This window comes from Equus przewalskii, chromosome X, assembly GCF_037783145.1.
Source record: "Equus przewalskii isolate Varuska chromosome X, EquPr2, whole genome shotgun sequence".
In the NCBI taxonomy this organism is placed as follows: Eukaryota; Metazoa; Chordata; class Mammalia; order Perissodactyla; family Equidae; genus Equus; species Equus przewalskii.
The window spans coordinates 54,994,158-55,107,309 of NC_091863.1; the positions used below are offsets into that span (position 1 = coordinate 54,994,158).

The window sequence follows — 113,152 nt, forward strand, 5'->3', positions numbered from 1 at the left end:
TATGTACCGGGGGGCTTTGGGGAGAAAAAGGAAAAAATAAAAATATTTAAAAAAAAAAAAAAAAAGTACCATATTCCTAGTGGATTCGTTCAGTGAGGTGGATAAAAACGATTCTCAAATTGAGGTGGGCTACCTCACTTCTTTACACCTTGAGAGATGTGGAGTTGTCCAGCATTGCTCCTCTGTATCCCTCACCCCTCCAAACTCCACGCTCCCTCCCCCAGAGAAGGCAAAAGACTATTTTAACTCTTTATTTGAAACAAACAATTCCAGAGACAGAAGGTTAGTCGTGACAACAGCTTCTCACTAGAACACAAGGGCGGGCATGGCTCACTGAAGGGACAGGCCAGGCGCCTCAGGACAATATATACAATTTAAACAGTGGCTAAACTGGTGACAGTTATAAAAACACAAAAAGGAGGCTGGGGAACAGCAAAGCCAACAGGGAAAGAACTGGGTACCCCCTTTGCCGGACTCTAATAGTTGTCTGGAACTACAAAGGCAAGATGGGGAAGAGAGAAAATGTAGGCAATCGGGGCAGACCCATGCCCACAGCTCCTCACCTATCTTTTGACCACAGATCCCATCCTGCATGACCCAGGGCCCCCACAGGCTTGGCCTGGCTCTTATGATGGGGGAAGAACGAGAGCGGGGAACCCAGCCCCAACCCAAGTCAGAAGGTAGTTTTTGCCTTGGGAACTCTGTCCATTGAACTAAAGGGAGGCAGTTACAGAAAGGGGCTAAGCATGTTGACACCATGGCTCATGCCAACCTAAGATGGCAGAGAGAGACAAACACATAAACCAAGGGGACAGGAGTCTGCTCCCCATACTTAGAGTCATTCTCTGCCTTTGAGGAAAAGAAAGCATTTGGAAGTTTTTAAATTGCAGCACCAAGGGTTGGTGCTTGCAGGAGTGGGGAGGGGGAACAAGGTGGCAAGGGGGTTCCAACAACCAGTTATCTCACAGGAGGGGAAGAGTGTCTAAGCTCTGTGTTTTAGGTAAATGGTCCCCTCGTTACTTCCATAGTTTCTTTCGTATCTTTCATACAAGACTCTTGAGTGTGGTGCTGGGGAAGAGTAAAGAAGGGAGTGGGCACAGGGCAGAGAAGGCAGCTGGGTTCTTCCCTTGGCCAAACCTAGGAACAAGGGGCTTTACCTATGTGAGGTGGGTCAGGAAACCCAAAGCCAACAGGATCACCAGAGCTATTAACACTCTACCCAGAGTCTGGCCCCAGGAGAAGGGGCTTACTCTGAAGCATAAAGAAAATGGCCTAGCTGGCTTTTGCCCATCACTGGAGACCAGCCCTTGAATACAGAGGACTGGGGCCCCGTGGTTGTCAAGTGGTACGGAAGAAGGTAAAAGCCAGGGGTTCCTAGGGAAGGCAGGGAATGGATGAGTAGAAAAGGGCAGTGAGGGCCCTTCAGAATGAGTAGCATTGGTTCCTGGACCAGTTGCCCTGTGGGATGTGGCCACAGGACAGACACTGGTGTGAAAGATGGATACGGATAGCACATGGGCTCAGTCCAGGTCTTCCTCCCCAGGACGACCCAGCTCCTCGTATATCTCACGCACAGCCAGAATGCGATTGAGCATACTCTCCAACATGCTGCGGTCCATGGGGATCACAGAGTACCAGAGAGGTGACTCAGCGATGCAGGACCGCTCAGGTTGCAGGTAGAACACATCGTTGCGAGTCCGGAGGCTTTCAGGACTGCAATGGTGGGGGTGGGAGTGGTAGAACAGAGATCAGTACCAAGGCAAAGCAGGTCCCTTGGGGCCCTGTGCTAAGGCCATTCCTGCAAACCCGCCGACTCACCATTTTGAGAGATAGAATTCATAGAACTTGACAGGGCAGCGAAGGGGATTCATGCGGTTCTCACGCTGCTCTAAGATAGGGGCTTCATCTTCTCTCTTCCGTTTCCCAGGACCCGTGTCTGCAGAGGAGGCAAATGACACAGACTCATTAAAAGTACAGTCTCAACAAGCCACCTCCAAGAGCACAGCCCAGGGCACAGGGGGAAGGCCTCAGGACTCAAAGTACAGTCTCATAAAGACATAAGGGCAGAAGAAGAGTCGGTCGGTCTGCCCACACCAACCAAACGTCCTTAAGGGTTATCTCTGCACTCCTCCCTAATTCTCACTGCTAGAGCCTCTCTTTACAATCTCCACCAAGCTGATTTCCTGAAGAGGTGATCTCAGAAGTTATACAAACAAACTGACAAAACAGACCCTATTGCGAGGTCGGGCTTGCCTTCCGAGATAAACAGTGATGGCCCCAGCCCCCAGCACATTAGTCCAGGTGGAGGCTCAGGTCCAGAGAAGGGACCTTGGGAACTGCACTCAGATGGGACAGGATTCCAGCATCAGAATGGAAACCAAGGTGCGGTTCCCGTTACGCCCAATAGCAAAGAACTATGGAAAGCCTGTTATTCACCCTGTCAACTCTCCACCACAGTCAAGCCCACCCAACAGCTTCCTACCTGTCCACCAAGCCCCAAAAAAGTAGGCAAGTAAGTTAATTGCCTTGAAATGAGGAAAAGCTGGAAATAGGCAGCTGAGTGACCTCATATTCATGTAACAGCTACTGCCCGTGATACTGAAGGACCAGCTGTTTTCACCCTTTTTGCAAATGCAGGAACGGAAGGCTAGGGAAGCTAGTGGTAAAGAAGAGGGCCAACCTGGCAGCTACGGTGGGGCATGGGAGGGGAAAGCAGAGACGGAGGGGAAAGCAAAGGAAGGGGCAGCCTCGTACCTCGCCCTTTCCTCTGGCGAACTGGGGCGTAGTAGCGGATGCTCACCACCTTGGTGGTGCCCCGAGGGGTGGTACACTTGCGGGACTGCCGCACCACATTGGTGAAGGAGAGCTGCATGTGTTCCTCAGCTGTCTGCAGCCCAAAAAACTTAGTGTTGAAGAACATGAGGGTGTTGAGAAGGACAAAGGGCGAGTAGACTCCCAGCTGCTTACACTCCCAGAGGTGCTCCTCCTCCACTCGGGAGAACACGGTATCTGCAAAGGTCAAGGGGCGAGGTCGGTCAGGAGTTATCGACTACCCAAACCCGACCACTTCTGATCCCACACGCCCTGCTCACAGCATTTACCACACCATACTCATTTGGTAAATGACTTGTATATAAAACCCTGACATCCTGCTACGCTACACAGTAGGACTGGACGGTTTGGTTTTGTTTTGCTTGATGGTTTGTTTTTTGAGTTTCCCCCTGCACTCGGAGCTTCCCTTACCACCCTCAAATCATAGGCAGGTAGATGTACACCTTGACGAGTCCCACAACTGCTTCCTGCGTTCCTTCAACTACCACCCAAACCCAGGCCATCTTTTTTGGTCCCAGACATAGTTCTTCAGACGTAAGTCTTGAGCCCCTCCTCATGTTCAAGGACGGGGCTCTGGCTCCTCTAGCTCTAAACCCTTGAGGCACCCAGCTACATGCTCCTGCCCTCAGACCCTTTGTGAAGAGCGGCAGACCAAACAGCCCAGGACTCTTGGAACGGTGTATTGGAAAAATGGAGGAAAGGATGTAGGGGTTGCTAAGTCCCCATCCCTTACTGTTGGGGAGGAGTGTGGGCTGCCAGGTACTCAGAGACTTGTTGAGTTCTTGAACGAAAGTCAGGTAGTAAAGGTCCGTGAAAATGTTCACCATTCGGTTATTTTCCAGCAAGTACTGGAAGAAGAAAAACAGACACACATAAAGCTAGACTCTAGGTCGTAGAGGAAAGACAATGATGCCAAAGGCCCCACGCATGGTGACCTTGGTAATTAGGAGATGATGGGCAACAAGTGCTTGATTAGAACCATAGTGCTTTTCCCCAGGTACACCTACAACTCTGAGGCACTGAGGCCTTGCTGGAAGAGGAGGAGGCTTGGAGGAGATGTGGCACACCTGGTTCTTCACAAGCCCAGGCCCCTTGTTAGGTAACGCAGGGCTCCCAGTAGGAACTAAAAATTACCCCACCATTCAAGGAGCCAAGCTCTACCCATCCCTCCCCTCCTAGAATGGATTTGAAGATTACAATGAGGACCCAGAGAGCAATGAAGACTGCCCCTTGGCCAACAGTCCTGGAATGCAGCTTTGATTTTAGAAGAGTATTGATATATCTTGTCCTGTCTGGAGTAGCAGATGAAAGGCAAGCTGCCCGCTCAGGGTAGGAGACAAGGTGAGGAACAGGGAGTGGGACAGAATCATTTCTGGTGGGACCCTGCCTACTATGCTGAGTGACAGCAAGTGAGGCAGTGTGTAAGGGGTACCTGTTGGATGCCAAGACACAGGTAGTAGATACTGTCAGGTTCATATCGTTCGCCGTTGGGTCGAGTGATTTCTCTCACAAACTGGGCCAGACCGTAGTTGAGCTCAGCAGCTGAGCAGGCCAGAATATCCTCTTTGATACGCATAGGTTTGGCTGCAGTGATATGTAGTAGAGGTGGATGGGATTAAGGAAATTCCACATGGAGAATTTCATTTCGCTCCACATTAACCCCTTCTTCCCTTAGTCACGTCCAGCTCCACAACAAACCCATCAATCACAAAAAGAGCCCTCAGCCTTGAAACCTCGACAGCACCTCCACTTATTCTATAACTCCTTCCCATCTTCACAGGAGACCCTTAAGTCATCACAGCCTTATCACTCCTAGACATCTTCAGCTGAATCACAGCCCTGCCCCTCCTCCCCTTCCCCTCCTCCACCCCATTCCTACCTCCTTTTCCTGCCTCCTTTCCCTTGGTACTTAGGTACTTACGGCCAAAGCGCAGCTCATCACCCTTGCTGGTTTCTCCATTGGCGTATTTTGACTGCACCCAGCACTTCCAAGCATTGACGCCATAGGAATAGTTGAGTCCAGTACAGCTAGGCTGGCTGCTCATGGAGTCCCGGGAACAGCTCTCCGACAGCACCAGTCGCTTTTGACCCTGGAGGGGAAGAGAAGGGGGTAGAGATAAGGCCAGGGGCACCACGGAAGCCAGTCAGGACAGTGTTTACCACTGGGGCGGGGGGCAGGGGGCGGGGACTGATGTAAGAACACAGTAAACTTCCACAGCACAGATTCCCAGGAACAGCTCTGATGACCTTGTGAACTGGGAGGAGAGCAAAGTTTGACTATATATCAGTATCCACAGTGGCAGAGAAAGGAGGTCAGAGAAGATCAAACTAAGGCTGCTGACTCGGCTGTGAGAGTCCTCCCTGCCTTTTGAGTCTCCATCTCTCTTCTGCTGACTTAGCAGCCCCAGCCCTCACCTTCCTCATGGTTCGGGGTAGGTCTTGTTCAGTAGACACATCCTCAGGCCCTACCAGGCCACAATCAAAGAGGAAGTCTACGCTGGGGTTAATGTCCAAAGGATCTGTTAGAGAGGAAAGGAAGCAGAAATCAATTTTTTAAGATCTCAACCCTGCAGTCTTTCCACCCCACTCTGCTACTTGCCCACGTGACCTGAGATGAGCCTCCCAGACAGCTGCATTGTACTCAACAGGAACCAGCAAAGCTATACCAAGAACATGCTCAGAGGCACACAGAAACTCACAACAATGGGAATGTTTGTAACACTACTGAACTGTACGCTGAAACATGGTTAAGATGGTACATTTGATGTTATGTGCTTTTTACCACAACTAAAAATTTTTTAAAAACACAAACACACAAAAAACAGGACAAGTATAAAAGAGTGCACCTGTCCCAGTATCTCTGGCACTGCTCCCTCTGAGAGGCCCCTAGCACAGGGTCATAAGGAGCACTGTTTAGGGTCATGCTCAGGGTCACAAGCAACACTCCTTTCCTGATGGCACAAATGCTACTGTACTCAGTGGGCACGCCTCTAATCCTACTCACTCTTGGGGAAATCCGCCTCCAAGTCTTGCCCAGGCTCATCTAAGACATTGGCCATCTTGACAGCCATGGCCAGGACATCATCTCGAGCCGGTCCAAACAGGTCGCAGTCTTCCAGAAGTCCCTCTGCACTCTGGTTGCTCACAAGATCTGGGAGGCAGAGAAGCAGGCTTAGTCACTGCAGCTCCTGCCTAGCGCCTTCACGGGCTTTCAGGGGCTAATCCCAATGATTCCCTCATCCCACGAGGCACCAAAATCACCACTCTCCGCCCCCTTCAGCAGAGACAGACTGGTAGCGCCCTGTCTCCTTCATTGCTGCTGTCCATGGCATACCACAAAGGTCAGATGAGGCCTTGTCTAACTCTTCAGCTTCTGCAATCATTTCTGCCATAGCCAGGATGTCGGCCTCCAAGGGGTTGGAAGGGATCTTCACCTTCAGCTCCTCAATAGTCTCCACAATCTTGTCTGTGCTCTCCAAGGTAGTGGGCAGGAACATGGGCACAGGCACCTGGAGGCACAAATCCCAACTGAACGCCAAGAACCATACTAGTGGATGCAAGTGATAGCTGGTGAGAGTAAGGGGGAGAGGTAGGTCTCAATCCTGGAAAGGTAAAGGAGGATCCTGCCAGGACGGGCAGGGACACTTACCGGGATAGGCATTGAGAAAGGCACCGGGACTTTCTGGCAGTATAGATGCATAGGCACTGGCACAAAGATGGGCACTGGGATGGGCAGCACGATCACCTGTGGCTTCCACTCTTCTGCTGACAAGAAAGGGATCTTCTCAGAGCCCCTGCTAGATGGGTCACGCCTGACCCAGGACCTGATGCTAGCTCGTCACCCCTAAAAGCTCTAACACATGCTCAGTGTCACAAAACTGCCCTTGAGCCAAATGCTGAGAGACAATTCTGTGATTCTAGGATAATACACATGATGTTTCAGCCACCCAAGAAACCCCCTTATCTAGCTCCCTGGCACAGGGCTGAAGGCCTAGGACTATGGAATACAGCTTGTGGCATCCAGGTACCCTGGCTCACCTGTCTGACTCCCTTTGGATTTCATCTCCACCTTGCAGGAGATCCCCCGATTCTGCATCAGTGGCTTACACATGGCAGCTTTATTTTTGCGGGGTGTTGCTGGGGGTGGTGGGGGTGGAGGAGGGGTGGGAGCAGTAGGAGCAGATCGGGTCTTCACAGGGATCTACAGAGACAGAGGAATGTTAGTGCTGCCAACTGTGGTACCCTTCTCCGAGACCATCCTTCCCCTTGGCTTGTGCCCTGACCTTGCCCAGATTCCCATTTTCCTCTGGAGTCTTCACGGTGTTGCTATTCTCCACTTTGGTTTGAGAGGGTGTCTGGGGCTTCGATTCAGGAGACTGACCTGTAGACCAAAAAAAATGAATGCTCTAATCTGAGGAACTAGCTCTCCATTTTCCTCACCCCTGTTCCAGGAGAGCTTCATTAAGAGGTACACCAAATGGGAATGGGAAGTCTAGAATTTCCCCTCCACATCATCCCAGACCTAGTCTTCCCTAGGCCCCAGCAACAGTGGCCAAGAAGATTCTTTGCTCCTGGCTGCCAAGAAGAATGAGAAATATTACAGTTTCCCCAATAATCCATAATTTGAGATTTTCCATGTAGATGGCCCTCAGGAGTTCGGTACCCCTGGAGTGGGCTGGGGTAACATTCTAGAAATAACAACAGTCTTCAGTCTTACTAAAGGTAGAGCTTATGCTGATACTTCCTTCTCTATGAAAACTAACCACAGCTCCCACATGCCCCATCCCACCGGGGTAGGAACTCAATCCCTAAAAATACATCCTTTATAGAAAAGCAGCAGAATCTAACTCCAAGAACCTTTAAACAAGACTCCCCCAAGTACCTGCACAGTCTAGAAGCTAAAAGAGAACACAGTACCAGGAGCTCTGGTCAGGGATGAGGTGAAAGCAAGAGAGGAGGAAGAGAGGGGCTGGGACCAGGATTAGAAGAGTCCAGGCCAGTTCTAAGAGAGTGCGCCCCCTGCCTGGGACTCACTGTTCAGGAGGCTCTCAGGCCCACTCTGGGTATCCAAGTTGGGTTGGTTCTGCTGGCTGTAGAAGCGCAGCAGACACTGTTGGTTGCAGAAATGACGGATCTGCCCACGCCAGTGGATGGTCTCCAGCAGCTTCCCCTGGCGCTTACAGGCATGGCACCGGGCAGCCTGAGGGTGTCGAAAGGATGGTCAGACCTGCCTCCCTAGAATGTGCTGGGCCCTTTGCCCTGGGATAAGCCATGCTGCTCCCCTTGGAGGTTGGGCCAGCTGGAGCCCCCTCCCTGGAGATCAGAGCCTGACAGCCCATGCTCCCTGCCACCCTTCCCTCCTCTCTAACGTGCCGCCCCCTTACCTTGCAGTACCACAGCAGGTACTTGCTCTTACAGTCCTCGCTGCAGAAGTCCCAGGTGCTGCCGTCCAGTTGCTCAGTGACTCCGCGCTGGCAGGTCTGGGAGCAGTAAGTACAAGTGATACAGCACAATCCCAGCTTCTTAGTGAAGTCCTGTTTGTACAGCAGCACACAGCCTGGAAAGAGGGCAAGAGGGAAATGTCCAGAGACACAGAGATCTCCATGGGCATGAGACCCAATCTCTCCAAGGTGGTACACCTGAAGCCTCTCCGTAACAGCCTCTCGTGCCCTGAGCCATAGGATGGACGGGGTAGAGCATCCTGAGCAGAAGGCCCTTGCCCCACAGACCACATTCCAAGCGCTCCTCCTTTCTCCGCCATTCTCCCCAGCCATGAGGTACAGGGCCTTCTGCCCCTTCCCCATTCCTTACCTTCGCTGCAGAAGCTCTTCTCTACCCCACTGAATCGGAGTTTCTCATGCAGGAGCTTCTCCTGCCGGCAATGCTCACACTGGGACACCACACCCCGAAGCCGCTTGAAGTCCTCACAGCAATCGCGGCAGCAGAATTGGAACACCTGGTCCTGGGATGGGGGCACAGGGCGGGGAGGACAGAGCTGTGACATCTGGACTTGGCAAGAGCCAAGTGGAAGTACCCCTTCAGACAGATATCTGGTTGTGTGGCAAGGTGTGGGTAAGGGTTGGGGGTCTTACCTGCCAGTCCAAGACCTCAGGCTTGCCACTGAAGAGGCTGTGGCAGTAGTGACAGCTCAGGTGAATGCCCCCCTCAGGGCTTGTGCGCTGGAGGGAAGGAAGACAAGTAAGGGAGGGGCAAGATGTGTGTGGTGGTGGGGAGGGGAAGTCAGGCTTGTTCTCTGCCCGGCCCAGGCCTACCTACCCCAATTCTCATACCCTCTCTAGGTCGCCACACCCTTTATCCCTGGTCCAGGGTCTGGAGTACCTGGAACTTGGTCCAGCAGCTGGGGCTGCAGAATTGGTAGACTGTGCGATCAACCTTGTTGTAGTAACAGGGGTCAGAGAGGCTGCGGCGGCAGAAGCTGCAGGGTCGGGGAGGGCCTGGGGCATAGAGAGAAAGGGAGAGAGAGAAAGAGAAAGGGAGAGAACCAGAGAGAGAGAAAGAGAGAGAGAGCACACAGAAGGTGTAAGGCAGCGTGGAGATGGAACAGGAAATCCACGGGAAGATGTGGTTGGGGCTGAGGTGGGGCAGCAGGGATTACTTTAGAAGAGGGGAGTATGGGAGGTAGAAGGAAGGCCAGCAGGGGTCTCAGAGAAGAGGGCTTTGCACCTACCGGTGAGCCCTGCCTGCTTCACTTTGTAAGAGGTGGTGCAGCACAGGGAACAGAACAAGCTGGTCTTGCCATTACGATCCACATGTGATAGCATCTCAAAGTTCTTACACAGGGTCTTGCACCAGACACATGGGTACACACGTGTGTTTTTCTGTGAGGATGGGGAAGGAGAGGCTGAGGCTGGATTTGTCCCTTCACTTTTATTTTTTAAATTTTTAAAACATGAAATGTTTCAGGCATACAAAAAAGTATAGATGATGATATAACAAAGACCTGTGTATCCACCAGCCAGCTTCAAAAATAAAACATAACAGATACAATTGAAACCCCTTTTATTTGTTTTATTCCTCCCAGCCCTCGACCCATCAGGCACCTTTATTTATCACCCAGGAACCGCACCCCCTTCCACAGCCCCCTAACGCACTACTCCCTCGGCCCCACCTTCTTGTACGCCCCCAAGCAGGTTGTGTTGCAGAACCGCTTTTGTTGGCCCTCGTGGAAGAGGAGCTCGGGCCCAGGGCTCCCGGTCTTGGTGTAGATGTAAGCCCCGCACTGGTCACAACAGTTGGTTTTCAGTCCCTTGTTGGCCCGGAATTTGGAGAAGCAAGAATCGCTGCAGAGCCGGTGCACCACGCTGCCATTGCTGACCTCGTGCAGGACCTGCCACACACACACACACACACCCTGAGCCAGAGCCTGGCCACCACCACCCACCCCAATGCAAGGACGGCCCACCCCGCCTCACCCTAGACCTTCACAGCAGACAGTGGGCCCAGGGACCCCCCAACCTGCACATCAGGCTGCCGACTTGATGGTGAGGTCCTGGGAGGCAAGGAAGGCCAGCTGCACAAAACCTGGAGAAGCTCTATCCTTCAACACGCTCCCTCACGATGGCTGCCTTTCCTCCCCTCGCCCCTCTTCCACAGGCCCTGGCCCCTGCAGCCCCACGATTGCAGGGGCAGGTCAGGGCTGGCCAGGCTCTGTACATCGGCCCCTATCGAGCTTCCTCACCTCTCCAGTCTTCTGGCAAATGCTGCAGCGAGTGGCATCGGCAGGATCCCCAGACTGGGGGATCGGGCGCTGCTGCTGGGCCTCATACAGGGAGAGGCAGACAGATGTGCAGAACTCATGGAAGGAGCCTCCTGAACCAGTCTGCGCCACAACCGAGTCCTTGGTGTTCCAGATCTCCCTGGAGGTGGGAACGGATGTGGATATTCACTCAGTACTATCCTCTCATTTTATCAGCTGCTGCCCCTCCTCTGAGATCAGCAACCACAGAGCCAAACACTCTTAGACCGCCTCCCTAGACTGCCTCTCTCTCTCCCAGTTCCATTCTGCTAGGTTCTTGCCAACATAGTCTCTGTCTCACCCATTATTCCCAGCCTGATCCCTGCCCCCCCCCACACCCTGGGAACCTCACGTACTTCTTGCAAAAGGTACAGGTCTTTTTGCCCGAGGGCTTCTTGGAGAAAGTGGTGAGACACGATGAAGAGCAGAAGAGCTGAGGCAGCCCCTTGCGCTGGTAGGCCGTCTGCCCCTTCTGCAGTGGTGTCCGGCAATGTGCACAAGTCATCTTGGTGCCTACCGAAGAGCGCCCAGCCCTTTGTGCCACACTTGAGCGTAGGGACATGCGAGGAGAGCGCCGGGGTCGGAATGGCACAAAGTCCTCATCGTTGGGGTCATCTACCATGGCATCAGAATCCTCATCTGACACTGGAACTGAGGAAGCAGGGGGAGGGGCAGTGAGCAAAAGCTATGGGAGGAGGTCTCCAACCATCCCCTGACCAACGACCAACGGGCTGCGCAGCTGATACTGGGATCCCCATCCTCACAGTTCTTGCCTTTACTCCCAACCCCCACACTACGTTGGTATCTTAAGCCACTGGTGTCACTCTCCCTTAGTTACTCTGTAATCTCCCAGGGAGAGGAAGGGAGGGCTCTAAGTGAGAAGATTCGGGGACAGGGATGGCATAGCTGAAACAGGAAACTCCATTCTCACTGCTCTTGTTTTCAATTTCCCCCACTGCCCCTGGTTCCCATGCCAACCCAGAGCAGAGATAGGCACTTCACACTCTGTATGGCTCGGCGCTACAGGAGCCAGGCGATCCATGGCCCGCCACATCCCACTCGGTCACACTTCCTCAAGTCCTACTCACTGCTCTCAGTGGAATCCACAACCTCAGGTTTTGGAGGCTCTACTCTTCTAACGCGCTCGCTTCTCTTCTGTACCTTGGAAACATCGGGAGGGGAGGAAAGCTGACACCAGGGGCAGGCTAAAGGGCCAGCTGCACTAGTACAGGGTTTGGGGGTGGGTGGGATACAGACATGAGAGGGGGAAGGGAGAGTAGGGACCCTTGGCCCAGCCCTTAGGAGGAGGGGTGAAAAGGAGGCCGGACTTTCTCCTTAAGAAGCAGTAGACACAAGAGCTCCCTCCCTCCTCCTAACCCTCCTCACACACACCCTCCACAGAACAACATCTGGGAGGGAAAATGAAGGGTCTGTCCTTCCCAGAGCTATAGGGGGAACCAGACTCCTTCCAATCCCCTCCCCCCCTCACCCTTTCAGGCGGCTTCTCACTCGCCTTCCCAGTCAGGCCATCTCCTGCAAAGGAAGCAGAAAGCAGCCTAAATCTCGAGCCTGCCCTCACCACCCCCTCCCTGGCTCAACCCCCGCCTCCATTCCTGGGGAAGAACTTACTCAAAACTGAAAGGGAAAACTCGAGTGCCTGTGGCTTCTTGGGGCCCCTCTCAGGGTTACCTAGAGCTCTGCACTAAGCGGCCGGGGGGGGGGGGGGGAGCTATTCTCCATGAAAACCAAAAATCCTATCCTTCCCACCAGCAATACACCTTTGATCGAGAATTTATAATTTACCAACAAAAACAAACGCAACCACCCAAAGGTAGCAAGGGGAAAAGGAAGCATTAATGTATGGGTAAGTTCCCCTGGACCCAGGCAGTTATATAAGCCCTAAGACCCTGGTGGCAGCCTGGGAGAGGGATACCACTAGGCAGCACAGGGGAGAAGCAAGAGCCGTTCAAGTCTAGGCTGTCTTTCCCCTATCAGAGACACAATCCTAGGCCCTGCATTTCTATCATTCCCTTGAAATTACTATGCTGTTGGTGGCTCCAGACCTAGTTATCATTCATCAAACCCAGAAACCCCACTCTCATCTAGAACAAAACAGCTAGAAAAATCTTAGAACCAAGAAGCCTGGTGTCCTCCCCAAATGCTTAAGGAAGGACCCTGGCACCAAAAGCCCACTGGGGTAAGAAAAAGGGAACCTGTCTCACCAAATCCACTCTTTCCATCCCACCCGCTGAAATTTCACCCCTTTTTCTCCCCTACAGGCTGCTGAGCTTCCCCCCACCCCTACTTTCCTTAATCTTCTTCACCACACACCCCCACTCCTCCCTTCCAAACCCCCAACTCCCTCTCCATACACACCCCTACTCTTATCTCTCCACCCTCCTCCTTCTCCCCTACTTCTTTCCCAAACACACAGCCACCCCTCCTTGCCCCCACCCTTGATTCTCCGGCTGATTAGGCAACCTACCTGGCAAGGAAGGGTGTGCAGGGGGGCTAGGACCCCCAGGTTTGGTCTGAGAACTGTTCATTCCATCCCCCAAAGCCTCTCCCAGTGAAGGGCTGGGGGGGCCATTTGGGCTCTGTGGCTGCCCTTGGGGAAGCTCCTCCTCCTGCCCAGGGGAGCCCCTTCTCCCTGTAGCTATGGAGGTGGTCTCTTCCTCTTCAATATGTGGGGACTGCAAGGTTATTGGAGAATCTGGGGCCAAAGGCTCTAGTAACCCCTCCGGTGAAGAGGGATTTGCCCCAGCCCCTGGGTCAGGTGGCACCACCTCAGGGGTCTGGCCCCCTGGTCCAGGTTCTAGGGTCTGATCGCCTGTATCCCATGCAAGGGTCCCCTCAGGACCATGGTCCACCTCTGGGGGGGAGGGGGCTTTATAGAGCAGCCCCCCCAGCCCCAGCAGCTCAGTGGCTCCATCCAGGACTCCAGGGTCTTTCTCCAGGCCAGCAGGAGTATCAAGCAGGTCCAGGGCTCCTGAGGATGGAGAAGGGCCAGGGGGGGCCCATCCTCGAGTTGGGGCAGTCTGGGATTCCAGTAGATCCTCTCCAAATTCCATGTCTACTGGAAGGTCTCCAGCCAGGGGCTTCTCTGGCAGGGTCAATGGGTCAAACGGACTGGGGAAATCACTGGGGTCCATGAGGATGACTGGATATGGGCTGTAGATTAGGGGTAAAAGAGGGGGTGGAAGAGGTGGTCTTCGCCAGAATTCCTTCTTATATAGGCTCTGGGACACACCCCATCATCCACTTTGATTTCTCATGGGCAGCCCCACCACAACCGACAAGCATTGCCACAGGCTTTAGGCCAAAAGACCACTCCCCCCTCCCCCCACATACAGCGCCCCCTGTGGGGAGAGGCGTTCCCACCCTGGCCCTGTGCCCACAGTCGCCAGGCAGTCGGTCCAGGCAGTCGGTCGTTCCACCCGCCCGCCTGCCCCGCCACCCCACTGCAACTCCCAGTTCCCCTCCCCCCCTTACCTTTTACCCCCCCAACTCGGGCTGAACGCCCCCTTAGAGTCTCCCAGGGCCGTTGCCACCAGGAGCCTCTCCCGCCCCCGCGATCTCAGTTTCTATCCCCTCCCCTCTCTCCTAGAGCCCCCCAGCTCCTCAGTCTTTACCCACCCTGTCTGGCCCCACCCCCCCCCCCCGCGTTGCACGGTCTTCCCTCAGCCCTTTCCTCGCCCCCACAAACTGCCCTTCCTAACCCCTCCCCCCCAGTTACCTTTCAGGGTCGCCCACTTCCTCAGCTCCGTCCCCCTTTCCCACTGCTCCCCCAGTTCCTCCTTCTCCTGTTGCCCACCCCCCACCTCAGGCATTTACAGGAAGACATTTTGGAGCTACGATCTCTCCTCAGACCCCCCTCCCGGCTACTGCGAGATCCCGCCTGCAGGTTCGGTTCGGCTTGATCAGGCCCGACCCCTACCTGAGGCAGGGTTAGTGTAACGGCTACAAGCCTAGAACTGCAGACAGCGACGGCCCCGCGCTCCTTCTCCACCTCCCTCCCTAGCAGCCGGGACAGGGGTCGCGGCCCCTTTAAATGGCAGCGCCGCTCACAGCGCCCAGCGCTCTGCACCAGGCGGGCGGGCGGCGCCAGCAACCAACCCCATTGGCTGGCTCGAGGAGGGGGCTCGCGAGACAGCGCCGGCCCCCGGCGCGAGACTCCCAGCCCAGTGGCTGCCTGGAAATTGCGGAGTGGAGCACAGTCGTTGGAGATGGAGCTTGAGCCCCCGCCCGGGGCCCCGTTAGTTGAGGAGGAAAAGATAGCCTCTGGAGCCTTCAAGCCTGCCCCCGGGAGAGGCGGCACCCCCTTTCCACCGAAGGGCCGAGTACACTAACCCACAAAAAGCAGTTCTACGCACCTGCTTCCCTTACCTGGTTCAAGAGTCTGGCCCCTTCACACCCGTGCCCGCCCTACCTCCTGGAGCCCACTCTACCCGTGATCCCCTCCTCTCATTCAAATGGTTCCCGGACCCCTCCCCCTCCCCGTGTCTCTCTTCGCTTCCCACTCGTGTTCAACCCCCCGGCGTCCGCCCCCCTCAACAGTCCCTACCTACGCCATGCAGCAGGCGCCTGCCAAGATTACCCTCCCCCCAACCCCACCTCTCCGGGGCCCGCCCCCTGGGCGACTGTTGGGGTAATGAGTGACAGCGGAGGGGGCAGGCAGGGACCCAGCCCTCACGTGCCCCTCCTCCCCTTGTCTGCAACCTCGGGCCCCCTAACCATTCTGAGAGTCACAGTTGTGGGGTGTCTTAAGCTGGGTCTCCAGCCACCCAGGGCGGGTTAAATGGCTCTGGCTCAGTGACAACGCCTTTGCAGTAACCGTTACTGCCTGATGACCCCAAAACCAGTCCTGCAAAGACACTCCCCCCACTCCCTCAACGGTCTTAGGGTAAGTTCTGGGATCTTCTCCCTGAGTCTTCCTGCAGGAGCTCTCTGCGTTCTCTCTTCAGTAGTTTTTCTCACCAAGGCCAATAGCTCTTCCCCCTTTCTCTGTCTGTCTCTGTCTCTCTCCCTCCCTCTCTCTCTCTGTCCTTGTCTCTTTCCTCGCTCTCTCTCTCTCCTTGGCGCGCACTCTCTCTCCCGATCTCTTTTTGTCTCCGTCTCTGTCTCTGCCTCTCATATGCACGAGCACGCACGCGCGCGCGCACACGCTCCCCCTCCTGGAAGGTCCTTAGCGTGTGGGTGTGGCTGAGGTTGAGGCTAGAGAAGTGGGGTGGGGGGAGGGGGCACTAGCGTTAGGCCTACTGGCTTTAAAAAAATGTGTGCCTGGATTCATTCTCAGTCCCCAATATAGTTGGAGCACTTTACAGTCCCCGCTCCCCACTTTCCCCCTCCAACCCCTAAGGGCTGGAGAGCATTTAGTATCTGAGATCGTAGAGAAGGCTCAGACTGGAAGGGAGTCCTGCCGCAGACTTAGGAACGCTGTAGGTTTGGTGTCCATTGCCTACTCTAGCCTGCCTCTTTGCTCTGGGCCTTTCTTCTTTCCCACACTAAGCCTCTCCTAGCCTTACGGTCCTCGGGAGTTTTAGCCCTCCTTGTCTCATTCACTTTCCCAGAAGCCTTATCCTTCCTGTCTTCCCACATGGCCTTGAGGTTATTATCTTTGCTCTCTCCTATATACCGAGATAAAAGCAAGAGTTTTCCCCTTTAGGTTTCCCAAACCCAGCTTTCTCTTTATCTTAACGAGTATTCTGTGTACCCGTCTCCCACCATCTGCTTATTTCTATGTCCTTGTACCTCCCTTTGCATTTTCAATTTGTTCCATCTCAGTTGGGCCACCTCTTTCTTTTACCTTGCCTGCCCTTCTCAGAGCACATGCGTGGATCCTTGACTGCTCTGGTTGTGGAGAATGCCTGGTTTCCGGGGCGGGGAGCGGGTAATGGTGTATTATTAATTCAGAGGCAGTGTGGTGGTGGAGTAAAAGTGTGTGGTTCTAGGGACAGACCAGGATTCTAATCTCAGCTCTGCCTGCATTTTAGCCAGTTGACTTTGGACAAGTCACTTGTCAAGTCACCAGGTCTTAGTTTTCTCATCTTTAAAACAGAGATAAGAAAACCATCTAAATGTCCAATAATAGGGGATTGTTAAATCAATTTTGGTTATATTCATACAATGGATGTGGTCCTTAACAACTACATTAAAAAAAACTAATGACGCAGAGCACGGAGGATTTTTAGAGCGGTGAAACTATTGTGTATGATACGATAATGATGGATGCATGTTATTATACATTTGTCAAAACTCGTAGAATGTACACCAAAAGGGAACTCTCATGTAAACTGTGGGCTTTGAATGATAATGATGAGTCAGTGTAGGTTCACCAAATGTATCACTCTGGTGAGGCATGTTGATAGTCAAGGGAGGCTGTGCATGGTGGGGGGGGGGGGGCGGAACAGGGAGTATGTGGGAACTCTCTGTACTTACAGCTCAGTTTTTCTGTAAACCTAAAACTGCTCTAAAAAATAAAGTCTGCTAAAAAACTGACACACAAAAATGCTCCTAATATAATGTTACTTTTTTTGGTTTTTTGCAGGGAAAGATTTGCCCTGAGCTAACATCTGTTGCCAGTCTTCCTCTTTTTTTCCCCCCCAAAGCCCCAGTGCATGGTTGTGTATCCTACATGTAAGTCATTCTAGTTCTTCCATGTGAGCTGCCGCCACAGCATGGCAACTGACAGACGGGTGGTGTGTTTCTGCAACCCAGAAACAAAACTAGGCCACTGAAGCAGTGAGCACCGAACTTTAACCACTAGGCCATCAGGGCTGGTTCATATTGCATTTTTTTAAAAAGGAGTTAAAATATGATACTAACTTTGTGGAGAAATTCTATGTACACATATGCATAGAAAAAGACTGGAAGGAAATACTGGAGATAATAATACCTCATAGGGATGCTGTTACAATTAAGTGAGATGTATACTTGCCTGACATATAGCAGGTGTTTAATAGATACTGGTTACTATTATCATAAAAGAAATATATCTGACTTCATGCATGGTCTGGGACTTCACAGCCTGGAGCCTTCATATCCTGAAAATACATGATTTATTTTTTGTCTTCAACTAAGCCAGGAGTGCCCACAGTTGATAGGTTTGCATATGTATCAGCCACAGATGAAAGGCTCTAACATAGAATGGGCTGGTAATGGGGGGATGGAGTGTTAAGTAAGAGTTTTGGCCTGCAATTCAACATTCTTGTTTTCAGCCTTGTTATAGTTATGGCGACGTAGTCTTCCGTTCCGTTCCTTGTTATTCACTGTTTATAAAGCACTCCCAAAGTGCTGTAACCACTATAAGACATGTAAAAACTCAGTCCCTGTCCTCGTAAGAGTTCTTTCATTTTAATTATATATATATTTTTCTGATTACAAAAATTTAAATATTCACTATAACAATTTTGGAAAGCATAGAAAGTCTGAAGAATAAAGCAATAATCACTCATATCCTATTATACCTGGAGATAACCACTGCTCTTTTTGATGTATGTCCTTCCAGTCCTTTTTTTGCATTTTTTTGCAAAATTGGAATTATCTTCTACAATATGTTTGTAACCATCGTAGGCCAATTCATACTGACCCTCTTGTATCCTATTATATCACTAACAATGTTGTATCAAAAGTTGTTTTGTAGGGGTAATGAGTAAAAACTGCAAGTCGTGTAGGTGGAGCGTGCTCAGAAGATGGAAACCTTGTCCTCAGATGATCTCGAGCTGCCTAGGAACCAAAAGTTCCCCAACTACAGAACTTAATGTAAAGAAAAAGTGGAATGGGGAACCTAATAACAAGCGAGGGGTCCCTTGGTTTGTAGCATATCGGACTTATAAGACTGTTACACTTTCACCCTCCAATAAGATTCCACCAAGTTAGCATTTTGTATAACTACTCCCACTCCCAGATCCTTAAAAGTTTGGCCCTGCTTCAGCTCTAGCAGACAGATTTGAACCTTGCCTCCTGTCTGCTTGCTGGTTGGCCACGCAATAAAGCTCGCTCTTCTCTCAAAGGCCAGTGCTGTAGTATTGGCTTCCATTCACATTGGGCAGCTAGCCCTTGCTCAGTAACAAATTTGGCGACCGCAAAGGGACTTCTGGTCTTTTGACTGTCAGCTTGAAGCTTGGTGGCCCCTCAGTGGAGTGCTGGCCCTCATTGTCAGCCTTCACTGGCTGCCTGGACTGCTTTAGTCTAGAGATTCGACTTTTGGGATGCTGCTTCCCCACCAAAGCACCACCAGCTCTTTGGCACTACTTTCTCTTTTGAGAAAAGAAATCACTTCTGGATCAAGACATCTCTGGGTGAGTAACATTAAGAAAGTGACTATCCCTTACCTTGTCTCTCTGGTGTGATCCCCTGGAAATATAAGTTTGACTTGTATTCTAGGGAATCCTGGAGAACTGAGTCCAGAATCTTGGGCCTGGACCTGGGATAATTAGAGACAGGATAAAAGGTTCACTCACGATTTGCTCCTGGTAATCTGGTTCTGAGTTGTCCCGGTTGGTAATCTGGCTAGCATTCCGATCTATGTTATAGGTAGAATTGTATTGTGTATTATTGTGTATTAATGTTGTTTATCTAAATTGAATTGGCTGTTTGGGGACTGGGTTTCTTGGTGACCATAACAAACTCCCTTTAGGAATTAACTTTATGAGGGTCTTCTGACTCCATCCTTTGGGACGTTCCCAGGTGACTAGGGACTTTATGGAGGTGTTGGGGCATCTGTCTGTGACATGTAATGGTCTCATAGGGAACCTCCCCTGCCGAAGAATATACTTTACAGAACCTTCATTGTTCACGGCAAAGCAGTCAGCAGCAGCAGCTCACCCAGGGCTCACTTGCCTGAACTTTGTTGGTGTTGGGACACATACAGGAAACAACTGACCCCTTCGTCATTCTTGGGGGAGTTATTCCTGCAAGCACCACGCTATCAGAATGTAAACACCATCCCCAGAAAGACCTTGTTTGTTGATGCCACCTAGGAAAAAGCCCCCTTAAAATGGGAAATGTAAATGGCATACCTAATTGTAGCCCATTGGGCTGCATTCTTCAAAATCGAGTGATGTTCAGTAATAAGCCCATGAAGAAAAAGAGAATGATTTTCTTTTCTAACATGGCCTGGCCCCAGTACTCATTGGGGTCAAATGAGGTGTGGCCTGAGAACGGGTCTTTGAACTATGATGCCATCTTGCAATTAGACCTATTCTGTAAAAGAGAAGAGATCCCCTATGTGCAATCTTTTATGTCTTTATATCAAAATCAGAATTTGCAAAAGAGATGTAAGATCCTGATTCAGAGGGAGGATCCGCAGAGAAAACCTGTCTTTCCAGAATCAAAATCAGAGGACGACCCTGTCCTTCCTCATTTGCTATCTCCTGTAGCGCCTCCGCCATATGCTGGGAGCATGGTTGGAGAGGACCAAGAAGGGCACAATGAACCCCTTGAAGCTTCTGGCTCAGCTTTGTGCCCCCCTTTACCCTATAGGCTGAAAGGAATGGTCTCCCCTTCTCATAGCTGTCATGGGGAATGTTCCACCCCAGGAAGGGCAATTCCTTTTAAGGCAAGTCCCTGCGGGTCTCAATGACCAAGGCCAGCCCAGAGGGTTTTTGTATGTACATTCCCCCTTTTTGACTTAGGACTTATACAATTGGAAAAACAGCATGCCTGCCTACCGAGATGATCCCCAAAAGATGGAAAGTTTATTTATGTCCATCTTTGCTGCCCATAATCACAACTGGAGTGATATTCAGGCCCTCATGAATGCCCTCTTCACTCCAGAGGAACGTGGGATGGTAATGGACAAGGCTCATCAGGAGGCTTAGAGACTTCGTGAGTTACAAACTAACAATCCAATCAGTGTTCCAGCAGTACAGGCCATATCCGGGGTTGAGCCAGGCTGGGACCCCAATGACCCTGGAGGTCAGGCACGGTTAAATCATTACAAAGCATGCTTAATAACTGGGATGCAGGAGGGCGTCCCAAAACTGGAGAGCCTAAATAAGGTCCAGGGGGTATAACAGGGACCAAAAGAAAACACTTAGACCTTCCTAGAGAGAGTCTTTGAGGCTTACACAAAGTACACTGATATTGACCTGAAACATCCAGATAACATGAGGCTAATCAATGACTTTTATTAGCCAAAGTACCCCTGACATAAGGAAAAAATTACAAAGACTGGAAGGGGGATTAGGGATGCCCATGTCTCAGCTTGTTGAGATTGCCTTTAAAAATGTTTAACAGCTGAGACCAGATACAAGAAAAACAGAAACAATGGGAAATGCAACAACAGGCTGCCCTGCGTTCCACAGCAATTAGTGGCAATCAACCAGAATCACAACCACCTGCAGGAAGAGGCGGAAAACCATGGATAAGACCCCCAGGGCCCTCTTCTTCCAATCGTCCTGGGTACCTGACTCTGGGACCTGGGCAATGCACCTATTGTAAACAGGAAGACCATTGGAAAAGGAAATGTCCCAACCATTCTCGGAAGTTGAGAGAGGAAACCAGTGTGCCTGACCAGATGCCCCAATTTACAGATAGTGACCAAGAATAATGGAACCCCAGGGGCTCCTCTAAATTCTGCTAGCATTATTGACATTTACCCAAAGGAACCCTGGGTGACAATTGCCATGGGAAGAAAACTTATAGACTTTCTAATTCATACAAGAGCTACTTATTCTGTTCTAAACCCCAGACAGGCCCCCTTTCCCTCAAGACCACATCCATTACTGGTCTATCTGGGGAAGTCTCTCATAAACCTTTCCTACAGCCCCTTGAGTGTCACACAGGGAAAACATAGCTTTCTGTATATGTCCAACTGTCCATTCCATTGTTGGGACGAGATGTACTAACAAAGTTAAATGCCCAATTGACTTTTTCGCCAGAGAAAGTAGATATTAAAGTCCTCCCAGAACACGCCTGCATCCTCCAAGCTGTGCTGTTGCAATTGGAAGACGAGCCTCGATTAGAGTGCCCTGAAGAAGTTCTATGAAAGGTAAGAGCGGTTGTTTGGGCTGACAGGAGGCCAGAAGGGCCAAGATGGCTGATCCAGTAATGGTAAAACCCTGCCCAGGCACCAAGATTTCAAATTTGAAACAATACCCTTTAAAGAAGCATGCGAAAGAAGGTATAAAGCCCCTGATAGCTACCTTTCTTAAATGCCAATTAATCCGACCATGTCAATCCCCATATAACACTCCCATCCTTCCCATACAAAAACCCAGGACCAGAGACTATCGTTTTATACAGGATTTGAAAGCCATTAACGAAATTGTAGAGGATATACATCCGATGGTGCTGAATCCTTATACTCTGCTTACAACTTTATCTGGAGACTTTTGCTGGTTTACAGTTCTAGACTTAAAAGATACCTTTTTCTGCGTACTCCTAACCCCTGCGTCTCAGGAACTATTTGCCTTTGAATGGGACAATCCAGAGACTAGTGTAAAACAATATTGCTGGATGGTACTCCCACAAGGATTCAAAAATGCCCCCACCATCTTTGGGGAAGACCTAGCCAAGGACTTAAGGGATCTCCAGTTAAATGAGGGAGTCTTACTCCAATATGTAGATGGCATACTGATTGCCAGTGAAACTAAGGAAGCTTCAGACCAAAACACAATCCTTACTTTAAACTTTCTGGCAGAACAGGGATATAGAGTCTTCAAGGGGAAGGCACAAATTTTTCAACCAACTGTAAAATATTTAGGATTTGAGTTATCAAGAAGACAAAGAAACTTATTACTGGACCAAAGGGAGGCACTTGCTAGGGTGGCTGTCCTCACCACCAGAAGACAATAGCAAGGATCTTTAGAAATGGCTGGGTTTTGTCATATTTGGATTCCTAATTTTGGACTTACGGCCAAACCCGTATATGAAGCTCTTAAAGGAAATGACTATGAGCCATTAGACTGGACTACAGAATGCCGTAGGGCATTTCATACCATCAAGGAGAAACTTTTAACAGCCCCAGCACTTGGTCTCCTGGACATTAAAAAGCCATTAGCCCCAGCACTTGGTCTCCTGGACATTAAAAAGCCATTTGATCTTTTTGTGCGTGAAAGACAAGGAGTAAATCTTGGAGTGCTAACTGAGAATTTAGGTGCCGCCAGAAGGCCAGTAGCTTATTCTTTTAAATATTTTTTTAGGGGCTGGCCCCGTGGCTGAGTGGTTAAGTTCACGCGCTCCGCTGCAGGCGACCCAGTGTTTCGTTGGTTCGAATCCTGGGCGCGGACATGGCACTGCTCATCAAACCACGCTGAGGCAGCGTCCCACATGCCACAACTAGAAGGACCCACAACAAAGAATATACCACTATGTACTGGGGGGCTTTGGGGAGAAAAAGGAAAAAAATAAAAAAGAAATCTAAATATTTTTTTAAGATTGCCACCTGAGCTAACACCTGTTGCCAGTCTTCTTTTTTCTTCTTCTTCTTCCCCAAGCTCCCACCCCATACATAGTTGTATATTCTAGTTGTAGGTCCCTCTGGTTGTGCTATGTGGGACGCCACCTCAGCATGGCCTGATGAGCGGTGCCATGTCCGCGCCCAGGATCCGAACCGGTGAAACCCTGGGCCGCCAAAGGGGAGCACATGAACCTAACCACTCGGCCATGGGGCCGGCCCCCCAGTAGCTTATTTTTCAAAACAATTGGACATTGTAACTCAGGGGTGGCCAGGTTGCCTCTGGGCTGTGGCCACAACCTGTGACCTTTTATAAGAGGCTGAAAAATTTACCCTGGGCCAGCCTACTATTGTGCACACTCCAAATTGTGTGCTACCTCTACTTGAACAAAAAGGTGGATATTGGCTTACTTTAGGAAGATTGGGCAAATATCAGGCCACACTACTGGATAACCCAAATGTAAAATTAAAGGCGGTATCTACCCTAAACCTGGCCACCCTGCTCCCCAGGACGACAGGAGAACCTGTCTACTATTGTATACAAATAATTGAAGAGGTTTATTCTAGCAGAACTGACCTGACTGATCAGCCTTTGGAAAATCCAGACATGGAAATGTTTACTGACGAGAGCAGTTTCATGCATCATGGACTCTGGAAAGCCAGGTATGCAATAGTAACTCATCAGGAGGTCCTAGAAGCGAAAGCCCTCCCTCCAGGTACGTCTGCCCAGAAGGGAGAGCTCATAGCCCTAACAAGAGCCCTGTATCTTGGAGCTAAGAAAAAGGCAGCCATTTATATAGATTCTAAGTATGCCTTCTCTGTCATGCATGCACATGGGGCCATATGGAAAGAGAGAGGTCTGTTAACATCAGGAAGGAAAGAGATTAAACATGCAGAAGAGATACTGGCCTTATTAGAAGCTGTTATGATGTCAGAAGAAGTAGCCATAGTATATTGCCCAGGCCACCAAAAGACTGACAGTTATATAGCCAAAGGAAATAATTTCCCAATCAGGCTGCACAACGGGCAGCCAGAACCAAAACCACAATTCCTAAGGCCCTAGCACTCATTCCTAGTGTGGATCTGTCCCTGTTTAAGCCTCAGTATTCAGAAGTAGATCTAGACAGAGCAGATGAATGGGGATTTCGTGCTGACTCTCGAGACTTAGATGGTGATCAGTACCAAACAACCAAAGAAGGCTGGGTTTATAATGAACAGGGACTAGTGCTTATCCATGAGCATTTAATAGAAGGAATTATTACTCACCTACATCAAGCAACCCATTATGGGAGAGATGCAACTTATCATTGGTAACAAAAATTTGTTGTTGGTCCACAAATGCGAAGGACTATCCAAAAGGTAATACAAAATTGCCTGATTTGCACCAGAAACAATCACCATACTGGGCCACCTCCATTAATAAAAGGGGTACAAACCCAAGGGATAGAACCAGGAGATGATTGGCAAATTGACTTTACTGTTATGCCAAGAGCCATAGGAAGTTATAGGTATTTGTGGACACTTTCACAGGATGGGTTGATGCTTTTGCATGCAGGATGGAAAAGGCTTCCAAAGTTACAAAGGCCTTACTAAAAGAAGTCATCCCTCGTTTTGGGCTGCCTCTTTCAATTAAAAGTGACAATGGAGGAGCTTTCATAGCCAAGGGAACACAAGCGATGTCTGGGGCCCTTGGAATACAATGGAAGTTGCATCCTTCATAGAGACCTCAGTCTACAGGAAAGACTGAAAAGATGAACCATACCTTAAAGAAAACAATTGCCAAAATATGTCAGGAAACCAATTTAACATGGGATAAGGTCTTGCCAGTTGCCACACTTAGGGTAAGAGTAGCCTCTAGAAGTAGGCTTCAACTGAGCCCCTATGAAATATTATATTGGAGACCCTTCCTTAAGACTAAGTATTCTTGCAGTCTTGAAAATGGTCATATTGTAAAAGAATTGGATGCTTTAAAATGTGTACAGTCTCTAGGTGCTACTTTATCTGCTATACATAAATATGCTTCTAGCCAATTAATGTTTCCTACAGACATTCCCCTGCACTGTATAAGTCTGGGTGATTGGGTCCTCCTCAAGGCTTGGAAGAATCCACACCATGAGGATCAACTACAATCTAAGTGGAATGGACCCTATGAAGTCCTTCTGGTTACATACTCTTCAGTTAAATTAAAAGGAGTTACACCTTGTATGCATCGCTCGTGAGTAAAAATTATACCCATTTCTAGTCAGGATTTCCCTCATCCCCTTTATCATTACCATACAGGTCACGCCCTTCACGGACAACAGGAGGCAGAAGGACAAAATCATCCAAATACTAGATGGCCATGGAGGCCTAAGGCTGACTTTTCCACCCAAGAGTGTTCTTGTGAACCTTTAACTGATCTAAAGTTACTTTCAGAAACAAGAGAAAACAAATGATACAACTGAGGGGACTCTTGAATCTCCAGATAAATAATAAGCTATTCCTGTTCCTGTTACCAGCCTCTGCCTGATCCGGTGAGAGGCCAGAAGCAGCCAACAGCTGAAGGAGACAGCTTAACCCAAGATCCTGGGAGAGGCCTATATAAAATGTCCCCTACCTTCCTTTGCTGTGTTCTTTTGTTTGCCCTAGCCTCTCAGGCTTGGAAAGGTGATTCCTTAATAAGAATTTCACAGGCTCTTTCAAAATCTGGAAACCTTACTGACTGTTAGATCTGCCACCCAAAACCCTGCTCAGCACCTGATCATAATGACCCTATAATAATGCCAGTAACCAATTTCTCAAGTGTGCCCAATTTCACAATGACCCATGACAAAAAACCTTTAGAAGTAACTTATAGGGTCAGGTTGATCGACAGATCTCCTGTCCCCTGTTTTTTCTTTCTTTTTTTTAAAAGATTTTATTTTTTTCCTTTTTCTCCCCAGAGCCCCCCGGTACATAGTTGAATATTCTTCGTTGTGGGTCCTTCTAGTTGTGGCATGTGGGATGCCGCCTCAGCGTGGTTTGATGAGCAGTGCCATGTCTGCGCCCAGGATTCGAACCAACAAAACACTGGGCTGCCTGCAGCGGAGCGTGCGAACTTAACCACTCGGCCAGGGGGCCAGCCCCTGTTTTCTCTTAACTGAGCCTAAATTTGGTCCTCTTCCTGTGTCCTCAGATCAAAAGAACGACCCTGATGACTACTATTGTCTAGGTGCCTTTTGGTTAGGATATCGTAAAAACTGTACCTATTTTTCCCAGCCTGTGTCCCTCCCATATCTAATATCTAAGTGTTTCAACCAAACTGACAAAAATCGAAACACTCCACTATGTATAAATATAAGACAAGAAAAAACATATTTTCAAGGGGCACCCACACCTCTGCCTATGTGCAGATTAAATGATTCCTCCAGGATGCTGCTGCACACTGACCCCTGGCTAGACCGTGTCCTAGATAAAATCCCCAAAAATGGAAGCCTAAATTTTAACAATATGTCCAGCATCCTATGTGCCCCCTTAGGGTACACCTTTGTCTGTGGGTCCAAACAGCAACCCTGGGCCTATAAATGCCTTGATAGCTGGTGCACAGGAGGTACTTGTCTATTTGGATACTTAGGCACTCCTTTCTCTGTACATAACTCAAGCAAAGCCTGGCATTGGACTAGTTCCTTTAAACATTTTGCTAGAACTAAAAGATCTATATTAGATGGAAATTTAATCTGGGGAATGCCTGACAAATACTTGCCTGGAGGTCATCCCGATTCTGCTGGATGTTTCTTTGGACAAACTCTATTGCCCTGGTGGGGACTGGCAGCTCAAGAACGTATGATTAGAAATCTCTCTCTCACCTTAGGAATGTTAGCCAGAGAAACGGTCCAAGCCTTAGCCACCCAGTAAAAAGTATTAGATTCCTTGGCTAAAGTAGTATTAGATAACCAGGTTGCTCTAGATTACATCCTAGCTGAGCAAGGAGGTGTTTGCGCCATAGCAAACTCTTCCTGTTGCATCTATATTAATACCTCTTCAGAGGTTAAAACTCATATAGATAAAATTAGACAACAGGCAACCTGGCTCCAACAAGTGTCACCCTAAGAACCTGGGTTTAATCTCATAAGAAATATCTTCTCATGGATCCCAGCAGGAATAAGGTCTATACTGGAAGGGTTACTTAAGTTGGGTATTGTTATTTTGTGTTTGTTAGGACTCATATTCCTTCTTGTCAAATTCTGTATTTGCTGTATGTCTTGTATTCTTAAACCCACACCCTCAAAGCATATGAGGATCATTCAATATAAAGTCCCGGACTCTGGGACCCCCAGATATTTGCAATTAAATGAGAAACAATTTCATTCTTCAAAGCCTAAATCTGCACCCCTAACCAGCAGGAAGTAGCTAGAACAGTTGCTGTCCCTAATCCCTCAAGAACAAGGAATGGACAAAGAAAAGGGGGGATTTGTAACTATCATAGGCCAATTTGTACTGGCCTTCTTGTATCCTGTTGTATCAATGACAATGTTATATCAAAAGTTGTTCGACAGGGGTAACGAGCAAAAACTGTAAATCATGTAGCTGGAGCATGCTCAGAAGATGGAAACCTTGTCTTCAGATGACCTCGAGCTGCCTAGGAACCAAAACTTCCCCAACTACAGAACTCAATATAAAGAAAAAGAAGAATGAGGAACCTAATAAGAAGTGAGGGGTCCCTTGATGTGTAGCACATCAGACTTACAAGACTGTTACAGTTCCACCCTCCAATCAGATTCCACCAAGTTAGCATTTTGTATAACCACTCCCACTCCCAGCTCCTTAAATTCTGTCCTCACTTCAGCTCTGGGAGACAGAGTTGAGCCTTGCCTCCTGTCTCCTTGCTAGTCAGCCATGTAATAAAGCTTGCTCTTCTCTCAAAAGCCAGTGCTGCAGTATTAGCTTCTATGCACGTCAGGCAGTGAGCGTTCGCCCAGTAACGTGTTCTACAACATAACTGTAATGGCTCTAAGTTATTGCATCATTTGGACATACCATGCTTTATTTAACTAAGTACTGCTGGATGTCAAACTTTTATTTTTTCACCACAGGCAAGGCTACATATAACTTGATCAAACAAATGGAGGTACTATTTGGCAGTCATTTGATTAGAACGAGGTTCACTCTTTAGAACCAGTTCTTGAAACACATGGATTCTTATTTAATGTTTTATACCATTCTAAAATGCCCTGAAATGAAGAAAAGGAACTCTGTATTTAGGGAGATGTTGGGAAAATACTAACCTGTGAGCTCCTCAGCGATAGGGACCAGTTCTTACTCATCTCTATCTCTAGCATCTAGAATAGTCCCTGATAGATACTCAGTAAATGTTTATTGGGTGACTTGATGGACAAATGAATAAAGGAGAGAGAAGGGAAAAAAGCCCCAGTGAACTCAAATTGTAGTAATATTTCTATAAGACTTAATAAGGAAAGAGAGAAGAGTGAAACAATAGGGGAGCAAAGGCAGGCAGGCAAAGATAAGAAATCTTCATCTTTATCTTTAAAAAGAAAAATAACTGTAATGTAGTGAAAAGTCACCTATTCCTCCTTATCAGCAAGTCCAGTGGTGGCAGTCTGACTTAATAGTGTAATTCTAACTATACTTCACTCTTTAATATTCACTCTCTCCTGTCCAAACATCTCTCCGAACTTTGGAGGCAACATATCCCAATTAACTCTACAGGAGATCAACTGACTTTGTGAGACACACATAGGTCTATGTCAGTCCCAAGGTCTCTACAGGACTTTCTTCTATGGCACTGTCCCTTGGGAAATAAACTTAGGTTCATATTACTTCTTTGAGTCCCACTTCTTTTTACAAATAAGAGCTTTATTGAGATAGAATTAATATACTACACAATTTGCCCATTTAAAGTGTACAATTCAATGGATTTTAGTATATTCACAGTTATGTGCAACCATTGTCACAGTTGATTTTACAAACTTTTCATTTAAAAAAGAAACCCTGTACCCTTTAGCTATCTTCCCCCATCTCCCCATCCTCTACAGCCCTATGCAAGCACTACTTTACTTTCTGTCTCCATAGATTCACCTATTCTGGACATTTCATATGAATGGAATCATATAATATGTGGTCTTTTGTGACTGGCTGTTTTCATTTAGCATAATGATTTCAAGGTCCATCCATTTGTAGCGTGTATCAGTACTTCATTCTTTTTATGGCTAAATAATATCCCATTGTATGGATATACCATATTTTTTAAACTATTCATCAGTTGCTGTACCTTTTGCCTATTATGAATAATGCTGCTATAAACATTCGTATATACATTTTTTTGTGTGAACACGTGTTTTCAGTTCTCTTGTGTAGATAACCAGGAGTGGAATTTCTGGATCATATGCTAACTTCATGTCTAATTGTTTGATGAACTGCCAGACTGTCTTCCAAAGTACCTACACTATTTTATATTCCCACCAGCAGAGTTCTAGTTTCTCCACATCCTTGCTAACACTTATCTGATTAATCAAAGTCCATTTATTTAGATCTTCTTGAATTTATTTCAACAATGTTTTGTAGTTTTCCAAGTATGTTTTACGTTTCTTTTGTTAAATTTGTCCCTAAGCATTTTGTTCTTTTTTTTTTTTAAAGATTGGCACCTGAGCTAACAACTGTTGCCAATCTTTTTTTTTTTTTTTAATTTATGTTTTCTTCTCTCCAAAGCCCCTCAGTACATAGTGGTATATTCTAGTTGTGATGTGCCTCTGGTTGTGCAATGTGGGACGCCACCTCAGCATGGCCTGACGAGCGGTGCCATGTCTGTGCCTAGGATTCGAACCAGCAAAACCCTGGGCTGCCAAAGGGGAGTGTGCGAACTTTACTCGGCCACGGAGCCGGCCCCCCATTTTATTCTTTTTCATGTTATTGTAAATGGAGTTGTTTCTTAATTTCATTTTCTAATTGTTCATTGCAAATGTATAGAAATACAATTGACTTCTGTATATCGATCTTGTATCCTGCAACCCTGCCAAACTCGTTTATTAGTTCTAATATATTTTTTAGTGGATTCCTTAGGATTTTCTATATACAAGATCATGCCATCTGCAAATAAAGATAGTTTTACTTCTTCCTTTACATTTTGAATACTTTTATTTCTTTTTCTTGTCAATTGCTCTGGCTAGAACCTCTAGTACAATGTTGAATACAGGTGGCATCCACTTACTGTCCTTTAGACAGAGTCTTGCAAACTAGGCTGTTCACTTTTTCCTGATTGATGTTGCCTGTTTATCTAGTTACTTGATAATTTATTGAGGACATAAATCTTTAGTACTGATAAACCCCATATTATTATATTCAGTATCTTGAAAGTATTCAATAAATATTATGTGATTGATAACGATAATTGACCTCTCAGAGCCTCGCTTGGATCCTTCTTCTCTGTTGCTTGGCTGGCTCCTCTCACCTTGAACTCAACTTGACCAAAACTGCACTGATTGACTTTCCCCCCAGTGGTCCTCTGCCTCCTCTATTTCCTGTCCTGGCTAGTGGCACAACCAGACAACCAGGCACCCAAAACAGAAACCTGGGAATCATTCTAGTCTTCTACTGCTTACCCCCTACATTTAATTGGTTGTTAAGTCCCTTTGATCCTACCTTCTAAATATTTGGATTTGGTTTCCTCTTCTCTATCCCTACAACTACTGTCTTAGTTCAGGCCTTCCTCATCTGTCATTTGAAATTATTATTATTGTATTCTAACTGGTGTCCCCATCTCCTAGCTTATCTCCTCCAATCTTCTCTACAAACTGTTGCCAGGATGATTGTGGTAAGCTGAATAATGACCCCCCAAAAGATGTCCATATCCTAATTCCCGGAGCCTGTGAATGTTACCTTATATGGAAAAAAAAAAGTAGAACTTTGCATATGTGATTAAGAATCTTTTTTTTTTTTTTGAGGAAGATCAGCCCTGAGCTAACATCTGCCGCCAATCCTCCTCTTTTTGCTGAGGAAGACTGGCCTTGAGCTAACATCCGTGCCCATCTTCCTCTACTTTACTTGTGGGATGCCTACCACAACATGGCTTGCCAAGCTGTGCCCTGTCCGCACCCAGGATCTGAAGCGGCAAACCCCAGGCCGCCAAAGCAGAACGTGCGCACTTAACCGCTGTGCTACCGGGCCAGCCCTTAAGTTAAGAATCTTAAAATGGGGAGATTATCCAGGTGGACCCTAAATGCAATGACAAGGGTTCTTATAAGAGAGAGGCAGAGGGAGATTTGACACACAGAGAAGAGGAAAAGGCCATGTGACCACGGAGGCAGAAACTGGAGTGATGCAGACACAAAGTAAGGAATGCCAGCAGCCACCAGAAGCTGGAAGAGACAAGAAACAGGGTCCGCTAGAGCCTCCTGAGGGATCCTGGCCCTGCTAGCACCTTGATTTTATCTCAGTGATACTGATTTCAGACTTCTGGCTTCAAGAACTGTGAGAGAATAAGTTTCTGTTGTTTTAGCCACCAAGTTTGTGGTAATTTTTTACAGCAGCCTCAGGAAACTAATACAGTGATCTTTCTGAAGTTCAAAACTATCATACATGGGAAAAAATTATTCTCTTTGTCTCTCTCAGTCTCTTTCTCTCTCACTCTCACTCTCTCTATATATCTGAACACACAAACGTGTATATCTGTGATAGATAGTCTGGAAGAAAATATATCAAAATGTTAACAGTTATTTCTACATAGTGGGATTATGATGATTTTTATACTTCTGTGTATTTTCGAATTTTCCCCTCAATAAACATATATTACTTTTATGATCAGAAAAAAAACCATGTTTTTTTTAAAAAACCTCAATGTCTCCCCATCACCTACAGATGAAAGTACAAACTTCTAAGCATGGCACAGGCCCTTAATTATTTGGCCTATGTCCATCTCTCTAGCCTAATTTCCTTTCACTCAGCCTCCCCACTTCTCTTCAGTCATGACAAATTACCTAAAACATAGGTCATTCTGCCTCTGACCCTTTGCACATTGTTCTCTCCGACTTCAACCTCTTGGTTAAGACCCGATTCAAAGGTCTTCTTTCCTGTGAAGCCATTCCTGCTCCACTCAAGCAGAGCTGTGCTGCCTTTGGGTTACTTTACCTCTAATATGCTGCAATTACTTTATTTGCCTATAGTATTGCAATTATTTGTTTATATTAACATTTCTCTGCTTATGTTGTGATTACCTTGAGAAGATACACAAATGTACAAAAATTTTTCTTTCAATTTGCTACTTTGGTTTTCCAATGTAAACAGTTATTGTGATTAAGTACAAATTCATTAAAATATTATTGAATCTATAGTAGCTTTTTTGTAACTATGTATTTTTTAACTCAACAGATAGAAAAAACCATCACGTGGGAGTCTATAAAATATTTGATATTTAAAAAGTCCTCCTAGGGGCTGGTCTGGTGGTATAATGGTTAAGTTCTCACACTCCGCTTCGGCGGCCCGGCGTTCACAGGTTTGGATCCTGGGCACGGACCTACACACTGCTCAACAAGTCATGCTGTGGTGGCATCCCACATACAAAATAGAGGAAGATTGGCATAGATGATAGCTCAGGGACAATCTTCCTCACCAAAAATAAAAATGCCTCATAGATCTTTATGCATTTATATGGAAAGATAGCTAAAGTTTTTGGTTTTTTTTTTGAGGAAGATTAGCCCTGAGCTAACAGCTGCCAATCCTCCTCTTTTTGCTGAGGAAGACTGGCCCTGAGGTAACATCCGTGCCCATCTTCCTCTATGTTATATGTGGGACGCCTGCCACAGCATGGCTTGCCAAGTGGTGCCATGTCCGCACCCGGGATCCGAACCGGTGAACCCCGGCCTGCCAAAGCAGAACGTGTGCACTTAACCATTGTGCCACTGGGCTATCTCCAATTAAAGTATTTTTTAAGTGGGAAAGTCATGACTCAGAAAAGTATGTATAGCTTAATTGTACATGTACAAAAAAAGTATAAATGGGGCCAGCCCGTTGGCATGGTGGGCTTGAGTTTGTGTGCTCCACTTCAGCGGCCCAGGGTTTGCAGATTTGGATCCTGGACATGGACTTACACACCACTCATTAAGCCATGCTGTGGCGGCATCCCACGTGCAAAATAGAGGAAGATTGGCACAGATGTTAGCTCAGCCACAATCTTCCTCAAGCAAAAAGAGGAGGATTGGCAACAGACGTTAGCTCAGGGCCAATCTTCCACACCAAAAAACAAAAGTATAAACATTTCTCTTTGACCAGGACAGCACAAACACAGAGAATAGAAATGCAAGAAAGTGGTCCTAATTGTAACCATTGACATGAGCAGAGGGAGAGACATTTGTCTTTATACTCTTGGGTATTGTTTGATTTTTTTTTTCCATGAGCAGGAAAAAAAAAGTCTTTTTCAGAATAGAGGTAATATTTCTTTTTTCATAATAGAGGTGTTATTTATTCTCAAAAAGTTTGAGAACCATTGGTCTAGGTATGTCCAGTATGGTAGCCATTAGCCATATGTGACTATTTAAATTTTAGCTAATTAAAATGAAATAGAATTAATAATTCAGTTCCTCAGTCGTACTTATCATAGTTCAAGCCCTCAATGGCCACATATGACCAGTAGCTACTGTACTGAACAGAGCAGATATAGAACATTACTATCATTGCAGAAGTTTCTATTGGACAGCGCAGGTCTTGATCACTGCGTCCCCTGTAAGGTGGAGCGAATTGGGACACTGAAACCCTGAGTGTGAATTAGTTAATTAGTGGGAATTAACTACAAACTCCTATCAGTTGAGCCTTGTAGCCCTTGATTAACCACAGGGCTAGTTAGGCAAGACTGAAAAATGAAGGTGATTACCTGATTGGCGTCCTATGGCTTACAAAATCAGTCTGATCTGGAGGCCAACAATGTATCCATGGCAATGATGACACCTGTGGAATCTCTCTGTAAATCACAGGAGCAACAGTGGTGTTTGGACCTCTGGGTTCCCTGGTTACCATGGAAATGAGGGTGCTGTTTACAATTCTGTGTCATCACATAGAGACTAAGGTAGCAATCGCCCCCCCCCGCCCCCATTTCTATAACCATAACCATAACCATAACCAGAGTGATGACTATTTCAGCTGGACTTCATGAGCAGACCTGGCAGCAGGAGGAGCAACTAGAAATCTGATTAAGTATGGAGTGTCAGAGTGCAAGCCCTAATGAGGAAGTGTGAAAAAAGAAACATGGCGGGGCATTTTTTCAGTAGGAAAAGGCTAGATGTACTACACTGAATACAATGACATTGTTACTCTTGCTTCTTGCACAGGCGCAGTGCAGGAATTCTCAGAGCACGCCTACGTGCACATTTTCTCCCCTTCTCTCTCTCCACTTTCCTCTCTCTTCCTTTTTCCCCCTCCCATCACTTGGTCTTTGAGTCTTTCGGTTAGTCCGTTTATGTTTCTCCTTCCGACCCTCCATCCCCCTCCCTACCCTTCCATCCCCTCCATCCCCCTCCCCCCTTCTTTTTTTTTGGTCTCTAGCGGACGCAACTCGTGCATGCGCATTAGGTACAAAGCCTCGCTCTTTGTCCCCATCTGTCGTTCACACGAATTCCAGTCTTTCGCCTTCGGTAGCCAATAGAATCGAAGAAATGGCGGAAAAACGATTCCGCCTCTGAAGATAAACCTTGATTGGCAGGTCACATAACCAGTCGAGAAGGCCACTTTGTACCCCTTGGGAGGCGCCGAGCTCCGTCGGCTCGTTTCCGGCGGTCGCGCGCTCTTTTCTCGGGACGGTAGAGGCCGTGTAGCGTCGCCGTTACTCTGAGGAGAAAACAGTCGGTGGAGGGTGAGTTTGGGGACGACAGAGTGCTTGTTTGAGAGGGGAGTAGGGTTTCTCGCGACAATCGGTGAAGGAAGAGGCTAAGGGCGAGGCTCGATTTGGAGGGAGGTTGGCCCTTGGTCCCAAGGCCCCTTGAGGCCTTGTCCCCGCCGCCACACGGCCTCCTCAGCCCACCCGCGGGGGCCTGTCGCTCTCAAGTGGCCTGGCCGCCTGCCTTCACCTGGCTTTCGTTTCCTTTCCCGCCCCGCTCCTTTGTGCGACTGGTCTTTGAGTCGGAGCCCCGTCAGGAAGTGCCCCGGCCCTGGCGTCGCCCTGGCCTGCGGGCCCGGAGCGGCGCGGGGCGGGGGAGGCGCTGGCTCGGCGCTGCTCCTCGCGGCCTCGCGGGGCCTTTAACGCCGCGCGCGGGAGCGGCGGCCCGGCCGGCGGGCTTTGTCCGAGCTCCCCGCCGGGAGGTGCCGCGGCTCGCCCGCCCGCCGCCTCCGAGGCAGGCCCCTGCAGGCCCTTTTCTTGCCTCCTGTTGCCTGGTTACTCGACCCGTTGATAGCATCACTTTTTAAAATGGAAATGAATTTCGTGGATTTCTTATCGGGTATTCTGCCTTTGGAGGAACTCTTGTAAGCCGACACCGTTCTTTGTGTTCTTAACAGAGAGGTCGAGCTTACAGAGGACCGGGAGGCTCTTGGCTGTCTTCAGTGGAAGTTGAGGTAGGTGTAGGGGGCAGAGTTGCCAGAGAAAATGCAGGATGCCCGGTTCAATGTGAATTTCACGTAGACAAATTATTTCGTATATGTTGCATGGGACGTATACTTAAAAATCATTTTCAATCTGAAATCTAAATTTAACTGTATGTTGTGTATTTTTATTTGACAAATCTGGCGACTCTGGTGCGGGGGACGCTGGCTAGATTTACACTGTGTCTTTGTCCAACTTCCTTGTTATTAAACGAAAGGGCCTGAGAAGCTCTTAGAGAAGGGTTTCACCGTGTCGCTGCGTTCTGCAGCCTGCAGGCCGGTCCGTGTCTACGCGGCCATCTCTGTCTGGTAGACTTTCACCAGATTTTCCCCGCTGTTCCCGCTGAAAAAGTTGATCCTTTTTCTGAAAACTGAGGGGACGTTTATCTAGATTTCAAGTGTGCGTGATGTCGTGTTTGATCCTGTACCTAAACAACATTTGTGCAACTGTGGCGTGCCCAATAGCGCCAGTCTTTCTAAACCAGCAATCCATATTTTCTCTCAAGAGAGTCCTTCGTCGGGGTTAGTCTTTAGGACAGATAAATAGACAGAGGTCTTTGCTGCTGATTTTCGTGCTTTGTTCTCAGAGGCCCAATGGTTAGGGGTCAGTGAATTTATTACTCAGGAGATTTCTGCACATATTTCCAGATTCTGTTGGTGGTCGTCATCCGAAGTAGGTGATAGAGACAATACTTACTGAGAGTACTTGCTATTTTGTGGACACTGTTTTAGGTAATTTATGCAATGTTAATTTAGTCTTCACCTTGAGTGCCTGCTTGGGAAAGAATAAACTGAAGGGAAAGATTAGAAAGATGAGCATTATGGAAGCATTTATTCAAAAACACAAAAGTAGGCAATTTGGTTATAAAAAAATGGTTTCTGCAGAAAGAATCCAGAAGAGCGGAGGAAGAATGTAATTGATGGCATTTGTCTAACTGGAGCACCCACCATATGTGGAAAGAGGAGTAGTGATTGCCAGCAGGAACAAGTGCCTGCTGTGTACATGATCTCATTTAGTCCTTAAAATAACCAGTCCTGTGGGGTAGATATTGTCCCCCCCCATCTTACAAATGAGGAAACTGAGGCTCAGAAGTTAGGTGACATGGCTAGTAAGTTTGTTAGACTGTAAACTCTGAAATCAAGGTGAGTTTGATTACAAAGCTAGTAGCATAGTGATGAATATGAGCTTTAGAGTTCAACAGACCTGAGTTCCACTCCATGCTCCATCACACTCTGGGACCTTGGGTGGGCGTCAGTTTTCTTATCCGGAAGAATAATAGTTGTGAGCACTAAATGAGATAATGCAGACTTAGTGCCTAGCATATAATGGTTGATAAATATCTGGTATTATCATCTTAACTACCGAGCTACAATTTACACTTTCTAAAACCAAAAATAACCTCCCTTGAAGTAATCTTAAATGGTTTAGAACATCCCAGCACTTTATTCTCAAGGAGGTACGTCATTTCTCCTAAGAAGTTGTAACATGGCCTTGAAATGGAGTGGAGGTGTAGTTAAGATGTAAATGTATAGTTTTTACTATTTCAGTTTTGAATGAGTCTCTATAAGGATTTCTATTAACATGTAAATATAAATTGTGGATTCCTGAATGGGATGCAAAGTACTGAGGCTAGGGCTACTGACTCCTAAATTAAAGGCTGAAGAAAAAAAAGAGATTCCTTGGATTCTAGCCAGAGGTGGTAAGAAGAATTGTAGTTGGAGAAATGGCTGTGAGGATAATTCGCGTTTCTGCTGTAGGCCACTTTGGGGTCAGGGGAAGGGAGGTGTTTAATACCTGGGACTCAAATAGGGAAAGACCTGATTCTAGTGTTCACCTTAACTCTTGCTGGGGTAGACTTTAAATTTTGTATGTTTTAATTTCCTACTTTTAGATCTTATTTTTAAAAACATGATTTCCTTTCTTTCCTTTTGTTTTTTTGGTATCCCGTTTGCTGTGAAACTGCTACGCCTATTCATGGTGTTAAAAGTTGTTAGAATTTTTTGAGAAAACAATGCTGCATTAGTGGCAAGCGTCACAAAGATAGATTCAATTATTCTATTTTTAAAATGTATCCTAAGGAAATAACCTAAATGTTTCAGAGTAGGGAGTAATTTAGTAAATTAGTGTACATCCAGGTGGACTTTATGTAGCCATTAAAAATGTTAATTGATGCTATAGAAATGAGAAAAAGCGGAATATACAATGGTGCATTATGATTGCGGTTATTGAAATGATAAATGTATATTTTGGAAGGTAAATAAGCAAAAATGGAAATTGTGGGAAGAATATTTACTCATGGATGTGCCCAAGATTTAGCTATGAGCATTGTTTATAATGGTGAAAAATTAGAAACAACTCAACTGTCCAACACAATAGGGGCTTGGTTGACAGCTGAATACTGTGTCCATTAACAATTAATGTAGAAGATTTAGTGACATGAAAGCTGTTCATCATGTATCATAAAGTAGAAAAGGCAGGTTGCAAAATAGTTTTTACAATATCCCATTTAGACTACATATAAATATGTAAATCAGTGACTGGAAGGGTATACCAAAATGTTAACAGTGACTATTTTTTAACGGTGAATCGTTGGATTTTTATTTTTTGTTTTTATTTCTAAGTTTTCTATATTAAAGATTTTATATTACATTCCTATATTACATATAGTTTTCTATATTATATTTCTGTAGTTTGTAAGAGGTACCTTATTAATGAGAAACATAAGATTGATGGAGTTATATAAGTGAGAAAAATTCAAGCTTTGGCTTAAATGTCAACTTTCCAGGGAGACCTACCTCACAGCTCTCTTTATAACGGCCATCCCCCCCTTCTACTCCCTATCCGCTTTGCCCCCCCACCCCCATTCTTTATTTTCCCATGGCGCTTACACCTCTTTAAGTACTATGTGGAGGCAAGAATCTTTGCTTTCCTCATTGATGCAGCCCAAGCACCTAGAATAGTGCCTAGCAGATAGTAAGCATTCAGTGAATATTTTTTGACTGAAATAGTAAAAAAGAAAAAAAAAATAGTAAAATAATTATCAATAACCTATAAGCAGGGCACTTTTCATTTTTGCCCACTTCCTATTCCTTGTCTACATTCATGGCATTTTTTTCCCCAAAATCCTTTCCCTCTTAAAGCATCAAACGTTTTTCATGTTTACATTGTCTTCATAATTTTTAATGCTGTGTAACTAATTCCATTATATAGATGTACCATGATTTATTAAAAACCATGCTCCTGGGTATTTAGGTCATTTTTATTGTTTTGTTACCATAAAGGCCGTTACAGTGACTATTTCATGGACATAGTTTTTAAATTTTAAAATTATATTCTTAGGATAAATTTGTAGGAGTAGATTCCTGAGTTAAAGAATATGGACATCTTGATGGTTCTGGTGACCTACTATGAAACAGCTTGTGGATACAGAATTGCATTGATGTTTTCAGTTTTGGTAGGATATGATATAAAATGTATTAGGGAAGTTTTCATACACATAAAAGTATTCTCATATACCCATCCTCCAAAATCAACAGTTATCAAGCCTTTGTCACATTTTCTTCGTCTGAGGGATATAATTTTCTCTGTTTTTTTTTTTAAAGATTTTATTTTTTCCTTTGTCTCCCCAAAGCCCCCCAGTACATAGTTGTATATTCTTCGTTGTGGGTCCTTCTAGTTGTAGCATGTGGGACGCTGCCTCAGCGTGGTTTGATGAGCAGTGCCATGTCCGTGCCCAGGATTCGAACCAACGAAACACTGGGCCGCCAGCAGCGGAGCGCACAGACTTAACCACGGCCACGGGGCCAGCCCCTAATTTTCTCTATTTTAAAGGAATCATATAACGATAACAATACAGCATTCATGAAAAGGTCCTTTTCTGCATCTTTCAGCTAAATTCTGACTAGAGGGTCTTGTGTTTAGGGGAGAGGATTTAGGATTGACTTTGCCCTTTTATTTCGTTGACTGAGGAACTGGCCTTGGATGAGGAAGACTGTCCTCGGCTTGTTAACTTGATCAATTAGAAAATTGCCGTTTTAAAACTATTCACTTTTGAATTCAGTCTGGATTGTACCAGGAATCTTCATTTTGTTTTCTTTTAATCTTACGTTGATCTTTAGTTGACAGAATTTAACATTTTATGATTGCATGTTCATCGTTTTGTATTTGCTGTTTTTGTTGCTTTGGTAGCTATTTATCTTTCCGTTGTGATTATTAACAGTATTTACTGTATGCCAGTACTGAACTCGTGTTTTCACATTTATTAATCCTCATAGCTACCTTGAGAGGTAGCTATTTTTATTATCCTCTTTATAGTAGCTTAAGAAACCAGTGCAGAAGTAATTAACTAAGTAGTATGTAGCTATTAAGTAAGCAGTAGGACCGTGCTTCAAAACTCCACAGCCCATGTTTTTCCTGCGTTCATTCCACAGTATCTCCTGCAGGCCAGGACTGTGCAAGGTGCCAGAGAAGAACAAGACTTATTAGTCCTTGTCCTTGTGATAAGTAGAGTCTGTTTCATTCATTGTGTTTTTAAAATGTGCTTTAACGTTATGATAGGGCTATTGGGGGAGGGTAGTTCTTTTGGAAAAGTACTTACCTATTCATAGGTAGAATTATTAAACTGGAAGGTTCCTCAAGTCATTCTAGTGCAAGCTGTTCTCATCTAGTACTTGTCTAGTTCTTATGTGCAACATAACTGCTAATGTCTGATTATTTTTAGATTTTTGAGTTATAGTCCTTCACCATACTTGTTCAGAATAACCAATTGTTTGGATCTAGCAAAAGCCAGGATATGAAAGGTGATTAATGACATATAGGTCATCGGGAAGGTGAGGGATTGCATTCTAAGCACTGGATGTATTTGACGGTCCACTTTTTCTTTTTAGGGTGCAAAAATGCAGAGCAATAAAACCTTTAACTTGGAGAAGCAAAACCATACTCCAAGGAAGCATCATCAGCATCACCACCAGCAACACCACCAGCAGCAACAGCAGCAGCCACCGCCACCACCCATCCCTGCAAATGGTCAACAAGCCAGCAGCCAAAGTGAGTGCATATTAGGTAACGGGGTAGAAATAGGTTCCCTCTTGGGAATGGTTTCTTGGTTTTTAGATTAGTCTCTTGGGATTAAAAAGGAATAGGTCTTTGTGGCACACCTTTGTTCTCCTTTTCCCTATTTACTTCTTAATACTTAGCAAAAGACTGAGTCTCTGAAACAGGGAGCAGACATGTTGTAGGATAGCAGCTGAGTACAGGTTGCTTTGCTGTGTTGGCACATTCTACTGCTAAAAGATACCTGCTCGGAGCTTGGTTCTTAGAGGTAATCATCAGATGGCTGATAGTTAGAGAATACAGAACAAGTCTTTAAGACTTAATGGAGAAGTCTGGTGCTGAGTATTATACTTTTAGTCTGGGGCCTGTGCCAGCCCCTTTTTAATTAGAGTAAAAAGTCTTTAACGGTACATTCTCATTCATTCAGCAAACTTTGAGCACCTATTGTGTGCCTCTAAGACTAGAACCAACCTCAACCTTCTTTATTTCCAGAGATTCCTACAAAGAATACTCTTTCATAACTCATTTCTTTTCATTCCATTACCCCAAGCCTGAAATGGGAACTGTTAAGGTTAAGAAGATTGGTGAGAGATTGGGAAAATGGAGCAGTTGTGTTTTAAATTTAAAAATCCTGATCCCTTCTGACATAAGACTCCTTGACTTGCTTAATTTTCTCTTTGGCCGATAGCTCCTGCATTGTCTTTCTATCTTTGACTTAGTCTAGGTTGGCTCCTGGCCCATAGAAGAGCTGTTGAGAAGTCCCCCAGATCTGTACGCTTTCATGTTCTAAGGTGCAGTTTACTGATAAGTAGTTAATGGATAGATTGCATTGGGAAATGGTGTTTGACTTTTTCTACAGCAATTAGGTTTCCTAGTCTAGCAGCAGTTGTAGCTCTTTGAGAATGTGACTGTAAATCTCTTTCCCCAGTCTTTTGAGTGACTATGTGTCTTCTCTCAGATGAAGGCTTGACTATTGACCTGAAGAATTTTAGGAAACCAGGAGAGAAGACCTTCACCCAACGTAGCCGGCTCTTTGTGGGCAATCTTCCTCCTGACATCACTGAGGAGGAAATGAGGAAACTATTTGAGAAATATGGGAAGGCAGGCGAAGTCTTCATTCATAAGGATAAGGGCTTTGGCTTTATCCGCTTGGTGAGCAACTGTGGGCTTTTAGAGTATGTGCTCTAAAAGGTGGGGAAGCTGGGGAATAATGGATATGGAAAATTAGGCAGTGGAAATAATTCTCAGATGGTCTGTTTATTAAAAGCTTGTAGTTGTAGTTGGTGGAATAAAACAAAAAATGCAGATTTTGTTTTTATTTTTCCTCATAGAGTTTTGTGTTGTTTGAAGGACAACATAGGTTTATTTGCCTAGGATACTGGGGCTAAAGTATGCCCTTTGGAACTTTCTTGGTTTTAGCTGGGAAATTTCAAACATACAGAAGTAGACAGAATAGTGTAATAAACCTGCACATACTCATTGCCCAGCTTCAATAAATATCAATTCATAGTTAATCTTGTTTTATCTGTATCTTTTCCCTATTTACTACCCTCCCATAAATATTTTAGTATGTTTGATAATTTTTTTCCAGAAAAAATGAAAAAGGTTTTTATTTTAGTAATGATCAAGGTTTATATAGTTTATTTCCAAAGCCCTTACACATGTATTGTCTTACTTAAGACTCTTCAGGGGCCGGCCCAGTGGCCGAGTGGTTAAGTTCACGCGCTCTGCTTCAGTGCCCCAGGGTTTTGCTGGTTCGGATCCTGGGTGCGGGTGTGGCACCGCTCATGAAGCCACGATGAGGCAGTGTCCCACATAGCACAACCAGAGGCAGTCACAACTAGAATATACAACTATGAAGCCTGGAGGGGCTTTGGGGAGAAGGGAAGAAAAAGAAGATTGGCAACAGATGTTAGCTCAGGTGCCAATCTTAAAAAAAAAAAAAAAAAGACTTCAAACCATGAGGAGACAGTTTTTGTTTGTTTTTTTTTAAAGATTGGCACCTGAGCTAACAAATGTTGCCAATCTTTTTTTTTTTCCTGCTTTTTCTCCCGAAATCCCCCCAGTACATAGTTGTATATTTTAGTTGCGGATCCTTCTAGTTGTGGCATGTGGGATGCCGCCTCAGCATGGCCTGACAAGCGGTGCCATGTCCGCGCCGAGGATCCGAACCAGTGAAACCCTGGGCCGCCAGAGCGGAGCAGGCGAACTTAACCACTTGGCCATGGGGCTGGCCCCAGGGGACAGTTTTATTTGTATCTATTTTTTTTTGGAAGTTTTAATTGTGTTAAAATACACATAAAATTTGAGAAGGACAAACACCAGATGATTTCACTCATGTGGAATATAAACAAAGACATGGACAAACTAAATAGTTCAGTGGTTATCAGGGGAAGGGGGCTGGCGGGGCACAGGGGGTGAAGGGGAGCGCTTATGTGGTGACAGTCAAGAAATAATGTACAACTGAAATCTCACATTGATGGTAAACTATTATGAACTCAAAAAAAAATTTAGCACTTAACCATTTTTAAGTGTAAATCTTTTTTAGAAATCTGATTTAGGAAACATGTTTAAGTGTATGGGGGAAACTTTTCTAGGAATTATCTATCTCCATAAATGAGGAACATAAATGTGCTAGCAAGATCACTGGACGTGGTGGTCAGAACTAGTTTTCATTCCAGATCTACCACTAACTCAAGACTATACAGGCAAGTCATTTTCTCTGGGACTCAGATTCCTCTTTAGTAACATGAAGGGAGTCCCATCAAGGTCTGTGGTTCTAAAGAGGCCTCTTGAGGGCATAAGCACTTCTGGTTAAACTTGTGTATATAGTTAGCGAAAATTAAACTGTTCTGGCTGCTGAATTGTAAGGGTAGGTTTTAGGCTGGTCATTATTGTCCAGATGATCGTTTACCACTTTGGGAAATAATCTGTGATACCATGTAAGTAGTAGTAACTTCTAGAATTTCCAGTTGATTTATTGCAAGGTCATCAGAGGAATTAGGCTATCCAAAGAGTTATCTGAAACACACAAATTCCATTCTTCCAGTTCTATCCATGTTTCTTTGTATGCATGTCGCCAAGGTTTTTTAGAGACATTTTGTATTGAGCTATGCTACTTTAGACTCTTGATGGCTGTGCGAGTAGTCCTTGTCACACTGAGTTACTCTAATTTTCCTCTGCTTCCTAGGAAACACGAACCCTAGCGGAGATTGCCAAAGTGGAGCTGGACAACATGCCACTCCGTGGAAAGCAGCTGCGTGTGCGCTTTGCCTGCCATAGTGCATCCCTTACTGTCCGAAACCTTCCTCAGTATGTGTCCAACGAACTGCTAGAGGAAGCCTTTTCTGTGTTCGGCCAGGTGGAGAGGGCTGTAGTCATTGTGGATGATCGAGGAAGGCCCTCAGGAAAAGGCATCGTTGAATTCTCAGGGAAGCCAGCTGCTCGGAAAGCTCTGGATAGATGCAGTGAAGGCTCCTTCCTGCTAACCACGTGAGTGAGGGCTCGTTTTCAGAAATAGACCTTAGATTGCTACTTCCTCCTGTGGTCTGGGAAGTTAGCCTCTAGGAACCATATTCCTGTGTTCATTTAAAAATTTTTGATACTGGGCTGGCCCAGTGGCGCAGCGGTTAAGTTCGCATGTTCCGCTTCTCGGCGGCCCGGGGTTCGCCGGTTCGGATCCCGGGTGCGGACATGGCACCGCTTGGCGTGCCATGCTGTGGTGGGCATCCCACATATAAAGTAGAGGAAGATGGGCATGGATGTTAGCTCAGGGCCAGGCTTCCTCAGCAAAAAAGAGGAGGACTGGCAGTAGTTAGCTCAGGGCTAGTCTTGCCCCCCCCCCCAAAAAGAAAAATTTTGATACTAGTTCAGCTTTGTAGTATGGGTTTCAATGTAATTCTAAGTTAATGGGAATGGTGTGAGGATTAAGAAATAAACCTTTTCAACCCACAACTAAAATATACAACTATGTACCAGGGGGCTTTTGGGGAGAAAAGGGGAAAGAAAATCTTAAAAAAACAAAAGAAAAAAGCTTTTCAGTCTTCAGTAGATTGTCATTTAATCAGTGTTAAATTTCCCCTTACTTTGAAGTTTTAGAACTCTGAAAAGTTGTTGTCTGCACACAACATCTCTCTTAGTATTTACCCCAAGTCGTCGTCTGGATATTTATGCTGTACTGAAGTACCATATCTATCTACTTTGAATATCTTTTTTAAGGCTGTATGCAGAGATCTGAAGCCTGACTCCATGCTATCAACCCCAGGTGCCACATAATGCCATTAAAAGGACTTGGTTACTTGGGGCTGGATTTAAAGCCCTTTCAGAAGGATGTTTAATTGTGCAGTCCTGACCCCTAACTAGTTCCTTGTGCCAGTGGCAGATGTGGAGAGGAAGTCTAGGGTAGGGTATAGTTGATTAACACTGAAGTTTCTTTCTTTCTCCCAGATTTCCTCGGCCTGTGACTGTGGAGCCCATGGACCAGTTAGATGATGAAGAGGGACTTCCAGAGAAGCTGGTTATAAAGAACCAGCAATTTCACAAGTATGTGGTGCTGACAGATTCCTTGTTTGATGTTTGCCTATTCTTAAGGAAGCTTGTAAAGGGATGTGTAAAAGAGGCAGGTTTTTAGTATATGTGTTCACTGGCAGCCATTATCTTGGCCCTCAGCAGGAATGCAGTGTTTATGAGTTGGGGGAATCTTGGACAAAGTTTTAGTAACCCAGGAACCTTATTTATAGGGAGCGAGAGCAGCCACCAAGATTTGCACAGCCTGGCTCCTTTGAGTATGAGTATGCCATGCGCTGGAAGGCACTCATTGAGATGGAGAAGCAGCAGCAGGACCAAGTGGACCGCAACATCAAGGAAGCGCGTGAGAAGCTGGAGATGGAGATGGAGGCTGCTCGCCATGAGCACCAGGTCATGCTGATGAGGCAGGGTGAGTATAGGCCTTTAAGTCCTAAAACTGGAAGGAGGACAAAATAACTTTTTTCAGGAGTTTCCTTGTATCAATCAGTAGAGAAAGGCCTAAACCTCTACTTTTATTCTCTGAAATATTTTGTTGATCTTGGTAGGCAAATGAGCTTGGAGGTGTGGCAGAGAATACTGGATTCTGTGGAGAAGGAAATAATAGGTTTGACTTCATTTTTGGAATCTGGATACCTTGGATGGCCACTCAGGGATTATATATCCCCTTTGGTTTCTGGATCTTTATTTATGGAAAATTATTGGGCCTATCTGAGGAGAATGAAAAATACTCTCAATCAGTCTGTTGTTTTTCTAGATTTGATGAGGCGCCAAGAAGAACTTCGGAGGATGGAAGAGCTGCACAACCAAGAAGTGCAAAAGCGAAAGCAGCTGGAGCTCAGGTAACTGTTCCCAAAGCCTTTGTCTCTGACAGCTCTGAAAGGTACTGTCTCACTCCTGCTTCCTACCGCTCTGCTACCTCATGCATCTGTAAATACGTTGGCACGTATTTCCTGGCTGCTTCTCAAGTTCTCTCTTTGAATGGGCAGTGTCTCAGCTGCCCGTGGTTCTAAGAATTGCCAAGGTTGCACTAAAGAGAAAGGAGCTGAGTGCTGGTCTCATGAGGCTCCTTTGGGAAAAGAACTTTTTTCCCTGAAGGACACATTTGGGTTGCTTTGGGGCTGGGCACATTTAACAGTGAGTTTCCTGGAGAGCTATGATAGTTTTCAGTAGACTCTTGATCTTCTTGGCTGAGTCCCCTTTTTAGATAATTTGCTCAAGTTCTGGAAGGCCTCTGCTTAAATACCTTGGTGACTCTGTAGGCAGGAGGAGGAGCGCAGGCGCCGGGAGGAAGAGATGCGACGACAACAGGAAGAAATGATGCGGCGACAGCAGGAAGGATTCAAGGGAACCTTCCCTGATGCGGTATATCTCCCATGTGCCCATAATGTATCAGGCCAGTCATCATATGACAAACCCACCGTGAATTGTCCGCTAAGACTATAAAATATACCAGGTTATGACCAATTCTTCTGTTCCATGAGACTCCTTTTAGAAAGAAGAATTCATAGGAAGGAAAGGTGAGGTTTGAAAGGGAGTTTCTCCCTTTCAACTCCCAAATTCCTCACTGGCAATTTAGAATGAAAAGCTAGGGCCAGTGAATGCTGTTTAGACTCAGTGACTGTAGGATGAGATATATTCAGTCTTGTAGCAACCTTGACTAGTCTTCTGATGTCCTGGAAGTTGTACAGGTTGCAGCCCTGGAAGAAATCAACTGTCTCTCCCCCTTTCCTTTCACCTCTCCTCCTGTTCCTGATTAGGAGGCTCTGACCTTGAACTCACTGCACAACTAGCAAGGAGCTGTTGTCAGTGTTTCTCAGCTTGGTCTCAGTGCACATGAGATGTGTTATCACTCTATCTGCTTCCCTTAGTGTCTGGTCCTCAGTGGATTGTGGTAGTATGCAGTGCTGTCTTGGACTGTCTTGAGTGTTTTTTGTTTTTCAGAGAGAGCAGGAGATACGGATGGGCCAGATGGCTATGGGAGGTAAGGACTTAAGAGGTTAATGGCTCTGATTTCCTTTTTTGTCTCATCTCTCATGAATTATGTGGTTTCTCCTACCCAGTCCAGATTTAAAGGATTGACATTTCCAGGAGCATTGTTTTTTGGGGGTAACATGTCTTAGCCTAAAGGTCTTACTGAATTGTTTCCTTTGGCACAGAAAGAGACCGAATCTCTGTCTCCTGTACTGATCGCACTACTCTGCTTTTCAGGTGCTATGGGCATAAACAACAGAGGCGCCATGCCCCCTGCTCCTGTGCCAGCTGGTACCCCAGCTCCTCCAGGACCTGCTACTATGATGCCAGATGGAACCTTGGGATTGGTAATAATCTGCAGGATCCTACACTAACTCAGAATGGTGATACAAAGAGAAAGGACATTGCCTTCATAGTCTCTGGGCCTGCCATGATTTTGCTTCAGATATCAGTCTTTAGGACCACTGTTATCCATTAAATGTAACCTCAAGATCTTTATTTTTGAATCTTTTTTTTTTTTTTTTTGAGGAAGATTAGACCTGAGCTAACTACTGTTAATCCTCCTCTTTTTGCTGAGGAAGACTGGCCCTGAGCTAACATCCATGCCTATCTTCCTCTATTTTATATGTGGGACACCTACCACAGCGTGGCTTTTTGCCAAGCAGTGCCATGTCCGCACCCGGGATCCGAACTGGCGAACCCCAGGCCGCTGAGAAGCGGAACGTGCCAACTTAGCCACTGGGCCGGCCCCCTATTTTTGAATCTTGAGCAAGCCCGGTCTCGAACTATACTTTATCAAGAGTTAAGCAAATGCCTCAGTCTGACTGGCCAGTCTAACTGTTTACTTGCTACCCTGGGTGAACAGGTTCTTTTTTGGAGGGCGGGCAATGAAGGTGAGGCATTATCACATAGAATAGATGTGAATCCAGAAGCCTTTATGGCTTATATAGTCCTGAGGTGGTTTTAGTTTTAGTGTCAAAATGTTAAAACTAGATAGGCTTAAGGTTACTGAAGAGTGATGGTCTGCCCTTGTCCAAATACCTAGTTCAGGAAAAAGGACTTGGCTAGAACTTATCCACCCTAGGAATTGAGTATGTAATATTGCTTAGCCAATAAGAATAAGGATAAAAAGTTAAAGGTAGGATGGTGGGGTGGGTCCATAATTCAGGCAACCTTCCTTTCACCGATATCTGCTAGAGTTCTAAACAGGCTTAGTCACCCCTAGTGCCGGGACCCTCGAATAGTTGAGTGGACTTGGCCTCCAGGGGAGGGACTACAGATGGGTAGGAAGCTTAGGACATAGGTTGTATTGTAACATTGCTCTCTTTTTCTCTTTAAGACCCCACCAACAACTGAACGCTTTGGTCAAGCTGCTACAATGGAAGGAATTGGGGCAATTGGTGGAACCCCTCCTGCGTTCAACCGTGCAGCTCCTGGAGCTGAATTTGCTCCGAACAAACGTCGCCGATACTAATAAAATTGCAGTGTCTAGTTTCCCAAAACCCCTAAAAGAAGGACCCTTTTTGGACTAGCCAGAATTCTACCCTGGAAAAGTGTTAGGGATTCCTCCCAATAGTTAGGTCTTCCCTGCCTGTACAACTTACTCTAGGGAGTATGCTGGAGGCAGAGGGCAAGGGAGGGGCGATATGTAACAAATCAGTTCTGTGTGGTATTTCGTTTAATCAATTCTGTGTGGTGCATTCCTGAAGTCTCATGTGATTGTTGAGGGCCTGGGGGGGAACCATGGCAAAATGGATCCAGTTAGAGCCCCCATTAATCTTAATCATTCCATTCTTTGTCCATCCTGTTTTGTTTGCTTTCTCATTCATACACCCCCCAATCCCTGAGACACTGCCACATATACCACAAAAAACCAAATGTCCCCCAATGACCTTAGCCCCATTGCTCCATTCACTCCCAGGTGGGAATTCAGGCAAATGTCCGCAGAGGTCACAGACAACGTGCATACGGTTCTGTTATATCCCATATATTACCCCTTCATGTCCTAAGGAAGACGTTTTCTCTTAGTGATTTTCATTTTAGTATATCTTTTAAAAAATCTTGTGTTAACTTGCCTCCATCTTTTTCTTGGGTGAAGACAACCCAGGAATGGCCCTTTTGTGTCTATGATGTTGCTGTTCACAGCTTTTCTTGGTAGGCTTAGTACAATCTTGGGAACAGGGTTGCTGTGTGCTGAAGGTGGGACAGTAACTCTTAGCCTTGCCTATCTTAGGTAGTTACGCTGTGCATTTTTTATTGGTGTACCATGTTTGATTTGTCCCTGATACCTTTGGAGTTTTTCTGAAAAATGGAGCAGTAATGCAGCATCAACTTATTAAAATACATTTTAAGCCTTTTAATTTTCTGTGCTATTTTTGAAGGGGAAGGGAGGGAGTTCTGTCTCAGGATATGAGCACTGGGCTCTATAAGGATGATCGTTTATGAACTTTTGCTTCAAGTATTAATCATCCATCTAGGCAAACACGGGGAGGTTGAATGCATACTGTGGTTGACAAAGATCTGTACTTTTGGCAGTACACAGAAGTAATGAGGATGGGAGGAAAGCTGCTGCTTTGAAAGAGGAAGAAAATGGGCTGGAGGAACTGGAGTACCCTCACTGAGCTGGGAGGGGTCTCAAAATCGGTATTGGTTTCTGAGCAGCTGCTGGTATGTCAGAGGCTTGGAATTGGCATGGTAAATCTAAAACTGTCTCAGCAGTGGTTAGCTGACCTCACCCAAGTTCCCAGCCCTACTCTGCCGGATCCTTTTTTCTTGAGCCTCAGAGCTGAAATGCTCCCGAGCTCTTTCCTATTGGCTGGGAAGACCAGTTGAAGTTCCCTTGCCCATGTTAGGAGGTATACGCCTCCTGAACTAAAGATAGAAACAGCTGGCCCTTCCAGGCAGCTAAAAGCCTCCAGACTAAGAGGTGTTCCCCACTCGGCAGCCAGACTCCTTGAAATACCCTTTTGAGTAATTCTACCAACAGATCCATGTCTCTACTCTGCCATAACAAAGGCTGTGGGCAGCACTTTGACCCCAGTACCAACCTTCCTGGTGAGTAAGTAATCCTCACCTTGCCAGGGGGCTCTGTGGGTGTTGGGGGGGGGGGTGGTGATCAGCTGTGGGCAGTCTGTGAAAGGAGCAGAGAAAAAATTAGTATACCTGCCCTACTTTCATTGATCTAGGTGATCAGTGTTTACTGATTTTTTTTTAATATATGGAAAAACTGTAAGTATATAAACCTGGGGAAGAAATAGGTGATAGTTGGTGTGATTACCTTTCCTTCCTTGATCCTTCTACCGGTATCCACAGATTCCTGTTGCCATCACCCTGGGGTTCCAATCTTCCATGATGCACTTAAGGTGAGGAGTAGGCGAGGCGGGGAGAGCAAGGGCATTTCCCAAAGGAAATATACCCAGGAGTCTAAGCTGAGCTGGGTCTCTTCTCATCAGGGTTGGTCCTGCTGCCGGAAGCGAACTGTAGATTTCTCTGAGTTCTTAAACATCAAGGTAAAGTCTTTACTTCCTTGGATTCTGCCCCTAATAGAAGGATTCTATTGCTAATCCTCTCCTTATCTGTACTAGGGCTGTACTGTGGGACCACACTGTGCTGAGAAGCTCCCTGAGGCCCCTCAACCTGAGGGCCCTGCCACAAGCAATTCACTTCAGGAGCAAAAACCTCTGAATATGATTCCAAAGTCAGCAGAGACTTTGCGCCGCGAGAGGCCCAAGTAAAGAGGAGGCCCCCCGGGTTTTTCCTATATTCACGGAGTTTCCTAGGAGTGAATAATGGGCCACTGGGGTTTGGGAGCTAGGGACTAGAGATGTGAGGAGGGCCAGGTGTCAGGGCTTGGTGTATATTTTGTGCCTTAGGCGGAATTTGTGTCCGGAAATAATGTCCTTTGCTCTAAGGTGGTATGGGGTGAGAGGATAGGTATTTTGAGTCAACAGAGTAGATAGCCCCTCATGAATACATACTTAGTTATAACACATGTTGAAAATGATTTTTTTTCTTTTTGGAAAGGGCTTTAAAATAAGTTTTACATCAGGAAAAGGATGTAGTATATTGGCAGCCAGGAGGCTGCAGAGAAGAATAACTTAATTTTGTGGAGACAGCATGAGCAACAGAAGAAAGTCATATTAGGTCCACAATTCATTAGATAAAGAGTAAGAGGAAATGATACAGTTCTGCAGAGAAACGTGGTTAGATTTAGAGCAACTGAGTAGATGGGCAAGAGAAGACCTGGGGATTTCGCCAGGGTTCAGGGATTTGGGATGTCCAGAGAGAAGAAAATTGGCAATGGGACTACTACCCAACTTCTCAAACCCTGCCCCCACTTTCACCGGACTTCGACTTCATTACTACTGGTGGGAGTGTTGGAGCTGTCAATAATGGTTAATGGGTCAGAACTAAATCACCGCACCCATACCCCTAGGTCAGAGTTGCTACCAAAGCTGCTTCCACTAAATATATCCCAAGCCCTGGAAATGGCATTGGAACAGAAGGAATTAGACCAGAAACCTGGAGCAGGTAAGTGGGTCCTTAGTAGGACAGGCTTTGCAGACTGGAATTTAGTGAATATGGCAATTGGGTGAAGGGAATGGATAGGTTCCTGACTCGGTTTCCCTTGCCCAGGACTTGACAGTAGTCTGATCCGGACTGGTTCCAGCTGCCAGAACCCAGGATGTGATGCTGTGAGTGAGAGTTTGGGGGGTCGGGGGGGGGGGAGGCCCAAGCACGTGGCTGAGAGATGCTACAACTGAGGGATAACAGTATAGATATGAGACTGCGTGAGGTACACTTTAGAATGACCTGATTCTTTTTCTAATTCTTGTTTATCCGTCTTAGGTTTACCAAGGACCCGAGAGTGATGCTACTCCATGTACCTACCACCCAGGAGCACCTCGATTCCATGAGGGGTGAGGGAGGGGACTGGGTGGTCTGTGAGACAGGTTTCTCCCAATGTTGATCATCAGATGGGAGTGGGGGGTTGTGGAGGCGGGGCTTGTGGAGAGGGGAAGGGAGATTCAGTTGAATTCTCTTCCTACCTCAGAATGAAGTCTTGGAGCTGTTGTGGCATCCAGACCCTGGATTTTGGGGCATTTCTGGCACAGCCAGGATGCAGAGTTGGTAGACATGACTGGGGGAAGCAGGTAAGCCCCAACTTTGGTGAATTCTTGATTAGTACCCAATTCCAGAAATAATTCCTCCTCCCTGTACCTCATGGCCAAGCTCTCTATTTTCTTCCTTTTGTTTGGACCAAATAAGATTCTGCTCCTTATCCCTCACCAGCCCAGAGGCTTTGCAATATGAGGTAGTCTGATGTAGTTCCATGACTGACAGCTCCAACACTCCCACCAGTAGTAATGGAGTCGAAGAAGTCTGGTGAAAGTGAGGGCAGCATTGGAGAATCTTCCTGAGTGAGACTCCGTCTCTTAACACACACCATGAGAACTCCCTCGAGGTTGAGTTCATTCTTACCACCCACATTTCACATCTTCTTTTTAGCTGCCAGCGTCTTGCCGTCATGATTGGCACCAGACAGATTCCTTAGTAGTGGTGACTGTATATGGCCAGATTCCACTTCCTGCGTTCAACTGGGTGAAGGCCAGTCAAACTGAGGTGAGGAATGTCTGATGCTGGATGGGAGACTAGTGAATTGGGTGATAGTACAATCTTACAGGCAGAGTTGCTGTATGCAGTTAGCATGTAGGCTCCATAGTCCCCTGAGAGGAAGGTAGAGCTATTAGGTTAGGGTTATCCAGCTGACCTGTGGATGTAGGGATCTCTGTCCTGGTTCTCTGTCGTAATGACTTGTTCTGACCTTCTGGGATTGTTACTACCCCTGTAATTCTTTTCTCTCAGCTTCATGTCCACATTGTCTTTGATGGTAACCGTGTGTTCCAAGCACAGATGAAGCTCTGGGGGGTAAGTGAAGATAAGGGGGCACAAGAGGGGGAGGCAGATTGGGTGAAAAGAAGGGCCAGACTGGAATGTCTTGAGGGAAGGAGTTGTACTGGGAAAGTGAAGGTTTTCTCTTCATTTGCTTTGATATTCTCTATCTCTCCCTCCCTCATTTTCTCCCTCTCCTCTCCCCTCTCCTTTCTTTCCTCTTTCTCTCCCTCTCTTCCCCTTACTATATTGTCTTATTCCTCCCCTATCTTTTTTTCCCCACCTTACATTTTTTGCTTTTTCTCCCTATCATTCATCACCGCCCCACCCTGACCCCAATCCCTTTGATTTCCTCATTTTCTCTTTCTTCTGTGTTCCTCTATCTTTCCCTCCTCCTCAGGTCATAAACGTGGAGCAGAGCTCTGTCTCCTTGATGCCATCTCGGGTTGAAATCTCCCTGGTCAAGGCTGACCCAGGATCCTGGGCCCAGCTGGAGCACCCCGATGCACTAGCTGAGAAGGCTAAGGCAGGGGTTGGGTTAGAGATGGATGAGGAAGAATCTGAGGATTCAGATGATGATCTGAGCTGGACAGAGGAGGAGGAAGAGGAGGAAGCGATGGGGGAATAGTGACACCAGACAGTCAAGTATCTAGACAGGACCTCAATGACTCCCTTAGGATCTCAGAGACCAGGATTTGGTTGGCCATGTGGCGTCATTGAGCAGCAGGAGGCTGAAGGAGGGGAGAACAAAAGTGTCCAAACTATGCTGTTTTTTCCCTTAAATAAATCTTGTATTCTGCAGTTTCACATAGTGTCGTTCTCTCACATCACTATCTAAATTGTCTTCATTTCCCCCCAACTTTTGTGTGTATTCAACACACGTGTGAAAACAAGCACATGCACATTCAATCTATTCTTCACAACCACCAGGTATTTACTGAGTACTTATTCTGTGCCCAGTTATGTATTAGGTGGTCTAGCGATACATGAGAAACAGAAGACTTACTCATTCCTCTCGGGAACATTACAGTCTGGCTGACAAAGTCAAGGCTAATCTACATGAAATGATAAACATTATCAGGTAGTTTAACTGAGTGCTGAATTGTGCAGTACAGTTTTTAAGTGCTGTAGGAGTTGAGAGAATTGAGAGATTATTGTGGACTGTAGTAGAAAGGGAAGATTCTATGGAAGAAGTACTTTTTTTACAGCTTTATTGAGATGCAATTCACAGACTATACAATTTACCCGCTTAAAGTGTAAAATTCAGTGTTTTTCTTTTAGTATACTCAGAGTTGTGCTACCACAATCAATTTTAGAATATTTTCATCACTCCAAAAAGAATCTCTGTATCCTTTAGCAGTCACTCCCAATTTTCCCCTAAACTCATAGCCCTAGGCAACCACTAATCTACTTGCTGCTGCCTATGGATTTACCTATTCTGGATATTTCATATGAATGGAATCATACAATATGAGGTCTCTTGTGACAGACTTCTTTCACTTAGCATAATGTTTTCAAGGTTTATCCATGTTGTAACATGTATCAGCACTTCATTCATTTTTATGGCCGAGTAACATTCCACCGTGTGGATATATCACATTTTGTTTCTCTCTTCATCAGTTGAGGTACATTTGGGTTGTTTCCACTTTTTGGCTGTTATGAATAACGCTCCTTTGAACATTCATGTACAAGTTTTTATAGAGAGATATGTTTTCATTTCTCTTGGATATACACAGAGTGTAATTTCTGAGTCAAATGGTAACTTTAACCTTATGAGGAAGTGCCAGACTGTTTTCTGAAGAGGCTGCCTCATTTTACATTTCCACCAGCAGTGTAAAAGGGCTCCAGTTTCTCCACATCCTTGAGACCTCTTGATATTTGTCCTTTGTATTATAGCCATCCTAGTGGGTGTGAAGTGGAATCTCATTGTGGTTTTAATTTGCCTTTGCCTGATGGCTTATGATGCTGGGTATGCTTACAGTTGCTTATTGGCCATTTGTGTATCTTATTTGGAGAAATGTCTATTCAAATCCTTTGCCCATTTGTTAATTGGGTTATTTGTCTTTTTATTGAGTTGTGAGAGTTTTTTTAATATATTCTGGAGACAAATCTCTTGTCAGATATATGATTTACAAATGTTTTCTCCCATTCTGTGTGTTATATATCTTTCCACTTCCTTGATGGTGTCCTTTCATACATAAAAGTTTTGAATTTTTATGAAGTCTAATTTATCTATTTTTCCTTTGGTTGCTTGTGCTTTTGATGTCATATCCGAGAAACCATGGCTTAATCCAAAGTCATGAAGATTTGCTCCTCTGTTTTCTATTAAGTGTTTCATGCTTTTAGCTCTTCCCTATAGGTCTTTGATCCATCTTGAGTTAATTTTTGTACGTGGTATGAGGTGGAGGCCCAACTTTATGTTTTGCATATGGACATCCAGTTGCCCCAGCGCTATTTGTTGAAAAGACTACTCTGTTCCCATTGAATTATCTTGGCACCCTAGTTGAAAATTAATTGACCATAAATCTGAGGGTTAAGAAGTGCACTTTGAATGGAAATTTGAGGAATGAGAAATTTGTATGGGTCTGAAAGAATAGGGAGAAGCAGGCTGGGGCAGGGAGGTGTTTTATTTTACTTTTTGTGTTTTATTTTGAATTCCAAAAGTAATACATTGTCACTATAAAAGACTCAATTAAGTATAGAGAGTAAAAAGTAAATGTTCCTCTTCAGACTCTCTCCAAGTTTAGTCCCTTTGCTGTTTGTAAACCACCGCTAACATATCAGAGGGTATGTTTAACTAAAAAGTTAGTTAAGTGGCATGTGGCTGGATTGGGAGGAGCCTAAAATTCTAGATCAAGGGTTTTGAACGTGATTTAAAAGAAAGCTAAATAGGCATCATAGGCCTTTTCTTTTTAAATGTAGATTCTTATTTAGAGGAGTGATATCTCTTTTTTGAGTCTCCCTTGAGTCAGATTTACTCCCTCAACAGGGTGGCCAAGAATCTGGGAGATTCAAACTCCACGAAGCTCACCAAGCCTCAGATGATCTCCAGTTCTTTGATTAGCACCCTTTCCTCTCAATTCAGGTTCAAGGAACATAAAGTCTCATTGGGAGCTAGGGGTAAGATGGGGGCGGGAGAATCGACATGGGCAGCAAAGGCGAGGGATCACAGCATAGCACAGCTGAGGACTTGGAGACTGAGGCAAGATTAGGGGATATTAGGGAATGTGTCCAGGGGCATGACCTCTATCTCCCAGAGAAGTTTGATCAGAAGTAGAGGATCTTCCTGGACCTCCAGGATGTTCAATAGTTCTGGCTCAGTGCTCTGCTCTCATTCCATGGATTCGAAGTACAAATAGTTTCCCCCTTGATGAACCTTTCAGATCCCTTCTAACCCTAGCAGCAGTTTACTCTTTTTTTTTGAGGAAGATTAACCCTGAGCTAACTACTGCCAATCCTCCTCTTTTTGCTGAGGAAGACTGGCCCTGAGCTAACATCCATGCCCATCTTCCTCTACTTTAAACGTGGGACGCCTACCACAGAATGGCTTTTGCCAAGCGGTGCCATGTCCACACCCGGGATCCGAACCAGCAAACGCCGGGCCGCTGAGAAGCGGAACGTGCGAACTTAACTGCTGCGCCGCCGGGCCAGCCCCAGCAGTTTACCTTTAATGTCGTTTTTCCACGGGTGAGTTGATATCAATAGGGACTTTGGTGGACATTTATAAATTTGGAGGTATAAAATGCATATAGAAAAGTGCATAAAGTGCACTAATCTTAAATGTACAACTTTTTTCTATCTTATCAAAATCAGGGGACCAGCAACTACCCAGAATTCCTGGAGAGGATGGAGGTGAGGAATCAAAAAGTTCAAGTAACCCTTGTTGTATATAAACTTGATATACAAAATTTCAAATTTACAGCATTAATAGTGTACTAGCTCATTTTACATAGCCCACAGCCTAAAATGTAAGCAAGTTTCAAGAAAGTGTATAGCATTAACAATAACAACAACAACAATAACCATAGCTACGACTTCTGATGACAAGCTAAGCTGCCAGGCACTACGCTAAGTGCTTTGCATGCATTATCTCATTGAATCCCTCACTTCTCACCGTCAGATCTACACATTTGTTCACATTAGCCCAAATCCTCTCCCTACCTCCTTTTACACTTCTCCTTTCTTCCCACTGAGCTTTGTATCCTAGCCCCTCACAGCTTCCCAGAAACCTTACACTATTAGTTATCCTTTCTTTCTCCTGTTATTCAACCTTTCCCTCTCATTGAATGTTTTCATTGACATTTAAACATGCTCAAGTCTCTCCAGTCTTAAAAACACAATTTCCCTTGCCTTCACATCCATCTCCAGGTATTAATTCCCTTCTCTCCTTTATAACCTAACTTCTTGAAATAACTACTCTTTTTTCATTTCCTTCTTCCTAGTCCCTTCACAATACACTTCAATCTGACTTTCAGCCTCCTCAAGCTGTTGTGATAGGGTCACCACTGGCCACCAAGTTACTAAATCCAATGGATACTTTTAGTCCTCATCTAACTTGATTTCTCAAGCAAAATTTGATACTCATGATGGTTTCTTCCTTGTAATACGTTTCATACATTGGCTTCTATGACTGCTTCTCTTGGTGGTTCTCCTACTTCTCTGGCCATTCCTTTCACTCTCATTTGCAGCCTCCTCCTTTTCTGCCTGGCCATTCAATGATGCAGTGCTTCAGGACTCAGTCCTAGGCTTGCTCTCTTCTTGTATATAACTCTCATCTAGATGCTCTCAATTATGCCCATGACTTCAAATACCAACCACATGCAGATGACTCACACATTTTTATCTCTAGGCCATATCTTTCCTTTGTGGCCCAGATTGTGTGTTATAGTAATAATAGCTAACACATATTTAGAACAGTGTCTGGCATATAGTAAGTACTGTATAACTGTTTGATATTGTTAGTACTGCTCCTCTTTCTTTTCACCAGAAGCTTTTTACCTCAGCCTATTAGGAAAGTTGGGGTGTTTTTCTCCTTGGAGAGGAGGGGTACACTCCAATATCCAATTTTATAATGTTTCAGTAAGAAAATAGGATTTTCTTTACAGTCAGGTTTTGCTAGTCTATAAAGTGATAACATATTTACCATACCATTGCATCAGCGTCAGGATTAAGGGAGATTATATTCACCTGCTGAGGGAGTTAAGCATCATGCATAGAACGCCGCTATGCTAGGCACTTCTACCCACATTATTTTACTTAATCCGCACACCTGTTCTGTGAAGTAGGTATTATTATCCCAAATTTTTATAGATGAGGAAACCAAGGCTCAGAAAAGGAAATAGCTTGCTTGAGGTCACATAGCTACTGCTTAAAGCCTCAGTCATTGCTAAGAGCTGTCCTAGAGCCATCTGAGAACATCCAAAACCTAAGGACCCAACTGGGATCTTAGAAGAGGAGCTTGATATCATGCCCCGCTAGCCTCGCAGAGTCCCTTTGACAAGCCCATCTGGGAACCAGTGAGGCCCTCGGTTGATCAATGATATCTCACATTGATAGGATGCTTTTCCAAACAACTTTTATGTCTCTGATCACCTCATCTCTAACCTTAGTGGGACCCCTAGCTACTGTACCTCTCACTTCATCGAGATCAGTGATTATCTCCCAGTTACAGCAGATGTAGTGTTACTGTCTCTGGGACCCCTGCCTCCACGTCCTCTTTGTCCTTTTCTGCTCCCAAAGTCCCAGAACACGCTAGAGGGAGAACCCAGCAGACCAATATAAATTCATGCTGTCCAAATTCTACTTGGCCCTTGCAGCTGCTCAGCAACCCTTTTATTTGTCTCATACATTCCCTGGCACTGTCCCCACAGAGACTGTTCCAGACCTTCCTCTTCTCAAATTCCAGCTCCTCCTGTTCCACTCCTTCAGACTAATACACACACTTCCATCAGATGCTTGATAATTCAATAACATTGTTTTAAAACTTTTTTATGGAGAATTTAAAACATGTACAAAAGTAGAATAGTATATAATGAATCCTCATTTCCCAAAACTCAGCTTCAACTAGTATCAACACTTGGGCACTCTTGTTTCATCTGTTTCCTTCCTCCCATATTATTTTTGAGCAAATCCCAAATATGAGATTATTCCATAGCTAAATATTTCTGTATGTATCTTTAAAAGGTAAGGATCATTTAAAAAAAATCATAATTGTAATACCATTAGCACACACGAACAAGCAACATTCCCTTAATATCATCAAATACCAAGTCAGTATTTAAATTTCCAAGTTTCCTAAATTTCAAAAGAGTTTTTTATAGCTTTTTTCTTTGAATCAGTATCCAAATAAAGTCCATACATAGTGGTTGGTGCATATGTGTTATATGTCACTTTTAAACTAAAGATTCCCTTTCGTCTCTTTTCTTCCTTACGATTTTTTCTTGAAGAAATCAGATTGTTTTTCAGTAGAGTTTCACACAGTCTGGGTTTTGCTGATTGCATCTCTGTTGTATAGTTTAATATGTTTCCTTGACCTCTGTTTGTTGTCTGTATTGGTAAAATCAATAATGTCTGTACAATGCGTCTTCTATGTTCATTGTCCTATTTTCAGTGGTGTGGAGAATTTGTCCACGTGACCAAAGAAGTGGAAGGTGTCTGTCTGGCTTGGAGAGTGACTCAGGAAGGAGCTAGGACCTCTTTAGCAGGACAGAAACAGATGGTTAGGGTCAAAGCTCAATAAATAGTAATGGAGGTCCAGGCAAGATAGGATGGGTGAGGGGCCGTGTAGTGTCAGATTTCCACTCTCCTGGTATGTAGAGCAGGACAGGCAGGGAAGCAATGATCAGGCTGAAGTCAGAACTGGAAAAGGAGAGGGAACACTTGAGGCAGCAGCTTGGATTATTTCTCAGGGGATTACTGTACTTGCTATACTCTGTTTTCTAAATATATCTTATTCATTCCCACCTCTGTGCCCTTGCCCCACATGTTTCCTCTGCTTGGAATATTATCTCCTTTCTCTCCACCTATCCTATCCAAATCCTATTTGTCTTTAATGACCAGTGCAAGTTCCCTCTTTTCCATATTTTTGCTTGTAGAGTCATAAAATATCTCTGAAAGGATAAATAAGAGATCAGGAACATTGATTGCTTTCCCAGGAAGGGAACTGGATGGCTAGAGGACAGGGATGGAAGGGAGAAAGATATTACTGATTTGTTGCAGGAGAGACAGTTAATCTGATCAAAGTGTCTAATATGAAATCTGTGGAAGTAGAAGCAGGGAGATTGGAATTTGTAGTTTGAGGAGAAAGAGGAAGGTCTGGAACAGTCTCTGTGGGGACAGTGCCAGGGAATGTATGAGACAAGTCAAAGGGTTGCTGAGCGGCTGCAAGGGCCAAGTAGAATTTGGACAGCATGAATTTATATTGGTCTGCTGGGTTCTCCCTCTAGCGTGTTCTGGGACTTTGGGAGCAGAAAAGGACAAAGAGGACGTGGAGGCAGGGGTCCCAGAGACAGTAACACTACATCTGCTGTAACTGGGAGATAATCACTGATCTGGATGATGTGAGAGGTACAGTAGCTAGGGGTCCCACTAAGGTTAGAGATGAGGTGATCAGAGACATAAAAGTTGTTTGGAAAAGCATCCTATCAATGTGAGATATCATTGATCAACCGAGGGCCTCACTGGTTCCCAGATGGGCTTGTCAAAGGGACTCTGCGAGGCTAGCGGGGCATGATATCAAGCTCCTCTTCTAAGATCCCAGTTGGGTCCTTAGGTTTTGGATGTTCTCAGATGGCTCTAGGACAGCTCTTAGCAGTGACTGAGGCTTTAAGCAAGTGGAATTCATCACTGAAACTGGAGCTTCTGCAAGAGGCATGGTGGGAGGAGTAATAAAAAAAATTAAAGAAACTACTCTTTATTGAGTCTTTACTATGATCTAAGCACTGTAATAAATAAATAAATATTTTCTCTTTTCTCCCTCTTTCTATATTATATATACATATATCTCAAATGCGAATTTATATTCTCATTTAATTCTTACAACAGTATTAAAGGCGTTATTATTATCATTTTTTTAGTAGATGAGGGAACTGAGCTTCCAGGAGGTTACGTAATTTTCCCTAGGTCACACAGCTATCAAGTGTCAGAGCTGGGACTCAAATCCAGGTCTGACTATAAAGCCTGTGCTCTTTGGTGTCCAGCGGTACTTTTCAGCAAACACCTCCCTGCATTAAATGAATCTTATTTTTCCAATGACATCTTTTATAAAAGTATAGATGCATTCTCACCAGAAAGAATTATACCCTGAATTGAAAGCTTTTGGTGAGTAAGGAGGTAATTGAGTAGGGTGGAAGAGATGCTGGAGGCCGTGAAACCAATTGAAGATAAGTGCAGTGGTCCAGGGGAGAAAGATGAGATCCCAGACTAAGTGGCTGTGGTAGTGAGAATGGAGAAGAGAGTAGTAGATTTAAGAGATATGTCTTAGTTCAGGATGCTATAACAAAGTACCATAGACTAGGTGGTTTATAAACAACAGAAATTTATTTCTCAAAGTTTTGGAGGCTGGAAGTGCGAGATCAGGGTGCCAGCATGGTCAGGTTCTGGTGAGGGCCCTCTACCAGTTGGAGAGCAGAGAGAAGAAGCAAGATCTCTCGTAACTTTTATAAGGGCACTAATCCCATTTATGACCTCATCTAATCCTAATTACCTCCCAAAGGTCCCACCTCCTAATGTAATCACATTGGGGGATAGGATTTCAACATATGAATTTTAGGGGGACACAAACATTCAGTCTATAACAAAATAGATCCACAGGTAGGAGTGAAAGTACTGTGGCCATGCTGGTCTTCTGTGTTCCTTGAACTTAACACAGCTCACTCTTTCCCCAGGCCTCTGTGCTGTCTGATCCCCCTGCCTGGAATAGTCTTCCTGCTGGTCTTTCAATAGCTGGCTCCTTCTTGTCATTCACATCTGAGCTCAAATAGCACCTTTCAAGATAGGGAACCAATTCATTATCTTGAAAATTCATGAACAAAGGGAGAGAATCAAGCATTTATCCTGCCTTTCCTAGATGAACTGGGTAACAGAATAGTAGATGAGGGGACACGTCCTTTTACAAAACTATTCCAACGAATAAAAAGAAATAATAAAATTAGAATATCACCGTTTTGCAATCTTCAATAAATAGATATAGAGAGTAAGCATCAACAGTTTCTAAGATTATAAAAAGAAAGACGTCAGACAGCATGTCCATCCTAAGTCATACCAAAGGGATGGAACTTGGGTTTGATCTAGTCTTTGGATCCAGCTGCCACTTTGCAGGAAGTACAGAGGAACTGCACAGTGCCTGTGCAATTAGCAAAATCCAGAGAGAAGCTTTACAGGTCAAACTGCTCAAGTTCTTCCACAGAAAAAATCACCTCTCAGAGAGGCCTTTCTTGACCATCCTCTCTAAGTTAGCACCTGCCATCCAAGTTACTATCACATCCTATTTGATTTTCCCCATAGCCCTTGTCGTCAACTGAGGTTTCCTTACATGAGGAGCAATATAGGATTACAGTTAAGAGGACAGACTATAACATGAGGCTGCCGGCTTTAAATCTTGACTCCTCCACTTACTAGCTATATGCCCTTAAACTACTTAAGAGCTATGTGCCTCGGTTTCCTCAACCATAAAATGGGATTAATACGGTGCCTATATCATAGGGTCATTAGGAGTCTTAAATGAATTAACATGTCTAAAAAGCCTAGCACAGTGCCTGGTATAGGATAAGTATTATAAATATGTTAACAATATTACTGCATAATTATGTTTTTACTTGTATATTATTTCTCTCTTTCACTAGAATATAAGTCTGTCTTTCTGCACTATTCCCAGCACCTAAAACTGCCTGGCTCATACATAATATTGTGCTCAATAAATATTTGTTGAGTAAAGGGCCTGAATTAGGGTAGCAAAAAATAGACAGAAAAGAGACATGTAAGATATTATTCTAAAAAAAGGACAAAACCTTGGACTTGATGATGTTTTCTTTTTTTTTTCTTTCTTTCTTTTTTTTTTTTGAGGAAGATTAGCCCTGAGCTAACATCTGCTCCCAATCCTCCTCTTTTTGCTGAGGCAGCCTGGCCCTGAGCTAACATCCGTGCCCATCTTCCTCTACTTTATATGTGGGACGCCTACCACAGCATGGCTTGATGAGCGGTGCCATGTCCACATCCGGGATCTGAACCGGCGAACCCCGGGCCACCGAAGCCGAACGTGCGCACTTTAACCGCTGCACCACCAGGCCGGCCCCAAGACGATGATTTTTTTCTGATAGAAGAGGGAAGGATATAAGATGGACTACTCCAAGGCTTCAAGCTTAAGTAACAGGTAGAAGGCTAGTGCTTTTAACAGAAATAGGAAAACCAGGAACTAGAACTAATACTATTTTAATATTCTGATGATGAATTTTATTTTAGATACGGGTTTGAAATGATGGCTAAACATACTAGAGGAAATGCTAGCAGGCAGTTAATTGTAAAGGCAGGATTGGAGTTCGTGAGAAAAGTCAGCACTGAAGATAGATTTGAGTATCATCTGCTTTAATGTGACACTTAAATATTCAACTTCCTGGTACGAGCTCCCTTCATCTTTAAAAAAACAAAAAACTTGTAGAAGTGAATAAAATGGAAAATAAAATATTTGAATCCTTAAATTCATTCTTCAAAGGAGGTCACTGTTAGCAGTTTGGTGTGTATTCTTCCAGACATTTTCTATGCATTTGCAAATATATATTTGCATACAACATGTAGAGACATAGTAAAAGTCTGAGTAGATACCTACATACATATATATGGACAAGCTTGTTTTTTCTTTTTGGGTTATGAGGAATCATTCTGTAATACTTTTTCTGTAACTTGCTTAACCATTAAGCATAGCACTTTTTGTTTCAATTATTTTATTGAGATCATAATAGTTTATAACCTTGTGTAATTTCAGGCGTACATTATTATTTATCAATTTCTGATAGACTGCCTCGTGCTCACCACCAGTAATCTAATTGTTATCCATCACCATACATATGTGCCCCTTTACCCCTTTAACCCACCCCCCCCCCGACGCCTTCCCCTTTGGTAACCACTAATATGTTCTCTCTATCCGTGTGTTAATCTTCCACATATGAGTGAAATCATGCAGTGTTTGTGTTTCTCTGCCTGGCTTATTTCACTTAACATCATACCCTTAAGATCCATCCACGTTGTTGCAAATGGGGTGATTTTGTCTTTTTTTTTTATGTCTGACTAGTATTCCATTGTAAGTATATACCACATCTTTTTTTTTTTTTTTGAGGAAGATTAGCCCTGAGCTAAAATCTGCCGCCAACCCTCCCTTTTTTGCTGAGGAAGGCTGGCGCTGAGCTAAAATCTGTGCCCATCTTCCTCTACTTTATATGTGGGACGCCTGCCACAGCATGGCTTGCCAAGCGGTGCCATGTCTGCACCCGGGATCTGAACCGGTGAACCCCAGGCCAGTGAAGCAGAACGTGCACATTTAACCGCTGCACCACTGGGCTGGCCCCTATACCACATCTTCTTTATCCATTCATCAGTTGATGGGCACTTGGGTTGCTTCCACGTCTTGGCTATTGTGAATAATGCTGCAACGGGGGTGCATAAGTCTCTTTGAATTGTTGATTTCAAGCTCTTTGGGTAAATACCCAGTAGTGGGATAGCTGAGTCATATGGTATGTCTATTTTTAATTTTTTGAGAATCTCCATACTGTTTTTCCTAGTGGCTGCACCAGTTTGCACTCCCACCAGCAGTATATGAGGGTTCCCTTTTCTCCACATCCTCTCCAACATTTGTTATTTTTTGTCTTGGTAGTTATAGCCATTCTGACAGGTGTAAGGGCTATCTCAGTGTAGTTTTTTAAATTCTTTTTTATTGAAGTAACGGTGGTTTATAACATTATATAAATTTCAGATGTACATCATTATATATTTCAATTTCTCTGTAGATTACAACATGTTCACCGCTCAAAGACTAATTACAATCCATCAATGTAGTTTGGACTTGCATTTCCCTAATAATTAGTGATGTTGAACATCTTTTCGTGTGCCTGTTGGCCATCTGTATATCTTCTTTGGAAAAATGTTTGTTCCTATCTTCTGCCCATTTTTTGATTGGGTTGGTTTTTTTTTGTTGTTGATTTGTGTGAGTTCTTTATATATTTTGGAGATTAACCGCTTGTTGGATATATGATTTGCAAATATTTTCTCCCAGTTGGTGTATTGTCTTTTTGTTTTGATCATGGTTTCCTTTGCCTTGCAGAAGCTCTTTACTCTGGTGTAGTCCCATTTATTTATTTTTCCTGTTGTTTCCCTTGCCTAAATAGACATGCTATTTGAAAAGATGCTACTAAGATCAATGTCATAGTGTACTGCCTATTTTTTTTCTAGGAGTTTTATGGTTTCAGGTCTTACCTTCAAGTCTTTAATCCATTTTGAGTTAATTTTTGTGTATGGTGTAAGATAATGGTTTACTTTATTCTTTTGCATGTGGCTGTCCAGTTTTCCCAGCACCATTTATTGAAGAGACTTTCGTTTCTCTATTTTATCTTCTTGGCTCCTTTGTGGAAGATCTGTCCGTAGATGTGTGTGGTTTTATTTCTGGGCTTTCAATTCTGTTTCATTGATCTGTTTGTCTGTTTTTGTACCAGTTCGATTATTATAGCTTTGTAGTATGTTTTGAAGTCAGAGATTGTGATGCCTCCAGCTTCGTTCTTTTTTCTCAGAAATGCTTTAGCTATTTGGAGTCTTTTTTTTGCCCCATATGAATTTTAGGATTCTTTGTCCTATTTACGTGAAGAATGTGATTGGTATTCTGATTGGGATTGCGTTGAATCTGTAGATCGCTTTAGGTAGTATGGACATTTTAACCATGTCTATTCTTCCAATCCGTGGGCATGGAATATCTTTGCATTTTTTTATATCATCATCGATTTCTTTCAATCATGTCTTATAGCTTTCAGTGTATAGGTCTTTCACCTCCTTGTTTAAATATATTCCTAGATATTTTATTCTTTTTGTTGTGATTGTAAATGAGATTGTATTCTTGCGTTCTCTTTCTGTTAGTTTGTTATTAAAGTATACAAATGCAAATGAGTTTTGTAAGTTGATTTTGTGCCCTGCAACTTTGCTGTAGTTGTTGACTATTTCTGATAGTTTTCCGATGGACTCTTTAGAGTTTTCTATATATAAAATCATTTTGTCTGCCAACAGTGAGAGTTTCACTTCTTCATTGCCAATTCGGATACCTTTTGTTTCTTTTTCTTACCTGGTTGCTCTGGTCAAAACGTCCAGTACTATGTTGAATAAGAGAGGTGACAATGCTCTTGTTCTCGGAGGGATGGCTTTCTGTTTTTCCCTATTGAGTGTGATGTTGGCTGTGGGTTTGTCATATATGGCCTTTATTATGTTGAGGTACTTTCCTTTTATACCCATTTTATTCAGTTTTTATTGTAAATGGATGTTGGATCTTGTCAAATGCTTTCTCTGCGTCTATTGTGATGATCCTGTGGTTTTGTTTTGTTTTGTTTTGAGGAAGATTGGCCCTGAGCTAACATCTTTTGCCAATCTTCCTCTTTTTTTTCCCTCCCCATAGCCCCACTACGTAGGTGTATATCCTAGTTGTAGGTCATTCTAGTTCTTTTATGTGGGATGCCTCCACAGCATGCCTTGATGAGCAGTGCATAGGTCCACGCCCAGGATCTGAACTGGCAAACCCCAGGCTGCTAAAGCAGAGCACGTGAACTTAACCACTCGGCCATGGGGCTGGGCCCCCAATCCTGTGGTTTTTATCCCTCATTTTGTTAATGTGGTGTATCACATTCATTGATTTGCAGCTGTTGAACCATCCCTGCGTCCCTGGTATGAATCCCACTTGATCACAGTGTATGATCCTTTTAATGTATTGCTATATTCAGTTTGCCAATATTTTGTTGAGGATTTTTGCATCTATGTTCATCAATGATATTGGCCTGTAATTTTCCTTCTTTGTGTTGTCCTTGTCTGGCTTTGGGATCAGGGTGATGCTTGCCTCTTAGAATGTGTTAGGAAATATTCCATCTTCTTTAATTTTTTTAAATAGTTTGAGAAGGATAGGTATTAAATCTTCTTTGAATGATTGGTAGAATTCTCTAGAGAAGCCATCTGGTCCTGGATTTTTATTTTGGGGGAGGATTTTGATTACTATTTCAATCTCTTTACTGGTGATTGATCTATTCAGATTCTCTATTTATTTTTGATTCAGTTTTGGGAGGTTGTGTGAATTTATCCATTTCTTCCAGATTGTCCAATTTGTTGGCATACAGTTTTTCATAGTATTCTCTTATAAACCTTTGGATTTCTGTGGTATTTGTTGTAATTTCTCCTCTTTCATTTCTTTTTTTTTTCTTTTTTTTTTTTTTAAAGATTGGCACCTGAGCTAACAACTGTGCCCAATCTTTTTTTTTTTCCTGCTTTATCTCCCCAAATCCCCCCTGGTACATAGTTGTATATCTCAGTTGCAGGTCCTTCTAGTTGTGGCATGTGGGACGCCGCCTCGACGTGGCCTGACGAGCAGTACCATGTCCGTGCCCAGGATCCAAACCAGCGAAACCCTGGGCCGCTGCAGCAGAACATGCGAACTTAACCACTCAGCCACGGGGCCGGCCCTCCTCTTTCATTTCTAATTTTATTTATTTGAGCCTTCTATCTTTTGTTCTTAGTGAGTCTGGGTAAGGATTTGTCAATTTTGTTTATCTTTCTAAAGAATCAGCTCTTAGTTTCATTGATCCTTTCTACTGTTTTTCTGCTCTAATTTTTATTATTCCCCTCCTTCTGCTGACTTTAGGCTCTGTTTGTTCTTCTTTTTCTAGTTTTCTTAGGTGTAGTTTAAGATTACTTGTTTGGGATTTTTCTTGTTTGTTGAGGTAGGCCTGTATTGCAATGAATTCCCCTCTTAGAACTGCCTTTGCTACCTCCCGTATTAGTTGATATGGTGTATTTTCATTTTCACTTGTCTACAGAAATTTTTTGATTTCTCCTTTAATTTCTTCATTGGTTCAATGGTTTTTGGTAGCATGTTGTTTAGTCTCCACATATTTATCACTTTTCCAGCTATTTTCTTATAGTTGATTTCTAGTTTCATAGCATTGTGGTCAGAAAAGATGCTTGATATGATTTCAATTTTCTTAAATTTATTGAGGCTTGCCTTGTCTCCCAAAATATGGTCTATCTTTGAGCATATTCCATTCCACTTGAGAAGAATGTGTATTCAGCTCTTTTGGGATGGAATGTTCCATATATATCTATTAAGTCCATCTGGTCTAGTTTTTTGTTTAATTCCACTGTTTCCTTGTTGACTTTCTTTCTGGATGATCTATCCATTAATGAAAGTGGGGTGTTAAGGTCCCCCACTATTATTGAGTTATTAATATCTCCTTTTAGATCTGTTAATAGTCGCTTTATATACTTTGATGCTGCTGTGTTGGGTGCATATATATTTATGTGTTATTTCTTCTTGGTGGAATGTCCCTTTTATCATTATATACTGCCCCTCTTTGTCTCTCATTGCCTTTTTTATCTTGAAGTCTGCTTTGTCTGATATAAGTATGGCAACACCTGCTTTCTTTTGTTTGCCATTAGCTTGGAGTATTGTCTTTCATCCCTTCACTCTGAGCCTGTGTTTGTCTTTAGAGCTGAGATATGTTTCCTGGAGGCAGCATATCGTTGGGTCTTGTTTTTTTTTTGAGGAAGATTAGCCCTGAGCTAACTGCTGCCAATCCTCCTCTTTTTGCTGAGGAGGACTGGCCCTGAGCTAACATCCATGCCCATCTTCCTCTACTTTATATGTGGGACGCCTACCACAGCATGGCGTGCCAAGCAGTGCCATGTCCACACCCGAGATCTGAACTAGTGAACCCTGGGCCGCTGAAGCGGAATGTACGCACTTAACCACTGTGCCACCGGGCGGGCCCCTGGGTCTTGTTTTTTAATCCAGCCACTGTGTGTCTTTTGTTTGGAGAATTCAATTCATTTACATTTAGAGTGATTATTGATATATGAGGTCTTAATATTCCCATTTTATCACTTGTTTTCTGGTTGTTCTGCATTTCCCTTTTTTCTCGGCCTGTGTATTTCTGACTGCCTATTCACTTTGGTGGTTCTCTATGATGGTTTTCTCTTTGTTTATGATTTGTGTCTCTGTTCTGATTTTTTGTTTGGTGGTTACTGTGAGGTTTGTATAAAAGATCTTGTAGATGAGATAGTCCATTTTCTGATAGCCTTTTATCTCCGTTAGCCTAAGCTGGGTCCATCCCTTTCCTCTTCCTTTTCTAAGTTATTGTTGTGACAAATTATTCTGTTTTGTGCACATGGGCTCAGGGCTACCACCGCCTCGTCTTACAGTTGCTCCAAGGTGCATTCCCACTTGTGAGGCTGCAGTGGTACTATGAGCACTCTTGCCCACTGGGAAAGCATTCACATGTGCATGTATATCTGCCCTGCCCCTTTGGTCATGCTGGCCTCTGTGCTTGGTGGGCAGGGCTTCTTCCCAGGGTCCAAGCTGGGACTACTTGTTGGGACTGCAGCAGCATGGTGAGCTCTCTCTCCAGCCAGGAAAGTGTTTGCACATGGGCTCAGGGCTGCTGCTGCCTCTTCTTACAGTTGTGCCAATGCATATTCTCACTTGTGGGGCCGCAGTGGTACTGTGGGCATTCCTGCTGGCCAAGAAAGCATTCGTGTATGTGCATAGATCTGCCGTCATGTCTTCTTCTTTTTTTTTACTGAGGAAGATTCACCCTGAGCTAACATCTGTGCCAGTCTTCCTCTGTTGTGTATGTGGGCCGCTGCCACAGCATGGCCGCCGATGAGTGGTGTTGGTCCACACCCGGGAACCAAAACCAGCCGCTGAAGCAGAGTGCACCAAAGTTAACCACTAGCCCATGGTGCCAACCCCCTGCTGCCTCTTCCTATGGTCACTCCAGTTGCTGTGTTTGGTGGGTGGGGCTTTATGGGTTCCAAGCCTGGTCTGCTCGTTGGGACCGTAGCAGCACAGTGGGCTCTCCTGCTGCCAGGAAAGCATGCACACATGGGCTTAGGGCTGCCACTGCCTCTTTTTACAGTCATGCCAAGGCACATTCCCACTTTCTGGAATCAGCGGTACTATGGGCACTCCTGCCGGCCAGGAATGTGTTCATGCATATGCACAGGGCTGCCAGAGAAGGGTAAAGGAGTGCTCACCTATCTCTGCTACTTCCCAGGTGCTCAGTCCATCCACCTTCAGATGTATAGCTGTGTGGGTTTGTCAGGCATCTTGTTATACTGTGTGGGTATCCTCCATTGGCCAATGAATGTCCATTTAGTTGTAATTCAAAGGGGGAGAGATAAAGGGAACAGTTCTCTCCACAATGTTGCTGAAGTCACCAGCATAACACTTTATAGTCATTGAAGATATGTCGAATATGTCCTTGTCAATATATAGATATATATGTATAGATATGTATAGATCTCTGACATTCTTTTTTGTGTTGCATAGTCGTTTATTGTATGGATATGCCATAATTTATTTAACTATTCCCCTATTGATGAATGCTTAGGTTGTTTCCAATTTTTTATTATTATAAATTATGCAGCAATGAAAATCATTGTACTTGTATCTTTGAATATATGTTGTAATGTTTCCTGAGGATAGATTCCCAGAAGTGGGATTGCTGGAAAGAAGGCATACACATCCTTACATTCTAAAATGTTAATTGATATTGCTCCATTTGTCTCCACAAAGGCTGTTCTAATTTACCTGGACACCCAGCAGCGTATGAGGTATCAGTTTCCCCAATACCCTGATCAATACTTTATGTTATCCATTAAAAAAATTTTTTACCAACCAGATGTGCAAATAATGGTATCTCATTTTTATTTTGCATTTCTTCTCATTACAGGAAAGAGTGAGCATTTTTTATGGAATATTCATGTACAGACTTTCAGTTAAACTGTTTTCAGCACCATGTGTCATGCCCATCCTCTACTGTACCTGGTGTCTTGAATCCTGGAGCCTTTCCGTAGTTTTTGTTTGTTTTTATAATGATTTTTTTTTAAGATTTTTTTTTCCTTTTTCTCCCCAAAGCCCCCCGGTACATAGTTGTATATTCTTCGTTGTGGGTCCTTCTAGTTGTGGCATGTGGGACGCCACCTCAGCATGGTTTGATGAGCAGTGCCATGTCCGTGCCCAGGATTCGAACCAACGAAACACTGGGCCGCCTGCAGCGGAGCGCGTGAACTTAACCACTCGGCCATGGGGCCAGCCCCGCCTTTCCATAGTTTTATTGGTAAAATGGTCCCTTCTCACCTGTATCCTTCTTTGTACTAGACCAAAATTTCTTCCCAGCTACTGTTTCAGCTACCATTTCTCATATGGCTTTCCTGCCTCTAGAGAACCCCAAGAACTTTTTGTCCTTATGGGTTTGTACATATTTTATATATTGTTTTAGTATACTTTAAGTGGCATCTCAGAAGGGATTTGAAATGCTGTATTTGTCATATACTAAATTCTCACGTGATTGCATTTCTATTTAATTCCATTGATCTGTCTATTCTTGAACCATATCACAGCTTTATATAATTGATATCTGGTAGGCAAGTAGTCCCTCATTTCTATCTTTTAAAAGTTTCTTTGGGGGCTGGCCCTGTGGCCGAGTGGTTGAGTTGGTGCACTCTACTGCAGGTGGCCCAGTGTTTCGTTGGTTCGTGTCCTGGGCGCGGACATGGCACTGCTCATCAGGCCATGCTGAGGCGGCGTCCCGCATGCCACAACTAGAAGGACCCACAACAAAGAATATACAACCATGTACTGGGGGGCTTTGGGGAGAAAAAGGAAAAAAATAAAATCTTAAAAAAAAAAAAGTTTCTTTGCTCTTTTTGTATATTCTTCCAGATGAACATCAGAACCAACTTCTCCAGTACTCCCACCCTATCCCTCCAAATCCCAATGAGATTGTTATGTTAATTTGTAGTTATTTGAAATTTCTTTCAATTATGAAACTTCTCATTCAGGAATATTGTGCATCTATTCATTTGTCAGATCTTCACACTTAGAGCCTTAAGTAATATTTTGTAGTTTTATTCATTTAAATGTTTTGTACATTTCTTGTCACATTTATTCCTATCATTTTTTTTCACTACTGTGAATAGGATCTTTGTTCCCCATTATATTTTCTAATTGGATATTGTTTTTATAGAGAGAAGTTATTGATTTAAAACAAACTCTTTCTCCATTTAATTCTAATAGTATCTCAGTTGATTCTCTTAGATCATCTATGTATCATATATAAACAGGGACATTTTATGGCTCTTCCTTTACAACATTTATAACTTTTATCTTCTTCTGTCTTAATGTTTTGACTAGAACCTGCAGAACAAGGTTGAGTAATAGTTGTAAAAACAAGTGAATATTCTTATTTTGTTCTGACTTTAAGTGAATGCTACTAGTATTTCACTATTGAGTATGATGATTACAGTTGTTTTCTATGCTCTTCATCAAGTTATAAAAGTCTCCTGTGCCTAGTCCACTGAGAGAATATTTTTAAAGTACTACAAGTACAAGGTAAAAAATTAAAATAATACAAAAGGATATGTGAAGAGTTACCCATCTCTATTCCCCAGTTTCCCAGTTCCCTTACTAAGAGGCAATTCCTATTAACAATTTTTATGTGAACTACCAGAGAGAAATCAATGCAAATATAAGCATATATGTGAATATGTTATTTTTTACACAAATAGTGGCATACTATAAACACTATTCTAAACCCTGATTTTTTTCTCGATAAATCAGCTGTCAGTCATTTCTTTGTAGGTAATCTGTCTTCTTTTTGGCTCTTTTTCTCCCCCCTACTTTCATTATGGAAAATTTCAAGCATTCAAAAGTAAAGAGAATAGCACACTGAACTCCCATATACCTGTTTCCCAGCCTCAGTGATTGTTCACTCCTGGCCGATCTTGTTTGATCTATATTCCCCTGAGCCCTGGTCCCCCACCTGAACACCAGGGTTATTCTGGAGCACATATCAGACATCATATTATTTAATTTCATCCATAAATATGTATGTTGTATGTCTTGTATGTATCTAAAGTATAAGGACCTTTCTTAAACATTACAGGAAAACCACCACTTCTAAAAAATTAACAGTTCTTCAATATCATCAGATGTATGGTCACTGTTCAAATTTTCCTGATTGTCTCATAAATGTGTTTATGTTTAATTTGTTTGAATCAGGATCCAAATAAGAACTATACTCTGTAATTGGTTGATATGTTTCTTAAGTCTCTTAATCTATAGGTTCCCCTTCCTTCTCTCTCATTTTTTCACTCCCATAGCATTCATTTGTTGAAGAAATTGGATTGTTTGTCCTATAGCACTTCCTGTAGAATGGATTTTCATCATTGCATCCCTGTGGTGTAGGTTCCCTGTTCCTTTTATTTCCTGAATATTGATTAGATCTAGCAGCTTGATTGGATTTACCTTCAGGTTCTATTTTTTCCTCTTTTGGTGGCAAGAATATGTCATAGGTAGTGTAGTATAATTCTATAAATAGACACAAAGTCTTTCTCCTTTTAAGATCTTTTCTTTCGTGTTTGAGGTTTTACTACAATGTGTCTGAATAGGGATTTCTTTCTTTCTTTGTTTTCTTTTTCCTGTTTGGGATTCCTGGATCTTAAAGATTGGCATCTTTAATCAATTCTCAGCTATTTCTCTTCAAATGCTGCTGCTCCTCTGTTTTCTTTATTCTTCACCTGAACTCTGATTAGACATCACCTGTAAGCCTGCGGCCTTTAAAACTTAGGTTGTAGGCCACCAGGGATCAGATGACTTCAGAGCAAAGTCTGCCCCAGCACTTACCCAGTAGAGTTGTAGTTATTTAATTGTTTCCTCTACTTTACTGCCAATGCAGTATGGATGTATGTGCATATGGGCGGAGATACATGTCTCCACACACACCTAAAAATATATCTTGAAATTCATTCCATATCACTATGCAGTCATGTGCCGCATAATGACGTTTCGCTAAATGATGGACCGCATATATGACAGTGTTTCTGTAAGATTAGTGCCATATAGCCTAGTTTGTGTAAGTGCACTCTATGTTTTCACATTGACAAAATTGCCTAATGATGCATTTCCCATAGCTTATCCCCATCGTTAAGTGATGCATGACTGTATAATCTACCTCATTCCCTTTCTGTTTTTCATTTGTTGAGATATAACTTACATATAGTAAAATGCACGAGTCTTAAGTATACATTTTTACATATGTATACATCTATTTACCTCCCCCCAGGTCAAAATACAGAACATTTCCAGCACCACAGAACGCTGACTCCTTGTGCCCCTTCTCAGTCCTTACCCACGCCCATGATTGACCACATTCTGACTTCTGTAGTCGTAGATCAGTTTTGCCTGTATTTGAATTTCATATAAATGGAATCATAAGCGGTATGTACTCTTTCACCTTTGACTTCTTTCATTCAACATTGTCTGTGAGCTTCATCTATGTTGTTGAGTATATCAGTAGTTTGTTCTTTTTCATTGCTGCTTAGAATTCTATCTTCTTAAAATTAACTTCCATTTTGTGGATCTATCATAATTTAGTTAATTAATCCTCTACTGATGGATATTTAAATGATTTTCGGTCTTTTGTTACCACAAACACTACTGCAGGCCATGTGTTTATTCACGCATCTTTGCCAATATGTGTAAGTATATCAGTAGGATAAAATCCTAGATGTGTAAGTGCTAGGTGAAAGATTATGTGCATTATTAGTTTTAATAGCTATTACCAAATTGCCTTCCAAAGAGGGTGCATTAATTTATACACCCACCAACAATACATATGCGGGCCTATTTCCCAACATCCTTGCCAACTATTAACAAATGTTTTTATCTTTGACAACCTGACAGATAAAAAATAGAAACCTGTAATTAATAAATATTTTTGGTCTTTAATTGAAAATACATACACATGGTAAAAAAAATTCAAGCAATATAGAAGGATATACAATGAGAGTTATATATTACCCCTACTCCTATTCCCTAGTTCTCCTGGTTCCCTTTCCAGAAGCCACCACTATTGTCAGTTTCTCGTGTATCTTATGCAAGTATAAATGGGTTTTATATGTGTGTGCACATGTGTTTGGATATCTCTATCTATCTGGTCTGCTTTATTGATGAAAATGGAAGTTTACTTTCCTTTTTTTCACTTAAATATGTATCTATATTGGGCTAGCCCCAGTGGCCTAGTGGTTAAGTTCTATGCACTCCACTTTGGCAGCCCAGGTTCAGTTCCCAGGTGTGGACTTACACCACTCGTCTGACAGTGGCCATGCTGTGGTGGTGGCTCACATACAAAAAAAAAAGAAGAAGATTGGCAATAGATGTTAGCTCAGGGCAAATCTTCCTCAGCTAAAAGCAAAAAAAAAATCTGTATCTATATCTATATATCCATCTCTTCTTCCTTTTTTTCATACATGGTAGCAGGCTATTCACTCTACTTTTTCACTTAGTATATCTTTGAGATTGTGTCATATCAATACATTTACAACTGCTTTATTCTTTTTTATGGCTACATCATAATTTTAACCAGTCCCAGGTACTTTGGTTGCTTCCAATATCCTGTTTTTATAAATAATCTCCTTGAACATACTTATTTGTGCACATGTGACAGTATATTTGTAGGGTAAATTCCTAAAAGTATGGTTGCTAGGTCAAAATATATAGTGGTTGATATGTTTCCCTGCCCAACATCCATCCTGTATCTTCCCCATTGTTTAGCAGTCATAAAGGTTGAAGGAGTGGAACTGATCTCACCCCTAGCTTCTGGTCAGAGGTGTACCACCGTGTAACCCAATCAGAGTAAGCTCATCCCCTATGCTTCAGTGATTGGTTCAGGCAACCCAGGCCTTAGCCAATCAATGCATACCATTGTCCTGTCAAGGGGATTGTTCAGGAATGGACCAGTGACTCAATTCAAGTTAATGAAATGTTAGAGGATGTTCATTGAAGTATTTGGGGGAAAAGTGGTTTTTTTGTTTTTGTTCTTTGCTCTTCTGAGATAACAGAAGCCAGCTTTGTATCTTCTTTTGGACAGCGTGGTGTGGCTGATGTGAAGCCTTCAAATGCTGCAGCCCTTTTGCTACCAGGAATGGAGTCAAATTTATGATGAAGCTCATACTTTGGAAGACTGGAAGGAAATTAGGTCCTTGGTGATATTTTTTTTTTTTAAAGATTTTATTTTTTCCTTTTTCTCCCCAAAGCCCCCCGGTACATAGTTGTATATTCTTCGTTGTGGGTCCTTCTAGTTGCAGCATGCGGGACGCTGCCTCAGCGTGGTTTGATGAGCAGTGTCATGTCCGCACCCAGGATTCGAACCAACGAAACACTGGGCCGCCTGCAGCGGAGCGCGCGAACCCAACCGCTCGGCCACGGGGCCAGTCCCCCTTGGTGATATTTTTGATTCACAGAATCAAACCAATTGCAAAGCCCACTCATCCCCTGGAATTTGCAGTTGTATGAACCAGTAAACCCTCTTTATTGTTTAAGCCTATTGGAGTTGGGCTTTCTGTTACTCACTAATAAAAAAGGCATGTTTAGTTTTAAAATTTTTTGATAAGTTGCTTTCCAAAATTTATACCGGTTTACAATTCAACAACAAAATATGAGAGTGTCTGTTTCTCCACACCCTTGTCAAAACAATGTATTATTAAACTTTCTGATATTGCCATTTTTATAGGAAAAGAGTGGTATCTTATTGTATTTTTAATGCACTCTTTTTATCATGAGTAAGCTTAAGCTTCTTTCTAATATGCTTAAAAATCACACGTATTTCCTTTGTATGTGTGTGTGTGTGTGTACTGTTCATTTCCTTTGCCTAGTTTTTATTTCTATTCTTCTTTTTCTTCTTTTTTTTTTTTTTGGAGGAAGATTAGCTCTGAGCTAACATCTGCTGCCAGTCCTCCTCTTTTTGCTGAGGAAGACCGGCCCTGAGCTAACATCCGTGCCCATCTTCCTCTACTTTATATGTGGGACGCCTACCACAGCATGGCTTGCCAAGTGGTGCCCTGTCCACACCCGGGATCCGAACCAGTGAACCCCGGGCCACTGAAGCAGAATGTGCGAACTTAACCGCTGCATCCCGGTGCCGGCCCCTTTTTCTTATTGTTTTATAAAAACATTTTATATACTAAGAAAATCAGGCCTTTGTCATATAGGTTGAAATATATTTTCTGAGTTTCTCTTTTGGCTTTTGACTTTCTTTTTCTTTTTGTATTTTTTTATGGCAAAATATATATAACATATAATTTACCATTTTAAAGTGTACAATTCAGCGGCATTAAGTACATTCACAGTATTGTATAACCATCACCACTATTTATTTCCAGAAGTTTTTCATCATCCCAAAGGGAGACTCTGTACTCATTAAACAATACTTCTCCATTGTCCCTTCCCAACAGCCCCTGGTAACCTCTATTCTATCTTCTGTCTCTATGAATTTGCCTATTCTAGGTAACTTATAGGAGTGGAATTGTACAATATTTGAACTTTTGTGTCTGGCTTATTTTATTTAGCATAATGTTTTCAGTGTTCATATTTATTGTAGCATGTATCAGAATTTTACTCCTTTTTATGGCTGAATAATATTCCATTGCATGTATATACCATATTTTACTTATCCATTCATCTGTTGATGGAGACTTGGGTAATTTCTCTCTTTTGGCTATTGTGAATAATGCTACTGTGAACATTGGTATACAAGCATCTGTTTGAGTCCTTGCTTTCAATTTCTTTGAGTATATACCTAGGAGTGGAAGTGTTGGGTCATATGGTAATTCCATGTTTAACTTTCTGAGAAACCACCAAACTGTTTTCCACAGCAGCTGCAAACATTTTATATTTCCATCAGCAATGCACAAAGCTTCCAATTTCTTTTTTAAAAAAATTTACGCAATTTATTTAAATTTAAAAAAAAGTTCACCACTTTCCCCCACCTCTCTACCCCCCACCTCTTGCAACCTCAAATCTGTTCTCTGTATCTATGAACTTGGGTTTTTTAATATTTAATATATAAGAGATCATACAATATTTGTCTTTCTCTGTCTGACTTATTTCACTTAGCATAATGCCCTGGAGGTCCATCCATGTTGTCACAAATGGCATGATTTCATTTTGGGGGGGGGTGAATAATATTCCATTGTATATGCATACCACAATTTCTTTATTCATTCATCCATTGATGGACATTTAGGTTGTTTCTATATCTTGGCTATTGTAAATAATGCTGCAATGAACATGGGGTTGCATATATCTTTTTGAATTAGTGTTTTCGTTTTCTTCAGATAAATAGCCAGAAGTGGAATTACTGGATCATATATGGTAGTTCTATTTTTAATTTTTTGAGGAATCTCCATATTGTTTTCTATAGTGGTTACACCAATTTACATTCTCATCAACAGAGCACAGGGGTTTCTTTTTCTCTGAATCCTCACCAACGCTTATTTCTTGTCTTTTGATAATAGCCATTCCAACAGGTGTGAGGTGATATGTCATTGTAGTTTTGATTTGCATTTCCCTGATGAGTAATGATGTTGAACATCTTTTCATGTACCTGTCGGCCATCTGTATGTCTTCTTTGGAAAAATGTCTATTCAGATCTACTGCCCATTTTTTAATCATATTGTTTTTTGCTATTGAGTTGTATGAGTTCTTTGCATATTTGGATATTAGCTCCTTATCAGATATATGACTTGCAATTATTTTTTTCCCATTCAGTAGATTGCCTTTTAATTTTGTTAACGCTTTCCTCTGCTGTGCAGAAGCTTTTTAGTTTGATGTATACAGATTTGTTTATTTTTGCTTTTGTTGCTTTTGCTTTTGGAGTGAGAGTCAAAAAATCATCTCTGAGACCTATGTCAAGGAGCTTACCACTTACGTTTTCTTCTAGGAGTTTTATGGTTTGCGGTCTTACATTCAAGTCTTTTTTCCATTTTGAGTTAATTTTTGTGTATGATATAAGGTAGTAGTCCAGTTTCATTCTTTTGAATGAATGAAAGATTTTAATTTTGATAAATTGATAATTTTGATAAATTCCAACTTATCTATTTTTTCTTTGGTTGCTTGTGCTTTTGTTGAAAAGACTGTCAATTCCCCCTCTGAATCTTCTGGCACCCTTGTTGAAAATCAATTGACTATATATGTGAGGGTTTATTTCTGAGCTCTGTATTCTATTCCATTGGTCTATATGTCTGTCCTCATGCCAGTATCACACTGTTTTCATTACTGGAGGTTTGTAGTAGTTTTGAAATCTGGAAGTGTGAGTCCTCCAACTCTGTTCTTTTTCAATGTATTGGCTACTCAGGGTCCTTTCAGATTCCATGTGAATTTTAGGATGGATTTTTCTATTTCTGCAAAAAATTCCATTGGAATTTTGATGAAGATTGCATTGAATCCGTAGATCACTTTGAGAAGTAATAATAATATCAAGTCTTTCAATCCATGAACATAGGATGTCTTTCCATTTATTTATGTCTTCTTTAATTTAGTTCAGCAATGTTTTGTGATTTTCATTGCTAGTGTATAGAGATGCATCTGATTTTTGTGTGTTGATTTTGTATCCTACAACTTTGCTGAATTTGTTTATTAGCTATAACAGTTTTTTTGGTAGAATCTTTAGAGTTTTCTACATCTTGTCCTCTGTGAACAGAGATAATTTTATTTCTTCCTTTCCAACCTGGTTGCCTTTTCTTTCTTTTTCATGTCTAATTGCTGGTTAGAACTTCCACTACTATGTTGAATAGAAGTGGCAAAGGCAGATATTCCTGATCTTATGGAAAAAGCTTTCAGTTTTTAACCACTGTGTATGATGTTAGCTGTGATTTTTTTCATATATGGCCTTTATCATGTTGAGGAAATTCCCTTCTATTCCTAGTTTATTGAGTGTTTTTTTTTTTTATCATGAAAGAGTTTTGGGTTTTGTTAAATGCTTTTTCTGTGTCTATTGAGATGATCATATGATTTTTATCCTTTATTATGTTAATGTAGTATATCATGTTGACTGATTTGCACATGTTGAACCATCCTTGCATCCCAGGGATAAATCCCACTTGGTCATGGTATATGATCCTTTTAATGTGCTGTTGAAATAAGTTTGCTAGTTTTTGTTGAGGATTTTTGCATCCATGTTTATCAGATATATTGGCCCATAGTTTTCTTTTCTTGTGGTGTCTTTGTCTGGCTTTGGTATCAGGTGATGCTGGCCTCATAGAATGAGTTAGGAAGTGTTTCCTCCTCTTCAATTGTTTTGAAGAGTCTAAGAAATATTGGTGGTAATTCTTCTTAAAACGTTTGGTAGAATTCACCAGTGAAGTCATCTAGTCTTGCGCTTTTGTTCGTTGGGAAGTCTTTCATTACTGATTCAATCTCCTTACTAGTTACAGGTTTTTTTCAGATTTTCTTTTTCTTCATCAGTCGGTTTGGGTAGATAGTGTGTGAAAGGAACATACTCATTTCCTCTACCCACAGAATACTTCTGTATTCCAAAAGTATGGGTGTTTTTTCCCACACCAAGCAATTCTCCGGGTCTTGGAGGACACTGACTGGATGTTCTATAATTTAACTCAATTCTGACACTATCTACCTGGAGATAGCATAAGATCCCACAAGTTAAGGGCTCAGTCTGACAAGTCTGCTCCCACTTAAGACACCAACTGCAAGTCCAGGTTGTCATTTGTGCTTCTGATTGACTAGCTACATATCAGAGGTTCCAACACCCCCCTCGTTGGGCTTGATAATTTGCTAGAACAGCTCACAGAACTCAGGCAAACAGTTTTCTTACCAGATCTACCAGTTTATTATAAAAAGACAAAACTTGAGAACAGCCAGATGGAAGATACATAAAGGTATGGGGGAAGAAGTGTGGAGCTTCCATGCCTTCTCCAGGTGTGCCACTCTCTCAGTACCTCCACGGTTCACCAACCTGGAAGTTCTCCGAACCCCTTTGATTAGAGTTTTTATGGAGGCTTCCTTGTGTATGCATGGTTGATTAAATCATTGGGCATTGGTGATTAAGTCAATCTCCAACCCTGCCCTTCCCTGGAGGTCAAGGGATGGCGCTGAAAGCTCCAGTCATCTAATCACATGGTTGGTTCCCCTGGTTATTACCCCCCATCCTGAGGCTATCCAGAAGCCCCCAGTCACTAGTCATCTGGTTAATAGTCTTGTTCAAGTCTTCTGCTTTTGCATTGATCTGTCTGGTTGTACTATCTATTGTTGAAAGTGGAATATTGAAGTCTCCAACTTGTAGAACTGTCTATTTCTCCCTTCAATTCTGTCCATTTTTGCTTTATATGTTTTAGGGCTCTATTGTTAGGTGGATATATGTTTATAAATGTTATATCTTCTTGCTGGGTCAAACCTTTTATCAATATCTAATGTCTTTTTTATCTCTTATAACCTTTTTTGATTTAAAGCCTATTTTGTCTGACAATAATATAATCACCCTACCTCTGTTTTGGTTACTATTTTCATGGAATGTCTTTTTCCACCCTTTTACTTTCAACCTCTTTGTGTCCTTATATTTAAAGTGAGTTTCTTGTAGACAGCATATAGCTGGATCCTGATCCTGTTTTTTAAATCCAATCTGCCAACCTCTGCCTTTTACTAGGAAAGTTTAAATCATTTACATTTAATGTGAGTACTGATAAAGAGGGATTTACTTAGGCCATTTATCTATGTGTTTTCTTTATGTCTATCTAATACGTTATTTTGTTCCTCAGTTCGTACATTACTGCCTTTTTTGGTAGTGTGCCATTGATTCTCTTCTTCTTTCCTTTTCTATATATTTTAAAGTTATTTTCTTAGTGGTTACCTTGGGGATTACAATTAACATCTTAAATTTATAACAACCTAGTCAACTTAGTTTCAATTATATACAAACACTCTGCTCTTATACATCTCCATCTCGCTCCTTTTATATTGTTGTTGTCGCAGATTACATCTTTATACATTGTTGGCGCATTAACATAGATTTCCACTTATGTTTTATGCATTTGCCTATTAAATCATATAGGAAAAAGAGAGAAGTAACAAACTATACCAAAAGTACAATAATACTGGCTTTTGTATTTGCCTATGTAGTTACCTCTTCCAGTGTTCTTTATTTTTTCTTATGGCTTCAAGTTATTGTCCCATTTCCTTTCATTTCAACCTGAAGGTCTCCCTTTAGCTTTTCTTGTAGGTCAGGTCTACTGGTAATGAAATCCTTTGGTTTTTGTTTATCTAGAATGTCTTCATTTCTCCTTCATTCATGAAGGATTGTCTTGCTGGATATAGAATTCTTGGTTGACAGTTTTTTCTTTCAGACCTTTAAATATGTCATTGCACTGCCTTCTGGCCTCCATGGTTTCTGAGGAGAAATCAGCTGTTAATCTTACTGAGGCTCCCTTGTACATGATCGGTTGCTTCTCTTTTGCTGCTCTAAAAAGTCTTTCTTTGTCTTTGGGTTTCGACAATTTGGTAATGTGTCTTGTTGTGGAACTTTGAAATTATACTGCTTGGAGTTCATTGAGCTTCTTGGACATATATAGATATATAGATTCGGGAAGTTTTTGGCCACTATTTCTTAAAACATTTTTTCTGCTTTCTCTCTCTTTTCTCCTTCTGGGACTTCTATAATGTGTACAGTGGTACATTTGATAATGTCCTACAGGTCCCTCAGGCTCTGTTCATTCTCTTCATTCTTTTTGTCCTTAGAATGGATAATCTCAATTATCTCATCTTAAAGTTTGTTGATCCTTTCTTCTTCCTCCTAAAGTCTGTTGTTGACCTCTTCTAGTGAGTTTTTTCACTTCAGTTATTGTACTTTTCAGTTCCAGAATTTCTGTTTCGTTCCTCTTTGTAATTTCTGTCTCTTTATTGATACTCTCATTTTTTTCATACATTGTTTTCCTGATTTCCTTTAATTCTTTTTCCGTGGTTTCTTTGAGCTCATTGAACATATTTAAGACAGTTGACTTAATGTCTTTGACTAGTAATTTTAACGTCTGGGCTTCATCTTCTTCCTTCTTCCTCAAATCCTTTTTTCCCTGTGATTGGGCCGTACTTTGATGTTTATTTGTATACTTTTAATTTTTTTTGAGAACTGGACATTTTGAGTATTATTATTGTGGTAACTCAGGAGATCTAATTTTCCCACTCCTCTGAGACAGATGAATCTTGCTTGTTGAGGGCTGGAACCGTCTGTTTGTGACTTTTGCAAAGTGTGTATAAATTATTTGTTGTACATGGTCACTGAGGTTTCTATTCTGTTATCTCTGTGGTCAGCCAGGAACCTGAGAAAGATTTCCTTAAATGTCTGTGTCCCCAAAGGGGGAAAAGATGCAAAGCAAAACAAAATACCTAAGTGCTGTCTCTTTAAATCCTCTGTAAGCTGCTTCAGTCCATGGGGATTAAAACAATGGCCAGCCTCTGTGCCAGCCTTTCAACCGTCAAAAACAGCAATCAGCAATCAAACCACACAATCCTGATATCTCGAGGACACCGTCCTCATTGCCCACTCAGGCTCCAGGAAGCTGCACCAAGAACTGTCCCCTTACCTGCTTGCCTCAGGGCTGGGGGATTGCAAATGCTATGTGAAAGGCCAACATTTCAAGAAGTTTACCAAAACTTACAAGCCTCTTTGTCAGGCTCTCCCCTGGACTCTGCAAGTATTTGACTAGACTTCAGAGTTCTAAAATTGTTAGTGAAAACAGTTCCTGCCAGCTCAATAATTGTTTAGGTGGAGAGATGGATTCCTAGAGTTTCCTACCCTGCCATCTTCCATGACGTCTGGCTGGTATTATTTTACTCCTTGGAATTTATTACTATTTTCTTTGTAGTCTAGTACATGATCAATTTTTGTAAGTGTTCTACAGCCTTTGAAAAGAATGTGTAGTCTATTTTAAGGTACAAAGTTCTGTACAAATCTATTAAATCCAACAAGTTATTTGTAATATTCAAACCTTCTATAATTTTACCCGATTTGGCTCTTTGAATCTGTCAGTCTGAGTAATGTTTGTCTCCCACCATGATTTTGTCTTTGTTGTATTCTTGTATATCTAATAGTTTTTTGCTTTATATTTCACTACTATGTTGTTCTGTATGAAAAGTTCAATGACAGCTGTATCTTCCTTCTTGGTTAATTGTGCCCTTTGACTATTTAAACAAATGGTACCTTTCTTGTATCATTTTATACCTTTTGTCTTGAATCCTACTTTATCTGATATTAATATTGCCATTTCTGCTTTGTTGTTGTTTTTTAATCATATTTTCCTGGTGTGTCTTTACTTTCAATATTTCTGTGTCATTTTGTTTCAGATCTGTCTCTTGTAAACAATATATAATTGGATTTTTTTTAAAACTCAGTTTTTATAATCTTTTTTAAAGGGGAAATTTAACTTATTTTCATTTGTGATTAGTAATATCTTAGGTTTTATGCTACCATCTTATTTCTTGTTATTTTATGATGCTTTCTTGTTTCTTATATTTTTATGTCCTGACTTTTGCTTGACTAATCAAGTTGTCTTTGTTCCTTTTTTCCCTCTAGTTCTAGTTCCAATTTCTATTCAAGTAATAATCCTTATATTTAAAAAATTTTAAACTTACACTTTTTCTGTACATAGTGATAATTATTCAATATCTCCCTTCATATTTATTCCCTACCTCTAATGCTTTTGTAAAATTATTTGAAATTTTGGTTCTAGACTTATTGAAATTCTTGGCTAGATTACACCTCCTTTATTTTAGGAATCCTTTCTTGACAATTGTACAAAAGTCACAGCCACATTATTAGAAATTATTTATTTTTAATGTTATTTAATTTTTGAATATATACATGGCTTCAAATTTTCAAAAAGTTTAAGAGGATATTCAATTTAAAAATCTCCCTCTCACTTTTGTCCCCAAGCCTATAAAGTTTCTCCTAGGAAACAACTGAAGTTATCAGTTTCTTGTGTATCTTATCAGAGATATTCTATGCATATACAAGCAAATATTCATAGTCTTTCTATTTTTTTCTTATCCAAATGATAGCCTACCATCCACATGTTCTTTTTTTTTTTTTGAGGAAGATTAGCCCTGAGCTAACTACTGCCAATCCTTCTCTATTTTTGCTGAGGAAGACTGGCCCTGAGCTAACATCCATGCCCATCTTCCTCTACTTTATACATGGGACGCCTACCACAGCATGGCTTTTGCCAAGCGGTGCCATGTCCACACTCGGGATCTGAACCAGTGAACCCCACGCCGCCAAGAAGCAGAACGTGCGAACTTAACCACTGCGCCACCGGGCTGGCCCCGATCCACACCTTCTGAATCTTGCTTTTGTCTTAACAATATGTGTTCGTGGTCATTTCAAACTATGCATTTTTAAACCTTTTATTGTGGAAATTTTCAAACATATACAAAAGAGAGAATAGTATAATAAACCCCCATATACCCATCACCCAGTTCAATAATAATTAACACTTTGTTATCTATCCCTCTCATTTATTATTATTATTATTAAGATTTTGCTAGAGTATTTTAAAGCATATCCTAGGCATCATATCATTTCACTTTTAAATAGTTTGGCTCATATATTTAAAAGACAAAGACAAAAAAAATACAACCACAATACCATTATCACACTCAATAAAATGTATAATTTCTCAATATTATCTAATACCTAGTCTGTGTTTAGTTTTCCCTTAATATCTCAAAAATGTTTTATTTTGCAGTTGCCAACCTATGGGTACTTTTATTGACAATTTCAGAAGCTCTGCCTCTCCCATTCCTTGTTTCCCTTAAGCTCTTTCTCCTATTTGACATTGTTGGCTATTCCTTAAAACTTTTAAAGCTATTCTAGATGTTCTTCTGTTCTAAATATTTCTTTTCTATTTTTTCTTGGTTCCTCTGCCTCCTCCTACCTGCATCCTTGAGGCCAATGCTGAACTCTTTTCTCTTTTTCTCTAACTTTCCTTCTTTCAGGTAATTAATCCACATTATTGTTTCAACTATCACCTTTGCTGATGACTCTAAAACCTTCATCTCCAGCCCAGGTCTCTCACCCAAACTCCAGTTTTCTAATTGCCTACAGGACACGTCTGCATGAAAACCCCATTGTAAACTCAAACTGCAAATACCAAAAATTGAACTTATTATCTTTTCCTCCCAAATAACTATTTTCATTACGTCATTTCTGATAATGGCAACTTCATTCTTCCTGTTGCTAAGCTTAACAGTCTAGTTATTTATAAACTGTAATTCTCTTTCATTCCCCTTATTCAGTTAGTTACCAAGTTCTATTGATTCGTCCTTTGTAGTATCTCTAGCTCCTCTCTAGTCTCACTGTTATTCCCTGAAACCTAATCACAGACCTTCACAGGTAACTTAGCTACCATTTAACATTATGCTGGAAGTCTTTTTTTTTTTTTTTTTTTTTTTTTTGAGGAAGATCAGCCCTGAGCTAACATCTGCCAATCCTCCTCTTTTTTGCTGAGGAAGACTAGCCCTGAGCTAACATCCATGCCCACCTTCCTCCACTTTGTATGTGGGATGCCTGCCATAGCATGGCTTGATGAGCAGTGCCATGTCCGCACCCGGGATCCGAACCAGAGGACCCCAGGCTGCCAAACCAGAACGTGTGCACTTAACTGCTGTGCCACCGGGCCGGCCCCTGGAAGTCTAAGCAATGCAGTGAAATGAGAAATCAAAATAAGAGGTATAAATATTGGTAAGTTTAAGACAAAATTGTCACTATTTCTAGTTGATATGAAAATCCAAGAGAATCAACTTACAAGTTATTAAACAAAAAAAATTTACATGCAAGATGGCCACTTATAAAATATAATACCAAAATCAATAACTTTCCTAAATGTAAGCAATAACTAAGTAGAAAATGTTATAATTCCCATTCACAATAGTAACAAAAGTTATAAAATATATCAGAATATAGGCAATGATCTCTTACATAGGAGAGGACCAAAAAAGCTCTAAGCATAAAAGAAAAATCTGATTGGACATCATCAAAATTAAAAACTTCTGCTATTTCACCTAAGAAAATGAAAGGCAAGCCACACAGTGGGAGAAAATGTTCACAATACATATGTCTGACAAAAGATTTGTATCTGGAACATATAAAGAACTTTTACAACTCAAAATAAGAAAACAACATAATAAAATGGGCAAAAGATTTGAACAGACACTTCACAAAGAAAGATGTATGAATAACCATTAAGTAAATGAAAAGCTGCTCAAATCATTAGGCATCAGGCAAATGCAAATAAAAACCACCATGAAATACCACCATATACCCACTAGAACTGCTAAAATTAAAAGACAATACTAAGTGATAGTGAAGATGTGGAGTCCCTGGGGCTCTCATACATTAGAGTGTAAAATGGTAAAACCACTTTGTTGTACTATTTGGTAGTTTCTTATAATGTTAGATATACAAAGTTAAACATACACCTACCCAATGACCTAACAGTTCAACTCCTAGGTATTCCTCACGGGGGATGAAAACATGTCCACAAAAAGACTTATACACAAATATTCATAGCAGCTTTATCTATAATGGCCCCAAACTGGAAACAAGTTGCTATGTATCTTTGCAACTGAATACTACTAAGCAATAAAAAGGAATGAACTACTGTTATGCCCAAAAAATATGAATAAATCTCGGAAATATTATGCTGAGCAAAAGAAATGGACACAAAGGAGTACATGCTGTTGATTCCATTTACATGAAATTCTAGAGAGGCATAATTAATCTTTAGTGACAGAAAGCAGAACAGTGGTCCTCTGCAGCTAGGGGTGGTAGGGATTGACAGCAAAGGGGTACAAGGGAACTATTTGGGGTGATAGAAATGTATGTTCTTATTGTGGTAGTAATTACATGGTGCATACATTTGTCAAAAATCATCAAACTATAAACTTAAAATGACTTTATTTAATGACATATAAATTGTACCTCTATAAATTTTATTTTAAAAGAAAAAATATAATTCAGCAATAAAAAGGGATCAAGTACTCAAGTGATATCAGCATCATGGTGGAGTGAGTTGTTCCTTTAGTCTCTTCCCCATAAGCTATAACCAAATGGACATTTATTAACCAACAGAGGATTCCCTAAAAAGCACAACAGGACATCTGAGAGATCCACGCAGCCATAAATCTGAAGCTGGGGATACTGGATCCCGAGGAAGCAGTGGAAGGAGGTGAGTGGATCCCCACCCCCTCCCCAGTGGCAGCAATCTAGGTCACAGGTCCTCATGCAGGAGGTGGCATGCAACTGTAAGAGGAGGCAGGGAAGCAGGCAGGCCTGTGCATGAATGCTTTCAATTTCAGAATGCACCTTGGCCCTGGGGAATGCTCCATACTGAGTGGCATGGCTCAGCCACTGCGTGGGTGCCCCCACCAACTACAGCAGCCCAGGTGAACTGCCCACTAGTGCAGAGGGGCCCCACATGTGTGAAAGAAATCACCCCGTGCACCCCCCCCCCCCCCGCCCCACCTAGGGCACCAGCTCGGCTGGTCCCTATCCAAGGCAGAAGTTCTACACCAGATCTCCTGTGTGTGCTTGTGTGACCCACTAAGCAGCTGTGGCCAGGAGGCAAATGTAGACGAACCCTATCAGCATAACTTCCAGCAGACACAGCCAGTTCAGAAAATACAGCTCCTGCCCCACCTCCCAGAGGTGGCATTTGGAATCTGTGACTTCATACTACCACTATGCACCAGCAAAAGATCACTAATCAAATACCATGAAGAATTACATTAACACTCCAGAGCAGAAGGAAAATGACAAGTCTCCAGAAACCAATTCTGAACTCACAGAAATTTACAATCCAAATGACAGAGAATTCAAAATAGTTGTCATAAAGAAACTCAACAAGTTACAAGAAAACTCAGAAAGACAAGTCAATAAACTCAGGAATAAAATTAATGAGCAGAAGGAATTCTTCACCAAAGAAATTGAAACTCTAAAAAAGAAACCAAACAAATTCTGGAGATGAAGAACACAATGAATGAGACAAAAAAAAAAAACAATCTAGAAACTTAAAAAAAAAAAAAAAAAACCTAGAGCTGACATGATGAAGGACAGAATTAGTGATTTAGAGGACAGAAATAGAGAAATGCTTCAGGTGGAGGAGGAGAGAGAACGAAGACTTAAAAAAATGAGGAATTCTTCAAGAAATATCCAACTCAATTAGGAAATGCAACATAAGGATTATAGGCGTTCCAGGAGAAGAGGGGAGAAAGGAGCAGAGAGCTTGTTCAAAAAATAATAGCTGAGAACTTCCAAAACCTGGGGAAGGAACTGGACTTACACTCTATGAAGCCAACAGAACTCCTAATTACATCAATGCAAAAAGACCGTCTCCAAGGCATATAATAATAAAACTGATAAGGTCAATGACAAAGGAAAAATATTAAGGGCAGTAAGGCAGAAGAGAATAATCTACAAAGGATCTCCTATCAGGATTTCAGCGGATTTCTTGGCAGAAACCTTACAGGCTAGGAGAAATTGGAATGATATATTCAAAATACTGAAAGACAAATGCTTTCAGCCAAGAACACTCTATCCAGCAAAACCATCCTTCTGATATGATGGAGAGATAAAAGCTTTCCCAGATAAACAAAAGCTGAGGAAGTTCATCACCACTAGATCTCCCTTACGAGAAATGATCAAGGGTGCCCTCATACCTGAAACAAAAAGGCAAGGGTTTACAAAGCCTTGAGCACAGAGATAAATAGACAAAATCAGAAAATTACAGCTCTCTATCAGAACAGGTTAGCAAACACTTAAATATAATTTGCTCTTTTTTGAGGTCATAGTAGTTTATAACATTATGAAATTTCAGTTGTACATTATTATTTGTCCGTCACCATAAATATGTACCCCTTTACCCCTTATGCCCATTCCCCAACCCCCCTCCCCTCCAGTAACCACTAGTCTGATCTCTTTGTCCATGTACTTATTTATTTTCCACATATGAGTGAGATCATATGGTGTTTGTCTTTCTCTCTCTGATTTATCTCACTTAATATAATACCCTCAAGTTCCATCCATGTTGTTCCAAATGAGATGGTTCTGTCTTTTTTGTGGCTGAGTAGTATTCCTCTGTATATATATACCACATCTTCTTTCTCCATTCTTCAGTCCATGGGCAGTTGGGTTGCTTCTATATCTTGGCAATTGTAAATAATGCTGCTATGAACATAGGGGTGCATAAGTCTCTTTGAATTGTTAATTTCAAGCTCTTTGGATAAATACCCAGTAGTGGAATAGCTAGGTCTTATGGTATTTCAATTTCTAATTGTTTTTTTTTAAGGAAGATTAGCCCTGAGCCAACTACTGCCAATCCTCCTCTTTTTGCCAAGGAAGATTGGCCCTGAGCCAACATCCATGCCCATCTTCCTCTACCTTACACGTGGGACACCTACCACAGCATGGCTTTTTGCCAAGTGGTGCCATGTCCACACCCGGGATCTGAACCGGTGAACCCCAGGCCACCCAGGAGTGAAATGTGTGAATTAACCACTGCACCACCGGGCCGGCCCCAATTTCTAATTTTTTGAGAAATCACCATACTGTTTTCCATAGTGGCTTTACCAGTTTGCATTCCCACCAGCAGTGTATGAGGGTTGCCTTTTCTCCACATCCTCTCCAACATTTGTTATTTTGTGTCTTGGTGATTATAGCCATTCTAACTGGTATAAGGTGATATCTCAATGTAGTTTTGATTTGCATTTCCCTGATGATTAGTGATGTTGAACATCTTTTCATGAGCCTGTTTTCCATCTGTATATCTTCTTTGGAAAAATGTCTGTTCATATCATCTGCCCACTTTTTGATCAGGTTGTTTTTTTGTTGTTGAGTTGTGTGAGTTCTTTATATATTTTGGAGATTAACTGCTTGTTGGATATATGATTTGCAAATATTTTCTCACAGTTGGTGGTTGTCTTTTCATTTTGTTCATGGTTTCCTTTGCCTTGCAGAAGCCCTTCACTCTGGTGTAGTCTGATTTGTTTATTTTTCCTTTTGTTTCCCTTGCCTGAGTAGACATGGCATTCAAAAAGATGCTGCTAAGACTGATGTCAAAGACTGAACTGCCTACCTTTTCTTCTAGAAGTTTTATGGTTTCAGATCTTACCTTCAAGTCTTTGATCCATTTTGAGTTAATTTTTTGTATGTGGTGCAAGATAATGGTCTACTTTCATCCTTTTGCATGTGGCTGTCCAATTTTCCCAAAACCATTTATTGAAGAGACTTTCCTTTCTCCATTATATGTTCTTAGCTCCTTTGTCAAAGATTAGCTGTCCACAGATGTGTGGTTTTATTGCTGGGTTGTCAATTCTGTTCCATTGATCTGTGTGCCTGTTTTTGTACCATTACCATGCTATTTTGATTACTATAGCTTTGTAGTATATTTTGAAGTCAGGGATTGTTATGTCTCAAGCTTGGTTCTTTTTTCTCAGGATTGCTTTAGCTATTTGGGGTCTTTTTTGCCCCATATGAATTTTAGGATTTCTTTGTCCTATTTCTGTGAAGAATGTCATTGGTACTCTGATTGGGATTGCATTGAATCTGTAGATTGCTTTAGGTAGTACGGACATTTTAATCATGTTTATTCTTCCAGTCCATATGCATGGAATATCTTTCCATTTCTTTAAGTCATCATCAATTTCTTTCAATAATGTCTTATAGTTTTCATTGTATAGGTCTTTCAACTCGTTGGTTAAATATATTCCTACATAGTTTATTCTTTTTGTTGCTGTTGTACATGGGATTGTATTCTCAAGTTCTCTTTCTGTTAGATTTTATTAGAGCATAGAAATGCAACTGATTTTTCTAAGTTAATTTTGTACCCTGCAACTTTGCTGTGGTTGTTGATTATTTCTAATAGTTTTCTGATGAATTCTGTAGCGTTATCTATATATAAAATCATGTCATCTGCAAACAGCAACAGTTTCACTTCTTCCTTGCCAATGTGGATACCTTTTATTTCTTTTTTTTTTTGCCTAACTGCTCTGGCCAAAACCTCTAGTACTAGGTTAAATAAGAGTGATGAGAGTGGGTACACTTGTCTTGTTCCTGTTCTCAGAGGGATGGCTTTCAGTTTTTCCCCATTGACTATGATGTTGGCTGTGGGTTTGTCATATATGGCCTTTATCATGTTGAGGTACTTTCCTTTTATACCCATTTTATTGAGAGTTTTTATCATAAATGGATGTTATATCTTGTCAAATGATTTCTTAGCATCTACTGAGATGATCATGTGGTTTTTATTCCTCATTTTGTTAATGTGCTGTATCACACTGATTGATTTGCAGATGTTGAACCATCCCTGTGTCCATGGTATAAATCCCACTTGATCATGGTGTATGATCCTTTTGATGTATTGCTGTTCAGTCTGCCAATATTCTGTTGAGAATTTTTGCATCTGTGTTCTTCAGCGATATGGGCCAGTAGTTTTCCTTCTTTCTGTTGTCCTTGTCTGACTTTGGGATCAGAGTGATGTTAGCGCCGTAAAAATGTGCAAACACTTAATTATAAGGTAAAAGATAAAGGGAAGAAAAGCATCAAAAATAACTATAAACACTTCATTAATCACAAACTCACAACACAAAACAGAAAAATTTGTGACAACAATAAATTAGGAGAGGAATAGGAAAGGGATGGAACCTGCTTAGGCTAAGGAGATAAGAGGCTACCAGAAAATGGACTATCTCATCTATGACATCTTTTTTTTTTTAACTTTTTATTAAGATTATGATAGTTTACAACCTTGTGAAATTTGAGTTGTACATTATCATCAGTCATGTTGTAGGTGCACCACTTCATCCTTTGTGTCCTCCGCCCAACCCTCCTTTCCCCTGGTAACCACCAATCAAATCTCTTTGTCTCTATGTTTAACTTCCACCTATCAGTGGAGTCATACAGAGTTCGTCTTTCTGGCTTATTTCACTTAACATAATACCTTCAAGGTCCATCCATGTTGTTGTGAATGGAACAATGTTGTCTTTTTTATGGCTGAGTAGTATTCCATTGTATATATATACCATATCTTCTTTATCCAATCATCAGTTGATGGGCCTTTAGGTTGCTTCCACGTCTTGGCTATTGTAAATAATGCTGCAATGAACATAGGGGTGCGTAGGACTTTTGGAATTGCTGATTTCAAGTTCTTTGGATAGATACCCAGCAGTGGGATGGCTGGGTCATAAGGTATTTCTATTTTTAATTTTTTGAGAAGTCTCCATACTGTTTTCTATAGCGGCTGCACCAGTTTGCATTCCCACCAACAGTGTATGAGGGTTCCTTTTTCTCCACAACCTCTCCAACATTTGTCACTTTTTGTTTTGGTTATTTTTGCCATTCTAACAGGTGTAAGGTGAGATCTTAGTGTAGTTTTGATTTGCATTTCCCTGATGATTAATGATGGTGAGCATCTTTTCATGTGTCTATTGGCCATCCGTATATCTTCTTTGGAGAAATGTCTATGACATCTTTTATACATACCTCATGGTACCCACTAAACAAAAAATCAGAGCAGAGACACAAACCATAAATAAAGAGAAAACCACCAAACCAAAATGGCAGTCAGACATAAAGGGGAAGAGGAACAATGGAAATATAGAATAACTGGAAAAGAAGAGATAAAATGGCAGTATTAAGCTCTCATAAATCAATAATAACTCTAAATATAAATGGATTTAATTCTCCAATCAAAAGACACAGAGTGACTGAACTGATTAAAAAACAAGACCCAACAATATGCTGTCTCCAGGAAACACATCTCAGTTCTAAAGACAAACACAGGCTCAGAGTGAAGGGATGGAAGATGATACTCCAAGGAAATGGAAAACAAAATAAAACAGGTGTTGCCATACTTAGACAAAGCAGACTTCAAGATAAAAAAGACAATGAGAGATAAAGAGGGGCAGTATATAATGACCAAAGGGTCATTCCACCAAGAGGACATAACACTTATGAATATATATGCACCTCACACAGGAGCACCAAAGTACATAAGGCAACTATTAACAGACCAAAGTGAGAAATGAACAGCAACACAACAATAGTAGGAGACCTCAACACCCCACTTACATCAGTGGATAGATCATCCAGAAAGAAAGTCAACAAGGAAATAGTGGAATTAAATGAAAAAGTAGACCAGATGGACTTAATAGATATATACAGAACACTCCATCCAAAAACAGCAGAATACACATTCTTCTCAAATGGACATGGAACATTCTCAAAGGTAGGCCATGTGTTGGGAAACAAGGCAAGCTTCAATAAATTTAAGAAGATTGAAATCATATCAACCATCTTTTCCAACTGTATTCTAGGAAACTAGAAGTCGACTACAAGAAAAAAGCTGGGAAAGTCACAAATGTGTGGAGCCTAAACAACATGCTAATGAACAACCATTAGATCATTGAAGAAATCAAAGGAGAAATCAAAAAAATACCTGGAGACAAATGAAAATGAAAATACACCATACCAACTCTTATGGAATGCAGCAAAAGCAGTTCTAAGAAGGAAATTCATAGCAATATTGGCCCACCGTAACAAACAAGAAAAATCTCAAACAAGTAATCTTAAACTACATCTAACAGAACCAGAAAAAAGAAGAACAAATGAAGCCCAAAGGAGGTAGAAGGAGAGAAATAATAAAAATTAGAGTAGAAATAAATGAAATAGAGACCAAAAAAAAAAAAAAAAGTAGAAAGGTGCAATGAAACTAAGAGCTGGTTCTTTGAGAAGATAAACAAAATTGACAAACCCTTAGGCAGACTCACTAAGAAAAAAAGATAGAAGGCTCAAATAAATAAAATTAGAAATGAAGGAGGAGAAATAACAAAGGATACCAGGGCTGGCCCCGTGGCCGAGTGGTTGGGTTTGTGCGCTCTGCTGCAGGCGGCCCAGTGTTTCGTTGGTTTGAATCCTGGGCGTGGACATGGCACTGCTCGTTGGGTCACGCTGAGGGAGCATCCCACATGCCACAACTAGAACGACCCACAACGAAGAATATACAACTATGTACTGGGGGGCTTTGGGGAGAAAAAGGAAAAAAATAAAATCTTAAAAAAACAAAAAAAACAAAGGATACCACAGAAATCCAAAGGATTATAAGAGGATACTATGAAAAACTATATGCCAACAAATTGGACAATCTGGCAGAAATGGACAAATTCTTAGACTCATACAACCTCCCAAAACATGAATCAAGAAGAAATAGAGCATCTGAGTAGACCAATCACGTGAGATCAAAACAGTAACCAGAAACTTACCCCAAAAACAAAAGTCCAGGACCAGATGGCTTCTCTGGAGAATTCTTGCCAACATCCAACGAAGATTTATACCATATCCTTCTCAAAGTATTCCAAAAATTTGAAGAAGTTGGAATGCTTCCTGACTCATTCTATGAGGCCAACATGACCCTGATACCAAAACCAGACAAGGAAACACAAAGATTGAAAATTACAGGTCAATATCACTAATGAATATATATGTAAAAATCCTCAGCAAAATATTGGCAAACCGAATACAGCAATACATTAAAAAGATCATACACCATAATCAAGTAGGAGTTGTACCAGGGATGCAGGGATGGTTCAACAGCCACAAATCAATCAATGTGATACACCACATTAACAAAATAAGAAATAAAAACCACATGATCATCTCAATAGATGCTTAAAAAGCATCTTAAAAGATCCAACATCCATTTATCATAAAAACTCTCAATAAAGTGGGTATAAAAGGAAAGTACCTCAACATAATAAATGCCATATATGAGAACTTCAAAGCCAATATCATACTCAATGAACTAGCAGAAAGAGAACTCAAGAATGCAATCCCATTTACAATTGCAACAAAAATAATAAAATATGTAGGAATATATTTAACCATGAAGGTGAAAGACCTATACCCTGAAAACTATAAGACATTATTGAAAGAAATCGTTGATGACAAAGAAATGGAAAGATATTCCTTGCTCATGGATTGGAAGAATAAACATAACTAAAATATCTATATTACCCAAAGCAATCTACTGACTCAATGCAATCCCAATCAGAATTCCAATGAGATTCTTCATGGACAGAGAACAAAGAAATCTTAAGATTTATAGGGATCAAACAAAGACCCCAAATAGCCAAAGCAATCCTGAGAAAAAAGAACCAAGCTTGAGACATAACAATCCCTGACTTCAAAATATACTACAAAGCTATAGTAATCAAAATAGCATGGTGTTGGTACAAAAACAGGCACACAGATCAATGGAACAGAATTGACAACCCAGCAATAAAACCACACATCTATGGACAGCTAATCTTTGACAAAGGAGCTAAGAGCATACAATGGAGAAAGGAAAGTCTCTTCAATAAATGGTTTTGGGAAAATTGGACAGCCACATGCAAAAGAATGAAAGTAGACCATTATCTTGCACCATACACAAAATTTAACTCAAAATGGATTAAACACTTGAAGGTAAAACCTGAAACCATAAAACTCCTAGAAGAAAATATAGGCAATACAGTGTTTGACATTGGTCTTAGCAGCATCTTTTCGAATACCATGTCTATTTGGGCATGGGAAACAAAAGGAAAAACAAATTGGACTACACCAGAGTGAAGGGCTTCTGCAAGGCAAAGGAAACCATGAGCAAAATGAAAAGACAACCACCAACTGTGAGAAAATATTTGCAAATCATATATCCAACAAGCGGTTAATCTCCAAAATATATAAAGAACTCACACAACTCAACAACAAAAAACAAACAACCCAATCAAAAAATGGGCAGAGGATATGAACAGACATTTTTCCAAAGAAGATAGACAGATGGCCAACAGGCACATGAAAAGATGTTCAACATCACTAATCATCAGGGAAATGCAAACAAATCTACACTAAGATATCAGCTTACACCTGTCAGAATGGCTATAATCACCAAGACATAAAATAACAAATGCTGGAGAGGATGTGGAGAAAAGGGAACCCTCATACACTGCTGGTGGGAATGCAAACTGGTGCAGCCACTATGGAAAACAGTATGGAGATTTATCAAAAAACCGAAAATAGAGATAACATATTATCCACCTATCCCACTGCTGGGTATTTATTCAAAGAGCTTGAAATCAACAATTCAATGAGATTTATGCACCCCCATGTTCATTGCATTATTCACAATAGCCAAGACGTGGAAGCAATGCAGTGTCCATCAACCAATGCTTGGATAAAGAAGATGTGGTGTGTATATATATATATATATATATATATATACACACACAATGGAATACTTCTCAGCCATAAAAAAAGACAAAATCATCCCATTTGCAATAACATGGATGGACCTTGAGGGTATTATGTTAAGCAAAATAAGCCAGACAGAGAAAGAGAAACACCACATGATTTCAACTCAGATGTGGAAGATAAACAAAACACATGGATAAAGAGAACAATTAGTGGCTACTAGAGGGAAATGGGGCTGAGTGGTGGGCAAAAGGGCTAAAGGGGCACATATGTATGGTGGCGGATGAAAATTAGACTACTAGTGGTGAAACGCAATGCAGTCTACACAGAAACTGATAAATAATAATGTACAGCTGAAATTATACAATGTTACAAACGATTATGACCTCAATAAAATAATTTTTTTAAAAGAATGAAACAAAACGGGATGAAGTACTGATACATGCTACATCATGGATGAAACTCAAAAACATTATGGTAAGTGAAAGAAGCCAGATACAAAAAGATGACATATTGCGTGATCCCATTTTGTGAAATGGTCAGGAAAGACAACTTTGTAGAGACAATGAGTAAATTAGTGGTTGCATGGGGGGTCGGGAACAAGAGTGGCTGCAGCTGGACCTGAGCAATCTCTTTGGGGATGATGGAAATGTTCTAAAGTTGGATTATGATCATAGTAGTGCAATATTGTAAATATACTAAAAATCATTTAATTGTACACTGAAGATGAGTGAATTTATGGTTTGTAAATTACATTTCAATAAAGCTCTTTTATAAAGATAATTGACCAATATGGTCCAGGAATCCTGCTCCTTGGTATTTACCCAAATAAGTTGAAAGCTTATGTGTACACAAAACCCAGCACTTAGATTTTTATAGCACTTTATTCATAATTGCCAAATCTTGGAAGCAACAAAGATGTCCTTTAGTAGGTGAATGGATAAATAAACTGTGGTACATCCAGACAATGGAATATTCAGCATTAAAAAGAAATGAGCTATCAAGCCATGAAAAGACATGGAGGAATCTTAAATGCATATTACTAAGGGAAAGAAGCCAATCTGAAAAGGCTACATATTGTATGATTCCAACTGCTTTACATTCTGGAAAAGGTAAAATTTATGGAGTGGTAGAGGGGAATGAATAAGCAGACCAGAGGCTTTTTAGGGCAGTGAAACTATTCTGTATGCTATTATAATAGTGGAGACATGTCACTATACATTTGTCAAAAATCATAAAATGTACACCACCAAGAGTGAACTCGAATGTAAACTATGGACTTCGTGGTAGTTGTAACGTGCCAATGTAGGTTCATCGATTGTATCAAATATACCACTCTGGTGCCGAATGTTGATCATGGAGGAGGCTGTGTGTGTGAGGTGCAGGGAACATGTGGGAATTCTCTGTATTTTCAGTTCAGTTCTGCTGTGAATTTAGCAGCCCTAAAACTGCTCTAAAAAATAAACTCTATTAAAAAGAAGAAGAAATAAGCTATCAAGCCATGAAAAGACATGGAGGAAACTCAAATGCATATTAGTAAGTGAAAGAAGCCAATCTGCAAAGGTTACAAATTGTATGATTCAAACTATATAACATTCTGGAAAAGGTAAAACTATGGGGACAGTAAAAAGATCAGTGGAGGGCCGGCCGGTGGCGCAGCGGTTAAGTGCGCACGTTCCCCTTCGGCAGCCCAGGGTTTGCCAGTTCGGATCCTGGGTGCGGACATGGTACCACTTGGCAAAAGCCATGCTGTGGTAGGCGTCCCATGTATAAAGTAGAGCATGGATGTTAGCTCAGGGCCAGTCTTCCTCAGCAAAAAGAGGAGGATTGGCAGTAGTTAGCTCAGGGCTGATCTTCCTCAAAAAAAAAAAAAAAATCAGTGGCTGCCAAGGGTTAGTGGGGAGAGAGGGATGAATAGGTAGAGTATAGAGGATTCTTAGGGCAGTGAAACTATTCTGTGTGATATTATAATGGTGAGCACATTTGTTAAGACTCATAGAATGTACAACACCAAGGGTGAACCCTAATGTAAACTATGAATTGTGCATGATAATGGTGTGTCAACCTAGGTTCATCAATTGTAACCAATGTACCACTCTGGTGGTGTGGGATTTTGAGATAGTGGGGGAGGTTGTGTGTGTGTGGGGGGGGTGGGCAGGGGGTATTTGAGAACTCTTCATACTTTCTGCTCAATTTTGCTGTGAACCTAAAACTGTCTAAAAAATAAGGTCTGCTAAAACATTAACTGTTTAAACAAAAATAATAACTATGTATTTTGGGGTAAAAGTAAAATGTATAACAATAGCATAAAGTCCAGGAAGAGAGAAATGGAAGTATATTAACATAAGGTTCTTATACTCTTTGTGAAGCAGTATAATAATACCTGAAGGTAGGCTGTGATAAGTTATGGATGTATGCTATAAATCTTTACGTTACCACTAAAATCATAAAACAAAGAGGTATCGCTAACAAGCAAACAAAGGAGATGAAAGGGAATAAAAATAATATTGATTAAAAGAAGGGAGAAAAAGAGGAAAAAGAACAAAGAAGAGATGGGACAAATAGAAAACAAATAACAAGATGACAGACTCAAACCTAACCATATCAACAACAATCACACTAAATGTAGATGGTCTAAACACCCCCAATTACAAGGTAGAGATGATTAGATTGGGTAAAAAAGCAAGACCCAACCATATGTTGCCTACAAGAAATGCTCTTTAAATACAAAGACACAAATAGGTTAGAGGTAAAAGTATATTAAAAAGATGTACTATGATAATGAAAGCTGCAGGGGCTGTATTAATAATGGACAAAGTAGATTTCAGAGCAAAGATACCAAGAATAAAAAAGGTAATTTCATAATGGTAAAGAGGTCAATTAATGAAGAGGATATAATAACTCTAAACGTTTGTGCACCTAACGTAGGAGCTTCAAAATACGTGTATTAAAAACTGATGAACTGGGGCCCACCCGGTGGCGCAGCGGTTAAGTGCGCACGTTCCGCTTCTCCGCGGCCCGGGGTTGGCCGGTTCGGATCCCGGGTGCCGGGTTCGGATCCCGGGTGCCGATATGGCACCGCTTGGCACGCCATGCTGTAGTAGGCGTCCCACATATAAAGTAGAGGAAGATGGGCACGGATGTTAGCTCAGGGCCAGTCTTCCTCAGCAAAAAGAGGAGGATTGGCAGCACATGTTAGCTCAGGGCTAATCTTCCTCAAAAAAAACCCCAAACAAAAAAACCCTGATAAACTACAAGGAGAAATAGGGCCAATCCACAATTCTACTCAGAGATTTCAATACCCTTCTCTCAATAATTGATAGAACAAGTAGGCATAGAATCAGCAAGGATATAGTAGAAGTGAACAACACTATCAGCCAAAGTGACCTGGCTGACATTTATAAAACACGCCACTCACTAACAGCAAAATACACATTCTTTTCAAGTGCACTTGCAGTATTTACCAGGATGACCATATTCTAGGCCACAAAACAAGTCTCAATGAATTCAAAAGGATTCAAGTCATACAAAATATATTCTTTGCAAACACGGGAATTAAATTACATATCAATAACAAACATCTCTGAGAAATCCTCAAACTAAGTAATCCGCTTGTAGATAATCTATGGGTCAAAGAAGAAACCAAAAGGGAAATTAGAAAATATTTTGAACTGAATGAAAATGAAACCACGCCGGATAACTTATGGCATTCTGCTAAAGCAGTAGTTGGGAGGTAATTTTTAAAAACACTTATATTTGAACAAAAGAAAGGTCTCAAAACAATGACTTCAGCTTTCACTTCAGTAAAAAGAAGAGCAAATAAAATTCAAAGTATAAGAACAAAAATAGTGAAGATCAAAGTGGAAATCAGTTAAATAGAAAACAAAAACAATAGAGAAAATCAGCAAACCCAGATTCTTGTAGGTCAATGTTCACTGCAGCATTATTCACAATAGTCAAAAGCTGTCAACAACCCAAATGTCCATCAGTAGATGAATGGTAGTTAGAAAGGGCAAATTCATGGAGACAGAATGTAGATTAGACGTTAGTTTCCAGGAAGTGTGGAAAGAGGGGAATGAGGAGTTATTGCTTAATGGGTACAGAGTTTCCGTTTGGGGTGATGAAAAAGTTTTGGAAATAGACAATGGTGATGGTTGCACAAGAGTGTGAATGTACTTAATGCCAATGAATTGTACACTTAAAAATGGTTAAAACGGCAAATTTTGTTATATATACTTACCACAATTTTAAAAATGAATAATGTAACATACCAGAACCCATTAAATTGTACAATTTAAATGAGTGAATTGTATGTGAATTTGTATCTAATAAAGCTGTTAAAAGAGTGCATACTGTATGACTCCATTTATATAAAACTCTAGAGAGTGCAAACTAATACACGGTGACAGAGAGCAACCCTAATTCGCTCACTGCCTCGTTTTCTTTTATCGCCTCCATTTTTCCTAACACTTTTCGGTTCCCTGACTCTCTCTTTATGTTAATATTGGTCTTAAGGAGAAAACAGGGGTCTGGGGAGAAAGGGGTGGCCTCACTTTGCCAAGGGAAAGGGGAGGCTTGGGGACTTCCGAAGCGAGTAACTAAGTAAGCCTCGATTACCCGAAGGTGTGGTTGAGCAGCCTGGGATTCGCAGCCAGCGACGCTGGCCCTAGAAGGACTCCACTTCCCAGGAGGTCTCGCGGCACCGAGCCGAGGCCCGTCCAATGACTGGGGGCCTCGGCCGCTGCCCGGATGTGGCGCCGACCCCCGCCGAGCCCAGCGAGAGACGGCCGGGAGCTCCGCCGGCTGCGGTCGAACGGCGCTGGCGACGACCACCGTGCCCGGTAATCCTGACTCGGACCCTCCCGGCGGCCGCCGCCTCCGCTCTTTCTCAGCGAGTGTCCCCATCCCCGGCCGCTTGCCGCTCCTCGGGTGGGAGGGATTTGCGGTCGGCCGAGGTGTCTGTGCTTCGGGCAGGCTGAGCCAGCTCTTCCTCTGTGTGAAGCCGAGCTGGGGCACCTCTCTGTCCCAGGCTCACGTGTCCTTATGGAGCCGCAGAACCGACTACCCCGGCGGGGGGGGGGGGGGGGGTTGGCGGGAGTGAGGGAAGCGCCGAGCGGCCTTGCGGTGGCTGCCGCTGCGTCCCTAGGTGGACTCTCTGGTTGAGTTTCCAGGCGCAGGATAATCGCCGCGGGCTCCGGGTTGGGGAGCGCTCGCCTGGCCTCCTTCACGCCAGAGCACCCTGAAGTCGTCTTTGACTGGCCTTGAGCCAAAGAAGTCAGTCTTCAGTGTGAAAAAGCTTCCGCTTCCCACATGTAGTAAATAACTAACTTGTAGAAAGTAGTATATAAAAATGGGAGTCTTCTGCCGAATTGTTTTGGTTTCAGAAAGTTACGGAATGTTTTCAAGTGGATTAGACTCAGACTTGTGGGAAGAGTGAGACTTTGAGGAGAATGTGCTAGAAACGGTAATACTTGCAGTTGCATTCTGGACTGTTATTAGGCCTTTTATATTGTGTGTCCAACCTAGGAGAAAATCAGCTGCTGTGCAGAGTGTATATTTGTCAGAGGAGGTGGGAAGATTTAGATGAAACTAATTCCGAGGTTGAAAGTGAATGACTAACTGGGAAGGGAGCCTTCTGGGGTGCTGGTCTGTGCAGCTCCGGGCCTGTCCCAATTTCCAACCCTAGAGGCACACCTAAAGATCTCTGGGCTGCTCTGATGGCTGCTTCACGGTGCGACTGTGAGGCTTAAATAAGATGTGTGAAAGTACTTTGCACAATGCCTAGAACAGGCTCTCAGGTTTTGGTTGCCCTTTGCTTCCCCATAGCAACTTTTTTTCCCCTCTGAGCTATGTGTTACTGTGTATTATTGGTTGCCTTTAGTATAAGTCCTGCCTTTACCACAAGACTGTAATCTTCTAGCATTCTTTTTTGGTTTGTTTTTACCCTTTTTGAGTCCCTTCTAGCAGTGCATTGCCCATAGCAGTACCTGGGAGAGTATGGATAGTGGTGATGCTGAGGAGGGGAAAGCTGTGGGTGATCCGTAATGGGACAGCATCCTGCTGGATCCTGGAACCGAGATAAACCAGCTTTTCTCATCTAGGTGATGAACAGAATATTTACCTTTCTCCTGTAACTCCTAGCCTTCTCTCAGAGCTCCCAACCTTTTGGAAAAGTATGGTTTTTATTTTTAGTATATTTTAACCGTTTTAAGTGTACAGTACAGTAGTGTTAACTATATGTACATTGTTGTGCAACAGACCTTTAGAAGTTTTTCATCTTGCAAAACTGAAACTCTATAACCATTAAACAACTCCCCATTACCCCTCCCCCAGCCCCTGGCAACCACCATTCTTCTTTCTGTTTCTATGAGTTTGACTATTCTAGATACCTCATATAAGTGGAATCATGTAGTATTTGGCTTTTTGTGACTGGCTTATTTCACTTAGCATAATGTCCTCAAGCTTCATCCATATTGTAGCATATGCAAAGATTCCCTTCTTTTTAAGGCTGAAACATATATATGTAATATTTTCTTTATCCATCCATCCATCAATAAACATTTAGATTGCTTCCACCTCTTGGCTGTTGTGAATAATGATGCAATGAACATGGGTGTGCAAATAATCTCTTTGAGATCCTGTTTTCAATTCTTTTGGATTTTTTTTAGTATTATTTTTAAACCTATAAACTATGGAGAATTTCAAACATACACACAAGTATTAAAAATAGTATAATGAACACATGGGCTGAATAAATGAGTCAGTTGTACAAAGCAGCCCCCCCAAAACACCTGGAACTTTTGTTGAACCCTCCCTCTCATGGAGAGTTTGCTACTGTGAGGATGTTTTGGGTTTTGTCTTGGACCTGGGATGTTCTAGCTGCACTTCACCATCTAGGCCCTCAGCCATCAGTGTGACTTCAGTTCCCATCTGCAGGCCATATATACAAGGAGGATTGGTAGATACAAACAAGTAGAAATTAGTGTAGATGCCTTTTCCCAGTTACAGAGATGAGGAGCTGAGCTTGGGGTGCAAAGTGGTCTTTGCGCCTAAGAGTTTTGCTCTGGTTCAGCATCCCCCTCAGATGCACTATTGTCCTGAAAGCAGTCACTTTGAGCAGAGATGTTGGACACTGGGTGATACCTAGAGAAGGCTGGGAACATGAGTCGTACAGGTAGTAATTGCCATAGGTATTCAGAGGAGAAAGAAATTAATCCCGACTGGGAAAGTGAAAGGCTGTTCTCAAGGAATGTCATGGTGAGTCTGCTCCATTTCCATTGACCTTGTGTGTTTGATCCTTATGCCTATTCCTAATGGAAAAAATACAGAGCTAATGGTTAGTGAATACCCTGGGATGGTTGCCTACTAGAGCTGAATTCTGGTCTTGACTTTTAGCTCTGGGACCTGTGCTAACGAAGGCTTCTAGGTGGAATGCTTTGCTGGTCAGAATTGGCTTTGTGGGGAGAGAGCTACCCCTAGTGGGCCTGCGTGAAGCATACTTGGAAGGCCAACTTTTCCTTACCCTGCCCCTGAATGAGGTGTTTTGTTTTGGTTTTGTCTGTGACATGGACCTAATGTAAACCTTAGCTAAGAGGACACCAGGATGGGGGATGTATCTATTCCCCTAAATTCCCAAAGTGGGAAACTAATTTATTCTCAATTGTTTTTTTTTTTTTTTATAATCAAATACACACGACAGTTTATCCCCTTTCCTCCATGTTCTGGCACTTGAAGAAGTTAACGCTATCAGGATTGGGTCTGAATTGAGGGCAGTAGTTACGAAGCTAAAGAAAATGGAGTGCTGTGGGGCACTGATGGGGCAGGGCATTGACAGGGTGGTAATATGGGGTATAAACCTGGGAGCTCGTAGTAAACATGTTTCTGGGAGATCATCCATGTCATACCATTTACTCTCAAATACTTGATTCATGAAGAAATGGACGAGAGTATGGTGGTGTTATGACTGTAGTTTTACTCAGATTAGGTGAGAGGCGATGGGGCCCCTGGTTTGGCTAGCATTGTAATCACATCACAGAACTTTTGCCTTCCCCAGCAGTAGAATAGTAGAAGAAGAATTATTATTATGAAGGCACAGTAGCTTCTAACACTTAGTGAGTGCTTCCCATGTGGCAGGCACTAATAAGTACTACACATGCGTTCTTTCATTTAAGCCGCAGGTTAGAAACTTGCCCGAGTTCACAAAGCTTAGGCAAAGAGAGGACTGATTTTCGACTCCAGGCAGTCTGATTTCAGAGCCTGGACTCTCAACTACTTCTCTTTATGGCTGAGTCTCACTGGCCTGCCTTTCTCTCCAATGTTATGATGTTGCTGTTTTTCAGGAACAGAGGTCCCTTTGCTGAGTCTATAGCCACAGACCTGAAGTGAGAGCCATGTTTCTTTTGTTTCAACCTTGGGAATGTTCTTTCTATACCAATTTTTTTAATATTAGTTACCATTTATTCATGACCTACTCTATTTTAGCACCTTTGATACAGTATATTCAGACCTTATGACCACAATGTAACATAAATAACTATGTATACTGATGTTTTTTAATTTTTCTGTGCTCACAGCCCTTTTTGAAAATCTGATGGCAGCTTTGGATCTTCTTTCTAGAAAAATTCACTTATGCACATACACATAATATTGCACACAACTTCGGAAGTGGCTTCTAGGACCTACTGGAGCCTATCTTCTAGCAGTCCGTGGACTCCACGGTAAGAACTCTTGTCCTATACAACCTTTCCCAGCTGACTCTTCTATGGTGTTAAGGGGATGAGCAGTGGGGGTCTTACCTCCTCTCTTCTCCTCAGAGGGAAATGTTTATAAAGCTTAGGCTCCCTAAATTAACCAAGCATCTGTGAACATTCTTTCTTTCTCTCTTGTACATAGGACTCCAAGGGAAGAATGCAGACGATCAAATGTGTGGTTGTAGGAGATGGGGCTGTAGGTAAGACTTGCCTCCTCATCAGTTACACAACAAATGCCTTTCCTGAGGAGTATATCCCCACTGTCTTTGACAACTATAGCACCCAGACATCTGTGGATGGCCAAATCGTCAGCCTGAACCTGTGGGACACAGCTGGCCAAGAGGAGTATGACCGACTGCGAACGCTCTCCTACCCCCAGACCAATATCTTTGTCATTTGTTTTTCCATTGGCAACCCATCCTCTTACGCCAATGTGAGGCATAAGTGGCACCCAGAGGTCTCCCATCATTGCCCCAATGTTCCTGTTCTGCTGGTAGGCACCAAGAGGGACCTACGGAGTGACCTTGAGACAGTGAAGAAGCTAAAGGAACAGAGCCTAGTGCCCACAACGCCTCAGCAAGGCACTTCCCTGGCTAAGCAGGTGGGGGCTGTGAAGTATCTGGAATGTTCAGCCCTGATGCAGGATGGAGTACATGAGGTATTTTTGGAAGCTGTCCGGGCTGTGCTTTACCCTGCCACAAAGAAAAACACCAAGAAGTGTGTCCTGTTATAGCTTTTGGGGTGCTACTTGGGGACTGCACCTAAGGAGAATAAGGGCAGATTCTTCTGACAGCATTTAACAATGCCAGTATGAGCCATTTGTCTCTTCTCCTGGAAACCTTAGACTCCAGGTTATTCGGCTTTTGGAGGAACAAAAGCAAGCTAGTTTGTACAAGGCTACTTTGAAGTTTGGTCAGAACCTTTTGGAGGAAGTTTGAGTGTGAGGGTGTGGGTGTGGGTGTGCATGTGCGTGTGCAGGCATCTCCCTTGTGAAAGGGGTAAGAGGAGATACCACCAAGTGCTATTCTTTTCTGTCCTGGCCAGGCCACGACTAAACAGAGCAGCCTCGTACTGCTCTTTGTACGCTTTTGCTTGTCTGCTTTTAACTTTAATTTCAGCTTTCCTGGCTGTATCTGCCATTGAGCAAGTGCCTCACAGAAGGACAAGTTTCTCCAGTTTTCAGATCATTGTCTTAAATTTTCTGATATATTAATTTTTGAAAACTATATTATGTGTGATTCCTGGGTGTTCCCAATGTTGACACATTCTTCCCATTCTTGAGATGAGACATTTTTGCAAAAATGGTTAAGCAGTATTTTCCAAAGTTCTTTGAGATGGTAATAGATGTTCCTTAAAAGGGTTCTGTGGTCAAATAAGTCAGGAACCAGTGACTTAAATAAAGTTCAACAGGTTCCTCTACTGCAGGAATTTATAACTTTTAATAAGTATTCAACATTTCCCAAGCTTATTTCACTGAAATTTTTTTGGTCCCATGCCACACCTATTAACATCTCTGGAAACAGTTTCAGAGATGCTGGAATTTCAGAGAACTAGGAATTCCTGTGGAGGAGGCTGTGAAAAAAAAAAGCGTAACATGATCATGTGCTTTCTGATGTTTCCCTCTTCATGCCTTTGAGAGGAATGTTTAGCAGCCATGGCCTTCTTATTTGTTCCTCTTCCATCCTCAGGAGGTGGGTGTGGGACTTAGTCATGATAGTGCATTGGGTATGGGATCTGATGGTCAGATCTGCTATCAGATTCTGACAGCATTATGGGCCTGGTGATGTGGAATTAACAATCCCTCCAAAAAGCTATGTCTCTGAGGCTTCTGTGTGGCCCTTTTTTCTCCCTGTCACCTTTCACTTTAGGGAAAGACCACTGAAGGTTAACCCTCTAGATAAAACCAATCAAACAAAATGTCCTGCCAGTCATTGTCAGGGAGTTCTGTGATTGCCTCTGAGACTTCTCTTTTGCTGTCATTCCTCTGAGTCACTATGAAGGCTACCTTGCTCTCCTCCTGTTCCTCCCTCCTCTGTACATCTCCCTGTGTGTGTGTTCAGCCCTAGGTACCCCTTGAGTCTTTTAGTTGCTCCAAGAGAGCTGGAGTATGTTGGATCTCCAGGCGCTGGGGCTCTTGCCCTTGTGGGGAGTTTGCTGTAGCTGCTCAGCCTGCTCTGGGACACTAGGAGTCAGATTCCATATTCCGGTGTGCCAGCTTCTCCCGCTTCTCCCTAGTTGAGTTTTTTACCTTCTTCATTTAATATGGAAGGAAAACTTACTTCTCCACCTGGCAGACAGTGGTTGACAACTCCACCATGCACATATCCTCTCACCTTGCCAAAACAGCATTGGATTTTCAAGTGTTTGGGAAATGGAACTAAAAGGATCACATACTTCCGCCTGTGGTGGGTGAAGTGTCTGTCCTTTGCTCTGTGACAGTCTTGCTGTTGCTCTTTGACAAGATCTGATGAGAATAGCTTCAGGCTAACTGAACCTCCTGGATAGGGTTGCCAGATAAAATACAATAAGTTTTTACAAATAGTTTTTTAGTATAAGTATGTCCCATGCAATATTTGAGACATACTTATACTAGTAAATTATTTGCTGTTTTGAGGTGTCCTGTAATTTTATTTGCTATATCTGGCAACCCTACTCTTGGAGAATCTGGAACTTGGAAGTCAAGCAGATATCAAGTATTGATAGAAGATAAAAGGTTATATAGACTCTCTATTCTTCCTCCTTTACTTCTTTTTCCCTCACCGTGGAGTAAAGTGTTCTGTTTTTCCTTCATCACTGCACCCTCCACATCACACAGTACTTCGTTGGTATCTATTTCTACACTGTTGATTGTTTAAAGCTGTGGAGGATCCAGGATGGATAGTATGGTCCAGCATATGCCATCTATCTCAATTTCAATGTCTCGTGTCTATTTTCCGACATGTAACCCATGGCCTCCTGAGGGAGGTGGCAGGGATTCTGTATGAGTAGTGTGTTAACCGGAAGAGGGTGAGGGTGGCCCTCCTCAAGTAAGGCCCAGTAGCACTTTGGAAAGTGGGGCTGCTCCTCTGGTAGCATGGTGACTGTAGCAGTCAGCTGGCCTGTGGGCATGCATGCTCACTGCCCTTGTGTGGAGTCACTGAGTTTCCCACAGGCAGCCAAATGAAAGCACGCACTGCCCATGTGGATTCTGGTCTCGGGATGTTCTGATTGATGCTGCCTGGGGTGCTCACAAGGCTTCATGGTTGAAAGGGGCTAGAAACATAGCTGTCACCTGTGTCTCTGGGAATGTTTTGTTTAGCTACTGAAATCTTTTAAATTGGCTTTTAATTTAATAGTGCCTCCTGCTCCCCCCTTGCCTGGCAAATTCCAAAATGTAACTCTGGGTTTGGTTTTGGCAAATTCATGTCCTCTAATAAATGGAGGTGTGATCTACAAGTCTGAGAGAGTGGTTTTGTATTGGACTGATTTGATGGTCCTAGGCATACAGTGACATCTTGATTTTTATACTTAAAAGGAATTTGTATGAAGACTAACATGTTAATATCACTTTTAAATTATTCGTAATGAATGTTAATAAACTTTTCTGATTTTACTGGGTCTATTGCTTTCTAAAAATCAAAGCAATTCCTCACTCCCCCACCCTTTGTTTTGAATAGTTTCTAAACGCTTTTCAACTTGCAAAGGATGAAATAACTGTATTTGTCGTATTGCACATTGCACCTATGTGTAACTGTACTTATTTTCCTACATCAATCAGGGTAGAGAACTGTCTGCCCTGCTAACATTGATTCTCTAGTTCCTGCTCACCTCCCACCTATTCATCTCCAGGATTTAGCTTCATTTCCTGATTTTCACTAATGAGAGACCACTTCCCTGTAGGCGATTTTTTGACTTATTACATTATACTCAGTAAACCTTGATCAAGTTCCTATTGTGTTATAGGCATTACTGCACTAGGAGCTGGGGTTGTAAAGATAAGAAATATGTCATTTAATGTCCTTTGCTTCTTCCAGTTATCTCAGGAAAATATCCTTCCTCTGTTTGTTATAAAACTGAACTAATCCTGGCTGGTAATTGTATATAGTGCTGGTGCACTATTAAGTGCACTATTGAGGAAGCACAAAACCATGTTTGTTTTTTTTTTTAAACAGCTTTATTGAGGTATAATTTACATACCTTAAAATTCACCCACTTCAAGTATACAATTTAATGATTTTCAGTAAATTTACTAAGTCATGCAACCATCACCAAAATCCAGTTTTAAAACATTTCCATCACCCCAAAGAGATCCCTCATGCAGTTAATCCCTGTTCCCACCCCCAGCCCTAGGCAACCACTAATCTACTTTCTGTCTGTTCTGAACATTTCATACAAATGGAATCAAACAATATGTGATCATTTGGAACTTGCTTCCTTCACTTAGCATAATGTTTTCAAGGTTCATCCATTTTGTAGCACATATGGGCACTTTTTGTTGCTGAATAATATTCCATGGTATGGATATGCCATATTTTATCTACTCATAATTGAAGGACAACTGGATTGTTTCTACTTTTTGGCTTATTAATAATGCTGCTGTGAACCTTTGTGTACGAGGTTTTATGTGGACAAGTTTTCACTTTGCTTGGGTATATACCTAGGAGTGGAATTGCTGGGTCATATGACAGATTTATGCAAAACCACATTTTTGAGTCAAGAATGGCATCTTTAATATTTATAGAATCTGAAGTCACCTTCCACATTCTGCAAGCCTCCATCTACTTCTCATTGAACCTGCTTTTCCTCAAGCACAAACATCCAAGAGGCAATATAAGGGACATTAAAAAAACATTCCATTTTGCTTTTTTGTCTTAACTATTAGTATAGCAAGAGCATTCCACTAACTTCTCATTACCAAAGTGCAGCATTTCAGCTACTAAGCAGGTTTTGGCAGACCTTTGTCATCTGGCCTAGAAATGTTTAGCTACTGTTAAAATATTCCATGGGACATCCATGCAATCAAGTACTAAGCAGCCATAAAGAAAGAATGAGGAAGAGCGCTATGAAGTGGTACAGTGTGATTTCCAGGCTGTATTATTAAGTGAAAAAAAGCAAGGTGAAAAGAGTACAGTCATGCGCCACATAATGACGTTTCAGTCGACGATGGACCACATATCCGACGGTGGTCCCATAAGATTAGTACTATATAGTTAGGTGTGTAGTAGGCTATGCCATCTAGGTTTGTGCAAGTACACTCTGTGATGCTCGCACAACAATGAAATCACCTAATGATGCGTTTCTCAGAGTGTATCCCCATTGTTAAGTGGCGCACTAATGTATATATGATATGCTACCTTTTATGTAATGAAAAAGGGGAAATAAGAATATATACACTCATTTGCTTATTTGCAAAAAGAAACATAGGAAGTACAAATATCGAATCATTATGTTGTACACCCCAAACTAATATAATGTCAATTATACTTCAATAAAAAAATAATAAACAGGAAGGATAAACTAGAAATTAATGAAAATAGTTACTTATAGGCAATGGGTGGGAATGGTATAGAGGGCATAGGCATAGGAGCAAGACTTCTTTGGGAATAGCTTTTTATATAGTTTGACTTTGAACCATGTAAAGGTTTACATATTTTAAAAATAAAATTATATTTTGAAAAAGGATAATAAAAGCCAATCCTAAAGTTGAATACAAATAGAAAACTCCAGAGGGGGGAAAAATGATTCAAGTAATTTTAAAACACAGTACACTGTATATCTTTAGCAGGATATATTCTAAGGACAGAAAACTGCGAAGAACTTCTGAACATTTCATACATTATTTCATTATTTAATAATAATAATAATAATTAATGAACATTTCATTCATTATTGTTGGTAGTGGTATTGGTCTTGTAATTCTGAAAATGGGTGTTGGCAACCAGAGTTCTTATTGTAAGATAAGCAAAATACAAACAGGAAGTTGGGAAAGGTGAGGAAGAACCCTGTGTTGGACTTAAATTGGAGGTATTAGTAGAAACTCTATTTATTTTAGCTCTCTTCACTGAAAGGGCCTATAAACAAAGATGCCCCGGTTTCTAAACACCATTCCCCAGTAAAAGGAACCAGGACTCCTTGGAGAAATGGCTTATATCAGGTCCGGGACAGGGAATGTACAGAGTAAGCCTAGAACATCTTGTGCCAAAAAAGCAAGGAGGTGCTCAAAAAATGGGATCATGTTGAAAGGACACAGGAGCCAGAGTGAAGTGGTTCTCACTGGACAAATATAGGACAGTTTGAGCATCAAAAAGGATAACGATGGTGCTAGATTATAAGACATTAAGATAAAAAATGCAAAAAAGGTAAGAAAAGGGAAAGTTCTTCTTTAGTAAGTCCAGTTAATAAATGTAGAAGGAATTTAAGAATTAGAAAAATCACTCTTTTGCACTCTCCCAATATAATTGATTCAGGCAAGGATCATCAATGGATGCTAAAACCATTAGGTGCAAGGGCAATGGGGAACAGAACATTCACACAATCTCAAAGTATCACCCCATAAACTATTTACTAATTACAAAAGGGAAAATGTGCCTTTGTGATGGAGAGATCTGGTGGTCACCATTTTTTTTCCCGAAGTGATCACGTTTAGCATCACCAATATTGGGACAATCTGACATTGTGCCTTCTGATGGCCAGTAAAATATCTAACCTGAATCAATTTGAAGAAACAATCAGACGAATTCAGAATATAGACTATTTTCAAGACAACTTGCCCGGATTCTTCCAAAAATGTAGTGTCATGCAACACAAAGAAAAAGGCTGCTGAATTCTGGATTAAAGATTAAAGGGAGGCAACCAAATTACATGAAGCTTGAGTAGATCCTGGATTGAAATGCAAAATGCTCCAATTAGGACAGTGGGGAAATTTAAATATGGGCTGTATGTTAAAGGATATTGAGTTAATGTTAATTTTTAAAAATGTGATAATGGTATTGTGGTTGTGGAGAAAAATGTGTATTTTTAGAGGTGAAGAATCACGCTATCTGCAACCCACTTTCAAATGGTTCAGAAACAAAAAACCTGGCAAAATGTTAACAATTGTGACCTCAG

The 113,152-nt window shown here is 42.4% G+C and overlaps 4 protein-coding genes and 1 long non-coding RNA gene across 39 annotated transcripts; 4 read left to right on the forward strand and 1 right to left on the reverse strand.

Annotated features, from left to right (window-relative positions):
• Positions 1-236: 236 nt before the first annotated feature.
• ZMYM3 (zinc finger MYM-type containing 3) lies at positions 237-15,219 on the reverse strand. Of its 12 annotated transcripts, none has more exons than XM_070604078.1 (25): positions 15,153-15,219; positions 13,074-13,759; positions 12,078-12,121; positions 11,677-11,749; positions 10,945-11,239; positions 10,532-10,709; positions 9,962-10,180; positions 9,521-9,671; positions 9,172-9,287; positions 8,925-9,011; positions 8,644-8,794; positions 8,217-8,389; positions 7,867-8,032; positions 7,116-7,213; positions 6,871-7,033; positions 6,482-6,594; positions 6,167-6,341; positions 5,837-5,983; positions 5,248-5,351; positions 4,754-4,922; positions 4,265-4,416; positions 3,566-3,680; positions 2,755-3,009; positions 1,819-1,936; positions 237-1,713 (listed from the first exon to the last, which is right to left on the reverse strand). In XM_070604078.1, the coding sequence occupies exons 2-25, from the start codon at positions 13,738-13,740 to the stop codon at positions 1,521-1,523; spliced, it is 4,122 nt and encodes a 1,373-aa protein (XP_070460179.1). In that variant the 5' UTR covers positions 13,741-13,759; positions 15,153-15,219; the 3' UTR covers positions 237-1,520. The 12 variants fall into 12 exon arrangements, with proteins under 12 accessions (XP_070460179.1, XP_070460177.1, XP_070460184.1 ...); XM_070604076.1 differs by having other exon boundaries at positions 6,482-6,597; XM_070604083.1 differs by having other exon boundaries at positions 11,677-11,743; positions 15,153-15,215.
• On the forward strand, positions 15,201-29,283 carry LOC139080981 (uncharacterized). 2 transcript variants are annotated; one of them, XR_011535877.1, is made up of 6 exons: positions 15,201-15,491; positions 17,136-18,888; positions 21,472-21,581; positions 23,556-23,651; positions 25,035-25,203; positions 25,910-29,283. It is a non-coding gene; the product is annotated as an uncharacterized lncRNA (long non-coding RNA). The 2 variants fall into 2 exon arrangements; XR_011535876.1 differs by having other exon boundaries at positions 15,223-15,491; positions 23,559-23,651.
• A 4,704-nt stretch (positions 29,284-33,987) lies between these two features.
• NONO (non-POU domain containing octamer binding) lies at positions 33,988-49,436 on the forward strand. 7 transcript variants are annotated; one of them, XM_070604093.1, is made up of 15 exons: positions 33,990-34,017; positions 34,651-34,800; positions 35,442-35,498; positions 39,957-39,984; positions 40,247-40,325; positions 40,413-40,572; positions 41,537-41,730; positions 43,769-44,070; positions 45,025-45,120; positions 45,318-45,514; positions 45,860-45,944; positions 46,365-46,467; positions 47,047-47,086; positions 47,314-47,423; positions 48,416-49,436. In XM_070604093.1, exons 6-15 carry the CDS (start codon positions 40,422-40,424, stop codon positions 48,548-48,550), a joined length of 1,413 nt encoding a protein of 470 aa, XP_070460194.1. In that variant the 5' UTR covers positions 33,990-34,017; positions 34,651-34,800; positions 35,442-35,498; positions 39,957-39,984; positions 40,247-40,325; positions 40,413-40,421; the 3' UTR covers positions 48,551-49,436. The 7 variants fall into 7 exon arrangements, with proteins under 7 accessions (XP_070460191.1, XP_070460194.1, XP_070460190.1 ...); XM_070604092.1 differs by lacking the exon at positions 33,990-34,017 and having other exon boundaries at positions 34,662-34,800; positions 39,957-40,034; XM_070604090.1 differs by lacking the exons at positions 39,957-39,984; positions 40,247-40,325 and having other exon boundaries at positions 33,988-34,017.
• A 480-nt stretch (positions 49,437-49,916) lies between these two features.
• ITGB1BP2 (integrin subunit beta 1 binding protein 2) lies at positions 49,917-76,774 on the forward strand. 14 transcript variants are annotated; one of them, XR_011535868.1, is made up of 14 exons: positions 49,917-50,130; positions 50,389-50,438; positions 50,529-50,585; positions 50,661-50,806; positions 51,512-51,606; positions 51,712-51,770; positions 51,925-51,995; positions 52,130-52,229; positions 52,585-52,698; positions 52,942-53,004; positions 56,782-56,820; positions 63,035-63,337; positions 74,322-74,476; positions 76,128-76,638. XR_011535868.1 is itself a non-coding variant. In XM_070604096.1 (12 exons), exons 1-12 carry the CDS (start codon positions 50,067-50,069, stop codon positions 63,095-63,097), a joined length of 921 nt encoding a protein of 306 aa, XP_070460197.1. In that variant the 5' UTR covers positions 49,917-50,066; the 3' UTR covers positions 63,098-63,675. The 14 variants fall into 14 exon arrangements, 7 of the variants coding, with proteins under 7 accessions (XP_070460197.1, XP_070460201.1, XP_070460199.1 ...); XR_011535873.1 differs by lacking the exon at positions 74,322-74,476 and having other exon boundaries at positions 63,040-63,337; positions 76,128-76,774; XR_011535871.1 differs by lacking the exon at positions 63,035-63,337 and having other exon boundaries at positions 76,128-76,774.
• A 25,276-nt stretch (positions 76,775-102,050) lies between these two features.
• Positions 102,051-109,658, forward strand: LOC103544431 (rho-related GTP-binding protein RhoG-like). 4 transcript variants are annotated; one of them, XM_070604113.1, is made up of 3 exons: positions 102,051-102,157; positions 105,933-106,033; positions 106,209-109,658. In XM_070604113.1, exon 3 carries the CDS (start codon positions 106,224-106,226, stop codon positions 106,797-106,799), a length of 576 nt encoding a protein of 191 aa, XP_070460214.1. In that variant the 5' UTR covers positions 102,051-102,157; positions 105,933-106,033; positions 106,209-106,223; the 3' UTR covers positions 106,800-109,658. The 4 variants fall into 4 exon arrangements, 2 of the variants coding, with proteins under 2 accessions (XP_070460214.1, XP_070460213.1); XM_070604112.1 differs by having other exon boundaries at positions 102,052-102,157; positions 105,890-106,033; XR_011535878.1 differs by having other exon boundaries at positions 102,060-103,417; positions 105,890-106,033.
• The last annotated feature ends 3,494 nt before the right edge of the window (positions 109,659-113,152 follow it).

Coding starts and splice junctions, on each gene's coding strand:
- ITGB1BP2 (XM_070604095.1), top strand. CDS start 50,067: ATGTCTCTACTCTGCCATAACAAAGGCTGTGGGCAGCACTTTGACCCC. Junction 50,807..51,511: donor TTGCGCCGCGAGAGGCCCAA/GTAAAGAGGAGG, acceptor CCATACCCCTAG/GTCAGAGTTGCTACCAAAGC. Junction 51,996..52,129: donor GCACCTCGATTCCATGAGGG/GTGAGGGAGGGG, acceptor TTCCTACCTCAG/AATGAAGTCTTGGAGCTGTT.
- ZMYM3 (XM_070604076.1), bottom strand. CDS start 13,740: ATGGACCCCAGTGATTTCCCCAGTCCGTTTGACCCATTGACCCTGCCA. Junction 9,012..9,171: donor GCTGCTGGACCAAGTTCCAG/GTACTCCAGACC, acceptor CCTTCCCTCCAG/CGCACAAGCCCTGAGGGGGG. Junction 8,795..8,924: donor CTGAGGTCTTGGACTGGCAG/GTAAGACCCCCA, acceptor CCCCCATCCCAG/GACCAGGTGTTCCAATTCTG.
- LOC103544431 (XM_070604113.1), top strand. CDS start 106,224: ATGCAGACGATCAAATGTGTGGTTGTAGGAGATGGGGCTGTAGGTAAG.
- NONO (XM_070604090.1), top strand. CDS start 40,422: ATGCAGAGCAATAAAACCTTTAACTTGGAGAAGCAAAACCATACTCCA. Junction 45,515..45,859: donor GGTCATGCTGATGAGGCAGG/GTGAGTATAGGC, acceptor TTGTTTTTCTAG/ATTTGATGAGGCGCCAAGAA. Junction 46,468..47,046: donor AGGGAACCTTCCCTGATGCG/GTATATCTCCCA, acceptor TTTGTTTTTCAG/AGAGAGCAGGAGATACGGAT.